This window comes from Alligator mississippiensis, chromosome 1, assembly GCF_030867095.1.
Source record: "Alligator mississippiensis isolate rAllMis1 chromosome 1, rAllMis1, whole genome shotgun sequence".
NCBI classification, from domain to species: domain Eukaryota; kingdom Metazoa; phylum Chordata; order Crocodylia; family Alligatoridae; genus Alligator; species Alligator mississippiensis.
Genome location: NC_081824.1, coordinates 236,552,126 through 236,671,809, shown reverse-complemented (window position 1 = coordinate 236,671,809; position 119,684 = coordinate 236,552,126). Strand labels below are relative to the sequence as shown.

Sequence of the window (119,684 nt, the reverse complement as noted above, 5' to 3'; positions counted from 1 at the left end):
CTCCCTTTTTCACCAAAAAACTCAACAAGACCATCAAATCATTTCCGCCAAGACTACAAGAAAAACTACAGACCTTGATCCCCCCGCTACCTAGCCCGGGGACTTTTTACATGCTCCCTAAAATCCACAAACAAGGGAACCCTGGCAGACCTATCATATCCAACCATGGGACCCTAACTGAGGAAATCTCAGGTTTCGTTGAATCCATCCTAAAACCGCTCGTCACCCACAGAGCAAGTTTTGTACAAGACACTACAGACTTTCTACAGAAACTTAAAGACACAGACCACCTTCCCAGCAACACACTCCTAGCCACCACGGATGTTACCAGCCTATATACCAACATCCCACACCAGGATGGCATCCAAGCCTGCCTTACATATCTATAGGAACAAGATTACAACCCAGAATACAGGCCCAAAGATATTACTGACCTTATACACTTCATCCTCACACACAACAATTTCACTTCTAATAATCAACACTTCCTCCAAATGATGGGAACAGCTATGGGCACTAAAATGGCCCCACAGTATGCCAACCTTTTTATAAGCCACATGGAAGAAGACTTCCTCAAGAACTGCACCATCCAACCTTTGCTATACTTATGATACATCGATGACATCCTCATAAATTTGGACTGAAAACCTACAATCTCTGTTGAATTTCTGATGGAACTCAATCACCACCCCTCCATCCAACTTTCTCTAGAATACTCCAGTACCAACATCTCTTTTTTAGACAAAATGATCAGTATCCAGAAAGGTAAAATACAGACCACAGTATACAGGAAACCCACAGACCAACATACATATCTGCACAGAACCAGCAATCACCCGAAACACACCAAAAACCTCAGATACCACCGCATTTGTACTGAAGAGAATACCCGGGATTGCCACCTCACCAATGTTAAAAAAGCTTTCACCCAACAAGGGCACGAGAGAGAGAGAGAGAGAGAGAGAGATCGCACATTTGAAAGAGCCACCTGGATACCACGTGCTGCAGTACAGAAGAAAAACACCCACAAATCGCACACTGCTTGTTATGACGTATCACCCCTCCCTTGAACCTGTATGGAAAATCCTAAAAAAATTGCAACCCATACTAGACAGAGACCCTATTCTTAAAAAGGTCTTCCCAGAGCCACCCATCCTAGCCTTCAAACAAGCACCGAACCTCACCAACCTCATCACCAGAAGCAAACTTCCTCAAGCCCAGAACACACCAAAAGGATCCAGACCGTGCCAGGACAAGAAATGCAAAACCTGCCAGCACATCTCTACCACCCCCACTATTACTACACCCCACAACAAAGCCATCAGCATCCCTGGATCTTACAGCTGCACCTCCAGAAATGTAACATACCTCATCCAATGCACCAAATGCCCTGATGGAAGATATGTAGGAGAGACCAAACAACAACTGCACACCAGAATGAATGCACACTGAAAATCTATCAAAAGACAGAAACCCTCAATTACCGGTGGGGGCACATTTCTCACAGGAGGGCCACTCTCTCTCCAATCTCTCAGTCCTGATCCTCAAGGGAAACTTACACAACACTTCCCAGAGACGCCTATGAGCTCCATTTCATCAACCTGCTGGATACTAGAGATCAGGGACTAAACATAGACATTGGATTTTTGATACATTACAATCTGCCTGGCAACTGACTGCCCAGCCCAGCCCCTGGCTTCTTTACTTTTCATTCCATCCAGGAAGAGCACACACCAACTGCTGCAGCTTCCTTAGCCTGACGAAGGGTTTTTGAACCCGAAAGCTTGCTTAATAACTGTTCTCCAATCATTTGGGTTGGTCTAATAAAAGATATCAAATTCACCCAAGGAACCTTGTCTACAAAACTAGCTAGATAGTTATCTTGAAAACTTAGCCAAGCATCGAAGATGAGCCTCATTTTCAAGTTTAGCAGACTATTGAGTAAAGCACAGTAGATCCTGGCACTTAGGAACAAGTAATCAAGTCTGTTTATGCAGTGCAATGTACATGTGAAACACCTCTTAGGAAGAATTCACAAGTTTCATTTAATATATACACAACTGATTTTAATCATGTACTGAAAATAAATTACAGGAAATAACTTTAAAATGCAACAGAGGACAAGAAGTTTCACAACAAACATTCCCATTTATTTCCCAAGGGGGTGAGAGATTGCAGTGCTCAAGGCAGGTAAATATCACAAATATATCAAAAACTTCAAATCGTTTATGCATTCACACATTTACATGAGCCACAAACATTCCTTTACAGGGACTGTACTTAGCCTACCACAGAACCAGGTTTTGCCATAAACTACAAAACTTTGATACAAAAATTGTATTTATATATTTATAATTTCATATACATGCCCTATCTGTGATTTCTTAAAAAATAAGAACTAAACACACTGTACAGACAATCCTAACTCATTGCTTCAGAGCTGTAGGCAACATTGTTTGGATGGAATTTCTCCCCCCCAACAAAATTAATGGCATATTATATACATGAAGGCTAAACTGCAGAAAAAGACAGCTCAGTTTTCTGATATGCATCTCCTTTTGGACAAGGTCTGTGAGTTTAAAAAAAAAAAAAAGGCAAGACAATGTACACATTGAATCACTTCCTTAGTTACAACAGTTAGTTCTAATGTCATTTGTGAGGAACTGATACATGCATTTGTGTAATACTGGTATAAAAGGCAGTAAAGCAAGATATATATTTAAATGTAGTGGCTCAATAATGGCTTTACTGATGTCAGCTACTACTGACATGCCCATTCGACTCAATACAGTGATTTATATATAAATACTCCAGAAGTTAAAAGTTTCAAATGGGATGTTGTGAGGCTAAATACATTCCATTAAAAGACTTTCTTAGATAGGTTTAACAGTTACTTCCCTGAAATAGGTCCTCTGTACAAGGATATTTCCATTGTAAGTCAGACTGCATTACCTCAAGACATGGAAGAAAGTCACCCACCCTGGCGCACAGGTGTCCAATACATTAGGACTGCATTTAAAATTCCCCTTGCCAGTCTCCATGACACAAAACTAGTGTCTTAGAAGCAAAGATTGACAAACTTCTTGCACTTGGTGGCAGCAATCTGTGAAGCCAGTCACACTAAACTACTTCTACAGTTGATTGTAAACTTTGGTTTATTTATGGAGTTCTCATTGTACAGCAAGCATGTCTAGGATGAGAGGACAGGGTTGAAGAGGAGATGAACTGTCAGTCTGTCTTTAATCTGGCATGTTGAGACACCTGTTCAGTCAGGCTTGCTTTGATAGAGTTTGTTACAGACTGCCTCATGTTATCCTCCATCAAGTTATCACTCAGGGGCTTCAATACCTGTGGTATGAGAAACATGCAAACAAAAACAAACAAAACAACACAAAAAACAGTAGTGAGGTAACCAAATAAATCCTTTGAGATATAAAAAAAATAAAGTATAAAAATACAACAATTAAAGTAATGAAAAATAAGATCTTGGAATCTGAAATAAAAACAAAGATGTGATGAATTAAAAAAGGAAAGTGGTGAAGAGTTGTGCTGCTACAGAAATGAGGTTATTCATTAACAGAGTATGAACAAAAGCGATTTCTTCCTATACACCAGTATTTTGACTGAATTCAAACCACTTTACAGTTCCTAGAAGATGGACGTGCAATTCCATACCCTATCTGCAGCATCAATCTGGTACGTTTACAGCATTTATGCAGACCGGCCCAGACGGTCCTGCTTATTGTCCTATGTGTGTAAGTGTGAACACTTCAGATACAGAAAGAAAGTTAAAAATACTGTCTAGTTTTTCTTCTTGTTATTGTTGGATGAAAGTCGCTGCCGCTGCGCTGAGGCAAGAGCACGGCGAATCAATCGGTGTCTAAGAACTTCAAAGATTTTGGAAAACACCTAAAACATGAATTGAGCTGTTAGTAAAAAGACTCTAGCAGGTGGAAAGAAACTAAAGCCAACTAATAAATAAAAATTTGATCTTCATTAAGTTTCTCACCTTCCTGGGATTCCTCTGAAGCAGAGAGAAAGAGAGAGAAGGCCAAGATTTAGAAGTGCTCAGTAGCAAGAACATGCATGAGACTAAAGGAACCTACCTTTGGCGTCCAAAAGATTAAACCAGGAATCACAGAGGAATTCACTGGCTCTTTATGCGTTATTAAACACATCATCCACCTATGGCAGTAGCCACTGCCCACAAGAAAGGAACTGCCAGTACTGCTATATAACCAGCACATGCTCTTGGTGGGGACACTGCTTATGCTGGCAAGAGCTCATTTTGCAGGTCTCTACACTAGAGCTTTTCCCTGGACAGTTGTGGATCAAGGAACAATTTCCCTTCTTAACAAACATATGGCAGCAACACATTCAATACAGGCTGAGAACAAGTGCAGAGTAAGGATCCAACAGAAGCAGTGCTTAACCCATGTTGCTCCAGCTTGATGTAAAGTCCAGCCTTGAGGAAGCCAATTCAGAAGGAAGACAAAAAAAAAAAGTCTGATCAGACTTCTAAACTAAAAGATGTACAGGAAGCCTGTAACTTTCAAACACTCCCAGAAGTTAACTAGGAGCTAAAAAGTAAAGCCATTTGCATTCTCAGAGACTTACAAGTTACAATCCTGTCCCCTAGTTGCTTCCTTGATCTTAAGTATGTCAAATTATCCTATACAGGTGAAGACAGCCACCACACTACTACTGTACACTCCCAGAGTACCATTTTACATAAGGAAGTCTTCAAGGAGATTCCTTATTCAACTAGAAGTACCAATTTAACACATTAAGGCACATACCCACTTCAGGATCAGCTTTTTTACCTGTCCTCTCAGCTCAGTTCATTGCCTATTAACTCATTGTAGCAGCATCCAAAATACCTTTCTGCTGGTGCTGTAGGTAGCTGTTTTAACTGCTTTTCAGGAGTAACTTCCTCTGTATCAGTGGTTCTCAACCTTTTCTGTACCAGAACCTACTTGTAAATATTGATGGCCACTCCCAACCCACTGCCCTCAGCCCCTAGCTCCCCAGTATGTGTGGGACAGGGGGAGGGGATGGGGGACCCCAAGCAACCCCTCACAAAAGTAATGACAGCCTGTGAGGGAAAAACCATGTTTCCCACATTTTTCTCCTTTAAAAGGAGAATCCGTTTTTAAGTTTTTTTTCACAACCCTTTCATCTACTCTTGCGACTCACTTTTGGGTTGCGAAATATTGCTCTGTATTAACCCTCAAGTTTTAAAACAGTTAAACCAACAACAAAAAAAAAAAAAAAGCCAACAACTCAGTAAGATTGGTTTAGAGATAAAAACAAAATCATGTCTCCTAGAACAACTATTTCTCTGCTAGCCTAAAAGCCAATGGCGGTCATGAAGTCACCTGGTCAAACAAACAGCCATCCCAACACACATCCAGAAGAGCAACCCACTACTCACCTACTCAATATATCACCTGTAACATCTAGTCTTCCTGACAGAAGGCATAACCATTCAATTAGCACAGTGGGGGGCAACCTTTCTGGTAGATTTGATACAAATTAAGTCCTGTACCATCCAAGTGTGCATCCCCTTCCCTTGTCTGACCTGCTACTCTACTTTGTTGCCTGCCCCCTCCCTTAACCTGCTGCATGATGCAGAGGCTGCCTGTGCCACTTTTGGCATGTGCTGCAGATTGGAAACCCTGAACTAGTGTTACAACTAGTAACCAACTGCTCTAGGAACTGCCAGGCCTACTACATCAGTAGTTGGAAGCTGTTCAGTTTTAAAAGCTTGCCTCTAAGAATTTACCAACCTACCTTATTTTCTACTTTACTTACCAACTTATGTTGATAACAAGAATTTCTAGGCAACTATTTCAGGTGCTGAGACATTAGAAGGTGGCTTGAGCTGCTTTTATGGTCTGAACTCTCCAGGCTGAGGAAGTTCATTTATATCACCAAGCTCATTTACCTTCCAGCAGACCTGGCATTCTTTATCAAAGCTATAGCAATATAATTGACAGTATTAAAGAACGATTGCAACTGAGAAGTCAGTTCAAGAAAGGGACTTTCCATAGATAAATGGATACCAACCTGTTCCCATATTGCTTCAGCAATCTGATCAATGACTGTTCCAACTTCTCTGAACTCCCCAGAGTACTTAACATATGCCCAAGTACACAGGGATACAAGAGCCAGCCCCATTATAAGATTACATAGGGTAGCTATGGAGTTCATGCCAAGGAACCCAGTCAGTCCTGAGATTATATACATGGCGAACATGACAGCAAACAAAGTAGCAGGGGTGCGGGCAGCATAAAAGATGTTTTTGCCATCATTGTGTTTCACAAAATTTGCATAGATTTCATCCATCTCTGCTTCCAGCTGGTCCTGGTAGCGGTGACAGAACTCTTCCCCTCCCATCTTCTTCACAGAACGGAACTGCTTGACAGCCGACTCCCTGAAATCCTGGTGCTTCCGTTCCAAGTCGGACGGGGCGATGTAAGGCTTGTCTCCACCACAGACCTGTCAGAACAGCAACCAGAGGTGGAGTTCAACACAGAAACAGAATTCAGCTACCCTCAGAATGAAGCCAGCCATGACTTGTCTGACATTTTTATTCCTTCTAGGGCAGTCACATTCTTGACTTGGGGCTCCTGCAGGCAATAAAAGCCTTGCCAAATGCTAAGTACAGCATTGTTTCATGTAGCTAGGAGTTAATTCCAAAGAACCCAGTCAGCCCTCATTTCCATCTCCTCCTGTGGCTGTGGAGGGAATTTTTTTGGAAGGAGGAAGGGAGGTGGGTGAGGGATCTACAGTTCAGGACTGCATATCCACTGCTGCCGTGGCCCCCTTCCAAAAATTTTTTTTTAAGAAGGAAGTGTGCATATAGGTAGGAGAGTAGTCTTATTTTCACTTAATATGGTTTCAACAAAAAGGAACTTGCTATATGCTGAAGTGCTTCTAAAATTTGCTCAGAACTTTAGCTCCGGGTTGCTGCTCTTATTACAAGTACTGTACAATAACGGCAGGAGAGGCTAGGTGACTGATTAATAATAGCTCCAGGGACAGATGATGTTTTTGTGGAAATGCCTCTCAGATAGAAAAGGAACTCCTAATCCCTATAACAGATCAACTAGTTTTTCAACTCTCCCCTCCATGAGGAGCCAATGGGTTTTTTTGCTACTTCAGCAATCAGCTGATTTAAGCTTTTGCCTAACTTTAATGGGGTGATTTAAGTGGGACTTGAAGCAAATCCACTGCATGAGCTCACAGAACATCCATAAGGTAGCACGAAGTGGTGAATGAAGTTATGCACACAAGTGAGACACACAAATGGCTTGGATTCCCTTCAAGTCCTGGATAAGAAATGCTAGTACTTTAGCCCACATATTTTTATGGCTTCCTAGACAGTAGCTATTGTTAGAGAGATCTAGAGAGAATGATCAGAAGTTACTAGAGTACTCCAACGTACACAGTTGTGAAAGCACTCGTGGCATAGCTTACAGCTGTACCAAAATCTTCATTCTTTGCTACTTAGTGTCACTTGCCATCAACTACTATTAAAACTCTCAAACTGCATAACAAGTGGTGTTGCAGATGTCTTTCATACCCCCACTTCACCATCAATTTCCTTCTCCCTCCATAAAAGGGATTGTATGCCCTCTGCTGGATAAGTGATCTTTACCTGCTAGGTGTACAAGCCCTGAGAACAAGCCAGTTTTTGTATTAACATAGCAACACGTATGTTAACTGTAAGTCTAAAAGCTGCCTCTGATTATACAGTTGCCTTAGTTTTGTAAGCATACCTGCTCCATGCTTTTGCTGTACAAGTCTTTTGCTCCTGCCACTGCAGCAAGATTATTGGCTTCAGCTGTTGCCTTAAAAAAAAAATAATAATATATACACATTGATTAAGGACCATGCACAAGTGACTAACATGTCAGCAGCATTATAAGGTCATCACATATTAGGAACCCAACTCTGCTAGTTTTGTATATTTTCCTAAACTTTGAGACAGTTGAGAAAGCCCTTCAAGTGAATACAGGATTACACTGTAAGGTACCTCAGTGGAAGCAAAAACAACATCAGCTATAGCTTTCTAATAATGCTACACATTGAATATCCATGTGCCTGTACACATCCAAATAAGTTAACAAACAAGTGACATCCAATAACATTCATGTACTTGAACAGAGTCAGAAAGTTGATTATGTAATGAAGTCAGGTACAGACATGACACTTTTACTGGTATAATTGATAAGACACTGGTCTAAAACCCATAACAAAAGTTTAGCACCACAGACTGGTTTACGTAAATAAAGTAAAATAAAAATAAAAATAGAAATTGCAGAACCTGGTCTAAGATAGGCAGCCTGCTCCTCTCCTGCCCCTCAAAAGGGCAAACGTGTTGTTTTGTTAGTTACGGATCTAAAAGTTATGCTGCTAACAGAAAACTGCAGAACTTAGCTTGATTCTACCTCTGGCTTTGAGTGTCTGTACTTAGCCAGAAAGATTTCTTCTTCCAAGAAAATGGTCTCTACAAGTTCCCTCATCTATAGCTGGGTTCTCAGAGCATTGTAGAAAGTGGCAATTCGTTTGGATCATATATTCATGTGATCACACCCTCCCCTCGGTTTCATGGGGGAAGAGTGGGAACATTGGAAGGGTCTTTTCTGGAGTACTTTGGCAACTCCAAGGAGGTGGTTCCTTGAAGGCCCAGATCCTTTGTGCTGTGTACCTGCCATCTTGACTAAACACACAGGTTTCCTCTCCAACCCCAAGTTTGAAAGGCCCTGAGCCGCATCAGATTTAGTCTCAATCCATTTTCCCCACTGCTATTCTGAGATGTGCCATTAAAGGAAAACAACTGGTAGGCTAGTCACCCAATCTACTACAGAGCAGAAAGCAGCTTGACATGTCATGGCATAGGTTACTTAACTTACAGGTAGGAAACCTTTTCTGACTGTGGGCTAGAATTACCCACCCTGAGTTAGAGGCAGATGAGCATGCACTTGGAACCATCTGCAGCTCATGCTTGTCCCCACAACAGGACAGGGAGTGTGCCTGCAGCCAAAGCCTCTTGCCACAGCATGCTCCTAAAGTCACATATCTGGATCCAGTGGGCCATAGTTACTTACATCAGGGGTTGGCAGCCTATGTGCCGTTTTATTAGACATCAAATCTAATACTGCTAGGAAGAGTAAAAATGTTGACAAAGTGACTAGCTTTATAGAAAAAACAAAAGCAAAACGTCTCCAAGAACACACAAAAAAAATGGAGGTAGGAGAAGAGACTCTTGTTTATAACCCCTGCTCCATCTGATAGACCCCAGCAGCTTCACTTGAGACTATTCCAAGCCCACAAAGTACATGGGGCTCATCTTGGACAGATAACTGCATGGACATCAGAACTTCAAACCATATGTTCTTCAGAAATCACAATTCCAAATCACTGTAAAGAGTTTACAAAAAACAGAATCAAGAAGTTAAAGAATAAAGAAATACCTGGAGCATCGACTTTGGATGAGGTAGCTCCTCTCCTTGATAGATTTTAATGTAAGCCTGAAAGAGAAATCCATTAAAAAAAAAAAAGAGAGATGAGGAAGGGAAAGAGCGCCAACTACAAACTCTCTCCATGTTAATTCTAAATATTCAAATAAGCAGATCACTCCACAAGTGACATTTAGTTATCCTACAACATTAATCTCTTTGCCTTCAAGCTCTATTATGAAGTCAAATAACCAATAATCTCCAATGTTAGTGGATGGAATAAATAGTAGCAAGATAGGATATGTACTTTTATTAGGATTAAAAGCAAATTTCCCCCTCAATATTTAAAAGACTTGATTTATTTATTGAAAAGATTCTACCACTAAAACAGGCGAATCTCATTTTACTGAACACTTTATACGGCTTGGAATGAAGCCCCTTCACAGGCAGAAGGACCACACACCTAGCTCAGGTACTTCCTTACATCAGCAGGGCCTGAGGCTGCCAGAGCAGCACAGGGCTTTGAAGAGAAGCTTCTACCACTGTTGCCAGGAGCAGCAGTCCAGAGGCTCTCAGGAAAGACTGATTTTCTGTTACCAAAATACATTTGGGACAACTCTGGGTTGTTGAGGAGGTCTCCTTTCCTTCCTCCCAATCTGCTCACCCCAGAACACATGATAGCAAGTTGTTGGATCCTCAGAGAAAAAAGTGAGCCAGATCAAGAATACAGGCCTTCCAGTTACAATTTACTGGAAAGTGAGGGCTCCTAGTAGTAATTCCTTGCTTAGAACCAGTTGTACTAGCTGTTCACTGGGCTGTTGGGCCTCCTACATCCCCCCCTCTCAGTAATTCCCTTCTTGGGGGTTGTTTCTTCATTTGCTACTAATCCAGGTCCCCTAATGCTTATGTCTAGGCCTGTGTGCTGGGAGTTGCACTTCCACTTAAACAAATCTACAAGGACAGGGTCATTCCCAGTACAGGCATGACATGCAATTTTAAGCCTTGCAACTCTCAAATTAAAAAGAACACTAAAGGCGACAACCTGGTGACCGTGGAACTGTACGTGCTGCTGATTTGTGCGTCAGAGTTGCCAACAGGGGTGTAGGTTGTAACCGTGTTTGTCTAAGGACATAGGCAGACAAGGTTCTTTGGGTTGCCAAAAAAAGCCAGAAAAAAATTTGGCTTGAAAATTTGACTATATGATCAGAACTGGAAAAACCTCAGCATGGAAGTGCTTAAGAACTAACTACCTTGGACACATGCAATTTCCATATTAAAAAAAAAAAAAGTTAGGATCAAGACTGGACGCAAAAAAAGCAAACATGTCCCATTATACGAAACTGCTTAATTTAAAAATATGTTAAACATTAATCCATATTCAAAAGGAAAATATACAAGATTTTGCCATGCTATGGTATATTTCACAGGGCATTCCAAACAGCTTGCATTTTGTTAGAAAATTGAAGGCTATCTATCTGTTTTAGACAGTCACAAAAAGTTCTGAAATGAAGATGTAAAGCTAGCTTAGCTCAATTTGCAGGCAGCCTAAATACCATCATCTATTCTTTGGGAACAAAGCATCCTAGAATTAGGAGCATTTCTTGTAAGACATTTAAAAAAAAGTAATTAGCAAGAAAACGTTTGCCTACCTTAAAGTATTCAACAAGATCTCTACAGGTCACCTTGGATCCACTGATTTCTTTTTCTACCAGGTTTTCAGGGGCAAGCAATAACGGAACCAGATTTCGCAACTCGCTCTTAAAGTCTTCATCAATATCTAGTGGAAATTTCAGTCAAAGAAAAAACTATTAAAACTATGGTTAGTTTCAATTTCAGTACAGTAAAACCTCATGAATCCAGATCTTAGAAACCTGGCCCTCAAATCTGGCACAAGTGGCTGCTCCGGGACCAACCGCCACTCCCCCACCCACACTCCCAGATACAGACAGGAAGGCTTGCATGCAGTGGCTGCTGCCGCCATTAGCCACCCCGCATGGCATGTGACTGCTCCAGGACCAGCCACTGCTCGGATTTCAAAAATCCTGCATTTTCAAGCATGCCAGATTCACGAGGTTATACAGTATTAGGTTACTGCCCTATAGAAGCAGAATAGAAAAACTAAATGATTTTTAAAAAGACATCCAACTCAGAACAAGTTTTCATATCCTGAGTATTTATGGCTTCAGAATTTGAAAAACTATAGTATTTAAGGATGTCATATCAAAATTGCCAGAGGAGACAATCTTAGTCTTGTAGCCAACGAAGTCACTAGAGTAATGCATTCTTTCAAAAAAGGCTGCATCATGTTTTCAATATTTACACTCAGCTTAGCTGGTGGGGAGTCCCCTGGCTGCAAGTATTTTTCCACCACGCACTCTTTGTGACACAAATACAGCTCTTATACACCAAAGTGTGAATGGAACTGCTGGAATCCTATAAGCAACAGTCACTTTAGACTAGAGGTATGCCGATACATCAGTCCCGTACCTGATTGGCACCGATATAGGGAAAATTGACATTACTGGGAAAAAAAAAAGATCGGCTTTCTTTGCCCAATGTGGCTAATAATGTGGCCAATAAATGCCCCATGCATGCACAGAGCCGCAGCATGCATGCGGCCAGGAGCTAAGCCCGGCAGCTTGGAGAACAGCATTGGTTGCTAAGTCTGTTGTGGGGGAATGCTGGTGGGAGGCAGGGCAGATCAAAGCCCCCGTGATGAGGGAGGGAGAGAGAGTCAGGCACTGCTCAGCCAGGGCAGGGCAGGCACAGGACCGAGCTGCAAATGGCTCGCAGGGCGGGAGGAGGGACAGCTCCTGCCACCTCATGCACCTGGGGAGGCATGGAGGGTGTTGGCACCTGGGTCTGTGCACAGGGGGGGGCAGGCTGCACCAGGCTCTTTTGCAGGGGGTAGGCAGCACCCTACAGCAAATTTTGGGGTGGCTGCACCCCTTCCCAGAGCCTCCTCTCAGCCCTGCCACTGCCTGCCCAGAAGTGCAGCCGAGCCCAGCCTAGCCCCGCTGCCAGGAAGAACTCAGCACCACCCTGGCCCCAGCCTACAGTGGCAGCCTGTCCTGCCCCACCCACAGTTTGAAGTATGTGCCCCCCAGACCCTCCTGGAGTGTGCACAGGGCGGAAGCTGCTCCCATCCTTCCCTCCCTCCAATACGACCCGCACATGGCTCCGTCCCATGCCCCACCCTGCCCTGGCTACGCAGCACCTGCCCCAGCCCCACTCCCTCCCTCACTGCAGGAGCCTTGCTCTGCACCCCCCAAACCAAAATTACCAGCCTGATGCTGGTCTCCAAACTGCCCAGCTGCATATCAGAATCAGATCAGTATTGGCTGATATGGCTCCTTAAAAAAAAGAAGTCAGCCATCAGTATTGGCCAAAAAAAATCTCTATCGGTGCACCCCTACTTTAGACGCAGTTAATCATCAGGGATCCAGGTTTTCTGTTTCCCACAGATTTCCCTGTTTTGCAGGGTGCTCTGCAGGCTGCCTGAGTTCCAGTCTGCAAAAGCTGTTTACAAAAATGGCAGGAAAGCCCCAACCCTGCCCAGAGGAGCAGGGGGAGGCGAAGAAGAGCAGAGCCTGTGGCTTTTAGTCAGTCGCAAGGCCTAGGTCAAGCTCACTTTCTTCCTGGAGTCTGTGAACTGGTAAGTGAGGCTTTCAGGGGACTGGGGTGGCTAAGGGAGTGGGGAAATATACAGACTGCCTGGCTGGCACCTCCATGTGCAGCTTAACCTAAGCGGCTGTAGCAACCCTTAAGGGAAGCTGCACATGGAGACACCAGCCGGGAGTGGGGAGATGTGGAGGCAGCCAGGCACTCAATGTTGTTCGCTCTAAGGTGGCTAGGGGGACCTGCACCCCCAGATCTGTACAGGGGCAGGGTGTGGGCTTCAGCTCCCTCCCTGCTTCCCTCCTTCAGGGCAAGACCTGGCACAACTGGGAACAACAGCGCTGTGTCTCCTGCGCGTGCTGCTGCTGCTGCGTGGCAGAGCCTCATGCTGCTTCCCTCAATGCAGCCCCATGTGCTGCTGGGGGGGGGTAGTAGATCTCAGTGCAGCCCTGCTGTTCCTAAACAAACCACTATCTATATCAAGAACCATTAACAAAATAGAAAGTTTCTTACCATTCAACCTCCCATCAAAATTTGGATTAGTCGCAACTTTAAGACCAGGGTGGGGCAACAGGAAACAGCCAAGGTTACTGAAACATGAGTGAATATGCTTCCTTACATTCTGTAGCTCTTCATGTTGGTTTTGCTTTACCTAAAAAGAGAAGAAAAAAAAAAAAAAAAAAATCAAAAAAAAAAAAATCAAGGACTCTAAAACAGTCCTGTTGTACTGCAGTACAACTTAAAATTAAAATGACTGAGCACATGAATAGATTTAAGATGCTTTGCCTCTGGCCTCTGTACTTTTTTTGGAAAAAAAAAAAAAAAAAGTAGAAAGGCTTTTTAGTTGGTCACCTATTGAAAGAGCATTTACACTGGATATAAAAAATGGCTAGTCAAATGTGTAGTTAATTTGAATGCAAAGTAGCATCTGAATTAAAAGGCTACAACATATATCAGGGCTGGGCAAAATGTGGCCTGCCAGGCCATTCTATCCAGCCCGTGGGACCCCTAAATTTATAAAAATTAACATTTATCTGCCCTGAGCTGCACGTCATGCAGCCCTCTATGGCTTGCCAAAATTCAGTAACTGGCCCTCTGCCCAAAATAACTGCCCACCCCTGGCATAAATCCTGCAAGTCATAAGCTTACCTGCAATCTTTTTTCTAGAAAATTTTTTCCTCCTTCCAAGCCATACGCATGTTCATAAGGATAGCTCCAATCTCTAATTAAGAACATAAGTGTCTACACAGGAAAAGCACAAGTAATAATGAACAGTTGATATGCTTCTAATATGGGCAAAAAACAAAAGGCAGAGAATTAAGAACCTCATGCCTGCTGCTAGCAGAAGCAGTTACTGCTGTTGGTCACCAGAGTATAGCTTCAAGTGTCACTTTTGTCATTCCACAAGGTGTTTTGATTAATTACAGCTGCAGTATTCCAGCCAGCTCTTTTCTGAACAAAAACTCTAACATAAAGACTTCAGTAGGAACAGAGGATGCTTTTACATATCCCTCTGGTTTCTCTGTCCTTTGCCAGCCAAGAGGGATGAATATAAGACTTCCTTTCATTCATTTGGAATATTAAGCCAGATCTTATGACACTCTTTCTAAAGAAGGGAAGTTAGCTGGATGGCACTAAGTTGCACATACTTGTAATACCTTGCATCCTTCATTCCTAAATAAATGCCAAGACCTAAAAAGAAGAGCCACACATGGAACAAAAAAGGATGCTTGCTATGGTAAATCTTGGAAAAGACTAAATGGTTAAAACCTCTCATTTCCAGTCTTCCTATGCCAAAACAAATAGTACTATAGAAAAACCAGTATGCAGAAAAAACAGACAAGAATACTAGAAATCTGTCTTATATTTCCTTCCCCCCCACAATGGGTAACTTTTACCAAGGCTCAGCTTGTTATAACAGTGGCTAACACCAGCACCAGTCTAAGAAATGACCCCCTTACCCAAGAATGCAGCCACAGCCCTCACATGGAACAAGCTTTCTAGCTGGCAACAGCTTTCTCTATCTTGCACATCAAGCTGTCCAAACGCAGATCTTAAAATCTGTACTGCAAGAGGCTGCCAGTCAGTCATCTTCAGTGGCAATAAGAATAGCTAACATAAGGCCTTCTAAACTGTAGAGTCTGTTACCTGCTTGGCCCAAAACAGACAAGGTCCATCAAGGCAGTGAATATGTAGCCTGCTCCGCTTATGGGCAGAACACAGATTTTGAGAGATTATCAGTGGTTCCATAAGACGATGAAACCTCAGCTCTGGTTAACTAAGTCACCAAAAGGAAAATCCAGGATTTAAGCAAAGTGCAGACTTAACAGAAGTTACATCAGTGTGGGAAACCTCCTTGTCAGGTCCCAGTCTAGGACCTAGTTCTCTGGAAACTAACGTCTTGGATTCGGTAGTCACCAAAGCTCATCAGTCCTTGCAGAACACCGCAGTTTGGCAGCGAATAAAAACCTGAGAGCTGGAAAGTTCACCACTATAAAAGCAATTGATTTACCCGCTACCACAGAAGGGAAGCTCACCAAATCTTTGTCTTCATTAAGTGAGGATAAAAATCAACCTCTTCGTGCTGGCAAAGGAAAACACCTGCAGACAATGCCAGGAGGTAGCAACCTCAGGAGGTGGCAATTCAAGTAAGTGAACACTACAGACTAAGATTCTTCATGGTGGAGCCACTCTAACCACCACTAGATTACTGCTTAAAATATAACAAGGGTTTAGGCTCACCTGGAAGGTCAGCAAGTCTGTAAAACAGCCTCCTCTGTTTGGTGACATATGTTCAGAACTACTGGAATTACATTTCTTTTAGCACTTGCCCACCTACCACAGCTCTGCCCTGCCATATGAATACATACCAAATAGCCAAAATAAGATTCCAATTTCATCCCATCTTATAATTAAATAGGAAATTAAAGTGCTTTCAGGTGCTGGATGTTTTGGCTAAATTGTCAGATTAATTGCCAGTAACCCTGGGATCCAGATGCTCTTAGTTCCCGAGTATCAGTTTGCTCCACAAAACCAAACCAGGACACCAGCATTAAATTTAATTCTAAGGGTTAAGTCTCAGTCTACCCATTCCTTTTAGCTGGGGAAGCAAGAGATGCTAGAGCTGCTGCTTTTGGTCTCACACCAGACACAGTTTTTGCAAATAAGTATCTGTGGAGATGCCAGACTGCTTTCTAAGAGGAGCCCAACTTTGGTGACAAGAGCATGTATTCATGAGTATTGTGGGGCAGGGGGAAATCTATGCTGTCTGTTACTCAGAGTACACAGTCACTAAGGATGCTGACAGGTGAACACACCCCCTCCCCAGAACTTTCCAGAAAAGAAAGCGTGTTAGTTTGACCTGGCTCTCCAACATCTATGGAGATAGTGTGCTTCAGCGGCACTTCTTTGCATTTTTATCTAAAGCCAATTCAAATCAGCTGTTAGACAAAGGTGCCACAAAGCCCTGCTGAAGCATGCCATCTCTACAGACATTGAGCAAGCTGGGTCAAACTAACATGATGCTTCTTCTGGGCATGCACTATGCTTGGCACAGGGACCCAGTGAACTTAAAGCACTGTTTTGTTTTTCCACATCTGTACGCAGCATATTTGCTATAGCAAAAATCCAACTACACTGGAAACTCAAGGAGTCCATTAAGAGGTTTCAAAGCCTGATCTTGTTATATTTGCTACTACCTTTCCAGAAAGATTCTATATTAAATTCATACCTGTGAAATAGCAAACAAAATTAGCTTGGTTTTGGAGAGGTGCGAGGCAGGAGGAAGGGAGAATCAGACTTGTAAAGGAAAAATAGCCAACTAAATAACTAACTAAATTTATCTCCAAAACATAACCTGACTTTCTACCTACTTAAACATGAATAAGACAAAGCAAGTGATTGGGAATAAGGAAAGTAATAGGTATTTCATTCATACATTACCTGAAACGGCTTTTGGTAAATTTCTTCCATAGCAAGTCGTCCATACTCTGTAAACAACTATTAAAATGAGACTGTTAAGAATAAGGCCACATATAGATCACAAAAAAATAAAGTTATTTGCATTGCCAAATGCTTCCCATTTTAAAAATCACTAAAAAATTCAAATGTCTTCCAAGTTTAATTCAGTATTACATTTTACCCTTAAGGATCAGCTTTAGGGTCATTCTAGCCCAGTATGCACCTGTTCAAGATCAGCCATTCCTCTCAACTCCTTTCATGTGGCTTAGTCCCCTGAAGAGCTCTTTCTGGGCTAACAGTATATCCTCCTGGATAACTCCACCTGACCCTGCTCTCCTACAGCTCTTGGAAGTCCCTACCCTTTTGCTTCCTAGACCTAGATAGGTACCTCTTGCCCAAACGCTCTGTGGGCAAGTTCCCACCTAGCACAACACAGAACCCTATTATGTAGAGGCACCAACTTTATTTAGATATAGGAAATTTTGATTTCTACAAGATAAAGTGTTTGTTCCACACCTAGGAGCCCTGGCTAACTAAGGTACAGACCAAAGCATTCCAAAACCAACCTACAAGATTCATATTCAACTCTCCCTTCAAAAACCCCGGGAAAGATCAGACTTTCCTCACAGGCTGAGGCAGAATTAATAGGAATAGTTCAACTTCTATAGCTTGGTGAAGGAGAGGAGAAAAAGAGGATCCCACACTGAGCTACACTGCAAGCCTTTTAGGGCTTTTAACATTTGGAGTCATTACAAAGACTCAAATGTAGTGCTCAAAATACTGAACTGCATGCTCATAGCAGCTAAGTCCACTCAAAACAAGCCACTGACTTTTGAACCAGTTCCAGTTTCAGAACAGATCTGAGATATGGACTCATGGGCCACATCCAGATGAGCGAGGCTGTGTGGTATGCGGCACCGCAGACATCTGCAGTGCCACGGGGAAGTGGGGATCAAAAAAACAGCACAAAAAAGCAGAGCAGCAGACGCGGGGGGCAGCGCACACCACTCAAACACCAGAGCCTGGCCAGCCTGAGCTGAGTTCCAACTGTTGGCCAGGCTCCAAACAGCAGGACTGCCGTTGCTGCAGCCCCAGGAGGCACCCAGGGAAGGCTGATGGGGCCAGCGGTGCTGGCTCCAGCCTTCCCTACTCCATCCAGGGTAACCCGTCATGCACCAGAGGGCACATGACACAGGGATTCCCTGGGGACTAGTAGCAGTGGTACGAGGTGTTCCACTGCTTCTTGTCCCCTGGGAAACAAATGTCCATGCTCAAGTGGATGGAGCCATGAACTACACATGGCAGTGCAACTGTGATGGTATAAGCCTGGATCACATTAACAATGTAAGCAATTTCCCAGCCAGAACCAGACAAGACCAATCTCGCTCACTGCTGCTGTGCAATCCTCCGACAGCAGTTAGGATCAGGCTGCACACACTAGAGAACAACTCACATCTCCTCAGTTCACAGGAACATTAAGCTTTCTTGTTACAGTCAGCATTTCAGCCAGTGGGCCCTCAATGTCTTTATCCCTACTAAAACAAAGGCAAACAGCTGCTCTTCTGCACTAAACTAGGCAAGGGCCTCAACCAGGATCACCACCATAAAGGACACTTCCCAAATCTTTTTCTATTGGCTGACAGGGTAGTGTTGATTTGCCTCCAGGCCTAAGGGGCAACTGGCATTAGTATGAATATATGGGGCCCTGATTTAGTCCCAGCCATAAATCTACAAGCATTTGGGACCATAAAAATCATCAAGTTCCCAAATAAAGACCGTTTCCCAAATACCAGTCCCACTTCATGGCCACAGCAGCAGCAAGGGGTATATAATGCCATTCCTTCCCTTCCTTCCTCCCCCAATCAAGCATCAGCCCCCAACTGCATGGCTTCTCCTCAGATAACTCCCACCTAATAAAGAGTCTCATCCTCATCTATTAGAGCAGGGGTGAACAATTATTTGAGCCCAAGGGCCACACAGGGAGTTTTCATGAGCTGTTGCAGGCTGGACCCCCTCCCTCCCCCTTCCCCCTACAACAACTCACTAAAGCTTCTCATGGGGCTTTGGGCGGACAGGAAGCAGTATTCGGAAGCAGGACAGCAGGCAAAGCCAGGATCACAGGGCTGGGTTGCAGGGCTGTAACAACTCTGGGCCTGGGCTGGAGCTGGAGTTCAGGCCAAGCCACAATATGATTCCTGCACTCCCTGTCTTGCTCTAGGGGGAAAGAGGGAGGAGGGGGAAATGGAAGTGTACATGGGGGAGCAGCGGGGGAGGCCTGCCTGGGCACTAGGCCCCAGGATCCAGCTGGGGGCAGGGGAAGGGAAGGACATATGCAGTAGAGCTCACCTGGGTAGTGCCTTCTGCAGCTGCCCCAATGGCAATCGACATAGGGCTGAGTCCTGCCCAAGGCAGACCTCACCATGTTCCCACCTGCCAGCCTGGCCCTGGCCCCCCAGTGTGCAGCCCCACATGCTGGGCAGGAGCTACCAGGCTGAAGCTTTCCCCCTCCCCCACTTACAGATAAGCAACAGAGCAAATCTTCTGTTGTAAAGACCTCAGAAAGACTGCCACAGGTCAGAACGTTTTTAACATTATGAATTCCCATTTGACATCTGTGTTTATCTTGTGAATTACATCTACACATGTAAGAGCGCAAACATCCTTGACAAGCTCTCCAGGCACCCCAGTGATTCTCAACCAGGGTGTCATAGTATCCTACTTTAACCTTTTGCCAGCACAGGATGCCACCCTAGAAAGAAACTGGTTGCAAGACATAAGCTTTCGTATGCCACAGACAACTTCTGTATCCTTCTAAGAACTGACCTGTTATTTTGCTCAGTCAGTATCTGAATATTCAAACAGTAAGGCAGATGTATTGTGCTCTAGCTGTGGAATGCAGCTGAAGCTAACATATTTCTGCTCTCAAGGTTGGCAAGCACCACCTTTTGCAATGCTGGGTAGGGTGGGGTGCTTTGAATCAGAGAATATGTAAATTTATTTCAAGTTGTGGCAGGCCCAATAGTCTAAGCAGCCAGGAAACCAGGCATGTTTAAAACAACTTTGCATAAGCTGGCTTTTGCATTATGTTAAACAGAGTCAGGGCTCTTGTGCAAGGCTCTCAAAACTCAAGCCCAGCAGTCTCTAGCCAGTCCCACATCACATCATATGGAGAGAGAGAGAGAGAGAGAGGGGGGGGGGGGGGGGAAAAGCACACTTCAAAAAGTATTCAGGGTTTTTTTTCCTCCAACAATATTGATAACCTCACTTACTCCTTTCACCTCATACCCCCCAACCTCCAGTATTCCACTTTTGGGAAAGGGGGATGGGATTACCCACCACCTTCTTCACCACCGCTGGAAAAAAAGTGTGCATTTCCTTTAAAGCATCATTTAATAAATGATAAAAAAAATGCTTCCCCCACCCCTGCAAACAGAAAATCATCATCTGTCTTAAGATTTTTGTAAACTAGAAAAGTTGCAGAACTTCATCTCTACCAATTTAGTTAAAGTGCTAAAACTGCTGACAGTTCCATTTGTATAAAAACCATCTTTAAAAAAAAAAAAATTACACCTGCATGCACAGTTGGGCTTGGACAAGTATTCTGTAACAATCACACCCCAATTTACAGTTATGCTGGTACTATTTCAAGCGCAGACTGGGCCAAATCAATAGAACTTGTGCCCAGCTACTTCACAAGCTGAAAGATCTTTCTGTGGTCAGTTTTGAAACCTCCTGCTAGAAGTTACTGGCAGAGCTGCTTATGATCTGGGTGTGCAGTGCCACATCTTAGCCACTGAGGAGTTCCCTCCCAGAGGAATGATAAGACTTGTGTATAGTACTACACTTACCTGCTTTGTTTTACATAGTTCTTTAACCAGTTTCAAGCAAAACAATAACACTTCCAAGTTGTAAACACATCATGGATTAGTGTACATTTCAGTAGTTTTCCTAAATTTAGTGCATTGAAATTGAACAAAAATAAGTAACTGAAACTGCAGCAAAGAGCACTTCAATTAAAGCAGTTTTGATGGTTCAGTATACATTTACCTGCAAATGCTGAAGATCATCTTCTTGAATGTTCTGGGACAAGTTGTATACCTGTAGGAGATATTGTAGTTCCAAAATTTTTTTTAGAACATGACATTTATACTACGGATTTAGCTTCTATTAGAGAACTCGAACATTGCAACACCAGTGGCAGAGTCTAGCTATGTAATCTCTTTAGGTCAGGGGAACATTCAGGTGAAAAGGTACTGTGCCATTTGCTGCATCAACACTGGCACGGACAAGAACTGCTGCTAAATGCAACTCGCTTCCTAATACTATTTTGTAAGTTCTCTCCAGAATGAGTCAAAAAAGAGTTTAGGACAAAACTCTGCTGAACACCTCTCCACAGCCAAGTGAGGGGCACTTTTAACACTAAGACTGGAACCAACCTCACCTCCCCACCTTCAAAATTCAGACTATTTGAGGCAGGACTAGGCAATGCACAGGCTTTCCTGGCAGCATAACCTCAGATGGAAACCCACTGAAATGGGCCAATTCTTTGCTATAACTCAAGATCTTACAAATAGATCTTTGTTCCTTTGCTTGCAAGTACTGCAAACTCAGCAGTCCAACCAAATTTACAGTATAGCCTTTCCTTGGCTTGGTAGTTGGTGCCAAAATCCTGAATGGCAAGAACTCAAAACAGCACAGGTGATCTCTGGCTAGAGTCAAACTCTCAGGCACCAGGAATTACAGGGGAAAAGGACAGGTCATAACAGACTAAAAGCTTCTCTTAAGCTGGTATTGTGATGATTTGGCACTTATTAGTAGAACCAGCAGATGGTCACCATTAAGAGAGAAACAAAAATCAGATTACCTGAAAGTTTGTGACAAGATTACTCTACCATAAGGAAAACTTACATTATTTCAAGCAGAGTAAACAGTAAGCAGTCAAAGCTTCACTGAGGGCACAAGCATAATCATGCCTCTTACTCACTATTTTTGAGAGCTAGATTTCAAATGAGTTTAAACAACATCAGCTTGAAAAAAAAACAACAAAAAACTCTTTTACTCTTTAATGTAAAAAAGAGACAATGGGCACAAACAGGTATTCATTTCTAGGGGTGGAAATTTCTATTGCTAGAACTATTTCTAGGAGAGGGAGCAGCATGGGCATTCCAGCCTGCTCCAGACTAAAGTGATGTCAGTTTGGGGAAGGTGCAAGGAGCAGTGGCTACTCCACTCTAGCCAGTCCCTGGGGGAGTTGAAGCACCAGGGAAACTCCCCATGCCTTCCTCAGACTGGGGATACCCCAACCTGGGGATGCACTGGGATGGAGACCAGGAGGACACAGAAGTGAGGCAATGCTCCCCAGACTAAGGGGACTCTGGTCTAGGGAATATAAGCAAGGAGAGGAAGGAGGCTGCTCCTTCCCACCCCTCCCGGTCTCTGAGAGAAGGAACAACAGGACAATGCTCCCCATGCCTTCTCTAAACCAGGGTGTCCCAGGTCTTGGGAAGATCTGAGGGGGCAGCAACAGTTCAACTCCTCCATAGCTGGGAAGAGTCCAGCTGAAGAGAAATGTTGCCCGCCCCCACCCTCCCTTGCCCAGACCAGAGTCCCCTAGTCTGTGTAAGGCACAGGAGAAGCCACTGCTTGACTCCTCCCAATCACAGAGGCTGCAAGCATACAGCTGTTCAATTCTAGTGAGAGAAGACAAAACAAAATGAAAGCTAACTACACTTCACAGGGATCAGCCTGGAAGATCTTTCTCCTGGAGGAAACATGCTTTTTTAGGGAACAACTGCACAAACACCTGTATGCTGGTAATTTCTACCAAGGTAACAAGAGATTCTTCTAGCAGAAACACAACTGATGGGCAATGGTTATAATGGCAGTTTTCCTCATGACAGTAATGGTTAGTTGAGCAGACTCGAAGTATTTTTCTGAATATACAACTATTTCCAGTCAGAATGCAGAGTTCTTCCTCCCTATAGAACACACATGCATATGCAAACAGGCCTATATTTTCCAACTTAGACAGGGGGGAGGGGGGCACTTTGAAAGTTTAGGCTACAATCTAAAAGAAGTTTTTTCTTGGGCATACTGTAAACAATCTAACAACAAGATTAACTGCACAAGTGCTGATCCAGTTAAGAGACCACAAGCCTCGATTATAGGCAGGGAGAGCTATAAGATTTCTGCCATGCATCTAAATGGAGGTACTACTATATCATACTTTGTCTCTCTCTCTCCCACCCCACCCCCCTTTATTTTATTTTTTTTAAGTCAGTCAGCAGTGAGGCTAACACTGGACACAATATAGGAATCTCACTTCCAAAGAGGTCCATGTTTTCACCTACAACAAGTCATTGAAATCAAAGGAGTATTTTAAAAACAAAGCCCAACTTTTGCAGTGTTAAAAGAGATGCACTGAAGAAGCAATCTAAAACCAGAGATTGTGCTGCCACTATTGTCAGCTATGTCACTGTGTCAGCACAGCTGGTCTCACCTGGACAGAACTCGTCATGGTGCTCAGAGCGAATACCGTTGCACAGTCTTTGATAGTGGATTGGCTATCAAAGGCACCTTGGGTATCCATGAGTAGTACAGCAACCTAAAGATTTTTGAAAAGTAGCAATAGTTAACTGATGTATGTTTTTACCTCCTGGTTGTTGGTCAGACCCAGTCCCAATAATGACACACACTGCCCCTCTGGAGGCTCAATAAAGCAAGCAGACAGTCTCAGCCCAACTCCCAGGGAAAAGGTGTCCAACAACTCAGGAACCAGTCCTAAAAGGTCACATCCTCTGGCATTCTGCAGAGGCCAAGAATCAACTACAGCATTATCCTCTCCCCCCCAAACAGCTTCCCTTGGTCCAGGCTGAGGCACTCTAACAAGGCAGAACACCTGACTTCAGCCTGCAATTTCAGGGCTCCAGCACTACCAATCCTGCACTACTGATTAGGACTACATATGAAAAGGAAAGGTTTATGGCATAAATTATTTATAAGTCTTATACTCATAGTTGAACACCTACCAGCTCTGCTGTGTGCGCAATTCTTAAGCTATTCAGTACATCAGTAAAAAGGCTGCACAAAGCTGAATGGCCATGTCTCTTTTCCATTAGAAGTGGCCAATTTAGGAAGCAATCAAGTTGTACAAGAACCTATCAACTTCATATATATTTTAAGCTTGGCCTCTTGGCATTTATGGTCATATGTACAATTCACTGGAATGTGAATTACTACACCATGTTCAAAATTCTTTAAAAATTAACTCATTCTCATTAAAAAAAAAAAATCTTGCTAGTATGTTCAGCTTTGAAGTACATTGTGGTAGAATTTTTGGGACTAGAAACTGGAACTAGAATTTTTTTATTTTGTCTCATGACTGAATAGAAAAGGTATATCTATACAAATAAAAATGTAATTGCTGAATTCACAACAAGCATTACAACTAAATTCATAAGAGCTATAAAGCAGAAATCCCACTTAAGCCACATAAATTTACCTTTGTCCCATTAGGCTTGTCAATTATAAACACTTCACTCCAGATCTGAATGCCTGTAGTTTCTCTTTCACAGCCACCTCTCCATGTAAACCCAGTCAGTGGCTCATTGCTTCCACCTATCCAACATGCAGAGTTCTGTGAAGCAAGAGGCACAAGCTAATTCAATACCAGAGAGATCTTCTAGAATGATACTTCAATAGACTTTCATATACTTTTCTAGTTTTCTTTTAGGGAAAAAGATGTCAAATGGTACAAAAAGCATAAAACATGAGGCTGTTGCAGCTGTATCAGAGGTTTGACAACTGCATGCACAAGCTTTTTGTCCCCTATGAGGCTCAGGCATTCTTCACTGCGGCCTTTTAGAAATCTGGCTAGTAAGGCTGCACATTTATACCTCTCAAAGTACCAAGTTGTTCATGCACATTGTGTGTGGGAAGAGGGGGAGGAAGAACAGGAGACTAACTGTGGTACATAAAGTAATTTTCTAGAAGAGATAGATCAGGGGTCAGCAACATTTTTGGCTGGAGTGCCAAAAACACCTCAGCCCTGACCTACACCTCAACTTAGTGCATCAGGGGTAGACCATGGGTGAGTTGCAAGAGACCCAATCCCCATAGTTGGCAACAGCTACATGTGGTCCTCCAGGCAGACAGTGGGGGAGGGGCTGGGGTTATGCAGTCCCAACCCCTTTTCTGCCATGTACCCCAAGGCGCATGTGAAGTCACCACCTGCACAAAGCCGGTACTAGTGCTCTGGAGCCTGGTGCAGCTGTTTGCAGCCTGCCCACCACCTGCTGCAGCTGCCCAGAGCCCAGGATGGCTATGGTGTGCTGAGCAAAATGCCCTCACATGACCCTGACATAGATGGTAAAACTCAGTTAAAGTAGTAAATCATAAAGATACAAGTGCACCACACAAACTTAGCCAAGGCATTGGTTTAAGGATTAAGAGAGAGTTCATTGGCATAAGAACAGCAGCACACATTTTTGACTGCTCAAACAAAAACAAAACAAACATGCTTCTACAAACACTGGTGTAATGAGGGCAAACAGGATACCAATCTAAAAACTCAGAAGAGAAGTAGTATTCATTCCACTTAAGCTGAACTAATATTAAGAACAATAGAACTGAGGACTCTCAGAACAAGTCTGTCAACATCCTCCTGGCTGCAACCACAACCTGCAAGGTCCATGAGACAGAAATTGCCATTCCAAGTAACAGAAGTAGCTTGAATCAAGCAAGCTGGATAAAAGGCACTCAACTGCTTGGTTGCAGTATTCTCCATTTCCAACACTGCATCAGGTTCCAAAGCACTGTAACCAAAAAATCCTGCACCAGTAGTATACAGATAGCCTTGCAGTACAACTCTGCTCAACATCCAGAGTATTCTTGTTGAGGCTAGAATAAAGAGTTATTTCTCTGGACTTCAGCCAGGTGACAAGATCTCTGATGTGGCAACTGTAAACAGTTCAAATCATCCACCAGCTTCTCAAAGTAGGAGACTGACATGCAGGGGGGGAGGGGGCGGAGGAGGAGGAGCTGCAATGCATAGGACTCCTGTTAATAATACTAAATGCACGCAGCCCTTTGCCTCCTGCACTGGGACTTTGGTTTTCAGGCAATACTGAACAGAAGACTGTCACCAGTATGTCTTTTCTTCTGCAAATGAATATAATATTTGAAGATAATACAAGTGCAGAACAGTTTTGCTCAGGATTGGACTCTGACATGGTAGATTAGACAAAATGGTATGCATAAAGTCTGTAAAATGACTTGTGGCTAGGCTATGGCACATCCTTAGTATTCACCATGCCAAATTAAATTGTTACTCCATCTAACAGATCTGCATCCAGCAACTGATTCTGAAGAGGAAATAAGTGCCCTGGTGCATTTAACCAAACTAAGGAAGGCGGCCTTCATAACTGGATCTTAACAAAGTTGTTTTACTTGTAGCGCCAAGGTTATTCATTTGCTATGAAATGCTGGCCCCTTTGAAGTCACTGCCAAAAACCCATTAACCTTAATCTACATATATAAATCACACCCCCATGCCACCAAGACCCCCTAAGCTTGGCAAGGAATTGTTATTACAGTAGTTTCATTTATACATGAGTGATAAGAGCCCTAGCTGACTACTGACCAGTAAGCACAGATGTAAAGTTCTTGAACACAGGGGCAGTCAACATGTCAATCCTTAAAAGCAAATTTGTTTACTGGTAACAATCTTCGGGAAGACTAAAAAATCCACACACAAAAAATATATCCAGTTGCTCTTAAACCACCATTTTAAAAACTATACTACATTATTCCCTTTACTGACCTCCATTTATAAAGCTTTTTTTTTTTTTTTGTTATGGCTACATAGTAAGTTTCTGTAATGTTGTATATTCATTTCCCTACATCATATTACTTGTGTATGTCATCATGCTTATTTCAAGCCCAAAACATTGCTCCAATTCACATTCATAAAGATATGCCCAAGGTTCAACCATTGTTCCCATTATTTTGTGGTGGAAGGAGGCCCTAGCATGATCCAACTCTAGTAGGCAGAGAGACTCAGGGCACATATGTAGAGCAAGTCAGCAACATGTAAAAAGTTAGTAGTTTCTCTGCACAGCACTAGTTTAAAGTGTGGTACTCATTTTGGCAGAAGGATACTTTGACAGACTGCTAATATATGTAGTACTGACCAAATCACTGAGCAGCTAAATTTGCATTTTTATTTGATCCAGAAAAAAAAAGCAAAGCAAAATCTGAAAAGAGTTGCACAACTTGCAGGCCCATATTTACCCTACTGCAATCTTGGTGCATTTCTTGCAATCATTTGCAGAGCATAACATTGCTAGCTGGACCAGTGGGGCAACATTATTTGCCTTCCCAAATGAAGAAGTACTTGTAGCCCATGCTATGGGGCATTTCTCCTGTTTTTGTATAAGAGCTAGGGATTGCATCTTATCCTCTTTGGGCCAAAAGTATCATGGATGAGGCTTCTGCCAGAGAGCTAGTGTAAGTTTTCTGATCACAAGCCCTGGTTCTCATGGGGCACTTCAACCACTCTGACATCTTCTGGGAGGGCAATACTTCAGTATACAGGCAGCCCAGGAAGCTTTTGGAGGATGTCAGGGACAACTTCCCCATGCAAGTGCTGGAGCAGCCAACTGAAGTTGTGCTCTTTTTGACCTGTTGCTCAAACAGGGAAGAATTGGTGGGGAATGTAGTAGATGGCAACTTGGGCAGCAGCGATCTCAAAATGACCGAGTTCAGGATCCATAGGAAAAAGGAAGAGCAATAAAGTAAGGACACCAGACTTCAGAAAAGCAGACTTTGACATGCTCAGGGAACTCATGGGCAGGATCCCCTGGGAAGCCAGTCTGAGGGGAAGAGGAGTCCAGGAGAGTTGGCTGTACTTTAAAGAAGACTTACTGAGAGTGCAGGAACAAACCACCCCAACGTGTAGGAAGACTACCAAGTATGGCAGAATATTAGCTTATCAGAGAACTCTTCAGTGAGTTACAACACAAAGGAAACTTATAAGAAGTCGAAACCTACACAAACAACTAGGGAGGAATGAGCATTGCTCAGGCATGCAGGGATGAAGTCAGAAAGGCCAAAGTGCAATTGAAGTTGCAGCTAGCAAGGGATGTGAAAGGTAATAAGGGTTTCTACAAGTATGTCAGCAACAAGAGGAGGATCAGGGAAAATGTGAGTCCTTTACTAAATGGGGGAGGCAACCTAGTGACAAAGGATGCAGAAAAGGCTGAAGTACTCACAATGCCTTTTTCACATGAATCTTCACAAGCAAGGTCAGCTCCAAGACTACTGCACTAGGCAGCAGTTTGGGGAAGAGGTGAGCAGCCAGTGGCAAAAGAACAGGTTACGGACTATTTAGAGAAGCTGGACCTGTAAAAGTCCGTAGGGCGAGATGGGATGCTCCTGAGGGTGCAGAGGGAGTTGACTGATGATACTGAAGAACCACTGGCCATCATCTTTGAAAACTCATGGCAACTAGGCAAGGTCCTGGATGACTGGAAAAAGGGCAAACAGTAGCCATCTTTAAAGGTAAGGAGGATCCAGGGAATGATAAACCAGCCAGCCTCACCTCAGTCACTGGAAGGGTCATGGAACAGGTCCTCAAGGAATCCATTTCTAAGCACTTGGTGGAGAAGGTGTTTAGGAACAGTTAGCATGGAATTACTAAGGGAAAGTCATGCCTGACCAACCCAATTACCTTGTGACAGGATGACTGGCTCTGTGGATGTGGGGAGAGCAGTAGATGTAATATACCTTGGCTTTAGCAAGGCTTTTGATACCATCTCCCACATTATTGTAAATAAGCTAAGGAAGTACAGGTTGCATGAATGGACTGTAAGGTAGATAGAAAAACTGGCTGGAGCATCAGGCTCAGAGGATAGTAGTCAATGGCTCAATGTTTAGTTGGCAGCTGGTATCAAGTGGAATGCCCCAGAGGTCAATCCTGGGGCCAGTTTTGTTCCAGGTCTTCATCAACAACCTGGAAGATGGGATGGAGTGCACCCTCACCAAGTTTGCAGATGACACCAAGCTGGGGGGAGAAGTAGATATGCAGGAGGGTAGGTTTAGAGAGAGACTTCAACAGATTGCAAGATTGGACCAAAAGAAATCTCATGGAGTTCAATACGGACAAGTGCAGTCCTGCACTTAGGATGGAACAATCCCATGCTGGGGGACCAACTGGCTAAGCAACAGCTATGCAGAAAAGTACCTGGAGGGTACAGTAGACAGCAAGCCAAATGAGCCACCCACATGCCCTTGCTACTTAGAAGGTTAATAGCATGCTGAGCTGCATTGCCAGCAGATCAAGGGAAATAATTATTCCCCTCTACTCAGCATTGGAGAGGCCACGTCTGGAGTACCGTGTTCAGTTTTGCACCCCCTGCTACAGAAAGGATATGGACAAATTAGAGTCCAGTGAAGGGCAGTGAAAGTGGTTAGGGGGCTGGGGAATATGACTGAGGAAACTGGGTTTATTTAATCTAGAAAAAGAGAAGACAGAGGAGATTTAGTAATAACAGTCTTCAGCTGTACTGTTCTCAGTGGTGGCAGATGACAAAACAAGAAGCAATGGTCTCAAGTCGCAGCAAACCATGTTTAGGAAGAATTATCTCATTAGGAGGGTAGTAAAGCACTGGAACAGGTTACCCAGAGAGGCTGTGGAATCTCTATCCCTGGAGCTTTTTAAGACCTGACTAAACAAAGCCTTGGCTGGGATGATCTAGTTGGGGATGGCCCTGCTTTGAGCAGGTGGTTGGACTAGATGACCTCTCAAGGCCCCTTCCAACCCTAATTTTTTTTTTTTTTAATCCTACAATCACAGAAAAAACTGAAATTAAACAAAATACTGATCAATTTTACTCCTGTAATTCCTAACTCTGGGGAACAACGGAATGATAAAGAATTAAATAACTTTACAAGGAACAACAGGAGACAGCACCCATACTACAGTGAGCAAAATAAAAAGCCAATCCAAATATTTGTTTGCACAGTCCCCACATCACCATCCTCACAGCCCAAAGCTTCATAGGGTGGGCTGAAAGGTAATTCTGTCCTCTTCCTAGCACCTACAAAAAGGCACAATTTACACCATACATCATATCTTGTTAGTCAATGGCTTTAAGTCCAGAAGAGGAGGGGGTCCAGCAACAACTTCATTGTTCACTGGAGTTCTTCAGTAAGCCTATTTTAGAAGAGTACACCTGTCTGTGTCCAGCAGGTTTGTTTTTGTTTTAATTTGGGTGGGTTGGTTGGTTTGGGGGGAAGGGGTAGAAGAAGAGAAAGAGGGGGCTATCACGGATAAAAAAATGCTACATATTGGTCTTAAAAGCATGAGACCCATCAGACAATAAAATGTGAAGATACTATCATACCACTGTTTGCTTGGTCAAAACCTTGAACGTCAATTTGCTCACTCTTCTCAAACTTCTACAGCACGGCCATCATGTGCAATGCAATGTTAGAACCACTCCGTCACTTCTCTTCCCCATGCCACTACTGGGTTAGATTATGATAAATTACCTGAATGTCTTTTGGAATGGAAGATCAATATTGCAAGGGCAATTAGGTCAATATTCCTGGAGTATGAAGATGGAGAGGGGTGTGCATGCTGTATTACACACCGCACCCCGCGCCACCCCTCTTACTTTCAAGGGGATAAGTTACACAAATTTTCCTTTTGGAGGAAAGATCCTCAGCTACTCACCCTGTTGTACATGTATCTAAGCATGAAGTCCAGTAAGAAGGATTTCCCTTTGCGGAAAGCTCCTGCTACAGATACAACTACTATATTAAGATCTTTTATGTGTTCCTGAAGCAAAATGTTTTCCAGTGCCTCTTCATCTAGTTCAAAGTTGTGATCATCTTCATGAGCAAGAACAATTTGTATTGGTCGTGGCTTCTTCAAATCCACTTCATCATCTGAATCAACCACGGCATCAGAGTCAACTAGGTCATCGTCCTCCTCAAAATGCTTACCTGGAAATTAACATTACAAAACAAAAGTGAGTCCACTGATGAGTAATATGAAACTGCATCGGCAGAACTGAAGATTGTTTACATCAGGGGTAGGCAACCCCAGCCATGGGTGCCAGAGTGGCCTGCAAAGGCATTTTCCTTGGTACGTGCACCTCAGAGTACATGGCAAGGAGGGGGCTGGGGCTGCACTGCCACAGCAAGGATTGGGCTCCTCGTGGCTCCCCTGCCATCCCAACATCTTACAAGTTAAGGTTGAGAGTGTTTTCGGCAGTCTACCCAAAAATGTTGCCCTGGTTTACATACTTTTTCCATTACAAGCTTTAGTGAAGCACCTACCAAGAAACTATCATATCACTATAAATGAGTCTGCAGGTACTTTACGTCATTATGGGCCACTTATAAAAATAAAAAAAAAGTTTTGTACCATATGGATATCACCCCTGGTAACGTAAGTCTTCTACACTTTTCTGTGTCCTATTCCATAAGCACTGACCATAACATTACAGAGCATAACCCCATCTCACCTGAGCATTCTTAAAGAAATACATGTACCCAGATCTTTCCAGCATTAAACATTAGTGTCCTTAAGAAATACAGCTTCTATTGATGGCCTTTCCTCTCTCCTTATTAAGAAAAAAAAGTTAAAATTAACTTTGAAATTAACTAGTGTGACAAAGACAAACCTGCCATTTTTAAAACAATATTTTTCTATATTTATGGACAGATGGGACAGTCCAACTTTGACAGATTTGTTTGCTAAAAGTAGAGACCTGAATGTTATCTAGTATGGTTTCCAGGGCTGCACTGCAATGAAACCCTGTGTTTCATTTTATATATTTTTCTTTCCAATCCCCACACACTATTCATTTTCATCCTCAAGTGCATTGGAAAATTTGGCAAACAAGCAGTGTATTTGAAGTGCCAAGAAACTACCTTGTTAATACTTAGCTAAGTATTGGACATCTCAGAGCTAGAAGCGCTCTCACAGAATAGAAGTTGGATTGCTACAGATGTTTATAGATATATCCTAAAGCTATCAGATATGTAAGCAAAAGCCAAGCAGGAATCAAAATGATGAAGTGATTTCAAAGCCACTGTGGGATAGGGGAGATGGAAAAAAAATGTAAGCACCTTGAGTGAAGGATTAATATATACAGTTTATGAAAGGAAGGAGGTCTTTGGAAATAAAAAATACCCAATAGCTCAAAAACAGTTTTCTAATGTGCATGTTGTCTGGCCTACTACAAGATAAAAAGGAATATATACACATACATACATTCTGAAACAAAAATTCTACAAATATTACTAACAGCAGCCAAATCTAGCACATAAAAAAAAAACAAAACAAAACACAACTTAAGACTCAACATTCCATTCTACAACAATAAGGGGTAGGGGAAAAAAGCCACAACCCATGTCAGTCTCAAGCTATCATTTCCAATTCAAATTCTTCAGCAAGTAAAGAATGTCAGACCAAACAATCTTGTATGCAAAGGCACCCCAAGCATGGAACACATGCAATTAATGCAGATGCATAAACTGTGGAGCAAATTGCTCTGCAGTAGGATAATACCAGGCTTAGCCCAAGTCAGAAGCAAACTGAGCAAGGAAGCAAATTAGGCCAGGACTACTCCTGTCCTGCCCTGCCCCCTAAAGCAACTACAGGGAACTCCAGGCTCCAGCCGCAGCTGCCCAGATGCCAGCCCTGCTCTCTAAAAGGCTGCCCTGTATGTTGGTCCCCAGCCACATGTTTTTGGGGCCCCAAGTAGTCTGCAGCCTGCTGACACAGGCCTCAAGGATGCTGTCCCAGGAGCCTGTCCCCAGCATGTCATGGACACTCCTCACCATTCCCTTGCAGGCACAATGCCATGGCTGCCGAGGTGCTCACTGACAGCCTCCTCCTCCATCCCCTGCAGTAAGGCACCTGGGCAGCCACCCAAAGACCCCTGGCCCACAGTGCAACCAAAAGAACACACCACACACACATTACAGACAGTTTGTAGAAAATCAACTTTTATTTCCCTCCACAACACAAGACAGCTCCCCTCCCCCACAACCCCAATGTGCACCAATGGAGCACCCTTAACCCTATGAAACCATTTACTGCCTATTGACAGGGTTGGGGGAGAACAGTGGGGGAGAGGTACCTATGACATACAGTCTTGAGGGAAGCTCCCAGCACCCTAAACTCTTCCAAAACCACCTTGGGTCTGGATGCTGCCACAGCAACGCTGGTGGGCCAGAGGTTGGCACAGGGGCAAAGGTGGGTGATGTCCAGCCTGCTCAGCCCACTCCCTTTCCTCCTCCACAGGGCCCGGGCCAACATGGGGAGCCAGTCCCCGATTGGGAAGTGCCTGTGGTGGGGCCACATGGAGGTGGGATAAATGGCAGATGAAGCGAGAGGCCTGGGCACCAGGGTGGCCAGGATCGGGAACAAGGGCTAGGGACCCTGCCCAGTGCAGATGGTGCTGCACCTCCTGCTACACCCACTGGCAAGCCCAAAGCAAGCCTACAAAACTAAGGAAGTGATACTCCCACTGTACTCTGCACTGGTGAGACTGCAGCTGGAGTACTGCATCCAGTTCTGGGTACCACACTTCAATAAGGATGTGGAAGAAACTTGAGGGTCCAGAGAAGAGCCAACCATATGATCAGGAAATTGCAAGACAAGCTATATAAGGAGAGGCTGAGGGAGTTGGGCTTCAGCCTACAGAAGAAGCCTGAGAGGGGACTTGGTAGCAGCTTACTGCTACATCAGGGGAGTACATCAAGAACTCTGTGAACAGCTGTTCAACAGGACACCCCTGGGGAAGACCAGGAGCAAAGGATACAAACTCCTGGGAGGTCGCTCCAGGCTCAATTCCAGTAAAAATTCCTTCACGGTCAAGGGGTCCACACTGGAATAAATTGCCTCCGGTGGTAGTGCAGTCACCTACCCTGGAAGTCTTCACAATTACCTCGCTGGGGTCACTTGACCCCAGTCATCTTTTCCTGCCTAGTGCAGGGAAACTGGACCCAGTGATCTACAAGGCCCCTTCCAGCCCCTAATAGCCACCTGTAGATTCATAGATTATCAGGGACCAGGACACCAGGAGTAGAAACAGACACCTCCAGAGCCAGCACCACCTCAAATGACAGGCTGATGCTGGTTCTGTGCTGGCAGCCATTGCTCAGCACACTTCCACCCATGAATGCTTCGTGCCTCCCAAGACGGCACAGCAACTGCCCACAGGCAGTGGTGGGGGCATGACAGCAGCGAGCGGGTAACTCCCACAGGCAGCTATGCTGAAGTTGGCAATGGGGCGGGCCAAGTAGAGACTGCCCACAGGCATCCACACCGGTGTGGGTAGCAGGGAGGTGGGGGCCACCTGCTGTCCACTACCACTGGTATCTGCGACAAAAAAAAAAAAATCAGTGACCACCCGCAGACACTGCCAGTGCTGTCAGCAGAGAGGGGGGTGGCGAGTGGCAACTGCCCACAGGCACCACCAGTGGCCAATCTTAGGGGGTGCACGTGCACCCATGTGCACCCCCTACGCGTTGCCAACTGCTTCCATGTACTGCTCCTCCATTAGCCCCTGCAGGAGGGTGTGGTGCACCATGTGATCCTTGTGATCCACTGCATGGGCCTCACACTCCATCAACTCCAAGGCCTCCCAGATCCTGTGGTACCTGCAGCACCAGGCTTAACTCAACTCTGAGCCAACTCCTTGGAGAGGATGACCAGCCACTTGAGGAGAGCCATTTGCATCTTGACTCCAGTGCCGATACAGCTGGTGCAAGCCAAGCACACCTGCAGAGGCTGGAGGCATCCTTGTGGGCCCATTGCCCCTACCTCCAGGTGGTTCGCCCCTGAATCCAGCAGCTGGTTCTGTAGAACAAGGAGAGACTCATTGTTAGTGCAACATTTCAGAGATAACAGGCACTATATAGAGGGGCTGTGCACTGGTCACCCTCAATTCAGGGACTGTGCATGCACAGGCAGCCAAGGACTATGGCAAGTTGCCTGGGTGGTCCTTTTAATGGGCAGCTGCCAGGCAAGCCTTCCTTGCCTGCTTCCACAGCAGGGGCAGACAGGCTGTTTGTCCCAGGCAGCCTGCCTTCCTTGTACCCTACCCAGGCCGGGCCATACCTGACCCCTACCAGCAGCTGCCGCAGCAACTCTGGAGCAACTCTGACCCCCACCCCAAAAGACTTGGCACTTCACTCCCATGCCACCAGGCCTGTGGAGCCCACTGGGGTTCTGGTAGTCAAGGGCAGGAGCAGCAACTCAGGAGAGAGCCAGCTGGGCACTCAATGAAGTGCTGAACTGCCTTGAGACTCCCTGAAAATTGGGGAGGGGAAGCAAAGAACTCTGGTAGAGGGGAGGGCCCCTCACACCCTGTGCAGGGCCCCTGGTTCCAGATATGCAGCCCTGGGCATAGGTGGCCACAGTGCCTCCTCTCCCCACAAGCCCTCCTCCCTGTGCAGGGGCTTACCGGGCAGATGGAGCAGCTGTTCCCAGCAGTTGGATGCTGTTCCTGCCTGTAGAGATTATGTCCAGCTGGGCAATGCAAGCCAAGGTGGCGAGAGAGGCTGAGGGCATCAAGTGTGCTGGGACCTGGCACAGGAGCCCCAAGGTGCCCTCCCCTGGAGTCTGCCTGGCCTGCAGCCCCTGCCACTGGTTCCTACACCCCGCCTGTGCTGCTGAAGACATGCAGGGTCTTGCCAGGGTCCACAAGGACCAGGATCCTATCAAGCTCTCAGCAGAAGGTCATGGTTCTGGGCACAACCCTGGACTGTCTATTGTGGTCAAAGATCCGGACCCATTGTGCCCTCATGGCCTTCACCCAGCACTTGTGGCTGGTACACTGGTATCTGCTAGGCCATTCAGAGAGGCAGGTACTGACCCATGTGGCGTAGGAGAACTGCCGCTGGGACTTCAACGTCCCCCCAGCTGGCATGAGGTTGGCTATCTTGTGGGTCCAGGTGGGCCCCTATCCCTAGGTGTCAGTGGGCGCAGGGCCCAACATGGCACCTGCTTGGAGCAGGCTAGTCAGGTGACAGCAGGTGGCACCAGGCTCAGGCCCAGGGAGCAGATGGAACCATCAGGCACCAACAGCCTGCCACAGTGCCTGAGAGCAGCCCCAGGATGGCAGGGAGCATGGAGGTCAGTCCAAGGCTCTGGGTGGCTCTGTTATGCAACAGAGAAGCTGGCTCCACCACAAGGCTCCTGCACCTAGCGCTGCCAAGCCATGTCACTCAGCAGCAGGCAAGAGTGTGGCCCCCTGCTAGCTGAGCTGACCAGGTGCAATTTACTCCTGGGTCAGTGTCTACTGATTACTGCGCAGCAGTGCATCCATCTACTGTGCCCTAACAGACACCGCACCCAAAAGGGACCTGGGGGTGACAGTCAACCAGAGGATGAATATGAGCCATCAGTACAATACTCGCCAGCAGGGCAAATAGAACTCTGGCATGTATCAGCTGAGGCATTGCCAACAGATCCAGGGGGGTGCTCCTCTATTCAGCATTGGTGAGGCCACAGCTGGAGTACTGTACCCAGTTCTGGATACTGGACTTCAAGAAGGTTGTGAATAATTTGAAAGGGTACAGAGAAGGGCCACCCATAAAAATCAGGAACCTGGAGGATGGACCCTATGAGGAGAGACTCCAGGAACTGGGTTTGTTCATTCCGAGTAAGAGAAGACTGAGAGGTGACTTGATAGCCACTTACAAGTATGTTGGGGGTGAACACATCAAGATCCTTGGCAAAGTCTTTGAAAAAATTATCAAGGCTCACATATGCGAGAGCCCAGCAGGACAAATTATGCTGAGGGGAAACCAGCATGGGTTCGTGGCAGGCAGATCATGCCTGACCAATCTAGTCTCTTTTTATGACCAGGTTACAAAACGCCTGGACACAGGAGGGGTGGATGTTGTATACTTAGACTTCAGGAAGTCCTTCGATACGGTATCCCACCCCATACTGGTGAACGAGTTAAGAGGCTGCGACTTGGATGACTACACAGTCCGGTGGGTGGCGAATTGGCTGGAGGGTCGCACCCAGGGAGTCGTGGTAGGTGGGTCGGTTTCGACCTGGAAGGGTGTGGGCAGTGGGGTCCCGCAGGGCTCGGTCCTTGGACCGATACTCTTCAATGTCTTCATCAGCAGCTTGGATGAGGGAGTGAAATGTACTCTGTCCAAGTTTGCAGATGACACAAAGCTATGGGGAGAAGTGGACATGCCAGAGGGCAGGGAACAGCTGCAAGCAGACCTGGACAGGTTGGACAAGTGGGCAGAAAACAACAGAATACAGTTCAACAAGGAGAAGTGCAAAGTGCTGCACCTAGGGAGGAAAAAATGTCCAGCACACCTACTGCCTAGGGAATGACCTGCTGGGTGGCACGGAAGTGGAAAGGGATCTTGGAATCCTAGTGGACTCCAAGATGAACATGAGTCGGCAGTGTGACGAAGCCATCAGAAAAGCCAATGGCACTTTATCGTGCATCAGCAGGTGCATGACAAATAGGTCCAAGGAGGTGATACTTCCCCTCTATCGGGCGCTGGTCAGACCGCAGTTGGAGTACTGCGTGCAATTCTGGGCGCCGCAATTCAAGAGGGATGCGGATAACCTGGAGAGGGTCCAGAGAAGGGCCACTCACATGGTTAAGGGCCTGCAGACCAAGCCCTATGAGGAGAGACTAGAGAAACTGGACCTTTTCAGCCTCCGCAAGAGAAGGTTGAGAGGCGACCTTGTGGCTGCCTATAAGTTCATCATGGGGGCACAGAAGGGAATTGGTGAGGTTTTATTCACCAAGGCGCCCCCGGGGGTTACAAGAAACAATGGCCACAAGCTAGCAGAGAGCAGATTTAGACTGGACATTAGGAAGAACTTCTTCACAGTTCGAGTGGCCAAGGTCTGGAAAGGGCTCCCAAGGGAGGTGGTGCTCTCCCCTACCCTGGGGGTCTTCAAGAGGAGGTTAGATAGGCATCTAGCTGGGGTCATCTAGACCCAGCACTCTTTCCTGCCTATGCAGGGGGTCGGACTCGATGATCTATTGAGGTCCCTTCCGACCCTAACAACTATGAATCTAGGGGGTACAACTTTTCAGAAAGGCCCATTGGAACTTGTTCTCCCAAGAGGTACACAAGCTAGCTGAGGAAAAATTTAGGCTGGACAAAGACAAAAACTTCTTTTCTGTAAGGGTATCTAGAATCTGGAACACTCCCAGCAGAGGTGGTGCAGTTGCCATCCCTGGAGGTGTTCAAGAAGATGCGGGACAAACACCTTGTTGAGCTCGTTTGAGCCCAACTACCTCCTGCCCACAGCAGGGGATCAGACTTGACAACCTTACCAGTCTCTTCCAGTCCTATTTTATGATTCTAACAGCTATGCACATGTAGATGCAAGACGTTTGCTGTGCAGCTAATTAGTCTACTGTACAGTAAAGTGTCTCATGTAGATGTGCCCTCTGAGTAACAGCCAACAGCAAGTTTTATTTAGCACCTCTTGAAGAGCAGCACCTAAGACCTACAAAACTTGAAACCATTATCAAAGCCTTGGTCATCCTGGTGACAACAGCCATGAAGCTTCTAACGCGTACTCTAAGATTATATCCACCCATATACTTGGGTAACCACAATATGATACTATACCCACTAAGTCCATGCTAATGAGGTGGGTGCTCCTTGCAGCCGTAGGCAAGGCACTGGAAGTAGCGATATGGGAAATTCCTTCAGATCACAAGCATCTGGAAACACAGGGAAATGGACTCAATGGTCCAGGAGGCTCCTTGCAGTTCTATGTGGCTAGACTGCTACCAGTACTAGAACTAGGTCAGGTATATATTTATACATCACTGCACAGCAGGTGTGAAGGCAGACCCTAGATGTGTCTAGCCTGCCTTAAAAAGATCTGAACTATACAATCAATTGGCTCCCAATCCACTTTGGCCAGGTTCTGGGTCATTTTTCAACACCTCTTCCAATATGCCCTGTTGAGGGGGGATCAGTCTCAATGCTCTCTGCACCCTTGGTTAAACTCTTCAAGGACAGGCAGCTTCATTTAGGGGACATCTTCCAGAAATCATGCGATGGTTCATACTAGTTGGCATCTCCTTCTCCAGTCCAAATGCATTATGAGACACAGCTCAAATACCACACCAGAAGTCTTTCTAATGAAGGTACGATCTGTTAGATTGGGGGTGGGCAAGATATGGCTCACGAGCTGGATCCAGCCTGTGGAGGGCCTTTGTATGACCCATGGAGGGTCCCTCTGTCCTGCCTGGCCCGGGAACCATCTAGCCCATGGTGCATCTTGCCACCTGAGTGCGCAGCAGGGCTAGGGCAACTCTGCAACTGTACTCTGACCCCATGGAGACTGGCAGGGACCTGCCTACACAGCCCTGGCATGGCCTGCCCTGGACCTGCCCCAACTGGAACAGACCAGCTCCAGACCAGCACACATAACACTAACCTCAGCCTGGCCCATGCCCACTTCTGACCTGCCCACCCACGATGTCTGGTGGCAGCAGCAGCCAGGCAGAAGTTGCTGCTGGGTGCAGGGGAAAAGCAACTGCTTTCAACTCATTGCTGCCAGGCCCTTCTTGTTGCAGCCGCCTACAGCCCGCACCCAAGCTGCCCTATGGCTCATCTCCATCGCCATCACCACCGTTGCCTCAGGTGGAGAGAAGCCAAAGGGCAGCCCAAGCACAGGCTCCAGACAGTCGTACCAAGGAAGGCCCGGAAATGGCAAGTGGGAGGCGGTCACTTTTCTCTTGTGCCCAGCAGCAGCTTCTGCCTGGTTGCCACCACTGCTCATTGTGGGCATGCTGGTCCAGAGCAGGTGCAGGGTAGGAGAAGCAACAGGGTGTGTGGGCTCTGGGCTGTTCACCAGCCCATGATAGCTCCCCAAAACAGCTTATGTGGCCAGCAGGCCCAAATAAAATTGGGATAATAAGATACCAAGCTCCTGTAGATCTTCTGGAGTTGAGGGTGATCTTTTAATACACATATCTGTACACAACCATAATCCAACAAACCCTCATGTCCTGCATGAAGAGCTTCCGTGACTGGGCTCTACTCCAACCGTACTGCATTTGTGGTTATTACAAAATGCTGAACTAAAGGAATCTTACCCTTGGACTGCCAATCTGGTCATTTCGGTCAAGATAAGGAGACATTTTCCAACACCCATTTGCAATGCATCATGAATTTACAGGATACAGTGATGTTTATATAAACTAATGGTACCCTTTCAAAAACAAGCACACTTTTGCTACTATTTGATCCATTTATTGCCAAATGCTTGCTAACATCCATTAACTTTGAAAAATCAATGGTCTGCCCAACTTAACACCCTGAACCCTGTTCCAAGTAAGAAGGCTTTGGCATCAGATGAATTTCGTTTGCCTCTGGGTACAAGACTTTACCACTAACCCTAAAAATTCAAAGTTGTATGGTAGCGGCCCTGGATTCCTTTTAGAAGCTGTCTTGTTAGCCAGCTCCAAGAATACAAACATTCTATTCTAATCTGCATGAAGTTTCTGCTTCCAAATATTGTGAATACACAGTCTCAAGGCCATTTCAAAAACACTACCAAGCCTATAGCGTTAAAATAAAACTAGAACTTGGTGTTTACAGTTGGTTACTTATAGCTAAAAACACTATTTTAAATGCCAGATCATTTAAAGACCAACCAACAAAAGTAACTGGCAGACACAGAATTCTAGTATTATTTGGGTAGGCAAAAAGCCTCAGCTCTTAAGTTACTTTGCACTGGGCGATTCCTTGTAGCGTCTGGGCACTCATTAGTTTCCCCATTTTAAATTTTTTTCTAGAGGCTTAGGTACCCCAAGCACAAAGATGTACAGGATCTGTTCCAGAGATCCCCGCGAATAGTGAAATCTGCAAATACATCGGAGCCCACTGGCAGCAAGCACGGAGCTGCCGCAAACACCGTCAGTGGCAGAGGGAAGACAGTGAATAGGAGCAGGCTGGGTGGACTCGCTGAAGACTAATCTTGAGAGAGAAAAAAAAAAAAACTTCCCTGGGAAAGGGGTGGCAGATCAATTGATCTGCGAGCTCGGAGGAGTTCATGATCCACAACAAGCACTAAATGCCGCTGCGCTTCTTCACTTACCATGGCAGCAAGTCAGTTAATTAATGAAAGCTATGAGAGAGCATGGGTTTGAATATTCTCACCGCAAATATTCGAAACCGTGAATGGCGAGTGTTTCCTGTATTCACTTGTATAGCATAATTTACATACTTATAGGCTGCCATCAAGTCACCCCTATATGTACATAAGGGGTGTGCATCAGGATCTGGGGGAACATCTGTTCACCAGAGCACCCCAGGGGATGACAAGGTCCAACAGTCAAACTCCAAGACCATTTTAGGCTGGACATAAGGAAAACATTTCTTTACTGTCTAAGCCCCCAAGGCCTGGAATAAATTCCCCCCCAGAGGTGGTGCAAGCACCTACTCTGGACACTTTAAAAAACCAAAAACAACACAAAAAAACCCCCGAAAAAACAAACAAAAAAACAAAACACGACTGGATGTTTACCTTGCTGGGATCTTTTGACCCTAGCTGACTTCCTGCCCCTTGCGCAGGGGGCTGGACTCAACGATCTTATGAGGTCCCTTCAAGCCCTAATGTCTATGAATTTATATAATTAAGTACCTAAAAGGAGACAGTAAGGTTGAAAAATATTACACCATGTCCTTTACAGGTCAAACTTTTTTTTTTTTTTTTTGGGTGGGGGGGGGAAGAAATAGCCTGGATAATCCCCCCCTGCCAAAGAGCCCTTAGGTTCTTGACTCTTGGACTATGGATACTTATTTAATTACCATTTTACATTCAAGCTACTAGATCCCCTTCTCTAATCTAGTCCCAGCTAAGGAAGAGAGGCTTTAACACAACCTATAAAATATCTATACTCCTGTAGGCAGTCAGATTCTTGTACAAAACATCCCATCTGTGCAAAAGGTTCAACAGATGCCATGAAAATTTAGCTTGTTCATTATTTGGAATCGTTAGGCTTGTAACTTGATCATTTAAGTCAACATCACTGGAGCAACTGAGACTCAGTAAGAGGCATCTCTTGCCTGCATCTATTATTCCAACAGCAGTAGTTAAAAAGGTTTGCTGCAAGTGCAAGGTATTATTAAGTCTTTTCTCTTTTGATAGTCTTCAGCATCCCAGTAGGCTTCATCACTTATGGTGGCAACACTTCTTTGTCATACAATAAAAGGCTGTACCTAGATGGCTCTAACAGCAGTTAAAACCTTGAGAGAAGCTTCCCAAACAAGGAAAAGAGGGGAAAGAAAAAAAATTAAGTCAAGAATGCACACCTGTCTGGGATAACTTGTTTCAAAAGGAGCAGGTACTTCCAAGCACCAGCCAGGGGACAGTAACATTTCTTTGAAGTGCACAAGATCATTAGTAGATCCTCCTCTACAACCCCTTCAGGTAAACAGATCCTCCAGCTCCCAAGTACAGTCACTCTACTCCCCTGTTTAAGTCCTATTAAGTTTCAATTTCATTTACTGGCAGAATACTAGGAGGCGAATCAAAATTGTCCTTTTCAGCTCATCTAATAAGATATTGGGAAACTCTCAACATACTATAGGAAGGATTATCATCATGATGAATCATACCCTTTCACAGCCACAAAGGAAAACTTGATCCAGCCAGAAAAGCAGGTTTCAAATTCATGCCTGGAGGAGCACAGTACACTCTTCCTTTCATAAGTAATCTTATACTAATCATTCATTATGGGTCAAATCCAAAAAGAGGTGTTAAAATGCCTAAACTCCCACTGCATTTTAATGGAACTGAAATGTAACAGATTAAGTCAGGCTATTGAAATTGGATCACAAATTAGTGCTGAAGAATGGAAGTCTATGGGTGCAATTAATACAACACAATAAATTCTGGGGAAGTTTGAGCTGGAGTCAACTGCTCCCAGGTGCAACATCTAAATTTTACCTGGGGCAGAGCAGTGTACACCCATGGTCAGTAACTACATGTGCATTTTGGTGAAGTAAATTATTGCGCCCTAGTAGTGTTGGGGATAGTACTATCCTATGACAGACCTAAAATTAGTTTACTGTACCCTAATACCGGCACATGTATAGACTGTGATGCTTTACTGTGGAGCCAGTTAGTCTACTCTGCAGTAAAGTGCATGTATAGATGTACCCTATATGGGACAATAGTCCATCTATCTGCATGATAATAAAAGAAAAAATTTAAAGTCCTGTGTTAACACCATCTCACCCCACTTACAGTTAAGCATATTTATGGTACAGGAACAGGTGAATGTTGAAGGGAATGCAGTTAATTGGAAGGATTCTACTACACATGGGGCATGTCTACAAGTACTATTCAGGCAAAGCAAACTCCAGCACTTATTTCACTAGAGTTTATTGCTCTCAGGTGCCATATTTACACACGTGTCTGGAACCACAGCACATTGAACCAGGCTGGAGCAGCCCCAGCTGGCAGAGGGCTTGGGAAGTCAGCCTGCCAGCCTGGGACTGCTCCAACCCAGCTCAACGTGTTTTGGAGGGGCTAGCTAGGGCATAAGGGTGCTCCAGTGCAGGGCTAGCCAGCAGGCAGCCCCACTGTGCCTCAGCCAGCCACATTTGCATTTACATGTACGGTGCTGCGAAGTTAAGCTCTGCAGCAGGATAGTACTTGTATACAAGTACTACCTTGCTGTGGAGTTAGTTTCTTGTGACCTAATAGGGCCACAGGTGTAGATATGAGACCTTTATTGCAGAGCTAGTTAGTCTGCTCCACAGTAAACATCTTGTGTTCTGAAAAAACACAAACAGTTCTGAAAAAAAGTTTGGAGACAGTGAGGGGGAAGTAAGAGGCTGACAGTTACTAGCAAACCATATAGCAGCCTCATTTAACCTTCCTGAAAAAAAAAAATCTGCAACGAAAGTCTTAAGACAATGATCACTAATCTTCTAGGAGCAGCAAAAATTACAACTGCAAAAGCCTTCTTTTGAAGAGAGACACCATCCTTAAGAGATCATGGTCTGGTGTCAAAAAGTTTGAGAGCTTTCAGTGATGGAAAAATCATCCCATCAAGTCAATGTCACAGGGGCAAATGCTTACTTAGAAGTATGGTGTAAATTCTTGGAATTTACTGAAAAAAATTTTCTGCCTGCAAGCCAGAAAGTTTGAGAAGCTTTTTGAACACTGAAGGAAAGTTTGAGTTCCAGGAACTAGCAGTTATGAACGAATTTGAAGTTAAATTAATTTTTAAAGGGACTGAATGCACTGTAAAAATTTGTCACTATTATAACTAGGGGTCTACTGAACTCAAGGAGGCAGCTGGTCAATTCTGTGGGCAGATCCCAGGGTGGGCCTCCATTTTTGCAGGCCAAATATGGCAGGGCCCCCTCACCTCACCACCACCACCACCACACCTCTGATTGGTTGAGGTGCCCACCAGCAGGGCAAATCCCATCCCTCTCCATAGATTGCCAGATGGCCCAAAACTACAGTTTAGTTACTCTCATTGAGACAGGGGAGGCCAATAATCTATGCATTAAATGTGGATTAATGGCTTCCCAAGTGGGGCAGCTGCACCAGGGTCCCAGGCTGGCTGTGGCAGGGACCTGGGAGGCTGCACTGGGGTCAGTGGAGCCCCAGCCTGGCTCCTTGCTGGTGGCAGGTGAACAGGTGCAATGAGCCAGGCCAGAGCTCTGCAGACCTTGGTGCAAGCTGCCTGCAGCCTCCCTGCCTCCAGATGCATGCAGCCCCCTTCCACCTCTACCCCATGCTCCAGGACTGCAGAGAAAAGGGTGGGAAGCCCTGCTTGCCAGTAAGTGGGTTTTTTGTTGGTTTTTAAGCAAAGCCTATCCAATTGCACATTGTGTGCAACCGTGAATTTAGTAGGTCCCCAATTATAAAAACTCTGGAGTTAAAGGTTGATTTTCTTCTATAAGAATACAAGACTTGATAGACCCCTGCATTCCTTGCACTATGCCACTGGATACAAAGGATCAGCAAAGTCATCACAGGTATTGGAACCTGGCCTCTGACTCCAGTAGATAGCATTGCGTGCTCTCCTTGATCAGGATTAGATACTGAGCCCACTTGGTTGATATCAAATTCCTGTTTTATTCTCTCTACCTGAACTCTGATCAGCTCAACTCAAATTATGAATAGTTATGATTCTGTACCCAAGTGGAAGGTTGTTTTCCATGAACTAGAACAAGCTCAGTAACTACCAACCCCCTGCTTCTGAATGGTTCTGGGTACTTCAGTTAAATGGCCCTTCTTGGTCCCTTTGCCTACATACAAAAGTGTAAAGCATGAAAATCTCTCAAGGGCTCTATCTATATCAGTGATTCTCAACCTTTCATCTGGGACACATTAGCATAACTATCAGCTTGCTGTGACCCACAGAGTGTTTCTCCCCACCCCACTGCATCTGGACCCCTCCCTCTGCCTTGCTGCATGCTTGCTACACCCCCACGCTGTGTGCATCTCCATGCAGCCTTGTAGCATTTCCCTCAGACCTCCCAGTGACCCTTTAAAAATCTTCTTGTGACCCACTTTTGAGTTGGGACCCATGGGTTGAGAAATGCTGATCTCTCTCTCTGAACTAAAATACTGCAGCACACAAGGCCAGGGGGTTACAATAGGAGAAATCATGGATTGGTTGGGGGAAGGGGAGGCAGGGTGTGCAGTGGGTTTTCACAGGGAGGAGCCTTAGGTTTGTTGTTAAGTTTGGTGTGGAAGGAGAGGGAACAGTAAGGAGCACTGCAAGCAACAGAAAGGAAGTAATACCAGGCTTAAGACAGCGCAGGAAAAGAACATTCTGTATAATGTACACTACTGTCATTTCAAGGCCTGGAAACTGAAGGAAAGACTGCTATGGCTGCAGGTTGCAAAAAAGAGACCCTATTTGGGACTAACTTCTCTTTAGACTAAATGTAGAAGATATGCCCAATACATATGCCATTTCCATAGCCTTGGACAAACTACAGAAAGATTGCTGCTGTATTGTAAATGCTGCTCAAGTTTGGAAAGGACTTCAAGAAACATTAAACCAAAAAAATCAATATCAATGTTAAATTGCAGGCAGTAGTAAAATGCTGGATCCATCCACCTAATTTTCTTACCAATGTTCTTAATACAAAGTACCAGGGCAGATGCTTAGCACCATTTTCATCTTTAGCAGTTATGATATGAGCATCTACTAATCACCCATTAATCATGCCAACCATAATAAGTAGTATATGCTTGCTGAGGATGTTTTAAAGAAATCACACCACTGAACTGGAAGTCACTAGCAAAACTAGACCAGCTTTTACCAGCAATAGCCTCTTCTGCAATTGTGGAAGAAATATATTTTCTTCATCTGGACTGGTTCATTCAGGGTCACACAATACAGAAGGGATATGGACAAATTGGAGAGTCCAGCAGGGGCCAACCTAAATGGTTAGGGGAGTGGGGGTCATGATTTACAAGGAGAGGCTGAGGGAACTGGGCTTATTTAGTCTAGAGAAGAGAAGACAGAAGGAGGATTTAATAGCAGGCTTCTACTACCTGAAGGGTGGTTCGGAAGAAGATGGAGCTAGCCTGCTCTCAGTGGTGGCAGATGACAGAACAAGGAGCAAGAGTCTCAAGTTACAGCAAGGGAAGTTTAGGTTAGATATTAGGAAGAATTCTCACTAGGAGGGTAGTAAAACACTGGAGCAGGTTACCCAGAGAGATGGTGGAAGCTCCATCCTTGGGAGTTTTCAAACCACAGCTAGACAAAGCTTTGGCTGGGATGATCCTGCTTTGATCAGGGGGTTGGACTAGATGACCTCCTGAGGTTCCTGGCAACCCTAATTTTCTATGATCAAGAGCTGAGAAATTTGTGAGGCATTTGGGGGCGGGGGAGGAGTAGGAAAACTTGTTTTTCCTCTTCTAGCCTACGAGTAAAAAAAAGGGGGGAAGAGGATGAGATTTATGATTTCTAAAAACCTGAAAGGAAGAGGTAAACATTTGAGACAGCCTAGGTAAATATGGTTTCATTTTAAAGAGAACCATACCTTTGTGAACATGGCACTGCAAACCAAAACAAAAAAAACGCTTTACTGATTCCTGGTTAAGAGCTTACATGCAGAGAAGCTCTGCCGCGCATCAGATGTACACAACCTACTATTGATGACCAAAGTCAATTATACTATTAAAGGATCATAGGAAAGTAGGGCTTGAAGGGACCTCACAAGGTCATTCAGTCAACTGGAAGAGGGAAAGGAAGTCTGCTTTCATAATCTTATTGTCAAAAGTAATCTCATCTCTGGCTTCACTTGAAATTACACCAAATTCCACAGTTTCAGACTAGTTTTTAGATATGGTGGTGTTCATATTGAAGTGACAATGTAAAGAGCCTAAAATTTATCATCTGAGCTTTTGGATGGGAAGTCTGTACTACAATCCCAAGGCACTCATTGTGGGGAAAATAGTGTGCAGGAGCATAAACAGAACAAACTGATATCTCCTTTCAGAGCTTCTCTACTTAAAAGGGTTCTCCTTCTGTCTAGGGAAGAGGCCTACATAACTAATGTTTTTTGGGGCAATAGAAGGGAAAAACAAAACAAAAAAAAAACAACAAAAAAAACAAAGAGAGAAAAAAAAAAAGAAGTGTACAAAGAAATCATAAGGTCCCTTAATGGAGTTACTGCAGATTAAATTTACTTAATTTTTGTTAATAAGTAGATTTGGAACCTCACATATGGTTTAGTCCACTGCTACTTATTGTTATTGGCATCCTTTAGTCTGCAAGAGATGGTAGATATTACAGCCTATGGCATACATGGTTTGCAGCATCTCATATGACTGAATACTCCAATCCAAGATTTGCATGATCTGTGGCAGTGATTGCAAAATGTGTGCATCACAGTTGGGTGGTTTGGGAGCTACCTTCTTCCTACAGACTCTTTTCTCTTCAAGCTGTTAGAGCCAATTCCTCTCATGCACTTTAATGCCCTGGTGGAGATGACGCCACTTGCTCCAGTTACTTGCCAATGATCAATTCCACATGCTTTTGTATCTTGCTTGTATGCGTCTTTATAGCGAAGCTAGGGGTATCTTGTTGTTCTTGTTCCCTCAGATAGTTCCCCGTATAGCATGTCCTTAGATATATGTCATCTTACAATCTGCTCAGATGGCCTAGCCAGCGCAGTCATTTGTCTGAGTAGGGCTGTCACACTTGGTAAATCTGCCCTTTGAAGAACCTGTGTTGATGACTATCTTGCCATTTGATGTCGAGTATAATCAATGCAGATGGAAGCTGTTTAACCTTTCCTCTTGATGTGCATAAAGTTGTCCATATTTCCCCACCAGGCATGAGTGCTGAGTATACAAGCTTTGTACACTAGCATTTTGATCTTGATGGCAAGCTTTGAGTTGTTCTAAGCTCTTTTAGTTAGTCTGTTGAAGGTGGTGGCAGCCTTCTCAATGCAAACATTGAGTTCTTCATCCAGCAAGAGGTTGGTGGTCACTGTAGAACCTAGGTAGCTGAACTTTTACACTACTAGCTGGTTCTCATTAAGTATGATTGACAGATCTTGTGGAACTCCTTGTCCTAGTTCAACTGTTTTCTTTATGCCAATAGTGAGAGCAAGATGCCTGACAAGCTCTTGAAAGGTGATCCATGAGTTCTTGTATTTGGTCTTCATCATGGGCTGTAAGAGCAGCATCATCAGCTAATAGAAGCACCCAGATAAGCAACTTTCTAACTTTGTCATTGCCTCGAGTCATGACAGGTTGAAGTTTCCCATTCAATCTTGTGTGAAGGTACACTCCACTTTCCATATCTGTAAACGCGCAGTTCAGGAGTACTGCGAAGGAGATTGCAAAGAGTGTAGGGGCAAGAATGAATCCTTGCTTCACTCCGCTTTTCATCTCAAAGCGGATATTTCTCCTTTTCAGTTGTCATTCTGCATGATAAAGTTTCAGGAAGATCCACACAAGTGTTATGGCACTACTGCAGGTTTGTATGCATTACTGCCTTCCTATTGCTGACTAGCAAGTTCTGCCAAGTAGCCCATTTTAGGGCCAGAAATAATTAATTGTTTTGAATATTTCTGCTATAAATAGGACTGATGAGTTAAAATCCTAAAGCCTTGTTTGGATATTCCAGAGTTGGGGGGGGGGGGGGAGGGCAGAGAGAGAAGAGAGGAGATGGTTATCCATTAAATCCACTCCATACTTTTCGTATTATAGGACTTTCAAATGCATTAATTCTAGACCTGTCATAAAAAACCTTAATAAGAGCTCAGAAGCTGTAGGAAAAGCTGTAATTCCACAAGGAAATAGGGAGGAGATATTTTGGTGACCTAGAAACCTAGGAAGTGTCACAGCTGATCAGACAATGGGTCTTTCTAGTCTTGGAGAGCCTTAAAAATTACTTTTGCATGTTGAATAGTATGCATGAAAAAAGAAACCAGGAGGAAGAAGGTTCCTCACCCCTCCATCCCACTAAATGAAAATACTGGAAAGCTGCTGTGTTTTGCTGCATTTTTTTGGTTTGAGGGGTGGGGTGGGCAGGCAGAGAGAAAGACTGAGGAAAGAATTTTTGCTACCAATTCATTATTGTAGCGAAAAAGAAGTACCAGCCCCCCATAAGTTCAAATCTTCTTCCATATACTTGCCAATGGCTTCTGCTGATGCATTGGGAAAGGCAGGAAGGAGCATTATGAAGTTTGATACAAACCCTGTAAAGTTTTGCTTCCTGCTTTAGAGAGAAATTCTGGGTCAGATAGTTGTGGTCCTTCATTGCTGAAAGGAAGTTGGGGGGGGGCCACAGCAATGACGACAAGGAAAGAAACAGCAACATGAAATAAGAACATGTTTCTACCTACCTAGAAAAATATTTCCTAGCACATTAAAGAGAGTGCAATAGGACCTATGCACAAAGCAGCATCATAAAAAAAAAAAAAACCCTCAACCTTAAAATCTGGACATTTAAAGTTCCTCATGACACTCTTTTGAAGTATTCTTGCAGCCTTTAAAGAGATACAGTATGCAAAAAACTGAAGGGGGGAGGAGGAGAGGAAGCAGAATCCACATTAAATTTTCCCTCACCTCCACCTTACAGCTTTGCCAACAAGACCTCTCATCTATCTTAAAGGTGTCAGGTTTCCTACCACCAAGACTAGCCACATTTCATGAAAATACTAGACACTTAAATGCACTCTGAAGGCTTAGAACAGTGTTTCTCAGCCCTTGGTGCGTATACCCTGGAGGTATGAAAGACATGGGCGCTGAGTTTTGAGTTTGGCCTGCCTCCCCAGCCACTGGGTTGGAGGCATCTTTGCCTGGTCGGGCTGGAAGTTCCAGCCGCAGCACTTTCTGCCACGTCCTATGCGCTGGGGCTTTCACTCCCCAGCATCAGGCATGCCGGTGGATACGGAGGGAGGGGTGCTTTGCCCCAGGCCATGGTCCATGACGAAAAAAAATGGTACTCGGCTCACGGTGGTGAAACCAGAAGTGCCACGATGGGACTTCCAGTTTCACTTTTGCCATGTTGATTACATAAGGTACCAAAGGCTGAGAACAACTGGCTTAGAGAACCTGTCTGCCCACTGGGCAACCAGCTTCCTATTGGCTTGAATTATGAATTTATTCACACTATTAGACAAGGATGTTATTCGAATGTGTTAGTTGTTGTTTAAATACATTTGCTGTCCAAAATTCAAAGTGTCCTTTGACAAGCGCAATTGATCATTCTGATTTTTTTTCTAGGAAAAAAAAAGTTGCCTTTTAAGTTGTAAATGGATGCATTTTATGCTTCAAGGGCAAGTCATTGCCATGACAATTTAAAAATGAGCAACTGTCCAAACATAGGCTGTAAGTGAAAGCTTACTCTGATCTCCAGGATATGTGTTGTAGCCATGTTGGTCTAAGAAATATAGACAAACAAAACTCTTGGGTTAGAGGCAATATCTTTTATTAGACCAACTAAATAGTAACAAAGAGTTTTGTTACTTCTCAGCACTAAAACCCAGTTGTTATCAAGAAGAAAACTATCAGCTGCTTCTACCCCACACTGCAAAGAGGAATTTGGCAGTAGCCGCCAACTGAGCAGGTAAAAATCGCTCAGTTCTGCCATGCCACAGAGTTTACCAGGAAGCTAGCTTTCATGTTCTGGTTCAGTTGTTCAGGCATCTCCAGAGTAGAGTGCTAGTGTTTAAGGGTATCAGTCGGCCTGCTGACCACCAGTTAGCTTAAACAAGTGAAACCTGTCTTTTATTGCCCCAAGGCTTGAATAAGTGAATCAATTATACTGAGTTGAGGAAAGAGACTGCATCATCCAACATGCAATAACTTGCACCAATCTCACAGACAGAGAAAGTTAAACCAGAGCAGTTTAACTCCTGAATGAAACAGTGGTTAAATAACTATTGTTCAGTTTTCCCTTACTACAGGGTGGAGCACACCAAAGGTTTGCAATGGATCACTTCACACACACACACACACACACACACACACACACACACACGTCTCCTCCTTTTTAAAATTTGGGTAGAAACAGATGTCACCTAATGCTGCATTTGTGGCAAGCAAATAGACATCCATGCCCTTTGCTGAAGCATATCTGTGGTGGATGCAACAAAAAGGTGGTGCAAAAATATTGCCGCTTTATTGCCAGGGATGTGTATTTGCTCTGTGCCAAGAGAGTGGGCAGCTCTTGGCTGTCTGAATTCTCCAACTAAACTGAGAAGGTGCTCCCAAAGTTTGAGGTGCCTGATCCTGCACAGGAATTCCCAGGGTGCGCCAGCATCAGGAACCTCAAGCCCTGGGAGCACCTGCCCAACTTTCCTGAATCTTGGAGTACCTCTAACTGGGAAAGTCAGGGTTCTCCACTTATGGAGACCTACCCCAGAATCTTTAGGGGCACAATCTCCACAAGTGTGGAAAGCCCACATAAGTCATGGCATAGACGAATGGGACCCAAGGAATCCACAGAACCCCATGACAGGACCTGTGAGGCCTTGTGCCTCCATGCCAAGTCCTGTACTTCATGCAGAGGCATGGGTTGACATGCATGCCAGCAAGAAGGCACAGGGCAGCACTGGACCTAAGAAGTCCCCAGTACCTCTACCTCCATGCCAAAGGCATGGGTCAGTGAGTGTCTTATGTGAAGCACAGGACCTAGTGTCCAGGCACATGCCACCCCACACCTCGTCGCTGGGACCTGTGTTGACCCATGCTTCATAGAAGCACAGATCTGCATGGGTCCTGGCAAGGGGCACTGAGGATTTCCTGGGTTCCACACTGCCCCATCCCTCTGCAGAACCTGAAGTAGGTCAAGCAAGGAAGTACAGGGCAGCAAGGGATTCAGGGGATCCCCAAATGAGGGGAACATCACCTGTTATCCCACATCAGGCTTGTGCCCAATGCAGGATAAGGGGCAACATGTTTTGCTTAAGTGGATCAGCTGTGATGAAATACATCCAACCACAGCTGATCAGCATCAAATCAGCAACATCCATTTTTACCCCTAAGGCATTAGTTGTCCAAAAACTTGGGGGTATGGGAAAAAAAAAAAAAAATGTCTTCTTTTAAATACTATGGGCAAAAGCTTCTTGCAGTTCAATCTCCTGCAGCAGTAAACTATATAGTTATGTAACAAAGATGCTTTTTCTTTTGTAGTTTACAGATTGAAATTAAAGATAATAAATCCAATACCCCTTGTGCATCAAGAAACTCACTGCAGTTACCCTGGCTATGCAGACTAAAGACAAGTATGACTTTCAGTCATTTTTATGGCATATTAATTTTAATGATTCCAAGTACAGCAAAGGAAACAAATGCTAACATTGCAATTTCACATGTGAAAGGAAAGGGAGATTGTATTTTGTGGGCTGAAATAAAAGACATGTTCCTAGTATCAGCCAAGAACTGCCCGAGAGGGAACTAGACGTCTCTTTTTGGTGGCTCACTTCCCTGCCCCCAGCAACCTTGGAGCAAACAAGGCATATCTGAAACTATAAAGATGAAGAAACCTTAAAGAAAAAAAGAAAAAAAAGAAAAAAGCACACCATTGTGTCTCATCTAAAAGAATTTGAACAACCTCTGTAACAAGTTATTGGCACTGTTGATTCTAGACATTGTTCACATCAAAGCAAAACCTGTAATTCTGTTAATAGGCATGACAAGGGCTAAATACAGTTAAGGCTGCCAGAATTTAAGAGTGGTATACTATCTGCCTGCACCCAGCTTTCAACTCCATTTTGGCAGAACATTTAACTACATCCATGCTGTCAGCAAGTCAGTCTTCCCAGAGTTTGCCCTATATGCTGCTAGTGACCCTCTATACAACTCCTTTGGGCACTCTATCCCTGCCTAGATCACTACACCATAGCAGCACAGGTTTTTCCAGAATGCACAAATGCATACTGCATGCAGACAAGCTTTGCTGATATAACAGCATTGTTAAAGTTAAGAGTTGTAACAAGGTCAAAGGAGTATATCATTAAGGCAGGAGTAGACAACTCCTGGCATGGGTGCCAGATGTGGCATGCAGAGGCACTTTACTTGGCCCACACACCTCAGGACAGAAATTGGAGAAGAGGCTGGAGAAGCACTGCCACAAGGATCAGGCCCCTCAAAGCTCTCCCACCATCTGCCCCTAGCATGCCAGCATCTTACAAATCAGGTGTTTCTGACACACTGCCCAAAAGTGTTGCTCACCCTGCAGTAAGGGTTCACTTGGATAGGAAAGGTGGTCACGTAAAACTGGGGTTAGCCTTTGTTAGTGGTCTATCTGCATGTTCCTCCCCAAACCTGCCCCCTCAGTCAATGTAGGTGAATGACTTCTTCCAGATACACTGCCTTGTCTGCAAGTGAAAAGTGTTTATGACAGGGTTCTTAGGACTAAAGCCATTAAACCCCCCCCCCCCCCCCAAAAAAAAAAAACACTACTCATAGCAAATCTAGCAGACACCCTCTTCATTTTCAGAAACTAATCTGGTTAAATAGTCCATAACCCTTACATTAAACCAGGTGTACTGGTACAAGCAGCATACTGATGCAACAAGCATCTGAAACAGTTTTAGTGCTGTAAGTTACAGTAAGGTTGGCCCAATGCAAAAGTGGTTGAGAAAACCAGAAGGTAACTAACCCATATTAGTAACATTGGTAAAATTACCAGACTTTGCTAATGTTAGTGTGTTTTTAGGGGGTTGTTTTTTTTAAGCAAGTTTTCCGATCAGGGAGGCAGATGCTGACTCTGGGTAGTACTGAAGTGACAAAGTCAACAGGCAGACAGCATAGGTACTATCATCTACAAATTAAGCTAATGCTTGCTGCTTAGTAGTATGACAAGGAAGCAGGGGGTGGGGAAGAGAGAGTTTTGTTGAGGTGAGCTAGGGAATCTAGGACTGGAGGGCTGGATGATTCTGAGAAAAAAAAAAAAAAAAAGAAATAAGATGCATACATGGAACACAGAAGGGAGACACTATTACCTTGCACTTGCTTGAGCAATGGAAAACAGTGTTATAAAAGTATAATTAGTCTAACCATTTCTAACTTTCTATAGGCAAACCACCTTTTATTCAGATGGGCCACTTCAAGAACTAGCTTTCACCTCACAGTAGAATAAAACTAGTCATATATCTGGCTGAAGATTAAAAGCTTTCGTCATAGCACTGGCCTTAACTAGACAGATTTTTTTCCCCCACGTGTGCTTTGTGCATCCAAAAGTACTGCAGCTAGTTAGGTTTCTTGGCTTGTGTTATCTTTGAGATATTACTCTCTGCTATCATGCAACCCAGGAAGTGACTGGGAAAGAAGGGGGAGAATGGAGTCAATGAGTTGAAATGGTGGCCTCATTGCAAGCCTAGTAGCGAACTACTTTTAAGTCTTCTTTAAATTCTGATTTAAAAATAAAATAAAGTAAGTCAGTTCTACCATACTACAGAAGGAAAAGATAGATTAGGTACTCTAAACTAGTTCAGCTGGACAGCTTGCAATACAAAATAATTAAAATGACACGTACTAGCTTAGTCATTTTGTATTAGATGAACCATATTAAAAAGTCCTCTTTATGCACCACACTAGTTTTAAAGAAATTGATTCAGATGATTAAGTTTCTTGGATAGTGCCTAAAGCTCCACAAATATGGCTCCATTTCCATTCTTGGAACACTGTCTATGAAGTACTGTACATTTACTCCTTAACTCTGTATTAAGCATTATACACGTTACACTAATCTATTACCCCCAGTTCAGTTCACATTAGAGGATTCTTTTCTTCACCATTAAACCTGTAAGAGTGTACCATGTGATAAGGATTCAGTAGCTAATCACAAGTATTTATTTCTACAGTACTTTCAGTAGTAACCAGTTCTCTCACATGAAGATTCACATGCCCATTTGTGTAAAAGTGCCATGTGTGTTAGAAATGTTTAAGAATTCTTGGATATACATACAACTTAAGGCTAAGAAAGTACCACTTTTTTCAGAGGTTAAAAATGTAAAAAGTTGAGTAATCCAGTAGGTTCTGGATTCACCTAGACAGATCAGTTATTTATAAAATATGGAATGAAGCAGTTCTGTCCAGGAAAGCCATGCACTTGCTTGATCTATTGGAGCCAAACCAAATATTTGGAAATAAAAGCATATGGCACATGAACAACATGCAAGAGATAAGGTTCCTTACCCCATAAAGTAAAAATAGAATTTAGACTGCCAACAGATTATTAACAGTGAAACAGCAAGTTAAAATTTCCATAGAGTACCTTGCTTAATATTTAGTGTGAGATGTCACTGAGCAATTAACAAGTTTTTCTTCTTTGAACAGCACTGAATTAATAGTGAATTGTGCTTTGTAGGCTTTAAATGTCCCATGAAAAGCATGTGTCCACAAAGCATTTCTCTGAGTAAGGAGGAACACTTCTCCTTTAAATAGAAGTTACTTGTCACTAATTGTGCATGGAAAGAGTTTCATGGATAGTATTCAAGACAATTTATGCATCAGCAGTGAATCACAATAGGCAGAGTTTAGCAGTTTACCTCCTTCCAATGCTATGCTTGTTCCTCCTTACCTGAAGTCAGTACAAGGGTTGCACACCAACTTGTTACTTCAAAAAAAAAGTGACAGTAAGCTTCTGTTCTCCAATTAACTCAGAGAATGGACCATATTAAAAAGATAGCCATGAACTAGAGGCAAAAAGGAAGAGTCCTTTACTTCAAGTTTTTCTAGAAGAGTTCAAAAATAAATGTAAGTAGTATAAGCCAGGCACTGTGAGTTTGTAGAGAATGCTAGGACAGGACTGGGCTTATAAGTCTGGTTAAAGTACACTTAATTCACACCTCTATTCTTCTTAAAACAGAGCTGTACTACTGTGTGAAAACACCTTTCACAGATGTGAACAATGCAAGATTTCAGCCCTCACACCTCAGAACATGCAGTTCACACATCTCCTTCAACAGGGTTCTCCATACTTTTTATAATTTGATTGAAAGTAAATTTCATTGTCCTAGTACAGACTATGCTCACAGGCATGTTAAATATTCCCCTGCCCTCCCCCAATATCAACAAGGAGCTAATTTATAGGAAAAAAAAAAAGTTAGCTCAGAGTTATTTTGCTTATTGCTTCCATTTTACTGTAGACTACAGGATCAAAAGTGGAGGCCAAAAATCTGTTCTCCCATTCTCACTTATTCTAGTTTTAGAACTTAAACAGCAAATGTCAAGGTTGATTTACCCAAGTCTATACCTACACTTGAAAAATTTAACTGGCAGAGGTATGAATTTCATTAGTGCAACATACAAGGCAACAGATTTGAGATGCAGCAAATTTTAGATCCTGATTTCTATTCCAGGTCAAGAGACTGGAAAAAAAACTAGGACAATGTGCATATCCCATCTTGCCACACAACCACATACCAGGTGATTTGTTCAGCAGCAGTTAAAAATTTTACAGGTTCTCTGGGCTGAAATCAAGTCAGACTGAAGTAGTCACTGGGCGCATCTACATGTGCATTAAATGTACATTAAGTCTAGTACCTCCATTGTGAGGTACTAGGAAAATAAGAATTTGCTTTGCTTAATGCACAAGTGAGGTTTAATGTGGGTGTGCCTACACACCTACTTTGAATGGAGTAAGAGAAAAAGGAAGTAAAAGAAATGGAAAAGCCAGGACACCAACATACTTCTCCTGTAATGAACAAGTTGTAAGCAGATATCCCATTTATAGCTCTTGCAGTTTGAGTCCTTTCCAAAGGTTCCTCATGTGGCCTTAGGTGACCAAAACTATTGCCCATTTTCCCCAGACTCAACAAAACTGAGATTGCTTTAAAAGACTCTTTTGGTGCGAGAGATTGATGCTTTCTAGGGATATTAAAAACAAAAAAGTCCACAAACTTTTGAAACACCTTACATATTCAGTGTTCTAATAAGTCATGAGCAGGGGTTCCAAGTGAATGGCTGCTATTGCATAGGATGCACAAAGGAAATGCTGTTTTCCATCTCATTTTCCCCAACATACTTCTGTAGTATTGCATTTTGGCTCCCAAATCACTTATGACAGTTTCATCTACCATATATTGCATTTCTCTCAGCCCAAAATAGCAGTCAATTACTGACCCTATCAAGGGAGATTATGGGAACACAGAAGTAATATTTGATTTGAGATTTAATAGTCAGAGTCAAGCACTTTTGTTTTTAGGAGATTTAAATTTTAATTTTCTTAGTCTAGTTTCAGAAGTCAGATTGAACATAATCCATTCAAATTGACAGATCGTCAGATAAAGAATCCAATACAAGAACTAAGCATCAACTTGAACAGACTTTGAAGTCAAGGGGGGGGCGGGCGTTAAGTATTTCTTGCACACGTCACATCCCAGGTTAAAGTAACTGGCAGTAGAAATCAAGTCTAGAGCTGTTGCTTATAGGCATAAACCTCTGTGCTGAGACTCAGAAAATCATCCAAGACCACATCTCAGGTTCAATCTCCATCTGTGGCCATCTGACACTAGATGGAAATAGAGTACCATACTTAGTATAAGTAACATCCAATTCTTAGTTTATCCAGTCACTCAGCTGCCTCCATTGTTACTGCCACTACCAAACCTTGTGCATACCCATAGTCTTCCGGCAGCTACACACTGCTCCACAAAGCAACCATGTCACCAGCATGAAGCACACTCTGGGAAGGCATGGAAGACTGCACATGTTCCTCCAATAGTCTGCCAGACAGCAGCCTGAATCAACTCAGCAGAGGTGGAATAACTGCTGCACAGGGGTAGGTTCTGTAACTACAGAGGGGCCAAGGGCTTTCAACAAAACAACACATGCATATGCTACAGCGCCAGGTGCTTTGCGAAGCGCCCGGCACTGTGACACCTGCAGTTGTATAGGCATCTAAATGCATATCAGCACAAAAGAAAATGGTGACGGTGCACTTTTGAACTAAATCACCTCTGAGGTGTTTTAGTTCAAAACCGCACTGCTGCCATTTTCTGTGCACTGGCACACGTTTTGCCGCTTACACAACTGTACATAGGGCAGCAGTTAATGTCAGCTCATGTGAGGAGCAGACTCAATTAGATCAAGTCTGCTCTGAAGCAGTGGCTCTCCAGCAAGTCATGGATAAAAAGGTATGTGTATAAATGCCATGAGTGTGCATGTACTCAGACTTCCCCGCAGAACTGAAGTTTCGCTGGGAAACCTCTGTTTTAAAATAAACAAAGACAAAAACAAAACAACTGTAGTATAAACTGGCCACAAACTGAGAACCAGTGTCAGGTTTTTCAAATATACATCCTCCTCCCACTTTCAGACATATTTAATGGAAGACTCAGTCTTATTTTAGCAAGTCCAACAAACTATTTGGTTTTGAAATGGTTTCTTTATAGGCCATGATTTTACAGGAAGTTTGTATTTGAAATAAGTGAATCTGGGCGCACACAGACTAGGAAGAGACATTGTATTTGTCCTGGGACAAGCTGTGCCTGTGTTTGTCCCAGAACAGAAAAAAAGTCTTAGAATAAGCATGTACATACCCTCCCAATCAGGGTTTAGTGAGCAGCTGAATTCAGTGTCACTTTTCTGACACCGATTTGATTCAATGATGCAATCCCAGGACAGTCATTCAGATATCTCAAAGTTCATCTGAATGACTACACTTTGTCCCAGTATAAAATAGTTTCTCACAGACAAATGCAACATTTGTTTATAACCAGAGAGAGAAAAAGATAAGTAAAGTTTCTCTGCTGTACCAGTGATACCAAAATTTACAAAACAGAAAAATCAAATGCATTTTGTGGCATTTTCTAGTGGTCCACTGAAACAGAAAGGTTTCAAGAATCATGTAGTAAGGGTGCCTATAAGATGTACCTACTCTATGGGCCACCACGTAAGGAATTAGAAAGAAAACCACTGACCCCTTCTTACCCGATTAGTGTGCACGCACTGTCTTCCCCTACAAAGAACCACAATTACTAAGACTATGATTTTTATGTTCCACTCCTAAGAATTATTATAGAAGACTTTCATTCATCTTGGGTAATAATGGGCTCACTTTTTAGCTGAGCAAAGGTTGGCAGCCTACCATCCTGCAAGTCAGATCCAGTCCACAAAGATTTTATCTATTCTACTATCTATGCCTGAGAATGTGCCACCTGGAGGCTGCCTCCAGTCTGGGAAGGACCAAGCTATAGTAAATTTGGCCTACTGTTAGTGAAATGTTGCCAGCCTCTGCAGTAGAGAATTCAACTTCTATCACTACTGTCAGAGTGAAGTTCAATATAGTTATAGAATACAGAATGAGAGCAACAAAGACCTGGAAGGACACAGGTTGACTGAAAAGTTAATTTGGAATCTTTATTCATCCAAATTCCAAAGATCAGAAGGAGTATGTACAATGGGCTCTTAACCAATATAATAGAAGTCCACCCACATCAGAAAAATGAATTCATGAGTACATAGTAACAGTTTTAAGAACAAGCTAGTTATGGAAGCTGGATCACTGCCTATGCAAAACACAGACGGTACTACTGATCAGTGTGATCACACAAGTCACTAATTTTTAGGCACAGTCTATAACCGAGCAACTCCCCGTGTTGTTTTTCCTACATCTGTGAAGGCAGTTAGGAGGAACACATTTTATAACTCTCAACAACTCAAGTTTTTTAGATTCTAATCCCGGCAAAGTATTCTTTCTTTAACCAAGCCCAACACCATAAACACCAGTCTCCTACAAACTGTTAACAGGAATGCAGTGATGCATGTGAAAGCCAGGACCCACAGCCATTTTCTGAATTGGTTCTCTGAATGCATTTTCCCCCCATTATCTTTCTGCAGTCGTGTGTGATTGCTATGCCTGCTGCATGTTTCTCTTTTTGAGGTCACCATGATGGAGCATGCTGAAATAGTCATCGTCTTAGAATTCAGTCCAAAAGCTGCTCTACAGAGTTCTGTGCGTGTTTCTAGCAGCCAGCACAATATGGCTGACACTGACAGATTCCACTGTAATGCTAAGGAAAACCATTCACAAAACCCTCAGTAGGCAGCTCCTTACTTAATCAGGTATAAAAATCCAGTGGTTTCCCCCACAACCACCTCTCCCCTGACATGCAAAGTGAAGACACTTAGTCACTTGAAACAGCAGCTATTTAGAGAATAGTTAAGTCAAGACTGCACCTCCTCTTAGGAAATATGCTATAGCTCAAAAAGAAGTCATGGGTTTGGTATTTGAGCAAGTTCTCTGGCTGGTTTTATGCAAGACGTTGAACTAGATGGCTATGGTTCCTCATAGCCTTAAAAGAAAGAAAGCCTGAGAAACTGACATTTGTAAATAGCTGAAGTTTTAACCAACTGTCATTTAATGGTCACATGAATAAACAGAAAACAGAGGCTGTTCATTTACATTGTGCATCTGACAGCATTGTATGTAGTCAGCTTTCTTATTCCCCTTGAACAATCAGGATCCTTGTCATCACAAGGGTCTGACTTTATAAAATGTGCTATATTTAATTAGAATACAAAGCATATTTAATAGTTAAATGGAAGAGGGTTTCCCCCTCCTCCCTCTCAAGAGCTTTGGAGTTGTGCACTCTTTCAAGTTACCTGGTAGCTCAAGCCACTTGCCATCTAGAACATAAAACCTCCAGTTTATTTGTTCTAATCTTACACAGTTAATTTTTTTTTTTAATTTAAAAAAATAAAAACAATTTTCAGATGTTACTTCTGCAAGAAGTTTAGATGTTCCATAAAAGGTTTCATACTTGGGCTTACACAATATTGTTTCAATAGTTTAACCTTCAGGAATTTACTGCTAGAGAATATTAGCTGTAAAGAAGCCATGCATTCAAGATAGGTCAACAGACAAGTAGTCAAAAGGAAAGCTCAGAACTGTTTCCTATAAATTAGTATTCAAGCACCATAAAAAAAAGTCAGAGTCCTATTTATATGGATGTTATTTTTCAGAGGAGGTATTCTTCCTATAGCGCATGAAACTTCTTTTAACACTGAACCCGCTTTTACTCATACAAGAAAGCCATTCCTTACAGATTAGTTTGCTCTAGTGCAAGGGTGTCTTACAGACTAGATCTTAGCCCTCAGCTGCTGGAGCCCAAAGCAGCAGCATTAACTCTTGCTCATTTGGCACTGCTCCAGAACCCAGGTAGTTAACACCACTTGCTCCACTCCTCTCCCCTCTTCACCCATTGCCAAAAGCCAGGGTTTTTAGGTATTCTCTGGCAACAAGAGTTTGACACCTTTGCTCTAGTGTCTCACATTAGAGATATTTGTTTCAGTCATGTATTTGGATTTCCACAGGTGTCCAGAACCCCACTGACTTGACAATTTTACCTGCAGAATTAGGGCAAGGTTCTGAATACACTCCAAAAAATGGCTCATCACATCTCAGGGTAAGCTGCTTCCCTTTTTTAAGTAGGAAAGTTGCAGCCCTGCTGCATAGCTCAAAATTCAAATTCTTGGTTTATAAAGTAATATTTTCCAACACTTGAAAAAATCTAGTTTAGTGGTTCTCAGCCTGTTCAGATTCATGGCAACCTCCATAAATTTATTGAATTTAGTGGCACCCCAGTTGAGAACCACCATTCTACTGCCCCAGTCACCAGTGAGTAGAACTGACCCATACACCTCAGACAGATAGAAAGGAATGCAATTGTGGCAGGAATGAGCATGCCTGCCTGCATTAGGTTTATCTAATAAACCCAAGGCAGTGTTTTTCAACCTTTTTTCATTTGCAGACCCCTAAAAAATTTCAAATGGAGGTGTGGACCCCTTTGAATTGTAAGTGCAGGTATTCACATACTTCTGATTGATCAGTCATCTTTCACAGACCCTTTAGACAGTCTGTGGACCCTCAGGGGTCCATGGACCACAGATTGAAAGCCACAGACAGGATGCAGCACTTCCCAATCCAGCCCTGCACACTTCTGAAAATAAGAGCTCGTGGGGAAATTCCACCTAGCAGCAATGGCAACCTGGAGATTTATCTGTGCATTTTCCCAGGCTGCTGTACCATCACCAAGTAGAACTGTCCTATGGCACCTTTGTTTCCAGGAGGTGGGTATGGGACTGGGTTGGGAAGGGCTGTGGCAAAAAAAAACAGGCCTTCCTGCCAGCACCCATTCCTGCCATACACCTGCTTTGAGCCAAATCCTCATGAAGTACACTCAGTTTCACCAGGCCATGGCAGTGGGGGCTGTCCTATGACACTGCAAAAGGGTCTTGCAGCTCCCCAAATTGAGAACCACCAAGTTAGATCTTAAAATACAATTTCAAAAGAGTATGTGTTTTCATTTCAAGAGTCCCCTCAAATGTAAAGTAAAGCAGTATGGTTTAAGACTGTCAACTCCACATACATTGTTGTTATCTCCTTCAACTTAGACATGGGAAGAAGAGATTAAGAAACAAGTTGTTAGCAAGTTAAAAAAAGAAAGGTTAGCTCAAGATTTGGTGGCATTCAAGCACAGTAGAGAAACTTAACTGCACAATGAGATGTTGAACACATGCACTGCACAAAGCACACAAGCCATTTCAAACAGTTTTACTTTAAGTATGAAGTTGCTCCTTTGAAGACTGTCAGTTCAAAGTGTCAGAAGGATCATGATAAAGCTGCACTGTAACTGTTGTAGCACAATATTGCAAGTAACTGCAAACTAATTTGGAATGTGAAGTACATGATAATTGTCAGGGGAAGTCAAATTTGGATCAGCCTTGTTAGCAACCTTTAAAAGTACAAAGTGCCCTTGAATTCTTAAACTACTTGTAAGCATTCATATACTTCATGAAAACAGAATATTTTGAAACACCTAACTTTGGAATTACTTTCCTATTCCTGGTATAAGCTTTGCAATTTATGACACTTCAGTCCTCTACACAAGAACATGCATGTCTTGTGGTCAGAGTGATAAGCCCATGGAACTTTTGGGTTTTGTTCCAATGCTAGTCCATACTACAGTCTGGTGAGCAACTCTGCATTTTGGGTAGGGGTGCACCAACAAAGATGTTCTTGGCTGATACTGACAGTCAATTATTAACCAGCTATGTCGACTGATACAATAATGGGACTTGGGGGGCCAGGGATCAGGACAAAACCACAAGTGGCTCATCCAGGGGATCAGCAACCCAGCACTTTAGTTCAAGTGTCTCTGCCGCTGTTCTTAAGATCATCATGTGAGTTTTATTTCAAGTGCCACCATCACCATTTTTAAGCAAGGGATGCTTTTAACAACAGAGCCAAGCAGGGCAAGGGTGGATGCGGGCTGCCTGCTGTGAGCTCAGGGTTCTCCACTCTGCTGCCTTTCCCTCAGGAGCTCCACACTAGCCACATGCCCCCTGCCCTCCCAGCAGCAGGAGGCACAACTCACTTTCCCCACTGCTGCTGGGCAGGTAGGGGGCACACAGCTGGTGTGGGGCTCCCGAGGGAAAGGCAGCAGAACGTAGAGCCTCAAGCCCACAGCGAGCAGCCCAGCCCAGCCCTGCACACAAGTGGGGGGGGGGAGGAGGTGTGAAGAGGAGAAAACACATGCCACACCCCCCCCATGCCTCCCCCAAGGGAGGCACGCAACACTACGAAGCCACCTCCCCTCCCCATGCTCCCTGGACGAGCCACCTGTGGCTCTGTCGTGTTCCAGCTCCGAGTCCCATTCACTGCCCTGGCTGAGCAATGCCCCCAGCCTCAGCCCCTACCCACTCCCTCCCTCACCATGGGGGCCTCAATCTGCCCCCATCCAAACCCCTTCCTCTCCACAGACTTACCTGCAGGGCACTGCTCTCCACACTGCCTGGCTACATTCCTGGCCACATACATGTGTGCAGCTGTGCACATGCATGTGGCATCTGGGGGCCCCAGATAGAAGGCATAATGTATTTAATCAGTGACATTATTGGCTACACTGGCCAAAAAGAGCCAACAGGTGATAATGTTAGTTTTCCTTTTATCAGTGCCAATCCAACATGCAGGTGATATATCAATGCACCTCCAATTTTGGACTGATTTTTAGACTGACCCGACCACCTCAAGTCAGTGGAAGCCATAGCTGCTCATCACTTCTGAAGTTTAGGCCTGATATCTGGCTTATCTGTCTTTGAATGAAACATTGTGACATGGATACCTACCAAAGTTTTACTTGGAGTTTGGAAGAATTTGATTTTGATACCTTCCAATACTGTATTCCCATTGACATTAGAAGGACTGAGACAGATGACTCTTACTAATCTTCCATTACTCCAGTCCCTCTATTTTCAGAAAACCAGCATACTATACCAAAAAAAAAACAACACAATTAGCATTTGAGTCTTTAGTATTACTTTTCCTCCTCAACTTACAACTTTTAAGAGTACCATACACAGAGCTGTTGTATTACAGGATACGTATATCCTACCCCTTAAAATTCTTCTTCTGCTCTTTAAGTTATTTGAATGTTTTACTCCATAAGCACAGAAAGATTCTTCTATAGGTAATCAAAGTTCATCTGCAGCTGTAGGCATGGAATTTAACAAGACCTCTGCTAACACTATAGATTCTGTTCATATCTTGAGAAGAGGACATTATTTGTTGCTATAGAACGGCAGTCTCATCCTAAGGCCGCTTGTTATAAGTTGGTTTCATTCTGAGCCAGAAAAGCTAGACAATAAACTCAAACTGTTGGTTTATTAAAACTACCCATTATTGAAAAAAAGATCCAGAGAACCATCAAAAACTCAGCACTGCTGGATAACTAGAACCCAAGTAGTTTCAAATCCTTGACATTTGATCTCCAGACTATTTTAAGTTACAAAGACCAGCTGTACTGCAACACAAATTCAGATATTCCCCACATGTTCAATATTTGTTGCGTTTCCCCTCTGTAACAGGTTTGCAGAATAGCTGCTCTCCAGCTGACCTTTATAATTTTGCTAGATTTCTCCAATATGCAGTAGCACTTAGTCCACCACCACTACAAATGCTGGCATACTGTAAGCAAACTGGACACTGTTAGACAAAAGCCGATAGACAACTCCATTTTCACACCAAGTGTTAGATCATGCAGTGAAGTTACAGTGCTCCATAACTATCAAGGTAAACATACAAATTCTAGCATGTGCACATTAACCTGAATTAGAGTTTCGTAGACAGTATTTTTAACTCCCTGAAAGCTTTCACTAGAAAGCCTTCGTTCTGAGAGTCAAACATCTATAGCAAACTCAAGTTTTCAACAGCTGTTCCTGAGCCATGACAACTATGCAGTAATATTTTAGTCCCAAATACATTTGAAGGTGCAATCCCAGAGGGTATTCTGTTACTGGCAGCAAGACACTGATGGTTAGGAGCAGGGATGTCAAGCTGGCTGGACGCAGACTATAGGACTCCTTGCAGGCTGGATCTAGATGTGCCTCTGGCAGCGGGGTGGGCAGCATTAGCCCAGTGGCTGCCAAAGCAGTTACATACCGCAGAGAGGTCACAGAGGTCAAGAGCTGCACACTGCTTGCCCCACTGCCACAGAAACAAGCCCCCAGCAGGGCTCTGTACCCAGAACTTTGGAGGTGTGGCAAGTGGGGCTCAGGGACAGCAGGGAGATGTGGGGATAACACTGTCACTGTTTGTCCCCACACAAGTCCCCAGCCCCTCCATTGGCCACATGACACAGCTGTTTATTGGACACCTCTGGTTTACCACACAGGATCTACTTGCAAGGCTGGAGGGTGGACGTATGCCCATCCTCACATGCTCAGCTTCTCCCGTTGGAGGACTGCTAAAGCCAGGCCCCACACAGCCCAAGTCAGCACACACACACACACACCCCTGCTTCAGGCCACGGGACCGGCAAGGGAAGGGGCTCCCATCCCTTGCCAACGGGTCCACCCAGCTACCATGAAGGGGAACCGGGGGGGGAGCTAGTAAGGGTCTCTCCCTCTGATGCTTGCAACGACTGCTCCAGCACCCCTACAGCGAGCCACGGTCTCGGTGCCACCTCTGTCACGTGCGGCCCCCCCCCCGGCCCGGCAGCTGCGGCACCTGCTAAGGTCACTCGCTGCGGGCGGCCCCAGGGCTCCTCCCGCCCTTGTGCCTGCACTGGGGCAGCGCCGCGACAAGTAGGTCACGGGCACCCCGCGCCGCCCCCCGCCGGCCCGCGCTCCCCACCCGCCGTCGGGTCGGACCGAGCCAAGCAGGCGGCCCCGGCCGCGCGCGGGAGAGAAGGAGGGAGAGAGAGGCGGCGCGGGTTACCTGGCGGGCCGAGCGGGGACTGGGGTAAGGGGCGCTGCGGCCGGGGCGGCCCCGCGGGCTGCCCGCGCCGAGCCGCGTCCCCTTCCGCCATCTTGTCCGGGTTTAAAATTAACTCGCCGTGACGTCAAACTCCGCCGCGAGACCTTTATCGGCCGGCGGCGCATGCGGGGCCCCAGCGCCGACGGTTGGCTCTAGCAGCCGCGCCTGCGCAGTAGCCGCTGCCCGCGTCTCTTTCCCCCTCCTCCCTTTCTCCCCCTCACATTCTCGCTTGCTCTCCTGCCGGGGTCCTAGTGCCCACGGGTTCTCTGCCTCTAGCTGCGCCTGTGCAATAGCCTCTATTCGCGTCCGTTCTTTTCCCCCCCCTAGCTCCCCTGGTGGGGTCCTAGAGCCAACCATTTGACGCCTTCGGTCGCGCCTGCGCAATAGCAGCCATTCGTGTCTTGCTTGACCCTTGCTCTCACCTTCCTCTCCCTGGCTGGGTCCTAGCCTCCCCGTGTCCCAGGGGTGAGGGGAGGCTGCTCCTGCACGGTCCTAGCGCTGCCTCTTCTCCTCCAGTGTGCGAGCCACCTGCCTGGTGGGCCTGGTGCTCGCTGTGCTATGGTGCCAGAGAGCATGAGTGACTGGTGCCTCCTGAACCTGGAGGGGCACTTGCAGAAGCCGTGGATGGCAGAGGCCCTGTCAGGGGAGCACCAGCCCTAGGAACAGCATCAGTCTTGGCTGTCGGGGGAGGGGGGGTAGAACCCGCCCCCATTCACCCCCTACAAGTCACCTATGCCAGAGAGGGCTGGGGGAGCCTGCCACCCAAGCACTGCAGGGAACAGAGGCTGGGTAGAGCCTGGAAGCCAGAAATGAACCTCATGAGGCCCACAGGCCACCCGTTGGAGAGCCCGGCTCCTCTTTGTACAGCACTGCACACTTCTGGTATTTGCCAACTAATGGAACGTGAAGGCAGGCACTGATTCCACCTTGTATACCAGGTATGAGGATGCTCTACACCTAGGCAGCACAACTTGGCTTGAGTTTGGAGCCTCAGCAAGACCAAGAAAAATAACTGGGAGGGAAAAAGAAGAGAATTTTCTCCTTCACTTTAAAATTATTAAATTTGGTGCAAAAAATCCCCCAGAATAAGCAGGTATCCAGGTTGTAGCCGTATTGGTCTAGAGGAAAAAACAATCAGGACTCAGAGAAGATATCTTTTATTAGACCAACAAGATTTTTGCAAACAAATGTCTTTAATTGCAAGCTTTGGGGCACAAACACCCTTCATCAGGCATTAGAGAAAAGATTGTAAAAGTTCTCCTGGGTAGGAATGAAAGATCATAGTTCATAGGATTTCACAGAGGGGTCAATAGATGGAAAACTCCTCTGCGCAGTCAGTTCCTATACCATTCACAGATGCATATATTTAGGACCCAACTTTGGTACAGGATGGGGGGGCCCTTCTGGGAAGCAGTGAATCAAATCCGGTGCTGTCTGCTACTGAAGATCTCTGGGTAACAGATTTTTTACTTTACTATTTAAAATTAATTGTCTTTGTTGAGATACAGTACAATTAATCTACAGCAAGTCTAGGGTTAGTCGCCTTTTATTTTAATTTTGTTTATTTTTCTGTAAAATTGGCAGTAAAATACAGTCTGATTTTTTTAAGGTGGCCAGCATTGCAACTCAGAGGTGTCACTTCAGGCAACCAGTGACAGCACAATGGTTAAAGCTGAATTGTCACCTCTGGGGCAGCAGAACTGGGCTGCATAAAAGGCCTACAGTGTGGATAAGGCTGTGAACTCCTACCCCAGGCAGTACCACAGAAGGGCTGCATACTGCTGGTACAGAAGGACCAGTGACGGTTTGAGAAATCTATCTACATACAGCTGATGAATTCTGTCTGAGATTATGAACTCTGCCTTTGTGCCAAAGCGCAAATTCTATGTTGATTGTAGGGCTGGTCTCAATCTTCTTTCTGTCTACTAACTTCCATCTTAAGCTAAAATTCTGAGGGACTGCTGGCTCAGACTTAACAATAGAGGATCACAAAATACAAACACCTAAGACAATAAGGGTGCCTATACATGTGCTCCTGCACAGTCTAATGTGTCACAGCAGACTCGAGTCTGCTCCACATTCTAATTAAAATGCTGCAGCATCATGTATATTAAGTCCCTGCATGTTTTAAAATGGCCATGGGACACTGCCTAAATGCTGTTCAATGAGATTTAGTTAATCTCATTGAATGGCATTTAGATAAAGCATCCCATAGCCATTTTTAAATGTGTGGGGGCTTAATACACATGCCTGGGAACCACCCTAATTAAAACACCCCTCTCCACACTTCTGAGCACATGTATAGGTAGCCGTAGTCAGCTTCTATCACAAAAACTGGTTTGTCAGGCTAAAGAAGGCCTCAGGAACAGACCTACCTGACAGTGCTTCTTACTCACTGTTGCAGATGCCCTGGGAAAAGGGGTGTGATAGTAGCTGCTCTACTTGGAGGTAGTGGGGAAGCATTTTCTCCAGCTCCAGATGAGGAGAGAGACTTATAGAAAGTGGTGGGCAGGAGTGGGGGGTAAATACTTAGCTGCAGAAGAGATCAGTCAGAGAAGAGAAACCATGAGCTGCCTGCCAGATGACAGGCAGACCCCTGAGACCTCTAAGGAAAGGAGAGGCAGAGGGAGGGGCCTTGTATTTTGGAAGCTTGTTGTTTTCAGTGGATCTATTCAACTCTGAGCTTTATCTTATAGGTAAAAGCAATGGTGTGCTCAGAAAAACTGTGCAAAGCCTCTCCATTCATGTGCACATATTTACCTACACCTGCCATGTGCCTTCTGCTGAGGTAAACCATGATCAGAAAGGCTCCCACCTTCATGGGGTGGGTTTTGGGAGGCGAGTTGGAACAGCAGGGGAGTCTGAGGAGTCAGACTGAGCCTAGGAATGAAGCAGTCGGCATGTGGGTTCCAGCTCTCAGCAGAGGGGCTGAAAGTGGGTCCAAAGACCAGAGATGGAGAGCATCTGGACTCTTTACAGGCTCCAGAGGCTCATAACACAGAAAGATTGAGCAATGGGGTCCACTGGCAGCATGTTGCATCCAACAGGCAGGCACTTCCTCTGCCACTAAGCTACCCTGGGCACATGAAAGCCAGCCATATTGATAGGTGCTGAGCCTTATAGGGTGGCCAGTGATGCATCCCCAGAATACAGGACAGTCCCTTTGTGAGGGGCTGGCCTCCTCAGACTATCGCCAGCAAGGGGTGGGTCCTGTCTCCTCAGCCATCAGCAGTAAGGTGCAAGGCCCCTACACTGAAGTACCCTCATGCCCCAGCCAGCCCCATTAGCATCTATCATTAGCATTGCTGCATGGTAAACAACACTGCCTTAGGATAGTACTTATATTTACAAGTGGTGTTTATTTAATAGATTTCATAGATTTTAGGGTTGGAAGGGACCTATTAGTTCATTGAGTCCAACCCTCTGCCCTGGGCAGGAAAGAGTGCTGGAGTCAGATGATCCTAGCTAGGTGCTTGTCCAGTCTCCTTTTAAATACCTTCAAGGAAGGGGACAGCACCATCTCGCTTGGAAGCATATTCCATATTTTGGCAATCCTCACTAAAGAATTTTTTCCTGATGTCCAGTCTAAATTTGCCCTCCTTCAGTCTGTGGCCATTTTTTCTAGTTACCCCAATGGGCACCCTGGTAAACATTGTATCCCCTATTTCCTGCTGTCCCCCCCCCCCACCACCCATGAGTTTGTAGACAGCCACAAGATCACCTCTCAGCCTTCTCTTGTGGAGGCTGAAGAGATTCAGGTCCCTCAATTGGTCCTTGTAGGGTTTTTCCTGTAGGCCTTGAACCAGATGGGTAGCCCTCCTCTGAACCCTTTCCAGGTTATCAACATCCCTCCTGAAGTGCAGCACCCAAACTAGAGGCAGTACTCCAGCTGCAGCCTGACCAATGCCACATAGACAGGAAGTATCGCCTCCCTAGACCTGTTTGTGATGCACCTACTTATGCAAGAAAGAGTGCAGTTAGCTTTACTTATTACTTCATCACATTGGCGACTCATGTTAATTTTGGAGTCGACAACGACTCCGAGCTCCCTTTCCGTAGTTGTGCTACTTAGAAGGGTACCTCCCAGGCTATAGGAGTGTTGATGATTCTTCCTCTCTAAGTGCAACACATGGCACTTAATCTTTGTTAAACTGCATCCTATTCTGTTCCGCCCACTTCCCCAGCCTGTCCAAATCTGCCTGGATTCGCTCCCTGCCCTCTAGTTTGTTTACCTCCCCCCCCCATAGTTTGGTATCATCTGCAAACTTGGATAGAGTGCTTTCTACTCCCTCATCCAAGTCACTAATGAAGATATTGAACAGTACCAGTCCAAGGACAGAGCCTTAGGGATTCTGCTGCCCACATTTCACCACCACTCTTTGAGTGCGTCCCATAAGCCAATTTTCCACCCACCGGACTGTGTAATAATCTACATTGCAACTGTTTAGTTTATTTATAAGAACTGGGTGTGACACCATGTCTAAGGCCCTTTTAAAATCTAAGTAAATAACATCTACCCAGTCATAAAAAGAAACCAGGTTAGTCAGGCAGGATCTGCCTCCTATGAACTCATGCTGATTGCCCCTTAGCATTATTTTACCCACTGGCCCCCCACAAATGTGATCCTTAACAATTTTCTCAAAGGTCTTGCCAAAGATAGGAGGTGGGGCTAACAGGCCTATAGTTACCTGGTTCTTCCTTCCTCCCCTTCTTGAAAATAGGGACCACGCTGGCCCTTTTCCACTCCTCCAGGACCTGTTCTGAGCACTACAAGTGCTCAAACAGTCATGCCAGTGGTTCTGCTATGACTCCAGCTAATTCCCTAAGTACCCTAGGATGAAGATCATCAGGGCCTGTTGACTTAAATACATCCAACCCCTCCAAGTGCCCATTTACTAGGTCAGCGCTAACAGTTGGTGGGTTGGGATCTATCTTGCACTTACCTAAAGTCCTATTGGGATGCATGCTTGCGTCCATGCCAGGAACACAAGTGCAAAGAAATCATTTAGGAGCTCCGCTTTGGCCATCCTATCTGCTACCAGTTGCCCTAGTCCATCTTGAAGGGGCCCTATGTTACCCTGCACTTTCTTTTTGCTTCCTACATACTTAAAAAATGACTTTTTGTTATCCTGAACTTTTGCTGCCAGCCTACGCTCCATTTCCGCTTTGGCTCTCCTCACTGCTTATTAATTTACTGAGACCCAAAAGGGCTGCATGTGTAGACATGGAGACTTTACTGCAGAGCTAACTAGGCAGCTCTTCAGTAAATGTCACATGTAGATATGCCCACTGAGTAGCACCACACCCCACAGATAGCCCCACAGCATTCAGAGGCTCTTATGGACAAGTGATATGTTGGGTCACCCTCTCACAATCTGCACTGGGACCTCAAGTACCCAGCCTCAGCTTCTCTGTGAGCTTGAGAAACAACCTGGTGACACCCAGAGTCTTTAAAAAAGCAACATCCACTCTAATTTATTCGAATAAACCATCTGCCTTCAAAGAGATCCCCTTTTAGATTCACAACCCTCCTTTCAAAACTATATCCTTTTAAGCTTGGCCTCCCCAGCCTACAGACTCCTTCCCTCAGATCAAGGCAGTGTCTCCTGGCATTTCTCTCAAATTAAGTTCAGAGCATTCTCCTGAGTCACCCCTCAGTCATCTGATTACACTCTTAATCCTGCCCAGGTCAGCTCATTCTATCAAACATCTATCTTGCCAGTTGGGACAGGGGCAGGCTTGCTCCTACTGCTCTGCCGAGCTACAGCCCTGAGCCCTTAGAAGAACACAGCCTGGGTATCCTGAACCTTCCTCCCCTCAGACACTTTCTGTTCCCCAGCTTCATCTTCCTTTTCCAATAGCTACTGCAAGCATTTCTTCATCCATGTATAACTGGATGCATCTACATAGGTGCTTTACTACAGAGTTGACTAATAAGCTCCACAGTAAAACATCACAGTCTACACATTGGTATCAGGGCACAGTAAATTAATGAAGTCTACTATAGGACAGTACTGTCGGGAACAGTACTATCCTATGACAGAGTAACTTACTCCACAGAAGTGCATGCTTAGAGGGTGACAGGGACTGGCTGGGGCATGAAGGTACTAAAGTGCAGGGGCTGCCTGCCACCTAGCCATGAACTTTAGCATTTTCATGCTTCAGCCAGCTCCTCCACCATCTGATGCCTCCTCCAGGAATCTGGGCCGGCCCCCTGGGCTCCCTGCCAGCCTGGGGCTGCTCCACCCCAGCTCAAAGTGCTGTGGTCCTGGGTGCACATGTAAATGCTGAGCTTAGGAGCAGTTTTCTCCAGCACAAACTGCACCAGGGTTTATCACATTGCCTTGGCTCACTGACCATAACAAGCTGGTATACAGTTACAACCCTAATGTGGCAAACACAGATTTTCTTGTGCACACAGGGCGTACAATGTGAATTAAAAACAAGCCGGAATCTTCTCAGGGGATAAGGCACAACGCCACATTTATTGGAACATAAAACATGAAAAGAATAAAGAACAATAAGGTTATTTGCTTCACTTGTTCTCATGCATACTCATTCATTCATTCATTCGTGCAAAGACAAACACACACACAGAAGTTAGATAGTCTTGCAAAGGTTAAGGCATTACCGAGATTCAAAGTTGCTCAAGGTCAGTCTGGTGGCTGGCCAGGCTGACCAAGAGAGTTGGAGTCAGGTCTTGTTGGACATGCCCAAAATTCCTCCTTGCATGTGGAAAAGACCCGAAGCCTTGTCTTTGTGTTCATTCTTTATAGTGATAGCTGTCCATAGAGCCTGTGGATTCCACTGAGTCAGATGCAAAGGCCGTCCTTCTTGTCCTGTTGGCAGGCTGGGATTGGTAGGTCATGATTTTCTGGCTTTGTGGTCTGCAGTCTTCAGGGGCCATCACTTGCAGTCTTCAGCCATCAGGATGGAGTATGATGTAGTGTTTGGCAATCCTTTACTGCTGACTCTAGGTTGCTGCAGCTCTTAGCCGTCAAACCACAGAGGCTATTTTCACCTGCTGCAAGAGGCCTGTCTTTTTGTGTCGCTGGTACATATGTCTATCATTTATTCTTTCGTTACCTCGTTGCACATAAACCAGACATATGCACACATACCAGACATACCACAAACCCTTACACAAGCATTTTCCTTATACTAAATTTAAGTTCTAAAGTCATGAGACCAATAGGTCAAATACATTTATGCTAGGCAATAAGAAATTTAAAATAGATGGTTAATGCCAAGCACTAATAATGACTGATCAAATTATAGTAAAAAAGTAAATCATAACCAGATAAACTTTATTTTAATGGTTAATTTTTTTCTTTATATAAAAAGAGAAATAACAAAATAAACAGTCAAAGCAATTATAATCAATACCAAAATAAGCAATTATAGTCGCTGCAATACTACATTTTCCCCCTTCGGCCCTTTCGAGAGTTAGGGGAGAATGGGCCGCCTTTTATGAGTTTCACATTTGTAAAGCTAGATATTGTGACCATATGGTTGCAAAGGCTTGCAATTTTGAATACATATGCCACATCCAAATACACATAGCAAACATTCCCAAAAACATGATTCTTATTATGACTGAAAGAATGATCAGCGGGTGCAATGCTATATTCAAAATTCCATCTGGCGTGGGAGACCACCCAAAACATTTCCCCCACCAAGAATCTTTAATTATGTCATGGGCATGAGTGAGAACATCTACAATTTGTTTACTGTCATGATAGACTCGAAAATAAACTGCCCTTGCTCCATTCACTACATCAGTAACCTGTTGCTTAATTTCTGGATGAGCTAAAAAGCTTTGCAATAAGGCATTAGAAATGCCTAATGGAACAGGGTGTAAGCGCTGATCTTTATAGATTGCATATCCCAAGGTGAAACTGTGTTGGACAGCCTTTTTCCAAACATAATTTATGTTACACCCATTTAGGGCAATTACCTGGCACAGGCAAATGTTGCTATCAGGAAGGGTTAGATTGTACTAATCATTTACCTTTACAATGGGACATCAGGTTTTTAGGTAGACACAACCTTTTCCAATATCAATAAGAATGGATTTATTATATTGATTAAGCTTTATGGTAGACTGGTAAACCTGTTGTCTGCACTAAAATATACAGTCTGGTTGTAGCATATATTCCAAACAAATAAAACCTTCCGAGTGGTGTTCACACATGCTGGTGAATACAGCTTCATATCCATCCGTAGTTTTTCAGGCCCAATGTCTATTTACTTGGGGGAGTAATATAGTTCCATTAATTAGTGCTCCTAATACAAAAATAGGAAACGCTAAATCGTTTTTTTGCTTTCACTAAAGCTTCATTTTGAAGAGATAAAGCCAGTGTTAGGATCATAATTGAATGCTATTGATTTGTTATAAGGCCACAACCACTCTGGTTGCTTGGTAATATTCCAAATCAATTTTTTTAATTCCACAGGTATATGACAATTTGCTCCTTGCTCAATTAGACTGCAAACTACACCCAGAGACCATAACTGCATTTGTACACACATTAAAGCAATGGATACATTTCCCTCAAAGTTTGTAAAAGTATCAGCCCGTACCTGAGTATCCGTTCTGTGTTCCCTTTCCACTGTTTTCACCATGTCAGACAATGACATCTGGAATAACATGATTAGAGCTAAACTCTCATCAATAGGACCACCTAAGTGAAACAGTGTGCTTCCAAAAGCATTTAATTTATTCATCAGTACTTCCTGATCAATGGAATTCAAAATGCCTATTCCAGCGCAGGCTACACCCAGCACTGTGCCCCATGATCGTTTAGCCCTGCAATTTTGATCCATTCTTCCAATGCTATTTGCCCATTTATTCCATCCCTGTGTGAATAAACTTTTATTTTGCTTGATTTTCATGAGCAGCCTTTTCTTTGAACCATAGAGCATATTATGGGTTTATGTTTTGCTACTACCAAGATTGTGTGTGACATTTCCCATAGAACCCACGTGTCTTTTTAGATGGGGTATGTACCATTAAGGGGTTTCTTTCCCAGGTACTTGCCAATTTATAGTTGATAAATCCTGTAATAATTTAAATTACAAAAGGTAGACCTACCTTTCAGTCTGTTGCAGCTGCCCAAATGGCACTGCACCATCACTGAGCCAAATTTCATTTTGTTTTCAACCATCTTTCTGGCACATGGGTTCCCAGTTTAGGGAAGTTTTGACTTCATATATTCCTGTTTTCTTTAAAACAATTGGTTAATGAGATTTTCTACACAATCTGGTAAATTAACATTATATATTACATGTAAATGCCAATAAGATTTTCTGGAAAATAATAAAAATAAAACAAATATATAACCACAGTTATAAAAAATACACATATTACCATAGTGCCTTTAACCTGGAATTTCCATATAAACTGTTACTTTTTACTTTAAGAATCAGGACATTCTTCTAGTCCAAGTTGGACAGAAGTGTCCTGGTCTGGGATCCACAGACGAGTTTAATTTTTAGATGGTGTATTTTTCCCAATAATTTTTATTACATCTCTATGATATTTATATACATTTAAACTTTTAGCAACTAAATAAACTAAACAACAAAATAAACAACACAAAATAGACAAGACAACCTTTGTTATTGTAGGAAAACCCTGGCTTATGCGAAGAAGATGCTGTTGATAGTACCGAGGCCTTGTAGTTTATTAGTCACCTTTGTTACTAGGTTGATTACATCATGGTTTCTGCAAAAGAAAACACACAAACCCTACCAAGGAAAATTCCTTGCAGCAAAATATTATTTATATTTGTAAACTTACACTGCTGACATACAGTGGCAATGCACACATTATTGTAATTCTTGGGGGGGCATATAGCTACACATATACATTTGTATATTAAATGAGGATAAAACAATACTGTTGTTTTTAATATGAATTTAAAATTACACTAGCACTTTTGTGCCATGAAAATAACCAAAAAAAAGGTATTAGCCAAATTTAATACTAAAAATTATTTTACCCCTTCTGCTATAGCTGCTAGAATTTTAGGGAATTTGCTATATTAAGACCTATAACAGTTATTACTTTATTCAAAGCTTTGAAGTTTATTGTTAGTTTCTATGTTCTTGTTTGTTCTTAAAATGGACCAAAATTAAAAAGAGTCATGTATACTAAACATTTATATTATTTTTTAACTTAAATTACCCATTATAAATTATAATTTTATTTTACCCTATAGTGAATTTTACACTACTTTTGTGAGGAGGAAGTTTAATGTTCTGTTTAAAACACAGGCTGGTATCTTGCTGTATTTTAACTTTTTTTTTCTCCCAGATTTTAGGAAAGGTCTTTATTTGATTGTTTTGGTTAACTTTAATTGCTCAATAACAGCAAAAACTTTAATAGCTGCTAACACTTTTCTTTTTAGAATATTTACATTATACCCACACTATTTTTAGATCTATCTTATCCCATTACCAATAAAAGGGCACACATTTATACTTTTGACAGTTTCTACCTTACAATATAGGTACAGAGCAAACACAAAACACTGTTTATACTCTCTGTTTTACATAAATAGTTTGATAATTTTTGTAACGCAGACCATTTTGTTTTTAGGCTTCATTTTTGTTATAAACCTTTACATAGTTTTTTAACACAAAGCTTAGTTCTCTCTGCTATTGACTTCCTATTGAACCAGCGATAGAAGGCATTATACTTAAGAATGACTAAGATCATGCTGTGGTTAAGTTAGGTTATAACTTAGAACATTTTTTTTCTTTAAATTTGATCCTTACTTTTTCTTGTCCTGCCCCCTCTTGTATTTAAATTGTTAATTTCTTTACTGCCCTTTTTGTTTTAAACACTTTTTACATTTCTTTTTGTATAATAGCTGTCTTACTGTTTTTATTTTTCTTTGTCTTTTTCTAAACAGAGCCTTTTTGGGGGAAAACAGGTTTAGTTTTAACACTGTTATTAATTTACTCTTTTACATTAGGGGGAAGTGCTACAAAACTTTTTGGATTCATTCAATTTTTTTTACATGAATTAATTAAATTACCCACAACATAGTGGTTTCCCTTTCTTGGCAGATTTATGGTAACTGTGCTGCATAAGGCTGTAGCAATCTGTAGTGTTTCTGCAGCTATTCCAGAGAACTATACTTTATATTTATTAACCTTTTTTCTTAAATTACTTCTTTTTTAAGTGTGTGTGTATATATATATATATATATATATATATATACACACACACACACACACACACACACACACACACACACACACACACACACACACACAATTTTAGCTGTTTTGAACTAAATTTGTACAGTACTTTGCAGCCTTTTAGAAAATTAAAACGGCTTTTGTTTTCTTTTACTTCTTAGTTACTTTTAGTTTGGTGGCAATAACCAAAACATTAAATGCCTTACAAGCCTGCTTCAAGCCATCATGTCTCTGAAAGGCACTCAGGCTCTAGGGACAGGTACCTTTTTTTTTTTTTTTTTGGACCTACTGTTTTAATAGGGTTCATTTCTCTACTAACGTCTGGTCCCTATACTTCCTGAAACTTCTTGGTTATAAACCACATCCACTTACATTTTTTTTAATTTGTTGGCCTCAAGCCACACAACTCTCTCTCCCTTCTGACAACTTACCAATTCAACCTGCTCTGAACTTGCCAGTTTCTACCCACACTGAGCTTCTTTTTCTAGCCTTGCTGGTCACAAACCCACACAAACTTCTCCACGCGATGCCTGTCACCAAGACCAGACTTTTAACTTTTCTTATCTAAACCACACAGCTGATCATAAAAGCATAGAACTTCATGTTAAAGCAGTCCACAACCAAGTGCTGTATTTTGCTCCTAAGCTTGCCGGTTTCTGACCATGCCAAGCTGTTTGAAACCCGCCGGCTACCAGCCACATCAAGTTTTTCACCTTTAGGCTTTCTTGACCTTCAGTCACTTCAAGGCTTTCACTTCCAAGCTCTTCAGTCCTTGACTGCACCAAGCTTGTTACCTCTAAGCTTCCCTGACTCTTGGTCTCTCAAAGTTTTTTACCTCTAATCTTGCCAGTTTCTAACTGTGTCAAGCTTTTACCTTTAAGCCTGCCAGTGCCAAGCTGCATCAAGCTTTTCACCTATAGGGAAAAAACCTAAAATTTTTCTCTTATTCCTGGGGCATCTACAGCTGAGGGGTGTGCACACCAAACATCAACAGGCAAACATTGATGACCACAATATTATTAACAATCACAGACATCAATAACCATGGCATCTGCCATTCCTGTTTTGCATTCTACACCAATTAAATGTTGTGCGCACAGGGCGTACAATGTGAATTAAAAACAAGCTGGAATCTTATCAGGGGATAAGGCACAACGCCGCATTTATTGGAACATAAAACATGCAACATGAAAAGAATAAAGAACAATAAGGTTATTTGCTTCACTCGTTCTCATGCATACTCATTCATTCATACAAAGAAACAAACACACACACAGAAGTTAGACAGTCTTGCAAGGTTAAGGCGTTACCGAGTTTCAAAGTTGCTCAAGGTCAGTCTGGTGGCCAGCCAGGCTGACCAAGAGAGTTGGAGTCAGGTCTTGTTGGACGTGCCCAAAACTCCTTCTCGCACATGGAAAAGACCCAAAGCCTTGTCTTTGTGTTCATTCTTTATAGCGATAGCTGTCCATAGAGCCTGTGGATTCCACTGAGTCAGATGCAAAGGCCATCCTTCTTGTCCTGTTGGCAGGCTGGGATTGGTAGGTCATGATCTTCTGGCTTTGTGGTCTGCAGTCTTCAGGGGCCATCGCTTGCAGTCTTCAGCCATCAGGATGGAGCGTGATGTGGTGTTTGGTAATCCTTTACTGCTGACTCTAGGTTGCTGCAGCTCTTAGCCGTCAAACCACAGAGGCTATTTTCACCTGCTGCAAGAGGCCTGTCTTTTTGTGTCGCTGGCACATATGTCCATCATTTATTCTTTTGTTACCTCGTTGCACATAAACCAGACATATCCACACACACCAGACATACCACAAACCCTTACACAAGCGTTTTCCTTATACTAAATTTAAGTTCTAAAGTCATGAGACCAATAGGTCAAATACATTTATGCTAGGCAATAAGAAATGTAAAATAGATGGTTAGTGCCAAGCACTAATAATGATTGATCAAATTATAGTAAATTGTAAATCATAACCAGATAAACTTTATTTTAATGGTTAATTTTTTTCTTTATATAAAAAGAAACAACAGAATAAACAGTCGAAGCAATTATAATCAATACCAAAATAAGCAATTATATTCACTGCAATACTACAACTTCCCTAATAATGGGAATACTCACTTGGCAAAGTTAAGTGTTTGCTTAAAGGTTTGCAGGATTGAGGACTTCGGTAAAACTGCTATGATAAAAAGTATCAGAATCAAGGTATATCTGGCAAGCTATGTACACAGAACATGAAATGATCTAGATGAGTTGTTATGAATTTAACAGATGCGTCATCCTAAGAAAGACCCTTTAGAAACCACTGGTGATATTGGGAACAGAAAGAAGATTAAAAGAGGAAAAAAACAGGCCAGCAGCTGTCTTGTGCATTGATCAAGAAAGCTTTTACAGCTGGCAAGAGTGTGCCCATGTGACAAATACAGAAAACCAGCTCTTCCAATACCAGTCATTTATAACAAATGGAGTGGGAAGAGTCAGTCCATTCTTTTTGGTGACGATTCAAGAGTGGCTCTGGAGAGAAGAAATAAAATAACTGAATTTAACTGTCATCAGAATGATTTGGAACATGTGTTGCTAGGCACCAGCTGGAGGAAGGCTTGCAGGTGCTTCAGCTCCGTGTTATGGTTGTTTCACAGAGATTCTGCAGGAGAGAAAACTGACAAGGAGGAAAATTATGTGCTGAAGCCAAAAAGCCAAATACATTTAAAAATCTCATAATACATACTTTTCAGATTGTAGTGACAGCTGCATAATTCACATGAGAGTAAGCAATTCAACCCAAGAGCAATGGTGCAAGGAAAGAAGTGTGATCAGGAGACAACAGCCCAATGCTATAGTGTGCAGCAATGGCTGAGGAAAAGGAGTACAGCTCCATTCAAATTTTGTAGGCTGTTCTTGGGGTGGTTGTCACACCACTTCTCAGTGGATTGAAAAGCAGGGTTGGCAAGATGGCAGGGCATGTGAAGGGAGTTTTCTCCACAACTGTACCAACCTCCCTAATCAGGATGATTCAGGTTTCAAGGGATTAAATAAAGTCATTTTTAAAGTTCTTTACCCAGCTAGCTTTCTTGTGTAAGCATTTGCTTGCACAGACTTATTCAACATCAGCTAGCCCTAGACATAGGGAAAGGGAAAAACAGAGTCAGTTCACCTTTGCTGTACCATAGTTGCACTGAGTGCTACCTGGTACAGCCAAGGATCTCAGTCATGGACAGTAAAATACCATGTTTGCAGGAAGATGGCTTCCATTCACTTTATGACCAGCTGCCAGGTTTCCAAGCAATAGGTACAACGGTCTTGAAAAACTTGGAGAAATGGAAGTGCTTGACTATGTGTGTGCAGAAGGTGTGTACTGGACCAGCTCTGAGGGCAGGGCCTCAGTGCTTACCCCAACCAGTCTGAGACTGCAGCACGTGGGCAGGCACTTGCTCTCTGGATCCCAGAGTGGCTGGAATGGGTGTCATATGTGGTATAGTCCAGCTGTGGGCATCTAGCACAGTTCCCACCCCAGCTGGACTGGGCCACATAGGGCACCTGCTCTGGGACATGTGCTGCACATGGCACCCACCCCTGGAGGTCTGGGATCCAGGCTGCATGCAGAGCCTGCTCCAGCCTGTCCAGGACCTGCAATGCACCTGGCACCTGGGAGCACCATGTGCAGCATGGGTCTCAGACCAGCTGGAGCAGGCACTGTGTGGCATGGTTCCCAGAGCAGGCGCCATGTGGTACAATCCAAACAAATCAGACACTGCATGCAGCACAACACCCACTCCAGCCCATTTGGGATCCTCGCTACACACCCCCCAGCCAGACTGCATCCACATGTGGCCTCCATTCTGGTTGCTCTGGGATCCATGCTGCACATAGCACAGGTCCCAGACTGGCTGGAGCAGGCACTGGATCCAGTGTACTGGGGGAGTGGGGAGGAAAGAGGGCAGGGGGTCTGTGGACCTGTCTCAAATGGAGGAAGAGTCTACTGCAAGGATCTCAGTACTTTGAAACCTTACAACAACAACAGGAGATAGAAAAGTGGGAGTGGCAGAAACAGCATGTCACAAACTGAGTCACGCACCTGAGCCACCCACCCTGCACAGGAACACATGCCCAAGTTGCAGCAGAGTCTGTTGATCCCGGATCGGCCTTGTCAGCCATCTTCAGACCCACAAATAAAATATTCATCAGAGAATCATTTTTAACTGTAAGGGATTGAAAAAAAAAAAAAAAAACCACTTTCATTACTGTAACATGAGATATGATTGCTTAATAGTCACTTGGCATTACCCAGATGGCAAAATGCTTCTCTCCTCACTTGGTATGGCTCTTAAAAGTGGTTATTTTGCTTAGGCTGCTTGGCCTTTGCTTGTTTTTGCAGATAAGCAGTTCTCTTATATGGTGGGCCAACCCCTCTGTCACGGCGGAGTCCTCACAGAGGGCCGTGATCTCCTCGAGGTCCCTCGTTCCGTGTCAGGCCGGCCCAAGACACCCTCTAATTCTCGCCCGCCACGTCTTGTTGGAACATACGTGTATAGTTGGGAGGCTGCCTTGTGTCTTCCCTGGGCACGGCTACTCGGGACCTCTGTCCCCATGGTTCTTCCGGACTCCCTGGGGGTCTCCCGATATGGTGGGTGTTCCCCGGACACCCTAGCCTTATGGGCTATGCGTGGCTCCTACCAGCCCCTAATTCCATGCCCCAAGCCTCGCAGATGTAATAGACGTTGTCCAGTCTGTACGCCCGCTTCCCGGGCCTCCTCTTTACTGTGGCCCACTCTGGGCTCCCTCTCTCGTGCCCAGCCTCTTGCTGGGACTCTCGTCTAGCCCACTCTGGGCCTCCCCTGCCAGTGTAGTCCCGCTCAGGGACTCTCTAGCGGGCCTCCGGTCCTACAGGCCAACTGCACGGGTGCCCTCTCTGACCCTGGCTCACCGTGCTGCTACTCCCTGTCTTCTCAGGGCAACCACAGCACCCTGCCTCGGTCTGAGGGGTGTTACCACACTAGCCTGCGGCCGGGCTCGCTATGCCCGTCTTGGGCTCCTCAGTAGTTGACCCTCTAGGGCTCCTCAGTAATTGCCCCTCTCTAGGGCTCCTCAGTATGGTGCTCCCCCTCTTTGGGGCTCGCCGTGCCCACAGGGCTTCTCAATAATACAAAGTGGCACTCCCCCCTCTTTGGGGCTCGCCGTGCCCACACTGGGCTTCTCAATAAAATCGCCCCTTTCCCTGGGGCCGGGGTTTATGTCCCCCGCACGCGATCCAGGGTCTACGTCCCCCGTCTGCAACCTACCAGTTGCGCCCGCGACCCACTGGCCGCGCCCCTTGCCGCCAGTCACTCCCGTACTGGCGGGCAAGCTGCGCCTTCACTGGCGCTATGAAATGAATGTGCCCTCCTGGCACTAGCCCACGCCCTCACTGGCGCCGGGGTCTCACACTCCCCTGTGAGTCCCCGATGAGGCCTCCTCCAACCCCTAAAGCCTCACCCAAACCTCCAGGTGTAATAACAAAGTCAAACAAACTCAAGCCTCCTGGCTGTAACACAAACCTAAAGCCCCCTGGCTAAACCCTAGTGCCCCTCCTCTCAGGGCTATCATGAGCTGTACTTTCAAGTCATGCTCCTTTCCATATCTCAGCTGAGGGAGCTCCTGCCTCTCCAGCTGCTGGCAGAGAACTCCCAGCCTGGCTTCGGCCCTGGGCTTTATAAGGGCCAGGCCCTGCCTCCTTCTGGCCAGCTGGCTCCCCTTAGTTGCTCCAGCAACCCGCAGCTGTGCTCAATTGGCTCTGCCAGGGCTCTTTCCCTGGCAGTTTCTCCTGTCTAGGAGCAGGCACTAAGGTGCCCTGCGACACCCTCAATTGTAAATTGTCATTTCTGCATGGACTTCAATGAAGCTACACTGACTTACACCAGCTGAAGATCTGCACTGTTTAAATTCTGCTCAGACAGGCCTGGTTAATGATTGTATCAGAGCCTAAATATTATCCCCTGGCAGGCAAAGGGTGCTAATTATGCAGTGAAATCTATTTGCATCCTTTGCAGTGATGTGGGATCCAAGAGACTCATATTCTGTAGGACAAGATTTACAGGTTATCAAGTAGGTGGATGTTTTATATGGATCTTTCATATGCAGGTTCAGACTAGCTGTGCAGAGACTGGTTATCGTAAAGCAGAGATTTCAATGTACGTTCCTGCAGCAAAAATAAACTCAGAAGGCAGCTTTAATTCACCTCCCTGTATCTTTGGACACTCTGCTCGTGAATACCCTGCTGAGTTAAGAGGAGCCATTCCCAAGCCTTTCATAGAACTATCCTAGTGCCTCACTTCCTGCATCCCACATTAGGGCTGTCAGCAGCCTAAGTCACTACACAGGTCAGGACACACAGTGAACTTGGGAGGCAGACGGGCCACACACTGGAGCTTAACATTGAGGCCTATCATGAAGGGCTATATCCCCTCTCCCAAGCTGAGCTGGACTGTATTTCTGGAATGGCCCCAAGAGGAGCCACACAGAACAAAGATGCTACTTGTTTTATATGAGGGTGGCTGGGCCTGGGCCTCAAGCAGGGTGGAAAAGGCACAACAGCCATGGATAGAAGTAGGAAGCATGTTTGTGCTAGGGAACCACAGAGTTCAGTTACTCAGTTGAGATCTCTGGCATTTCTCCATGTCTTTAGCAAAGGCTGCAAGCTACCTTCCACCTCCCTTCCAGACCTATATCAGCTTCTGGACAGCCAGGTGTCACAACCCAAGGTTGTGGTTTTTTGTTTGTGTGCGCTTCGGCACTGCTAAATTATTTTCCCGCTGACTGTAGCTTTCTTTGCACGATAGAGTTCTCTGCTGTGGGAGAGAACTCTGGTGCAATGGGGGATTTCCCGCCAAATTACAGCTTCTTTGCAGGGTGCATTTCTTTTGCATACTAGTGATGCACGTTGCAAAGGAGTTCCCGCCATGTGTATTTGGATTCGCGCCACATAATTGGCCAGTTCCAAATGTAGGCACACATGGCGGCAGGATCGGGGCCCGGCCCGCACATGGCGACGAGGATGAGATCAGGAGAGAACACGCTAGAGCTAGAGTTGGTTCAGAATTGCCCTTGGCGCGATAACCAACGCCAAATGAAAAGCTTTGAGGAACTGGAGGTGCATATCGCTTACCACCAGGCGGGCGGAACGGGTGAAAGATTTGTGAGCGGACATCTGTCACTAAAGGGAGAAGAGGGAATCTCCGAAGACGGAGCCCCGAGAGAAAGGGAAGTGTACTTGCTCCCCGCGGCGTTTGGGTGTATAATGAGAGATGAGCGGGTCCTGTTTAGGCCCCTCGATACTGTGTCCCTCGCCGGACCCAACCCGGCGGGCGAAACAAACCCGACTTTCACCTGGGAGTGTGCACGATGCCTACGATGTGCTCGGGAGAGTGAAGAACCGGAGCCAATCGGCTGGTTCTCCCCGTGTATGGTAATGGCTAGATTATGGGGTCACGAGCTTCCATCCGAGCTCCGCGAAGATTTGGAGACGGAGGAACGTGCCGCGGATGAAAGAGTGGCCTTGCGGTACAACAAGGGGGGAGAATGTGGTACAACTTTTCGTACTGTGATGGATTTAATGCAAAAAAACCTAAGTTTGAAAACCCAGCTACAGATGGCGATCCGTTCGGTCAAAGAAGCGGCTGAGAAAAAGGAGCCTGAAATGCCGGTCCAAGATGGCGCTGAGCAAAAGGGAGACCGCGTGGAAGAACCGGAAAAGAAGGGTGGAGCTGCTGACGAACCCGCAAGAGTTCAGTCGGCGACTCCGCCCATCGACGCAGCGTCGTCGCCGGCAACTCTGCCTAGCGACGCAGCAACGCCTCTACCGACCACACCTTCCTGCCGACGAAGGAGAGAGTCAAGCGGAGGAGTGCATCCGCCACTCCTGCCTGAAGCAATAACAGCAGCAGTAACCCCCGCGGCAGCAGTTCAGCCTTTGACAACATCAACTCCCGAAAAAACGGCTTGCCCTACAGCCACGGTCAACCAAGCAACTGATGAGCGAGATGTCGTCACCAGTCGCATTCGTGCTTGGACAGAATTACAACAGCTATACAAAGAATCTGAGATGGAATCTGATGAAGCTATAATTTCATGGCTAGATCTTATGACCATGGAATTTAAACGTGATTAGTGAGACAAGCTTCGTGGAGTAGAGGACATGTCACCGACATCGACATGATAACTTGTAATACTCACTGGCCTATTCCACTGCCAGCGCTTGTTGCAGGACTGATTAGTCAAAAGGCCCACGTGTGGCATGCAGGACGGCCAGAATGTACCGGCGCAGAGCATCTTATGCTGGCAATTATTGGTGTCTCGTATTGTTCTTGGAACCCAAGAGCATGTGCGCTGGGACTGACATCACTCCAGCGAATAAGACCATGGCCTCACCGTCACTTGCGAGATCCTGGAACCGTTCCACTAACTTCTCACAGTCTAGACAGTTGCCTCGAGATTTATGGGCAAAAGAATATCGTCGTCCTTCGGATTCTGCTCAGTCCAATGGTAAATCAACCCGTGAGTAATCTTCTTTGTCAGTTGCCACAACTGCGTATCCTGATGGAGCCAAGATTGTCTTTTGATCGGGACTGTCAACACCCGACCAGACCTCAAGACACCAGACGACGTGGATCCGATCTCCCACCACTGCCACCGAGAACCCTAGAGGAACGATACATGTTTGGATTTCTCCTACAGCGTTCCGGCCTTAACAAGCGGCAGCTTCGGATTTTAGGAGACGCAAGCCAATGGCAATTAGCTTATGAGTTAGGTTTCCATTATTTAGAAGAACCAGATGATGAATCTTCGACGATTTCGTCTAATTGAGCCATGAAAATTGTTTAAGTTTGTTGAATAAGATTATTAATCTGTTTTTGAGAGTTTTCTGTTTACAGATCCGGAATTCAGAGCGCGTGATAAAGAGGAGCCCTAAGAGGGATGACATCACAGAGAGAAGTGAGGGCTTGACATATGACTTTGCCACGACGCCCACTGAAGCCCTGATCATGCAATTTTGTTATGAATCAGATTATGTGTTTGTGTTAATTATTGCTTCTTGATTGTTATGTAACTTAATCCCAGGGCAGCAAATTTTATGTTTGTTTATTTGTTTGTTTGCTTATCTACTCGCTTGACGACTCACGACAAAATTCTAGATTGCTAAAAGAGTATGGCATAATTTAGCTATGCTCTCAGCAAGGGGGCATGTCACAACCCAAGGTTGTGGTGTTTTGTTTGTGTGTGCTTCAGCACTGCTAAATTATTTTCCAGCCGACTGTAGCTTTCTTTGCACGATAGAGTTCTCTGCTGCGGGAGAGAACTCTGGTGCAACGGGGGATTTCCAGCCAAATTACAGCTTCTTTGCAGGGTGCATTTCTTTTGCATACTAGTGATGCACGTTGCAAAGGAGTTCCCGCCATGTGTATTTGGATTTGCGCCACATAATTGGCCAGTTCCAAATGTAGGCACACGTGGCGGCTAGCTATTGGCTTGCTAGCCATATAAAAGGCTTGGGTAGTTTCCGCCCAAGTCGGAGAGAGAGAGAGAGAAAGAAAGAAAACTGGAAAGAGAGATAGAACTCGCCAGGAGGAGGAGACTTCGTGCTGTGTGAAGATCTCCAAGCGCTGCAGACCCTTGTGGACCCAACGCGCCTCTCTCAAGCTTAATAACCGAACCCGCGGAGCTTTCGCTTCTAGCCTCTCCCCGTCGCCGATCGCAATCCAAGACGGAGCCTAAACAACTCCGGGGGACCAGGGAACCGAACCGAACCCGCGGAGCCTAAACAACTCCGTGGGAGCAACCGAATTTGTCGTAGTCCTCTAGCAAGGACTTAAGCGGAGCTGCGCCTGGAAACCTGTCCAGCCTACACCACTACCATCTTTGGGTGTAAGTAAACAATCTTTTCAATCAACCACTACGTGTTTGTGACTAATTCTAGCTCGCCACCAGTTTTCTCCAACCCCACGTCCCCGGGCTGCTGGCCACAGCCCGCGTGCGCAAAAGACGGGCCGCGGATCACCCCTCCCAACTCGCACTTGGTGGCAGGATCGGGGCCCGGCCCGCACACCAGGGATGGTTAAGGTTTATGGGGTCACACTGTAATACCCTCACTCAGGCCGTGTTGTTCCCTGTTGGTTCCCATTGTAAGGCTCCTGTGCTGCAGCCCAAGTCAGCTCTGTAAGGCTCAAGCAGGCTCCTGCCCTGCAGCACTTAAGTGCACTGCCCCAGTTGTTACCTCTTTCCTCTGATTAGTAGCTTTAGGTTTCTGATTCCCGACTCCTGACCTGTGGCTTCTGACCCTTACCCCTGTAACTCCTAACTCCATGCCTGGCTCTACCCACTAAACTGGCCAGCCTTATGGATTGTGACACCCCTGAGGTAGCAGCAGGGAACCAAGCTTCTCAGCAGGAATGAAGGGAGCAGGATCCAGCCCTTGCAGAGGGCTTTTTCATTGTCAGAGGAGGATAAGCAGCTAGGAAAGGGCTCAGGTCATCTGTGCATGGTAAACTCACCATTTGCCAGGTATGATGTCTACAAGCATTAGTTATTGCAGGATACTTGCTAAACCAGAAGCCATGTAGCCCTGTCCTAGGAACTGGACTAGTGGTCTAATTACCTATATCTTGGGGTAGGCTAATTAGCATTGTCATTTACTAGAGATAACAAGTTTGCCTTAGGCATCAGATGTAGATCTTGGATAGTTCAATCCAAAATGTGTGACCCCTGTTCCTCCTCCAAACTGCTGCCTAACCCTATAGTTGCCTGAGCTCATCTGTTTGACTTTGAAGTTTCCCAGGAGCCTTGAACAGTGTTTCTTCTGCCCAGAATTGCTTGAGTTGGGTTAGCTCAGCTCTCCTCTCCCACCAAGCCCAGTCAGGATCCAGGCACTAAATAAGTGGCCTGATCCAGTAGGCATGCTCTAAATACTTCTTCCATCTACTGACAGGCTTGGGCTTCTCTCAAAATGTGGTGGCAGTAGTGCCTAATTTTTGCATAACTGCCCAGGCTAACACCGAAACCATCAGACTATTGACTAGTCAGCAGCGGGAGGGGGAGGTTATCTCCATCTCCTTTTGGAGCTGGGCCACTGCAGCAAAAAATTCAAAGTTTGTGGGGACAGACAGAGGTACCAATATTAGGGGAGCCCCTGTAGGGGCATAAAGAAGGATCTTCTTCCTCTTACTCAGTTGAGTGACCATAGTCTCATAGTTGTTAGGATCAGAAGGGAGCTCACTAAATCATTGAGTCTGACGCCCTGCAATGGGCATGAAAGAGCACTGGGGTCAGATGACCCCAGCCAGGCACTTGTCCACTCTCCTCTTAAAGACCCCCAAGGTAGGGGAGAGCACTACCTCCCTTGGAAACCCATTCCAGATTCTGGCAAACCTTACCATAAAAAAGTTCTTCCTGATGTCTAACCTGAATCTGCTCTCTGTTAGTTTGTGGCCATTGTTCCTTGTTATTCCGAGGGGTGCCCTGGTAAACAGAGCATCTCCAATTTCTTGCTGCCCCCCTCCCCCCCAATTAATTTGTAAACAGCCACAAGATCCCCTTTTAGCCATCCCTTGCAGAGGCTGAAGAGATCCAAGTCCCTCAGCCTCTCCTCACAGGGCCTTACCCGCAGGCCCCTAACCATACAAGTGGCCCTCCTCTGGATCCTCTCAAGGTTATCCACGTCCCTCTTGAAATGCGATACCCAGAACTGGATGCAGTACTCCAACTGCGGCTGCAAGAGAAGGTTGAGAGGCAACCTTGTGGCTGCCTATAAATTCATCACGGGGGCACAGAAGGGAATTGGTGAGTTTTTATTCACCAAGGCGCCCCCAGGGGTTACAAGAAATAATGGCCACAAGCTAGCAGAGAGCAGATTTAGACTGGACATTAGGAAGAACTTCTTCACAGTTCGAGTGGCCAAGGTCTGGAATGGGCTCCCAAGGGAGGTGGTGCTCTCCCCTACCCTGGGGGTCTTCAAGAGGAGGTTAGATAGGCATCTAGCTGGGGTCATCTAAACCCAGCACTCTTTCCTGCCTACGCAGGGGTCAGACTCGATGATCTATTGAGGTCCCTTCCGACCCTAACATCTATGAATCTATGACCAATGCCACATAGAGGGGAAGTAACACCTCCCTGGACCTGTTCGTGATGCACCTGCTAATTCATGATAGAGTGCGGTTAGTTTTACTGATTACTTTGTCACATTGATGGCTCATTTTTATCTTGGAGTCAACTATGACTCCGAGATCCCTTTCTGCCGCTGTGCTGCTGCAAAGGTCAGCCCCTAGCCTATAGGTGTGTTGGTGATTCCTTCTCCCTAGATGCAACACTTTGCACTTGTCTTTGTTGAACTGCATCCTATTCTTTTCTGCCCTCTTTTCCAACCTGTCCAGGTCTGCCTGGATTCAATCCCTTCTCACTAGCGTGTTAACTTTACCCCATAATTTCATGTCATCTGCAAATTTGGACAGAGTGCTCTCCACGCCGTCATTCAAGTCGCTGGTGAAGACATTGAATAGCACAGGTCTAAGGACCAAGCCTTGGGGGACCACTTTGCCCACATCTTTCCAGGTCAATACAGACCCATCCACCAGCACTCTCTGGGTGCAACCCCTAAGATGATTTGCCACCCACCTGACTGTAATTATCTTTGTCACAGCCACTCAGTTTGTTTGTGAGAATAGGATGAGATACCATATTGAAAGCCTTCTTAAAATCCAAGTAGATGACATCTACCTTGACTCCTGCATTTTGTGACCTGGTTATAAAAAGAAACAAAGCTATGATCTACCTGCTATGAACTTATGCTGGTTGCCCTTCAGCATTATTTTTCCTGCTAGCTTCCCACAAATGTGATCCTTGATAATTTTTTTTAAGGTTTTCCCAAGGATAGAGGTGAGATTAACCGCCCAATAATTACCCAGATCCTCCTTCCTCCCCTTCTTGAAAATAGGGATCACATTGGCCCTTTTCCAGTCCTCTGGGACCTGACCTGAGCACCATGAGTGCTCAAACAGCCATGCCAGTGGCTCTGCTATGACACTGGCCAATTCCTTCAGCACCCTTAGATGAAGATCATCTGGGCCTGCTGACTTAAACACATCCAGCCCCTCCAAGTGTCCCTTTACTAGGTGAGTGCTGACCATTGGTAGGCTGGCGTTCCTCCTGTGTCTATCTATAATGCAACTGGGAGATTTGACTTGATCCGTGTTCAGGAATACAGAGGCAAAAAACTAATTGAAGAGTTCAGCCTTGTCCCCCCTATCTGTCACCAATTACCCTAGTCTGTCCTGTAGGGGGTCCTATGTTAACCTGCGCCTTCTTTTTGCTCCCTATATACCTGAAGGACTTTTTGTTATCTTTAATTTTTGTCACCAGCCTGAGTTCCATTTCTGCTTTGGCCTTCCTAACTGACTCCCTCCAAGTGTGAGCCAAGGAGGTACACTCCTCCTTGGAAGCTACCCCCTGATTCCACAGTCTGCATGCCTCTTTCTTTGCCCCTAGACTTTCCTGGATTCCTCTGTCAGCCAAGAGGGCTTCTTGGCCCCTTTGCCCCCTTTCTTGCACAATGGGATTGTCTCCTTCTGTGCCTGACAGATTGCTCCTTTGAAGAACAACCAGCTTTCCTGGACTCCCATTTCGCCAATCTTACTAATACCATGATAAAACCATGACAAAAATCATGACCATGACAAACCTTACTAAGACCATGATAATTTTAGTCTTAGTAAGGTTTGCCAGTGAGCAGCTGCTAGGTAATATTTACCAAGAATGTATCAGTCTAGTATTATAGATTTCTGTATGTGACCCAGAAAACTATGCTTTTTAATAAGTTAAATATATGCCCCACATTTTCTTCAATTAACTACATGTTAAGCATTAACCCTCATTTTCTTCAATTAACTTCATCAGTGACTTGGACGAGGGAGTGAAATGTACTCATCAGTGACTTGGACAAGGGAGTGAAATGTACTCTGTCCAAGTTTGCAGATGACACAAAGCTATGGGGAGATGTGGACACGCCGGAGGGCAGGGAACAGCTGCAAGCAGATCTGGACAGGTTGGACAAGTGGGCAGAAAACAACAGAATGCAGTTCAACAAGGAGAAATGCAAAGTGCTGCACCTAGGGAGGAAGAATGTCCAGCATACCTACAGCCTAGGGAATGACCTGCTGGGTAGCATGGAAGTGGAAAGGGATCTTGGAGTCCTAGCGGACTCCAAGATAAACATGAGTCGGCAGTGTGACAAAGCCATCAAAAAAGCCAATGGCACTTTATCGTGCATCTGCAGATGCATGACGAATAGGTCCAAGGAGGTGATACTTCCCCTCTATCAGGCGCTGGTCAGACCGCAGTTGGAGTACTGCGTGCAATTCTGGGCACCGCAATTCAAGAGGGATGTGGATAACCTGGAGAGGGTCCAGAGAAGGGCCACTCGTATGGTTAAGGGCCTGCAGACCAAGCCCTACGAGGAGAGACTAGAGAAACTGGATCTTTTCAGTCTCCGCAAGAGAAGGTTGAGAGGCGACCTTGTGGCTGCCTATAAGTTCATCACGGGAACACAGAAGGGAATTGGTGAGGTTTTATTCACCAAGGCGCCACTGGGGGTTACAAGAAATAATGGCCACAAGCTAGCAGAGAGCAGATTTAGATTGGACATTAGGAAGAACTTCTTCACAGTTCGAGTGGCCAGGGTCTGGAACGGGCTCCCAAGGGAGGTGGTGCTCTCCCCTACCCTGGGGGTCTTCAAGAGGAGGTTAGATGAGCATCTAGCTGGGGTCATCTAGACCCAGCACTCTTTCCTGCTTATGCAGGGGGTCGGACTCGATGATCTATTGAGGTCCCTTCCGACCCTAACATCTATGAATCTATGAAACTACATGTTAAACATTAAGTTTTAATGAGCAAAACATATCTCACACTGTAATTGATATTGTAACAGCTCCTGAAGATATTGTGTTGGCTCTGTTCATTTTGAATAAACTCTTAGTTGATTTGACAAAGAAAAACTATGCAGCTTGTGATTGTTATGGCAGGGAGAAGAGTGGATGCAAAATGTTAGACTTCACACACTTAGAGCAGCTCAAATGACATTAAAATTTGCAGAGCTGAATTTTCAAAGAACCCAATATATTTTCTTTCCTGGCTATGAAGAGAAAAAGAGTAGTTACATTCTCTTTCTGGTTTTGGCTGTATTAGATAAATACACATTGTTTATAGCAAAGGGCTAAAGGGTTCCCTGACCAAACTGAAGCATGTCAACTTATTTGTGATCCAGGGATTAAGACATAATCATTTAAACTCAAATTACATAGCACATAAACACCACTAAGCATAGTTAAAAAAAATAAAACTTTTAAAAAGGTGTTAAAGAACATAACACTGGATTAAACAGAGAATAGGAGAATGATTGGGCTGATCTTACAAAACAGGAGTTGGCCAGCCTAACAGTATGCAAACATTCTTTGGTCATAACAGCTTTAAAACTGTTGAGGAGTAAGTATTACAGCGTATTGTAAGCAATGGGAAAAAATCAAAATGCATGACAGGATAGGAATAACTGTTAGTTGCTCTGACACAATCCAACAGCCAAAGGCTTCCAGACCCTCTCTGGTTGCAAGTTTACTCCAGTTAACCAAAGAAGTCAGTGCATGAGCTACTTTAAGCACTTAAACTTCAGCTACTGCAAATAAAGATGCAAACTGTGCACTGGCTCCCTTTTCCCCGGGGTGTTCACTCTGAAACCTAATGACCATAATGTAAATGGCAACTTAATTCACTATTTTGTTGAGAGATGTAGTTAGCCATATTAGCAGAAGGCAGGGTAAACTGTTTTGTTGCCAAACACTCTTCTTACTCTGCGTGGTTGGAGGTTTTAGTTGGTTGGAGCAATGATCTGCTACTGAGGCACTTCAGGGAGGTGCAGTGATGCAGCCACAGCTTGTTCTGCCTCCACTATCACCAGCTGACCTGGGCACAGGGGGAACCCTGGGGCCACACCTACTGTGAGGAGTGGTTACACAAGGTGCCAGACTCTGCAGGGCACAGCAGCAGTGGTGGGCAGGTTTCCTTTCTCCAGCACTTGCTCCCTGCTGCTGTGCTATCTCTATGTCCCCCACTTACCAGGGAGCTGGCGCTGAAAGGAGGAACTCGCCCACGCTGCCTGATGCTGGCCCACAGCGGGAGGGGTGGAGCCTGAGAGCCATTCCTGTCCTGCTCCAGCAGCTAAGCAGGGAATTGGGCTTGGCTGAGGACAGCAGTGGCAGCAGTGCACAGGTTCCTCCTTCTAGTGCCTGCTCCCTGCCAGCAGCTCCAGATGGCAACAGGGAGCAGGTTCTGGAAGGAGGAACGTACATCACATGGCCACTGCCCCCAGTCAAGCCTAGAACCCTGTGCAGCCACTCCTTATAGTCCCAAGCTGGTGTGAGGCAGGAGTGATTGTGGGGCCCCTGTCTGCCTGGGTCAACTGGGGACAGAGCCATGAGCAAGTTTTCTTCCCCTCTGTGTGCCTGCCCCCTGCCCTACTCCCTGGTGTTCTCTTCCAGTCCAGGGGCTCCAGTCATGGCTCACTCCATCCCTCCATGGTCTGAGGAGCAAAGTGCCACATCTCCTTTAGTAAATCCTAGATCTACTGTGTCTGCTACCATCTCAACTGAACTGGAATTATTCTCTACAAGCTTATCCTCCAGTGTTTTTCCCACTTAAGTTTTAAAAGGGCAAATATCTAATGGGGGAAGAAACATGAGTATGCTAGTTAGATTTAGCTGTTCTACACTGCTACCTCTAGGACATAAGCAGGCACTGCTGGAACACCTGCTGCACTTAGGATGCTTTCTTGTACTTACAAGATCAAGAAGTATCACCCCCTGTCCCAGATGGGGCACTGAGGTACAAAGGGAACAAGATACATTTCTAAAGTCCCAGAGAACCTTTACCTGAGCCCTGAGGCACATGTATTAGTCACAAGGCCTTTATTCTGTCTCTCAAGTTTCTTTCTCTCTCCATTTTCCTCCAGCATTTCTCTCTCCTCCCCTCACCTGATTCTGTCTCCCCTAGTCCTTGCTTTCCCCATATGTTTGCCACTCCTCTGGCTCTTCTCTCCTCTGCTCCAATTTGTCTATCTCAGATTCTGTCCCTCCCCTAAACATTTCTTTCATTAGGTTCTGTCTGCTCTGTCCTCACAGACACCCCTCCCCGTGGCCCTGTTCCCACTGTGTTCATGTCCAGGAAGCACATGAGTGACTGGGAGACGTAACCAGTGCTGGATGTCCCTTCATCCCTGCCTCCTGACCCACTGAGCTATGCTGAGAGGCACCATTGAGCAAGAAATAGCACCAAAAAAGCCAAAGAGGAAGAAGATTTGGCTGCCCTTACGTAGTCCCAATATGTAAGAGAAGAAACTATGAGGGGATCCTCCCTCATGGCCCTCAGCCCAAAGTGTAAGTGACATATCAACTTGGATAAGTGAACTTTGTGACACCAGGCGCTATGTGGCTGTCATTCCGGGTGAGGAACACTTGGCAGGTGTGCAACACGATTATATTCTTTGCAATTTAGAAACTGTGGAAGGCAGCTGCCTTCCGTTGCTCTGTTGTGTGAGACTGTCTAGGGTGACAACCTCAAACAACCGTGGGACAGCTGCATGTACCATGCACTACCTTTGGCAACCCCTTTCCCCTAGCATAGGAAAACACAGTGTCATCCTTTTGATGTGATGACAGCTCCCAGGATCCCATACCATAGCAGGGTTTTGGGTGGGGGGGGTCACTTCCATGTCAATTTCTAACAGTGCAGGCTTCTTGCTTTCAATTTTCTATTGAATAAAATATCAGCTAGTGACAACAGGTACTTACCTGATGTTGTTATATATTATATTTTCTTGTATATGCCATGCCCTGGAATATAATATGCACCTTGTTTTTGAAAGGCAGAATGAAGAAAAAAAAGATTGTTCCAGAGTGCCTAGCTGCATAGAGCAGGGACAGAGCCTAATCTTCAGCTGACTTATCCTCCCTCTCCTACTTAACTGAAGCTGAAAACCTAGCTGCTACTGGAGACTGGTCTCCATGGGTGAGTCTATGATTTTGAAAAGAGCAAAAGAGTTTCCAGGACTGTGAAACAGGAGGTAGACCGGGAGCAGCTAGCATACAACAACATTTCCCTAAGAAAAGTTAGTTTGATTAGTAGAACATCAAGAGCATTAAAAAGGAAAGGTGATAGTTAACACCTGCGAAGTGAAGAACAATGAGCCCTTAAGTCAATTCACTTTTTCATCTCTTACCAAAGCTGTTGCACTGTGGAGCAGGAATCAAAACAGGATGCTTCTATCCCAGAAAGAAAACCAGTTTTTCTTGAGTAATACATACATCCCAACTTTGGTGGGGCTGATTTTGCAGAAATGGTGTGTGTTATATGTGAAGAAATATGGTAATTTAACTTTTTTTTTAATGAATTGGAGCCTGACTCTATAACCTCTTTTAGTAGGAGTTTTACTGTTTTTACTTCATTTACACCAGCCCACTGGATTGGAGATTATAGACACTAATATATGTACATGTCTAAACCTGTGTTTCACTGCAAACTGCTGAAACTTATGCCCTTTACACTTGGGCTCCTTGTCAGACAATATAGTGTCAGATATAAGATATCTGCAAAAATAGATTTCATATGGACAATCACCTGTTTTGCTGTAGTATATACTAGTAGCACTGTCCCTGGGATCTGAGAATCATAGTCTTGGACAAGCACTATTTTTCCCTTGCCTAGTATAAATGAAAAATAGGGCCTAGTGGCACCTTACAGACTAACTTACTCGGGAATACACAAGCTTTGGTAGGTTACAGCCTGCTTCATAAAACTATTTAAAGCCATTTGTATAAAAGATAGGGAAAAGGGAGGAAAGGAAGGATCACTGCTGAGAAAGGCAAAGTGGGTTGAAGAGATCAAAGGGGTACCTTCAGTTCTCCTAGCAGTGCCCTCCCTTCTCTCGCTCTTTGTATTTAAATTACTTTATTCCTTTCTATTAGTTCCCCTGCTGTCTGTAAGTCCATTCGCAGTATCTGATGAAACTCATGCCCCTCTGAATGAGTTAGTCCAAGGCTGTCCAACTGGTGGTTAACATGCAGAATATGGGCTCCCTCCTGACCTCCACTCCTCTTGTTGCTCCTGCTGCTGTCTGCTGGGGCCTCTGGGCTTCTCCTCTCTCTTCCAGGTTCTGCTTGCTGCCCTGGTCAAGGGGGGCAGGGCAGCATGGTAAGGGAGGGGCTCAGGGTGGGGTCTGCACTGCCCATGTTTTGTGTGCACAATTGGGGGAGGAGCACAAGTAGGTTGGTGGTGGCCTCCACCCTTAGGATGTTCTCTCTGTACTTCTCACTATGCTAATTTCTCTCTGGGTATGTTGTTGCTGTAACCTAAACTTTGGAGGCTCAGCCTCTCTTTAGCCCAGATTTTGTATGTTTTAAGAAAATCTGAACTCTTGCTCCTGGATAAAATGAACTCCCCTACTCATGCAGACACATATAAGGTGCTACACCTTGGGAGGAATACTCAAAAACACAAATACAAAATGGGTGACACCTGGCTGGATGGCAACACTATGGAAAAGTACTTGGGAGTCTTGGTAAATCACAGACTCAATATGAGTCTGCAGTGTGCTGCAACCACACAAAAGGTGAATGCAGTTTTGGGATACATCAAGAGAAGCATTAGATGCAAGACATGGGAAGTGATAGTGCCTCTCTACTTGGTATTGGTTAGGTCTCATATGGAGTAATGGATGCAGTTCTGGGCTCCACATTTTAAAAAGGACATGCAGAAGTTGGAGAGGATCCAGTTAAGTGATGTGTGATTTTAAAACATGTACTCCTTATAGGGTACAGGAGTGCTCAGGATATCTGCCTGCCCTTATGCTCCCTTCCCAACAAGCTACTGCAGTAAACAGTCTCCAGTCAGAGTCTGATCCAAAGCCCACTGAAATTAATGGAAACAGGCCTTGACTTTGGGTTACACTTGCTTGCACCCCAAATTCCACTGAGGCCAGCATTTTGACAGGCATTGAATCCTGTTACATGCAGAGGCATGGGTTCATTTAGTGCACATATGAGTGTGCCACTCCCAGAGGTCTGGACCTGCCAAAATAAAGGATATAAAGTATTTGATCAGACAAAAGAGATACCTGAGTTAAAAAATATACAGACCTTAACCTTACACACTTATTTGCTCAAGGGAAACATTCTCTACAACTCAAAGCCAGTACGTATGATGTCTCCTCATCCTGAGCAGCAACCATCTGGCACTTGTCAAAGCACTGACCTTGTGAGAAATTATCTAATGCAGATTATATAACTGAGTCAGGCAGAAGCTACATTTAGGATCTTGACCTCAGCTCTGTGACATCTTCCTCTGCAAGAACTTCCAATCTAATCTTACAGACCTTGAGAGAACAACCCTAGTCATTTGACACTGTCCTTTCCTTTCAAGCACTTGTCATCAATAGCAATAAGGTAGACATAGCTTGGAGAGTCCTTTGCAGCATGTCAGAGCTGACTTTTATGTACAAAGATTATGTGAGGGCTCTATCTTGGGCTTAAGAGCTAAAATGAGACAAACTGGAAAATGTATTAATGGAGGAAGTTTAATGTCATGTGAAGATTGGGTCTTAAGCCTCAAAAGAGCCAGTCTCTGATGTAGATTATGGGCCAGATTTTCCCAAGAGCTCACCTCCCATATCACCAGATTACCAAAAAGACTCAGCAGCTCTCTTTGCTCATGTAATGGTCACCATTTTGGCCAACAAGGCATAGGTTGAGTTGGGGATCCCCAGATAGAAACGCCTGGCACTAGGTGTTTCACAGCTCCATTTCAATGCTGCCAGGACGTGAGCAGTCAGACACAGCTGAGGTTGGAACCAGAGCAACACAGCCCAGAGACAAGCTGGGAACAGGAGCCAGGGGGAAATGGCCTGGCCCTGGGTGGGCTTAAATCAGGCGTGGGCAATTATTTTGAGCGGAAGGCCTCTTACCGAGATTTGGCAAGCTGTCAAGGGCTGCATGGGTAGCCCTACCCTTTGACAGGTGCCCTGCCCCCTGGTCACCATCTTGAGACTTGATATCCCACCCCTAACCTCTGACCTTTGCCACCAGAAGTCTCTCCCCTTGCCCCTGGAAGTACTCCTTTGGGGAAGAGGGTTTGCCATCTTAGGGGGAAAAAAACAAATTATATACTAAAAAACAAACACCCATAATAATATATTTTAAATTAATTAAAATATGTTTTTGTCCTGATTTGTGTGTTTGTGCTGTGTACATAGAAGTGATTGCATAATAGCTCAAACGCAGTATATTGTGTGGGGTGTGCAGGGGAGTTGGGGGGTATGGGTGGGTGGGTATGGGGGCTGAGTGTCCAGGCTGAGCAGCGGCAGTGCGGAACAAACTGCTGCTCAGTAGGAGACAGGGGGAGGAGGGGGGGAAATCAACCCTCCTCCTCCCTGTGGCCATCGCTTCTTGGTGCAGCCACCCAGAGCCCATGCGGGGCTGTCCTGTGTCTCTGTGACCTCTGGGCTGCCCCATGGGGCAGTGGTGACAGCGGAGAGCAGGCACAGGCAGCCCCGCATGGGCTCTGAGCGGCTGCACCAGGAAGTGATGGCCACGGGGAGGGGGAGGGGCCACTTTTCCCCTGCGCTGAGCAGTAGTTTGTCTCATACTGCTGCTGCTCAGGCTGGGCCCCATGCCAGCTTCAGGCTTGCCCATCAGGGTTGAGCCACAGCGGCAGCAGTAGCTGAGCAGAAACTGCTGCTCGGTGTGTGGGAAAGCACACCCCTCTCCCCCACTTACTGCTGTGGGGCAGTTTTTTGCCAGCCCATGCCCCACATTCCTGCTGCCCACCAATGTTGGCCCTGGGACACCAGCATGGGCCCTGCACTCCCACTTGCCTCCAGTCTCCCCTGCCCCCGCTGCCACTTTTCCCACTTCCCTACCTGCCCGCCAGCTGCTTTGCACCATGTGGCTTCTGGCCACATGGCCAGACCACAGACTCAGCAAGAGCCAGTCTGGCCCAGCCCCAAGGACTGGGGCGATTGCCTGTGGTCCTCCCCTGCCTACCTGTCCTCCACTGCCTGCTCTTACCTGAATTTCTCACTCTAGCACAGGCAGGCATGAACAGTCCCATGGTCCCAGGCCAGAAGCCTCTGCTAAGCAGGGGCCTCCAGCTGTGGGGGCGGGGCCAGGTGGGCCTTGCTGTTCAGGGTCCTGCTGTGGCTTTCCCTGGGTCCTACTGCCCCTGGCTCCTATCAGGCAGCCAGAGGCAGATAAATATTTATTTTATAAATTTTTTAGGGGACCCACGAGCCAGACAGAATGGCCTGGTGGGCCGGATCCAGCCTGTGGGCTGTACTTTGCTCGCCCCTGGCTTAAATAGAGGTCCTGCTGCCCCTCCCAGACAATCAGGACAGGTACAGGCATGGCCAACCTGACATTCCTCATTGGCCAAGTGGGCCAGGCAGAGCTGCCAGTTTAGAAGTCCTGATATCCATCCTCTGTTGGTCTTGCTCAGAGCAGGCTACACAACATCAGTAAGGTAGAGCAATCCCAGGTAACATTTGACCAGATCTTTTAGGAACAGGTGGTGATCTCTTCTGCAAATCTGGCTCAGGAGAAAGTAGTAGTCTGTTTGTCCCACAGAAGGGGTGCAGCCCTGCAACAGGCTGGTGGGGAGGATAGCCCTAGAAGATTTTCCCAGTGGGTTCATAGGATTCTGCCAACAAGAAGAGGTTCTCCAGTGACTCCCTGGATCCGAGGAGTCCATCTGTCCCTTTAAGCCCCTTCCAAACTGCACCATTCCCTTTTGCTTTGACCCCATGCACTCTGACTTCTAAGGTCAGGGTGGCTTGTGAGAGCATAACCTGCTGCTGCTAGGCTCAATCTCCTCTGTCTGGGCTGTCTGCCAGGGTCCTTGCCAGAAGAGAGAGCCTAGATGAATTGGGCCCATTGTCTCTACCCAATATTTCCCAACCCTGCACTTCTGTCATTATTAATTAACCACCATTGAGTGACAGTGCAAAGTGTGTGTAGGATAGCAAGTAATTTGGCTCTAGAAGTGAAGGCTGGACACATAGCCAAGCAACAGCTGAAAGGCACAGAACAGATGTTCAGTTATTTCAGTGATCACAATCACTAGCTCATCTCATGAGAGCCTGCCCATATATCTTTGCAAGGCAAAACAAGTAGTATATGGGAACCAGTGCACACCCACCCTGCCCTTGGAAAGCTACCCAGACAAGCACGTTGTGTCCAGCCTCAGACGTGCAAGGTTGTTGGGTGCATTTGCAACAAGGTTTATAATAAGCTTCTTACATATGCTTCACATTGATGGCTGTGTAGCTGTAGTGTATGTGCCTGTTAGGACATGGGGGCCCTGTCTGTGGGTGTAACTAGAAGGGTAGGGTGTGAGGTGAGATTGCACTCTTTTTTTACTCATTATACTAATGAGTTCTATTTCTTCTGTTTAGGGTTGCTAACCCTCCTAGACTGGCCTGCCAGGCCATTTTATCCGACCCATGGGGCCCCTAAAAAAATTAGAAAATTAATATTTATCTGCCCTGGGCTGCCTGTCATGCAGCCCTCAATGGCTTGCCAAAACTCGGTAAGCAGCCCTCTACCCAAAATAATTGCCCGTCCCTGCTCTATGGACTGCTCCCTGGCCATCTGTCTTCCTGGCCAGGAGTAACTTGCAGAGTGCTAGGCCACCATGCAGCAGCTCCGCTGCTGAAGCCTCTGCTCACCACGTCACGGCTGCTCCACCTGCTGGCCCAAAGAACAACATCCAGCACCCCAGGCTGCTGCTGGCCACCATACTCACTGTGCTGGTGACTGCCGTCTGGCCCAAGTCAATCTCGGCCCTGGCGGCCCCACCACGCAGCACAGCTACCTGCCCAAGTTCATCACAGCATCCCAGGCCCCCTGCCACCAAAATGCTTCCAGCTGGACCCTGTGCTACCACCTGGACCCCAGCAGGGACACTGATGATGCACACCTGGACACCACCACCAGTGCTGTCCATGCACTCCTGGGGCTCCAGCCCCACTGCCTGTGGGCCCACCCAGCCAGCCAGGACTAGTGGCTGTATGTCATCCAGACCACCCGGGATAACAAGCAGGGGCTGGAATCATTCCAGATGACCCGGGCCACCTTCCAGGATCCATCCACACCTGATGTGGCAGGCCACCACCATGTGGCCACCCCTCCCTGTGAATATCCAGCTGGCCATCACCCGGTTCTAGCTGGCCGTGCCTGCCAGCCTGCGCTACATCACGTCTTCAGTGTGGGCAAGGCGACCACTGGGGAGGCTGTCCTCGAGGTGTGCAGCACCCTCCAGGATGCGCTGGGGCACACTGTGCTCCAGGTGCATGACTCCCAGGTGGTGGTGGCAGGGTTCCATGCCCTGGGCTTTCTCCAGTGCATCAGGGACCTGGACAGGACCCACATCCCCATCACCTGCTTGCCCCATGGCTACCGCCCCTACTACAGTTAGCAGTGTTTCCACTCTGTCATGCTCCAAGCTGTCGTCAACCTCCGCAGTGCCTCCACCAACATGAGCACCAGCTAGGCAGGCAGTACCCATGATGCCCGTGTCTTCCACAATTCCATCCTGCCAGCCCTAGTGGAGAGTAGGCACTTCACACCAGGGGTGTCAGACTTCCAGCTGGGCATGGTGATGGTTCCATCCTGCCTCATCGGGGGCCCTGCCTACCCACTCCTCCCCTGGCTCATTTGTCTCTAAATTAACTGGTGGAGGTACAGCTGCACTTCAGCCCAGGCCTACAGGGGGGCCTGTTACTGGGTGGCGGGTGTGCTGCCAGGGGCCAGGCAGGGCTGTGGCCAGGGGCAGGGCAGCAGGTGCAATGAAGGTGACCTCCAGGGCCAGGACGGTGTCCAGCACCTGGCAGTCCTCCTCCATGGCCTCCACTGCTCTAGACATCAGGACAGCCTGCTGCTCCTAGGCTGACAGATGCCTCTCCTCCAGGGCCAGGAGCCTGTCCCTGAAGAGGAGTCATGCATTTCCCTGCCCCGGCTCCTGCCTCAGGACTCCCACCAGCCAGCCCCCCCATCTGGGCTCAGCCCTGTCATTCACCCCAACTTGATGCAGACCCAGAGCAGAAGCTGCCTGCAGCAGGGCCAGCACCATGAGGGCTGATGTAGCGTGTATGTCCACACAGTCCCTCTCCTGGTCCCTCTCCCACTTGCGCATGATGTCCTCTGTGTGGCAGGCCCACAAGTTCACCAGCTGCTCTTTGGCCACCATGACCAGCCAGTCCAGCAACTGGGTGCAGTCCCTGGCCAAGACTGGCAGTGATCCTAATGGCACATCCCAGCCGCCAGTTGGTGACTGGCCTCCATGTACAGCTGCAGGTCTTACAGAGCCAGGAAAAAGAGGCTGTTTGTGACAGTTTGTAGCACTTCTGATATAAGATGCTCAATAGCAGGGGGCTGTGCGCTGCCTGGCTTCATATCAGAAGTTGTGCATGCACAGGTGTCTACAGACCATAGTAAGCTGGCTAGGCAGGCCCCGGCACAGGCAGCCACCAGCCAAGCATCTCATCCCTGCTTACTCTGCAGGGGCAGGTGAGCCACTAAGTGCTGGCTGCAGGCAGTCTGCCTTCCCTGCCCTGTTCACAGAGGACATCATGCAGCACCTGCTGCTGCAGCTTCAGAGCCACTCCCCTCTTCCTCCTCCTGCAGTCTAGCCTGTCTCCTGCACTACCACCAAGCCCATGGCTCAGGGGGTTCAGGGCTCCCGGCCAACTGGGATGCAGACCTGGTGGCACCCCCATCCTTCCCCCAGGGGGCATTTCTGAAAAGGAACCCTGGGGCCACCCCCACCTCCCATACTGGCTCTGCGCCCAGAGTGTGCCCCAGCCTGGCCTCCTGGGCAGGGTTGCCCAGACCTGGTGGGGCAAGCACTGGCCTGGGCTCCTGGAGCTGCTGGATGAGGCCGGGAGCAGGGAGTGAGACGGGATGGGTTCCTGGCAGCCTGAGGGGCCATCCCCCAGTGATGTGTCACCACAGGTACCAGGTTGCAGCAAAGGCCGCCCATGCTTAAATAGACAGCACAGTTCTGGCCAGGGTCCCAGGGCACAAGGATGTGATCCAGTTGCTGCATAAAGGGCATGGACTTGCAGACAACCCCCAACTGGCAGTTGTGCTCGGTGATAGTGACCCATTGTGCCCACAAGGCTTTGACTTTTATGAAGCACTGGTGCACCAGTTGGTCATGCCCATACTCCTGCATGCTGCCTGACAGGCCCTCGTAGATGTGTGCACTGAAGTGCCTACTCCACACAAGCTGGTTGAGGAACTCAGCCTCACCCCACAGTACCACGAGATCCATGGTCTCCTGGGATCAGTTTTGGCCCTGAGAGGTGGCATGTGGCATCAGGGTGGATGCCAGTGTGGCTTTCTCGCTGGCTCACTGGGCCTCCATGCTGTAATCTTGGTGCTGCCAGGCTGGGCAGGTGCATGCAGCACCAGTGCAGGGGCACAGCACAGGACAGGCAGACACATGGCAATGCTGTGCCAGGTACCAGTGATGGGGTCCAGGCAGGCTGTTGTGGCTGGCCTGGGGCCAGCTGGAGTGGGACTTGGTGGCCAGAAGCTGGCTGCCAGTGGCCCAGGGTGCTGCCAGGCCAGTCAGGTGCCTGAAGCACCCAGCACAGCATGATGGTGTGAGCCTAGCAGTCATGCAATGACACGGTGCCACAGACCAGTGCCAGGATGCAGGCAAGCTGCTGTGGCTGGCCTGGGGCCTCTCCTGGGAGACGCAGCGGCCAGAGGCTGGCTGCAGGTGGCTGAGGGCCCTGGCATCCCTGCAGGCTTTTAGGCTAGAGACAGACATTCAAAAAGCCTAAGCCTGAAAGGATTCAATCTTTGCAGGTTAATCTAACCTGGCTAGGCTGAACAGGTTTGTATTCAAATAGACACTCTCTCTGGACTGAGGAAATGCCAGCACATGCCTGCAGTGGCTCAGGCTAGAAGCCAGGGGATGCTAGAGCAGCCCTCCCTTCCCTTTTTCAGTGCTGAGCTGAGCGGGGGCATGGCCAGGCCCCAGCAGTGCACTCTGATTAGAGAGGGGTTCCTCCCCTCCATCCTGAGCAGCCCAACAGGGAGTTGATAACACAGTGTTCATCACCCCTAACTCAGTATTTATCAACCCATTAAGACAACAAAAGCCTCCCTCATTAGTTCAAGCTCTTCTTAAACAACTTTTTCCAAGGAAGGAACAAGGGACATTACCAGCTACCTGTTGATTAGCTCCAAAAAGCCCTAAGCTGACATAGTCCTGTCTGCCTTGGTCCCATCTCCCACAGCACAGACCGTAGCCAGCATGTGGTATGCTAGCTAATGCTGAGAGGTGTCTGTGTAAGATAGAGGGGAGGTGGGAATCCCTGCTTGAGCAGGGAGTTGTGAGGTGTGGGGAGGAGCAGGAAGCCAGGCAGACATTGCTGTATGTGCAGTCTCTGCCAGAGCTGCAGCCAGGGAGTAGAGGGGAGGGGCCAGCCCAGCTCTCTGGAGCAGAGAGCCCTGCCCAGTCCAGAGATCATGCCAGGATGCTGGGGGGGACTCTGATTTAACGTAAACCAAGAAGGAGTCTGGGACAGACATTGCATAAACCAGTTTGACTCAAATCAGTTAAGTCTGATACTATATTCAACCAGGTTTATCTCAAACTGATTTCAGCCATTTTTAAACTGGTTTTTATGCACTGAACTTCTGTTCTGTTACAGGTTTAAACCAGTTTCTGATCACTTAAACCGGTTTATGTGTAAAGTCTGTCCCTAGCCTTAAGGGGCTGGGGCTGGGGCAGACTGGGAGCCACTCCAGCCCTGGAGCTGAAGAAACTTCTATCTCCATGGCCCTGAGGCTGGGCTGCAAGTAGCTCCCTGGTGATGGGACTGACCAGGAGCAAATTTGCTCCACATCAGCATCTACACATATATTACTGTACAGTAACCACTCAGGACTTAATTTGCTACTTGTATTTAGAGGTAGCAAATTAACTCCCAAATATTGCAAATTACTGTGAAGTAAGTGCCTGCACATATAGTTGGTGACATTTACTGTGCAGTAATTTTCTCTACTGCACAGTAAAATGTCTCATGTAGACACATCCAGAGAGTATAAGACAACCCCTTTTCAGAAGAGCATTTTTAAATCTAAGTAGAGTCAAAGAGACAGACCTGTCTAAGCTCAAACAGCAATGACAGAGCCTGAAAAGGAACTGAAGTCTCATGATTCCCTATGCAGCACTGTATGCATTAGGCCATGTTGTTTCTTAAGATATTGACAAGGCTTTGCAGTAATGTATCAGGAATGTGCTATGCTGAAGCAGGTTTGCAACAAAGACTCAGCTGTGCCATGCACACTTTCCCTATCATAAAGCCTCCAATACGTTAAGGGCTCATCAAAGCCCAGCCCACTAAGCTAGCATGGTCAAGGCTCATGAGCTTCTATAGCCATCAGAACAAAAGAGGGAGGCATGAACAAAGTTCCATCCAGCTGTTTTGACTCTCCAGCCCAAAGGCCATCGGGATTGGATAATGGGGTTGTGTGAGCCAGCTGTATGTTTGACACCCCTGATCTAAGTCAACACAGCTCCACCAATAATGCTCCATGAATAAATGAATCATTGTGATGTCAGGCACCATTCAGGAGGTCTATTTGCAAGTGTATTTTCAGAATGGAGTAATTGAAAGAAGCATTAACAGACCTTGCTTATAATTGTAAAAGGTTTGTAAGTTTGTGTGAAACAGACTTGCTGTTAAATGAGTTGGGGCTGTGACCAGTAGCACAACTAGGGGTGGGCAACCAATGCACCAGTTCCAGGTGCCCATTTAAAGAGGGTGCAAGAATAGCAGCCACTGCCACTGCTACCCACCTGGTCACAGCTTCTACCTAGGGTGCAGAACCTCATCGTTACCCCTGTGGGTACAACTTTCAAAACCAGGTGCCTGAAGTCTGGCTTCTAAGTCCTAATTTAGGGTCATTGGATATGGGGCCTGAGTTTCAACTGCTAAGCAACCCATAGTCCCATGGAAGCCAATATGATGAATATATAAGATAGATCCCAAATGTACATACCAATATAATATGTCTGAGCAAGGTGTGCCTCACCACAATTGTACAAACTGATTCACAGTCTTTTACAGGCCTTGTGACATTAAAATCCAACCTCAGCTCTTCAGATGCATGTAATTATCAATTTATTTTTATTTCTGTTCTAATCAAAGCAGGGAGGAAGTAAGCCTCTACTATGGCAGTACTTGTATGAGTTTGGCTTGGTAGCAAGGTTGTCATCAGAGTTCTCTGCTGCAGCCCAAGGCTATTGCAGAAACATGCCCAAATGAAAACACTGACAGGGCAAGATCAAGAGATGGAAACCCAGTATTTGAAATCACTAGCTCCCTCTAGAGAGCTGATTGCTGACAATCCATTTGATCTAACTATTGAGCACTGAGTACACTACGGTCCAGATTCTGTTAACACCTTTTAGGTATCCAAATGGGCCTACGTGCCTCAGTGCAATTCACTTCATAGATTCATAGATTGTAAGGGGCTGGAAGGGACCTCAGAAGATCATCAGGTCCAGCCCCCCTGCACTAGGCAGGAAAGACAACTGGAGCCAGGTGACCCCCAACGTGGTGACCGTCTAGTCTCCTCTGGAAGATTTCCAGGGTAGGCAATTGCACCACCTCTGGAGAGAGCTTATTCCACAGTCTGGACACCCTGACTGTGAAGTTTTTCCTAATGTTGAGCCTGAAAAGGTCTTTCAGGAGCTTATGGCCATTACTCCTGGTTATCCTCAAGTGCACCCTGGTGAACAGTTGTTCACCGAGGCCTTGATGTACTTCACTGATGTTGCGGTAAGCCACTATCAAGTCCCCTCTCAGCCTTCTCTTTTTCAGGCTGAAGAGTCCCTCAGCCTTTCCTCATATGGCTTGACGTGCAAATCTCTGTTCATACAGATGGCCCTTCTCTGGACTCTCTCAAGCTTTACCACATCCTTGTTGAAGTGCGGTGCCCAGTATTGGATGCAGTACTCCAGCTGCAGTCTCACCAATGCTGAGTAGAGTGGAAGAATCACTTCCCTAGTTTTGCTGGAGATGCATTGATTGATGCATGCCAGGGTATTATTTGCCCTGTTGGCTATTGTGTCACACTGCCAGCTCATATTCATGCTGTTGTCTATTATTACCCCCAGGTCCCTTTCATTTGTGGTGCTGGTCAGTTTGGCATTGCCAAGCCTGTAGGTGTTGTGGTATATGGAATATACCTGTAAGAGGCCTGCAGTGGAACATTCCAGTCTCTCCACCTGATGCCCTGTTGGGATGGCTTGTTGGTGGTGGGTTGTTGCTCTCCCCACAAGCTGTGAGCATGTGTGTTGCTGAATCCTGTTCCTAATAAAGATGAAGCTATTTACCACCCCACCAGTCTCTGCTGAATGCTGACTTGAGGACAGAACCCCAGGGTCATGGAGGTCTGAGTGTGTACCCCAGCCCTGGAACCCAGTGGCCAAGGGCAAACACTATAGGTGTGTAGGAGGGTTTTGTCCCCAGATGGAGCCCTTTACACTTCTCAAAGTTGAACTTCATCTGGTTCCAATCTGCCCAACTTGCCGCCTGTCTAGGTCTGCCTGTATCTGCAGCCTATCTTCAAGCATGACTACACTTCCCCATAACTTGGTGTCATCCATGAACTTGGCCAGTGAGCTCTTCAATCCCACATCCAAATCATTGATGAAGTTGAATAGCACTGGACCAAGCACTGACCCCTGAGGGACACCACTGGCTACTTCTTGCCAAGATGACACAGATCCATTCATTAGGACTCTCTGGGTCCTATCCTGCAGCCAGCTTCTTACCCACCTAACTGTCTCACAGTTGAGTCCACAGTTCTCCAATTTACTCACGAGAACATCATGGGATACCAGATCAAAGGCCTTTTGGAAGTCAAGGTATACAGTGTCAACCTCCTCTCCATTATCCAGGTGGCGAGTTACCTGATCGTAAAAGGAGATGAAGTTGGTAAGAATAGACCTGCCTGCGATGAAGCCACGCTGGCTGTCATTCAGAATCCTACCTTCTGCAAGCGTAACCAATATAGACTCCTTGATGAATTTTTCCAGGATTTTCCCTGGGACAGAAGTTAGGCTGACTGGCCTATAGTTACCTGGGTCCTCCCTCCTCCCTTTCTTGAAGATGGGCACAACATTGCCCTCTTCCAGTCCTCAAGGACCTCTGAAGCGCCACGAGTTCTGGAAAAGTTTCGCCAGCAGTCCCGCAATGACTTCAGCCAGTTCCTTCAGCACCTTCAGATTAAGTTCATCCAGTCCTGCTGATTTGTATATGTCTATTTTTTTTCAAATGATCACACACCAGTTCCACAGTAATAGTAGGAAGGCAGTCATTCCTACCCTGCTTATTCTGTACCTACTCTGGCATGATTTTGCCCTTGGCCCAGTGAAAGACTGAAGCAAAGTAGTTCTTCAGGAGTTCAGTTTTCTCCTGAGTGCTGTCTTGAGTTGTTGAGCAGCAGCCCCACACTCCCATTTGTTTTCCTCCTGTTACCTACACACCTAAAGAAGGACTTCTTATTATCCTTGACTCCTGTCGCTAATTTTAGTTCAGTTGGCGCCTTAGCCCTTTGAATCTGTTCCCTACAAGTGTGGACCATTGTTGTATAGTCCTCCTTGGGGCAAGCCTTGAGCTTCTATTGTTTGTATGCCTCTTTCTTCTTTCTTAAGAGAACCATGATACCCCTGTTTAGCCAAGAGGGCTTCCCAGCCCTTTTGTTACTGTTCCTCCGCATAAGAATGGCCTTCCTTTGTGGTTTAAAGCTCATATCAAGCATTGGTGGTTTAATGGTAGAATTCTTGTTTGCTATGTAGGACATCTGGGTTCAACTCCCAGCCAGTGCAAATGAATATTTTGCATACCTTAGCAGCTGAAGGTAGTCCTTGACACTTCCACCCTAATCAAGTCCTTGAAGATTCATTAGTGTACCTACTTTTGTAACATCCCAGCATTTGACCCTTAAAAATGAATCACAGGAGAAAAATCCTTTTGCATACATGGATGTTCTGGAGTTTAAGCTGGATGGAATAAGATAGTACTTCAGTGCCCAAGTCTACTTAGACACCTAATAGGTGGACTAGAGTCTGGCCTCATATGTCGAGGAAGAGGAGATCCCTGTAACTGAGTGTTGATATTCTGACAGCACTGCATCTGTGCATTGCCTCAGTGATGTGATGCATCAACAGGGTGCACTAATGTGTGCTACTTATGGAACGCTGAGCAAACAGTTCAGAAGAATTTGTTTGGCTAGAATTTCAGTCCAGGAGTTTTGGCAGCCTCTGACCCTTTCCTATCCTTTTGAGACAGCAAACAGAAAGTAATTTCCAGGCCCTGCTCTAAATGGATGACTTGCAGGAGACAGCTGAGAAGAAAACAATATGAAAAGTGAAGTAATGTGATTTTGCTCATGTATTGTACAAGTATTGCACAAGCAATTAAGGCAGAGCTTTCCAGAACTGCCAGTAAGTGACAAAACCATCAAAATAGTTTGACCAGAAACTGTGAGCTGGAAGAACTTGCAGCATTTTGTTGCAAGTCATACCAAAATTGGTAGGAAAGCTTTTTTTTTAAATGGCACCTTTGTCCATCGAGTATTTGAGTCTCAGCAGGAGCCTGTAGCTGCTAAAACTGGGGAAGGAGAAGAGCTGCCTCACAATGTGTGAGGCTGGATCATTTCCTGTACAAAGAAAGATTGTCTTCAGACTGACATTCTACATGGAACAGTTCAATCTGCTACTCAGGGCGTTGCACTCTTGAAATGGGCTTGTTTCCTGTTTTTGGTCATTTGGAGCTTGGCCTGGACAAGGGGCTCAAGCCCAAATCAGGCTTCTTTTATGGCACCAGGGGAAGGAAACCTGGGAAAAAGGAGAACATAGTTCTTGCCCCCATATTCAATGCCCACACAGCTGCTTCTATCTATGCAACCATTGCTGCTCACATGCAGTAGCATAACTGAGTGGGAGCAACCAGAGCAGCAAGTGCTTTTGGGGAGGGGGGCACAAAAATAGATGCTGCCACCACTAGCAATTGGCCATACCACCACCACTGGCAGATGGCATTTCCCTAGCATACCACCACCGCCCAGGGTTCAGAGTGGCCCTATTAAACCTCTGCCCACATGCACAGAACTGCCACCTGCCTTCTCCTCTACAACTTGTGCAGCCTGCCCCTGAGCTAATACCAGCTGCCCACCTGCCTGAGTGCTTCTGCACAAAGCCAGTTAATACTGCTGCAGGCATGGAAACAAGAATTAGGAGCCTCCCCTTACAACACACTTTGCCTTGTAAGTTTGATTGTAAGTTCCTGGGGGCAGAGGCTGTCGCTTGCCACTGAAATGTACAGCATCTGGTTTGATGCATCCCCAGGCTCAGATGGAGCTCCTAAGCATAAACACACTCCCAATTGTTCAGTAGCCTGGGGCAGGAACTGGAGTTTCCCTTATGCAGAAAATTCCATGGTCTCCATTCTTTTTTTCCCATTTCAAAATGGAATAAAATCAAAAACTTTCAAAAGTTCCCATTAAACAAAACTCTAAAAAAAAAAAATCCTTGGGGGGTGGGGATCAAAACTTGGTGCATCAATCAGTGCACTGTGGGGTAGTGTAGTCTGAAAAGGACGAATCAATTTGAAATGAAACATGAAACCCTTCTGCTGTGGAAAAGTTAAGACTCTTTCAGCCTTTTCAGAGTACTTTATTTTTTGTGTGTTTGTAATGAAATTAAAAGATTGAGGCACAAATCAGCAATGACGAAGTGGAGGACCCACTTACGTTTGCACTAATGGATTTTCAGGGACTTGTGGAATAGACTCGCATTTCAGTGCCTAAGTCCATTCAGACACCTCATAAATGGAATAAAATCTAGCCCAAACTGGGAAGCATTGAAAGAGCAGCATTATGAAAGACCAATGAGATAGAAGACTGAGTTAGAAGATAACATGAAAGACAGGATCCAAAGCTGGGAGAGTCTTTCCTCTGATGTGGATGGATGTGGGAGCAGAGTTAATCAAGTACAGATGGGCTCAGCACTGGGTACAAGGTAACAAACCACAATGATTGGCTTCCTGGGCAGAAAAGGATGTTAGTTCAGAATAAGCAGAGGTGACTCAGGAGATGTATTTTCAGAAGCAAATAACACAGCCCCTTTCAAGTGACATTTTAAGAGTCACAAAATATTCAAACAATGGGGTACTCATTTTTCATGCAAGCTGCTATTGCCAATTTCTCACTCAGCAGTGACCCTAGAGCATTTCTTGAAAAGGAAGAATGTTTCTCCAGCAGCATGAGGCTAATCTACTGGGGATTTAAGCCTCTGTTTACAATTAAATGCACAATTATATGTTCTGCCTGAGGAGCTGAGGCTTGGAAGAACTGCTTCCTGCAGAAGCTTCTCACACCCATTGAAATCCTCCCTTGCTACCTGAGGGTCCTTTGTACACTGGGGCTCACCTACAGTACACATCTGTATGTAGAAATGCCAAACCACCTCCTTGTAAGTTCCAATCACAGGAGAAAAGTGAGGGAGATGGAAGTAAAGTCCAAGCATTAGAGCCCCCCCGCCCTGTTCTAGTGGACTGTGAATTAATAGGCTTCAAAATTTGCCATAAACTCATAGGATACTTGATTTTTTAATTAATTTGTTTTCCAGGGTTTGCTCCTTTTGGGTCTTTTTCAAGCTTTTTCTCTGCAACCACAGCAGCTAGAAATGTCCTCTTATTCAGTGAGAATAAGATTCTCCAGCGAGAATAAGATTCTCCAGCAGTCATATGATTCCTGGAGCTGGAGCTTTACAGCAAACACCAAATATGGTGAGATGTATTATAAGATCATGAGAGCTGACTGTACAATCCTGAGATAGCACATTATAGTATTAGGGCCCCTTTGTGACAGTGGGGGAAATCAGCATATACATTTTCAAAAGCAAAAAGTCAAGTGTGAATTCCTCTGTGAGCACTGGGCTCCAGCTCCCTGGTATTGGGATGAGCAGTTATTTGGAAACCAGACTACATAATGTTTTTATTAACTTCAGAACATACAACTGGGAGGGATCTTTAGGGTCATCAAGCCAAGTCCTCATATAACCCAACTCATAAATTAATCAGGCTCCATCTCAAAACAAGCTAAGCTGTTTGCCCCCACTACTCCTACTGGCTGACTTCTCTGCAGCAAACTCTAAATCAATCCCCATCCCCAGATCATGACTCTAGAACAGGAACTCTGGACTTTCCCAGACAGCTGGCTGCATTCAACTTTGATTCCTATCCTTGGCCAAGGAGGCACCACATGCCACTGCAGTGCCAAAAGGCAATTCATACCTCACATTACACAACAAGCAGGCTGTGGGTTTGGGATTGTAGCCCAGTCCCGTTCAGGGACAGAGTGAACCAGCTTTGCTAGGCAAAGGGCTTGTGTGACCCAGGCAATGTATTTGCATCCTAGAGCTGCTTATCAGTTCTTTCCAGAATTATACATATGGATCTAAGGGTCAACTGATAGGACTAGTCTGTTCAGTGGTGAGCTGGAGGGGTCCAAAGGGCAGTGGCTGGTGGTATGGTGCTGATCTCTGTGCACCCCATGAAGGCCTTTATACACCATCAGAGTGAGCGTAGCATGCTGTCTTTCTGATTTGTTGGCATTTCCCTGCTCCATTTACACAAGGTCGAAGGAATGACCAATTGGACCCAGTATATCCATAGCTGCTCATTCCAATGAGATACGTATTCCAGCTCAGTTCTCAGCTGCAAGCAACTGGGATCCACACTGTTTCCGTGCCACTGACTTTCTAGGCCTGGGTCTTAGTTATGAGTGACAGTATTGTTCAGTGATCACACAGAGCCCAGGAGTCTAACAGTCTGCTTCATTCACTGAATGCTAACATATCAGCATTGCCCAACACTAGTCCCTACACAGCACAACAGCCAGTTCTAACTGAGTCATGCCAGAGCCTCTTAAAGGTGCAGTTCCCCACAAGAGACAGACCAGTTCTTTCCTCCAATTAGGGTTCAGCGATTCCTCCTTAGGTGTTGGCTTAACTGACTCCGTGACAGGGCACTTAGGGTGCCTACTGCTTGCAGGCAGGGAGGGGCTGATTAAGAAGTCAGCTGACCAGGAAGAGGTGGGGCTGCGTCTATATAAACCCTGAGCCTGAGCTAGTCTAGCAGTCTAGGCCTGGGAGCCACAAGGAGAGGAGCTCCTGCCTGTAGGGCTGTGGTACGGCTCCTAGCAAGACCGCAGAGCTGGGGTAAACAGACCAGAGCCCAGGAACTGCACAGGACTTGGGAGAAAAAGGCCTGAGAACACAGCAGGTGAAGCCATAGCCTGGAGAGGCAGGTCTTGGCAGAGAAAGGCCTGAGGCAAGGCTGGGGCCTGGAAAGAGGGCTGAATGTGAAAGCAGGACCAGAGGGTCCAGGAGCCCAGAGAGGAGCTGAGCATGTTAAACGAACACTCCTGAGTGATAACCAGGGATCCTGGTTTTCTCTGATTAAAAAAAGCCCCAATTTTTAAATTAAAAAAGTAACTCAAAATCCACATTTTCCCTGATTAAAATGAAACACCACTAATATAAAAATATAGGCATTTCATTTTAATCAAGGAAAAATGTGGATTTTTTGGGTTACTTTTTTTTATCCAAAAATTCAGGATGGGGGGGGGGGGGGGGTTTAATCAGAGAAGACTAGGATCCCTGGTGATAACACCTGTGAAGTCTGAGGCATGGTGTAGGGCTGGACAGAGCCATGTGATTAGCCCATAAGGCAACAACCATGACGGCGAGATCAGGTCTGGGAAGCCTTGGGGCAGCCTCCCTTATCTAAAGCAAGATCCATGAAGGTGTGGTAGGTGAGTGAAGGGGTGACTGCCCAAAGAGCGTAGAGTGGGCAAGGGCTGAGGGGACTCCAGAGGCTTCACGGCCACCCCTGGAAAGAACCCTGCTACACTTCTCTTTGTTTAGCCAGAAGGAAGCTGTGGAGAGTGCTCAGCCTCCTACCACACACATTGGTCTCCCTCACCTATGGGGAATGAATGGTTTATGGCTCTCACTGCACAGTGGAGTTCTAAATAAATGTAGGGAGGAACTTTTCAGTTTCCTGCCTTGATGTCTTCCCCACCTCCTGCACAAAAACAACACGGTTTATGGCTCCACTTTGCAACCTCCCTTGTGTCCTGCCTCCCATCTGCCTGACAGCTCTGGCTTCTTCCTCCATCTCTATCTTTTCCTGAGCTCAGAGTGATTCTGACCTTTTCTCCACTGGTAATAATGGGAAACATGAATAAGAGACTACAACAGGATCATCTTCTGTCTACACTGGTGAACATCCTGGTCATCTCTATGTTAGGCCAAAGATCTAACCTAGGGGCAGGTAAAATATGGCCCACAGTTCAGACCTGGCCCGCCAGGCAATTGCATCCAGCCCACAGGACCCCTCTGGAAGCCCTGGCTCTCACTGCCCCTCTGCAAGCCAGCGCCTCCATGCAGGAGATGCAGCTATGATGGCTAAGCAACCACCCCCACCCCAGCCTGGCCTACCCCAGCCTCAGCCAAGGGCACTGGAGACAAGAAGGCTCTGCCTGACCACCCCCTGGCTGTGTCCAGCCGCCCTGCCTGCGAGAGTGAGAATTCAGGCCAGGGACTCCCACTGGGGGATAGGAGTATGGGGAGACATGCACTATGGGGCCAGGCTGAGCTGGCCCCACACACTACAGGAGCGCAGGAGCTGTGTGCTATGGGGCCAGGTGGGGATGGCCCTGCATGCTACCACCACATGCAGCTGGGGACTCAGGCAGGAGCACTATGGGGCTGGGCAGGGCTGGCCCCACATGCTGCTGCCATGTGCAGGCAGGGATTTGGTGGGAGCTGCATGTTATGGGCTGGTCCCGCTCACTGCCACCACATGCTGCTCCAGGGACTCGCCTCCAAGAGCTGCCTCCAAGGGAATGTGCCTCCAGGTCCTGGTCAGTTGCCTGACAGAGCCTGGTCCCATGTGCTAAGGGTCAGTTTTCCACTCCAGGAAATAATAAAAAATGTTCTTCCAAAAGGCTGCACTTTAAGAGGATGATTTGAGGCAAAATAGGATTCAAGTCAGGGCCTGAGTTTAAATCTAGCCAGGCTGTAGGCTTCCTGTGGAATTGTGGATATGTCAGTGTGCCCTACTCATGCCACAGGGATAACAGTTCCCTCTCTTGTCTATTTGGGTTGTAAACTCTTTGGGACAGACCTGAAAATATCTAATATAAGAGGGCCTTGGATCTAGCATATCGTGCTAGTATAACAACAGCAATAAATGTATTTACACCAACAATAATAATAATAATAATGTATTTGAAATATAGGCCTTTGTACAGTAATCCTTTTCCATCCACATAAAGATATCCTTCTGAGTCGCGATGTTTTGTATTAATCTGACAAATAAGATTTCATGAGACATTACAGCAAATGCTTTGCTGTAATCCTAATTACAGCCACTATTTTCCCTTTGTCTATACATTTGTAAACTTATTTGTCTTTTCTCCCGAAAAAAGTGATCAAGTCTGTTAGATTCTGTTCTTCGTAACCCAGGCTGCTGTTTCCCACATTTATTCCTGTAGGATCTAGGGGGTATTTGCATACATTTGGAAGAACATTAGTTCCCTCAAGGAAGAAGAACAAAAGTTTCCCCTCCTGTCCTATAAATGAAAATTGTTTACATAAGAGGGATCAAATCCAGGTCGTCAGGCTAGCCAGAGGCAAGCATCTGGGTTATTTTGTAATTTAGCTTTTAAGAGAGGATCCTCCGAGATAGATTATAGCAAGAATGAATTCCAAAATTGAGGTGCTCCCAAAGGGATGACCATGGTCTTCACCTGTTTTTAAACAAAAGCTGTGCTTTTCTGGGGCAGCGCTCAGTGCTTGTAATGATATGTTACTGGCATATATTATTCAGCACTAGATGTCTCTGAATTACACAGAGTTCCAGACAGGCTGTGGTTCTTGGTGAGCCATAAGGACAAAGCTGGAACTCAAGCTGCATGGATGTTTGAGCTTCCCAATTGCGCTGGATTTTGCTGAGCAGTGGGACCAACTCTCACAATATTTGCTTAGCTTTCAATAAATAAAATTATAAGAATAGAACAATATTTGTATTGGAGTAGCATCTAAGAGCCTCAGTCATGGACCAGAACTGTCTCCATTCTAGGATCTCTACAAACAAGGGGAAAAAAATATCTCCTGCCACAAAGAGATTATAATAAAGTGTGAGACCAGAGACAACAAATCGTAGACAGACCATCAGGGAGCTACACAAAAACAGTGAGACGACACTGGCCAGTGTGATTGGCAGTGTTTTCTTCCTCCTCCTTCAGATGTATGTTATTACATCTATCAGAGTACAGTATTGTATATATGAATCTGTATGCAGCATAGAGTACTTACAGCCTCTCTGCTTGAATAGATGGTGATTGTTAGATCATCTCTGAACCCAAAGCACCAAACATTCCCCAGAAACCACTAGAGGTCAGACTAGTCTCTGGTGTAAAAACATTAACAAGTCCTAGCAAAATTAACACACACATGCTGAAAAGAGGAGTTAGTAAAAATGGTTCCACTCCATTCTATTAGATGCGCACTTGAGTTAGCCTCAAAAGCCTGGCCTATGCATGAGAGAGTTGCATGGTACAAATGGTAGTTATGTTGAGCAGCAGGGCCAACTTTCACAGTATTTTGTGTTCAATTGAAAGCCTTAACTACCACTAGGTGATTGCACATGACTTTCCTGTTTCATTTAAAAACACAACATATCTAACCCCTGTGGTCACAGAGAGAAACCCAGAACTATAAACTGAGTATAAACTAAAGGCAAATAAACCCCCCAACATATGGTGCTTTAAAATAGCTTGACTTTTAAAACAAACTCATGAGTCCTGAGGAGAAATGCAGCCTTATGACTTTTTTAATACCCCAGGTTGACAACACTGTGTGAGGAGTCATTCAGCTTTCCTGGGTTTGGAAATAATGGGTTGTTTGGAGTAAAGGAGTGATTTCATTTTTTTTTAAGGCCATCTGCTGTTTGCTCATGGAAACGCAGGCAAAGTTCCACCTACTGCCAATGCCAATTCAAATGATATTGTTGTAGCACAGGGGTTGGCAACCTGTGGCCAATGGACCAGATCTGGCTTACAGATGGGGGGGGGTGTGTGTGGCATTCAGCAGTGAAGGGGTTCTGGTTATAGGTACTCTCTGCATCCTGCAGCAGGGAGAAGGCACTGACTGTGGCAGTCCTAGCACTCACCTACTCACCCATCTCCTACCAGAGATGGGACATTCTGGCCTGCAGCTGAAAGATTGCCTGCCGCTTCTCTGAAAGAATCCATCTGTCTTGGGTAATGATCAAAGAAAAAGCAACAGATCCCAGCATAGTGTTTTGTGTCAAGCCTTTCTAGCAGTTGCAAGTGCCAACACCACAGTTACACTGATGTAACAGAGTAGGAACTCTGGGAGTAGGGAGCTACAAAAAAAAAAAGCAACTCAAATTAAATCTCAACATGCTGATGTAACACAGTAACAGAGCACAAGGAGGTACAAAAGAAAAACAACTCAAATTCAATCACAGGATGCTGGAAATACATAACAAAGCATCCACATCTCTTTTTAACGCCCCCTGCCCCCAAAGAGAGGATTTTTATTTAGGGCTACCACGATGGAGTGAAGTAAAATCATCTCTGCAAGCACAGAATAGACCAAGTTCCCTGTGTTTGCACAGCTCTATGGCTAACCTTCAGATCAAACCACCTTAATTGTAAAGCCCACATTTTCTTAAAGGAAAATGGTCATTTTAGACTTCCACTCCCATAGAAACTTCTCTTTCCGATACTTTCCTTGCTCCATCCTGCTTTTGCCAACAACTAAACACACTAACAAGAAAAGATTATCAGTGTTAAATTAGCCTTGCATCAGACAGTCCTCAGCCTGAAATGAAGCTGAAACATTTTCACTGTGCTAGTAGGATGGGCTGCAGAAAGGCTTGTGACAGACACAAAACATCAGAGGGAAGAGGAAATTGGGAAAGCAGAGGAGGAAATAAAAAAGAAAAATCTAGGCACGTTACTTTGATGCACTAAATTCTCTTCTCTATTTGGACAGAAACAGGAAAACATGTGGAACCAACCTGGCTAGGACAAGACTGGGGAAAGGGCAAGGCAATTTTAATAAATAGCAGATGTATGATTCAGAGAGCCTGGACTTTAAAAAATGTTGCAGAAATCCCTTAAAACAGTGACCTGTTCTGTCCTAATGCTGAGCGAGATCAAAATGATACATCACTCATTCTGCTAATGCAGCCCTCTCTCAAGAATTCTATGCAGAAATAAACAAGATAGCACTCAATTGCAGAGGCACTGGAGACAAACTGAGTGATGCCCAGTTAACACTGGTTTTGCATGCTATTTACTATATCTTTTGGATCAGTTGTGATGAGAGCCTCCAGGTGGGGACCTGGCTCCATGACACTAGGGCAATGGCGATGCATAAGGGGTGCACGGGGGTGCACATGCACCCCTTGAGAGCGCCGGTATACTCCCTGACCAG

At 45.5% G+C, this 119,684-nt stretch overlaps 1 protein-coding gene and 1 long non-coding RNA gene across 4 annotated transcripts; both read right to left on the bottom strand.

Annotated features, from left to right (window-relative positions):
* Positions 1–2,051: 2,051 nt before the first annotated feature.
* ATL2 (atlastin GTPase 2) lies at positions 2,052–66,893 on the bottom strand. Of its 3 annotated transcripts, XM_019480104.2 has the most exons (14): positions 66,752–66,893; positions 30,781–31,052; positions 24,547–24,681; positions 23,545–23,649; positions 21,093–21,143; positions 17,028–17,084; positions 14,235–14,327; positions 13,599–13,737; positions 11,117–11,244; positions 9,483–9,539; positions 7,785–7,856; positions 6,070–6,501; positions 4,010–4,024; positions 3,257–3,909 (listed from the first exon to the last, which is right to left on the bottom strand). In XM_019480104.2, the coding sequence occupies exons 1-14, from the start codon at positions 66,840–66,842 to the stop codon at positions 3,802–3,804; spliced, it is 1,755 nt and encodes a 584-aa protein (XP_019335649.1). In that variant the 5' UTR covers positions 66,843–66,893; the 3' UTR covers positions 3,257–3,801. The 3 variants fall into 3 exon arrangements, with proteins under 3 accessions (XP_014453670.1, XP_019335649.1, XP_059576295.1); XM_014598184.3 differs by lacking the exon at positions 4,010–4,024 and having other exon boundaries at positions 2,052–3,348; positions 66,752–66,889; XM_059720312.1 differs by lacking the exon at positions 30,781–31,052 and having other exon boundaries at positions 66,752–66,845.
* A 12,232-nt stretch (positions 66,894–79,125) lies between these two features.
* On the bottom strand, positions 79,126–83,659 carry LOC132247671 (uncharacterized). Its single transcript, XR_009458948.1, has 3 exons — positions 83,537–83,659; positions 82,078–82,201; positions 79,126–80,661 (listed from the first exon to the last, which is right to left on the bottom strand). It is a non-coding gene; the product is annotated as an uncharacterized LOC132247671 (long non-coding RNA).
* Positions 83,660–119,684: the final 36,025 nt, after the last annotated feature.

What these genes read in the sequence shown, in the direction of transcription:
- ATL2 (XM_019480104.2), bottom strand. Translation starts at nt 66,842, where the DNA reads ATGGCGGAAGGGGACGCGGCTCGGCGCGGGCAGCCCGCGGGGCCGCCC. An exon ending in TTCTAGAAAAAAGATTGCAG is followed by an intron (nt 13,738 to 14,234) that starts GTAAGCTTATGA and finishes TTCTCTTTTTAG; the next exon opens with GTAAAGCAAAACCAACATGA. An exon ending in ATCCAAAGTCGATGCTCCAG is followed by an intron (nt 7,857 to 9,482) that starts GTATTTCTTTAT and finishes TTTTTTTTTAAG; the next exon opens with GCAACAGCTGAAGCCAATAA.